Source organism: Panthera tigris, chromosome A1, assembly GCF_018350195.1.
Source record: "Panthera tigris isolate Pti1 chromosome A1, P.tigris_Pti1_mat1.1, whole genome shotgun sequence".
NCBI lineage: Eukaryota > Metazoa > Chordata > Mammalia > Carnivora > Felidae > Panthera > Panthera tigris.
The window spans coordinates 55,993,839-56,138,017 of record NC_056660.1 but is presented as its reverse complement, the minus strand read 5'-3'; the positions used below and the strand labels follow the sequence as shown (position 1 = coordinate 56,138,017).

Here is a 144,179-nt window from a genome sequence, read left to right as displayed (position 1 = left end):
ATAGACATTTTTCCAAAGAATACATCCAGATGGCTGACAGATATACAGAAAGATGCTCAACATAACTCATCGTCAGGGAAACAGTAATCAAAAGCATGATGAGATACCATCTTACACCTCTCAGAATGGCTAGAATTAATAACACAGGAAATAACAGATTTTGGTGAGCATGCTGGGAAAGGGAAACCCTCTTACAGTGTTGGTACGATTGCAAACTGGTACAGCCACTCTGGAAGACAGTAGGGAGGCTCCTCAAAATGTTAAAAATAGAACTATCCTACAACCCAGAAATTTCACTACTAGGTATTCACCCAAAGGATACAAAAATACTGATCCAAAGGGGCATATGCACCATGATGTTTATAACTGCAGCATTATCAACAATAGCCAAATTATGGAAAGAGCTCAAATGTCCATGGACTGATGAATAAAGAAGATATGGTATATATGTGTGTATACACACACACACACACACACACACACACACACACACACACACACACAGAGGAATATTACTTAGCCATGAAAAAGAATGAAATCTTGTCATTTGCAACAACACGGATGGAGCTAGACAGTGTTATGCTAAGCAAAATAAGTCAGCCAGAGAAAGACAAATACCATATGATTTCACTCATATGTGGAATTTAAGAAACAAAAGACATGAACATAGGGGAAGGGAAAAAAAGAGAGAGGGAGGCAAACCATAAGAGACTGTTAACTGTAGAGAACAAACTGAGGGTTTCTGGAGGGGAGGTGGGTGGGGGATGGTCTAAGTGGGTGATAGGTATTAAGGAGAGCACTTGAAATGAGCACTGGGCATTATTTGTAAGTGATGAATCACAATTCTGCTGAAACTGATGTTACACTATTTGTTAACTAACTAGAATTTAAATAAGAACTTAAAAAATAACCAGGATACCAATACTAAAACTATATAATTTTATTTAGTTAGGTTGTAGAACTTAGATATTTATTATATTATTATTTTAAAATAATTGTTGAGTAGACAATGGTTAGAAAATAAAACAAGAAGGGAATGTAAGCACTATTTCTCAAATAGAAAACAAACAATTTGCACCTGAATTATGTTTGTTCCACGTAAAAATGTACATGGCTTGGTTCTACTTCAAAGAAATTAAATCAGCATCTATGGGGGAATAAGCTTATTAAAAAGAACTCTTATGTGCACATACACAATACACACATATAAAACATCATCTCTGAGATATGTTCTGTGTGTGTGTGTGTATGTGCTGCCTATTACATTTTAAGAACTGTTGCTCTGAAAGAACAGTCATTGAACTCCCAGGAACCAAAGAAAGAATAAATATCTCCCCAAGTATTTCTTGGATTATCTATCCAATTGAGCATAATTAATAAAAATAAAATGATATGAAGAGAACAAATAAAACCTAACACGTCTTAAACATAAAATATAATAATAATAAAACAAAACTCTGATGGGATAATCTTAAAAAGCAGAACTGATTCCATCCAGTGACCAAAGGTCTGAAATAAATACTTCCTTAGTGTACAATTATTCAACTAAATATTGCATTAAAGAATATGGAAATCTGTCCAATAGTGAATTTAAAAGTCACCACTGAAACTGCTGGCAGTGGCTTAACTTGGAAATTAAACATTTTAGCATTATCTATAATAATAATGCCCTGTGAACCTCTGAATTTCTGAAGAGAGCTACATTAATAGCTTGAGTATCTTTTAATTGTAACTGTCTGCTTTTAAATTTTAATAATGCAATCTCTTTAAGCACAGCCTTCAAGTGTCCCCTTGCTTAAGGATGATGTTAAAGTTTCTTTTGTCCTTCACTTAATATAACTTGGATAATGCTTTGTGAAAAGGGTTAATCTAATTTTAATTAAGTTTATTTAATTAAGCTTCAACATGTTATAAATAATTGAATATCTAATGGAAGTCAGAGCTGCAGAGAACCAAATCATTTTTGTGACATGCAATACTTAATTGGAAATGATATAGCGTTCAGGAAATGAATTGTTGTTTGAGAGATGACATGAAATGCTGTATAAAACACCTTTAGATCAGATTTCAAAGGTATTTTTTTTTTTAATTCTAAAGTTCAAACTAAGTGGTTCCTGAAAAAATAATTGGTTTTATTAGGATATATTTTAATCATTTAAATTTTTGTTTCAGAAAGAAGCAAAGAGAGACAGGTGAGGAGAAAGCCAGATCACTTAACTGTTTAACAATTAAGTGATGCTATCATAATGCATCTAATTCAATATATATAGTTGAGATATGTTACTGAGAATTTTAAATCAAAATGTATTTTAATGTGTTGTTGTTGTTGTTGTTGTTGTTTTAATGTTTTAACAAGGGTAACAGTTGCCAATTAAGATCAACTTTTCTACAATTACCTCTAAGCTCAGTTTCTAAACATGCATATTTATTGAGCCATCCTGAAAAATCCGTGGATCTAAAACTAAAACAGAGTCGCATATGTCGGGGACAAATTGGGAGTTGGCCAACATAGGTGCATTAAAGAAAATGAAACTTAACCTTACCTAATACAAGATGCAGGAATTTACAGCTTTTCTCAGAAATCAGCACAGTACCCAAGCCAATCGCCAAATGCCAAATCTGTTCACTTCATCTCTAGGCCTTCCCTGTTCCCTCAGCCGCCCTGAACCAAATAAGGAAGACCACCCGGCAAAACAATCACCTGAACAAGCCAAATGACTTTCACATTAACCCCATAAAAACTTTCTGGTCACTGAGCAGCTCAGAACTCATTGTTCCTGCAGTGTTAAGTTTTCCAGCTTGCAGGATGAAACCTTTGCAATGAACTCTGAACTCTTTATGTATGTATGTATGTAGGTATGTATGTATGTATGTATGTATTTAGCTTTGTTTTACTTGGTGAGCAGAGTTTGGTTTTTGACAAAACAAATATTGACTTTATTCATCATAGCACTTTAGAATGATAAAGCCCAACAACTGGTATCTCAACAGCTAGACAATTATTTGTGTATGGGTTTTTCATATCTGAATAGATTCCATTTCATCTGGTCTACTAAAACAAATTTTAATATCTGGTTAACTGTAAAGCAGCTGTTCAGTAGGTAAAATTTTGAGAATTTCTTTTTAATTAGAAAACATTTTGAGTTTTGTGATACACTTTTACTTTAAAAGTGGATGTATTTATAATAATGCAATCATTATGAACAACTTTCCTTGAGAAAAATAATAATTATAAAATTTCTTGACTTAAAAAAAATCTTTGTCATAATTCACCTGACCAATAAAGAATTTACAATAAAACAATTTCATTAAAAATGTTAGAATTAGCGGTACCTGGGTGGCTCAGCCAGTTAAGCTTCTGACTTTGACTCAGGTCATGAGTGAGTTTGAGCCCCACATCAGCTCTCTGCTGACAGTGCAGAGCTTGCTTGGGATTCTTTCAGTCTGCCTCTCTCTCTGCCCCTCCCCTACTTGCACTTGCTCATGTGTTCTCTCTCTCTCTCCCTCTCTCTCTCAAAAATGAATAAATGACCTTTAAAAATGTTAGAATTCTGTAGAACACAGATTTTACACTTATAAAATATATAAATGCATAGTTAATCTGGATGTTATATATGAATTTCAATATTCTATGTGAATTTAGTACCAACCTGGACAATTTCAGTGTTATTAATGCCATCACTATTCCCATATTTAACAATTTTAATTGGCAATTTTTAAAGGAAAATTACAAACTTTCAAAGGAATACTGCGTAGTCTTGTCAAATAAATCAATTTGTATTTTATTTAATTAATACATTTAGCTAATAATCAAGAAAAACAAATATACTATTAACTGTTTAACTGATTGCTATTAGTGATTGACAGAATACTGAAATTAAGTTGAAATGTCAAATTAATAATAGTTGTTTATTTGAATAGGACAGAAACTTATGTAAAATAATCTGTACTGCATTTTGGAAAGGATTTTTTTTTAAGAAAAATCATTCTTTTTCATGAAGACATAGTGACCATTTAAAAATAGTTTTTCTACTTACAAACTATGTGCAATATTTTTATAATGTTGCTGTGTTTGTTTTTACAGAGCGTATCTCTTTACAGTGCATATTTACTACAGGGCATATGTACTGTAATATTTCCAAGAAGGATACTATCATTTTAATACTAGTGACCATTTTAAAACATCAAAGGTTAGAGTGGTTAATTGAATTTCGTTTAGCTAGATGAGATTTTATTCATTATTGAATGCAATCTCTTTAATTTATGCATTAAAAGGATACTCTGACAGGATGTGACCTGTTAATGAAAAAGAAAAGAACTAGGTAAAATCCAGATTGAAGATAACACTCAAAGTCCTAGAATACCAGGCCATTGCTCCTTTCTTATACACTTTAGCTTTCTTATGATGTCAATCAATTAAAACCTAATATCTGATATAGAAGCCAAAATACTATATTTTAAATGTTCTATTCAAGTTTCATCAAATCCCACATAGCTTTCATGTGAAAAAGCTAACTTTTATTGAGAAATACACAAGGACTTCAATCTAATAGAATTTGGCGTAAAATAAATTGTTATAATTTGAAAGATTCTTCTGTTACTGATTTAACTAATTTTCTATGAACGTGATTAAAAGTTACTGTTACCACACAATACTATTTATTCCTTACTAAAGATACTAAAGGCTCTCTTTTCTTTTTTTTTACCATGCAATCTGAAAAATAAATGAGAAAATGACTGTACTTTCCAGACCAACAGGAGTTTTCATCAATGTTTCAGTTGCTCTATGCAGCACTATAAATATCCTCACAGCAGAGATTAAATAAGAATCTGAAAAATGCAAGCTAAAAGGACATCAACAGTTTTGAAAAGAAATTTCAAATCCTAATAACAAAAATCTGCAGTACCACCAGAGTAAGGAAAACTATAAAAACAAAAACAACAAAAAACAATTTTAATGAAAATTTTATAAAATACACAATGTTTTATGTATTGTGAATTTGAGAGACTATGGTCAATAAACAAAGGCTGGACACAAGTAAGTGAGTTAAGAGGCCAATTCCCAGTCTGCAAAGTGCCTACTAGTATAAAAAGGGGATGCCATTTTATATGGATAATACAGAACATTATTTATATCCTATAAAATAACATATAAATATATAGGAACATATATAGGTACAAATCAACCAATTATCCACATTTAAAATTTAAAATAAGCCAAGATTCACATATAACTTCATAGTCACTGGTCATGCTTCTAATAAATTATAGCGTCAGAAATAAATATACCTTTCGACATTAAATTGCTACACTACCATTATTAGAAAATGACAGAATTGATATTCCATTGTCTGACCATGAAACTCGCTTTTATGATCATTTTCTTTTTGATCAATACTTTCCTCTCAATCACATGGATGCATTAAATCAGACAAAAATAAGAGTATATTGGCTTGCATTTAAATGCTTTATTTATTATATTATTCAGGTTATACTAGGGATTTTCAAATCTGATTGGTCATCAGAATAAATAGAAATTTTATTACAAATTAAATTGATAATATTCTACTTTAAATAACATATTAATATTAGAATAGTATAATATGTAAATATTTTTAGAATGTTGTGTTCAGGTTTATGAAGTTATATAAAAAAGCTTTCATTGAGAAATACACTAGAATTAATTTAATCAATCCAAATATATGTACATACATATATGCATTTAACTCTTTCTACCAATATTTAATTTATTTCAAAAATATTCTCTTCTGCTTTAAGCAAGGAATACTCTGCTATATTAAATGAATATTCATATGTATCTGAATTTGCTTAAATATAGAATAATGTAGAAAATTACAGAAGTATATGGAGTTTGTCATTAAATAGATTTATCATTATAATTTAGCTTAAATGTAAATATTTTAGTCTTTTTAAATAATCTCTAATGATTGAGACTATCTAGGAAAGAAAACATGTAACATTAATCTTTTAGATTAAAGAGCTGTTCCCAAATTTTTCAGTGTTACTCTTTCTGGATATTAAAAAATATTTTATTTTTCATTTGTGATATAATTTTTTCCTTCATATGCAGTCTTCTAGTTTGTATGGACCTGGATGAAAAAGTAGAGAGATGGGCCAATCTGGCACCAATATGGTAGCCAGTCAATCATTCAACCATCTGGGCCCAATGCAGTCCTAACTGAGTTTCTGTACCTTGAACCAAAGGGGACCAGCTCATAGATTATAATTAACAGTGGGAAGAGAAATTCTTATTTCCCATGTTGCTTCCTAGTCTGGGCTATTGGCCATGAACCTAAAGCACGGACTTCTTATTCTGCTCATTTAAAATGTGGAACTTCTAGTTTTTTTCAGATATTAATATAGTTTAGTTTAAGAAAATTATGTTCCTGTACTTTGGTTGTATTATTCAATTTTGACCTCCATAGAACATGAAATCTACTTTATATATGCAAATATGTTTTCTTCAGTTGTGAATTTCATGTTCATTTTCTTTTAAGAGGGAAATCCTTTTAGATTTTGGCAGCCACCAACCAAGACTTAATATAGTAAAGATATTCTAGAGTTGTAGCTTCATATATTCCAGAACAGGTACTAGCTGGAAAGCAACCAGGTCCACCCTTGCCATCTGTGCATATTACAATCCTCCTATGGATTTACTCCTCAATTTTCATTTTAATGTGACTTCAGCATGTGGCTTGTCCAATTTTTATATTGATCAGGATATTTACTGACAATTTCTCACACAAATCTGCTCATATTTCTTTAGTATTTAGCTTACTGGGGAAGAAAAATGACTCATTAAAAAATTATACATATGTATATAGTGAACATTTCATTGACCTTGAAATGATGAAGGCCGAGAATCTCACAGAACAGGAAACCTACTTTACATACGCAAATGTAGTTTTTAAATTGTATATTTCATGTTTATTTTAAACATGAGAGACATATGCCTACTGCTATTTGAGTTTAAGTGATCTAATGGTACCCAAATATCAGGCAAAACAATACTGACTTCTACAGGGTTAATTATTTTCTTACAGTTATTGTAAGAAATATGATGGTAATAATCAAATTAAGAATTTTCCCTTTACTTTGCATTTCTATATCAGGTTCAGTATTTTTGTAATGTTCATTTATTTTTGAAAGAGAGAGGCAGAGAGGAAGAGTTAGAGAGAGAGAGTCCCAAGCAGGCTCTGCACTTGTCAGCACAGAGTATGATGTGGGGCTCAAACTCACGAACCGTGAAATCATGACTTGAGCCAAAATCAAGAGTTAGATGTTTAATGGACTGAGCCACTCAGTTGCCCCTCAGATTATTTAATTAGAGCTCAATAATTATAAGCTTCCATACTTACCGAGGTCATAGAAAGGCATGTGTAAATAAAAATACATTCTATTTAATAAATTATGAGAGCATACATAGTGGAGACAGTCTGCTTAGTTTTAAATCTCGTGTCAGCTACTTACTAATTCTGTGCATTAGACAAGTCTCATCACTGCCTTGATTTACCTTTCTATAAAAATGAGAATTATAATAATAAACACTCAAGGGGTTGTTACAAGAATTAAAGTAACAACACATAAGGCCATTACACTAGATGTTTATTAGTACACAGCCAGTAAATATTTATTGGTCATCGTCTTCATAAATCCCTGTAGGGGAATACTATGAGGGTGTTGAAATTTCAAAAAATAGTGTAAGATTGATAACAAATTAGACATTTCCCAAAGGAATAATGAATGGGTATGGTGCAGAAAGAGGCAAGACCAACTTTCAGAGGTGCCCTGGGGCTTGATTCTACCTTAAAAATGAGGTAACATTGCTTTGCTTTTAAAAATCCTACAGATGCCAAGATGTAATAAAACACACAAAACAAAACAAAATAAAAATGTAACTTGTCTCTTGTGGATCTTTTTAACCAACTGCCTTTTTATTCTTTGCACTGTATTTTCAGATAGAACTACTTCAGTGCTTTGATCTATGTGTCTGTTCAATCATATGTTTCCAAATATATAGCTTTATCTTTTTACCAAGTTTTAAATATTGTAGCATGACAACAATTTGACCATTATGTTAAGAAATAAATGCTAATATCTTAATTTACATTCAAGTAACTAAATATTCCCTTAATTAGTGCTTATATCAATCAGTAGCATTCATAGATTTTTATTGTTTCTTTTAATATTTGCTGAAGTTGAAGCTCTTCTGACATTTGCTGAATGTGCACTTTTCCTGATTTACATTTACCATGCAAAGTAAACTGAAATTACTATTTTCATGTGGGTATTCAAACAACACTATTATGTACTTTTATTTGAGATAAGCACTCTGGTTGTTTCTGGGTTATGTCTCTCCGATGACTGCAGGGAAATGAACTTGAAATTGTGCCAGTATCTTACTGGTATAATTTTTAAAAGGCAACACATTTGAGTAATAGGCACATGGCCATGAAACTAAACCTAATTAAAGTCTTGTCAGTTACAATAAGTCCTGGCTTGATCTATAAAGTCAGATAACACCAGATTTGCAAACCTGTACAATGTCAGGCAGGTGTTAAAACCTGATTCAATATTGACCGAGATTGAGAAAGCGGTTTTTCATTGTCTCTAAGCGCTTATTTATTTTTTAATTATATGAAATGTCTAATATAGAAAATATGTAATAATATGTATAATTCTATGATGTAGTTTTGAAAAATGTAGATCGTTATCCTTGATGACTATTTTATAAATTGAAGCTAGAAACTAGGGATAGTGTTACAGATATTTTACTTATAAAGGAGAAGTAAAAACATAGAGAAGAGCAATGTATATTCAGTGGGGAAAATGGGCAGAACTGTTTTGTTTCTTAAAGATATAAAAATCTAGGGGCATCTAGGTGGCTCAGTTGGTTGAGCCTCCTACTCTGGATTTCAGCTCAAGTCATGATCCCAAGGTCACGGGATTGAGTCCTGCATTGGGTTCATGCTGAGTATGGATCCTGCTTAAGTCTCTCTCTCTCCCTCTCTCTCTCTCTCTCTCTCTGCCCCTCTCCCCCACTCACTCTCTTGCTCTCAAAAAAAAAAAAGGGTTCGAGCCCTGCTTCCGACTCTGTGCTGACAGCTCAGAGCCTGGAGCCGGCTTTGGATTCTGTGTCTCCCTCTTTCTCTCTTTGTGTGTCAAAAAAAAAATAAACATTACAAAAATTTTTTAAATGACCTTTAACTTTTAGACAGTTAAACTTCTTCACTGTACATACATACATATATATATATACATATATATATGTACATATATACGTATATATGCATATATATATATGTATGTACGTACTTTTGCTGCCAGATTCCTAGAAGAAAATGAAACGCTACTTAGAAATGATATCAATTTTAAGAGACAAACAATATAACTTTTTCTAGCATTTTAAGACACATTTTTAGCTGTTAATGTAAGAATGAGTAAAAACTGTTTCCAACATTTCTTACGTGCTATATTGTCATACAGAAATAGCTTCTAAAGTGTATATGTTGCTTTTCTTTGGCATCTTAATTCCTTATTACTAATATGATTTTGTTTACATGTTCTGTCTACTGTTAGTATATAAAATTGATTTTTGGGGTGCCTGGGTTAAATGTCCAACTTTGACTCAGGGCATGATCTCATGGTTTGTGAGTTCGAGCCCCATGTCAGGCTCTGTGCTGACAGCTCAGAGCCTAGAGCATGCTTAGGATTCTGTGTCTCCATCTCTTTCTGCCCCTCCCCAAGTTGTGCTCTCTCACTCTCTCTCTCTCTCTCAAAAATAAACATTAAAAAAATTTTTACTTGATTTTTATGCATTAACTTTGTTCTTTGGCCTTGCTAAGGAATGCTTTATTTTTCTGATATCCATTCAGTATATTTCTTGTGACATTTATTCCTATGAGTGTTACATTTACTATACATTAATTTTGGGGGGAAGATATTTTTTCCTAACAGTATTTAAAATGAGTAGAATTTTATCTGATGTATTATCCTCTTTAAACTCTTTGGATTGTATCTTTATAATCCTCTTTCAGGCTTTCTGATAAAACTTTTACACTCTTTTGGGGCGCCTGGGTGACTCAGTCGGTTGAGCGTCCGACTTCGGCTCAGGTCATGATCTTGCGGTGTGTGAGCTCGGGCCCTGCGTCTGGCTCTGTGCTGACAGCTCGGAGCTTGGAGCCTGGAGCCTGCTTCGGATTCTGTGTCTCCCTCTCTCTTTGCCTCTCCCCCACTTGTGCTCTGTCTCTATCAAAAATAAATAAAATGTAATAAAAACAATTTAAAACTTTTAACCCTTTCTTTTTGCATTTATCTACCATCCCCATAACAGCGAGCAGGAAAAAGTAAAAATAAAATACAATAAAATACAATACAATAAAATAAATAATAACTGAATCTTTTCCTCTTTAGGGCAGAGGAGTATAATAAATACTTAGGGTGTTTGTTTTCTTTTGTTAAGAGAGAGAGAGAGAGAGAGAGCACAAGTGGAGGAGGGTCAAAAGGAAAGAGAGGGAGATAATCTCAAGCAAGGCTCCATGCTCAGTGCAGAGCCTGAGGTGGGGCTCTATCCTACGACCCTGAGATCATGACCTGAGCCGAAAGAGTCAGACACACTCAGCTGACTACGTCACTCTGGAGCCCCTATGGGCATTTTTAATATAAATTCTTTGTGGACCAGAGTAGAATAGAATTCAAATTTATTCTGCACGGTTTTTCATCACCTGTGTCTCCCACTAAAAAAGTGAAACTTAAAATAATATGAACTATTAGTAATTCACTTTTGTTTCCCTAAGCATCTAATGTATTCCTATGTAATTAGCCTTTCTCCTATGTTCATACAACATATACATAACAGGAAGGCAATCTGGTACCATGCTGTTCATATCTTTTTACTATTTTTTATTACTATTTTCTCCTTCAGCTATACTGGTCTATTGAAAATTGTCACTTATTCATTTGCAGACATCTATCTTTCAATAACAAAAAAAATTTACATGGCAAAATTCATTTTGATCATAGTTTCACTATTTTGAAAATTTTAGCAGTTTTTGTATTCCTGTGGTTTGCAGTTCCTTTTGAGTTTGGTCATATTGTTTAAGAAAGGCTTATTCCTCTACCTGCACTTTGCAACTTTTGCTTTAATCCTGAGGTATAAATAGTGGGAAAATGTAACAAAAACCATAACAGTTAGCTACTTTATGGTGGCAATATCTAAGTTTTTACAAAAGGCACTGAGATCTCGTATATTTTGAAATTCTTTTTTACCCCCAGATCATTCTCTTATACTTTTGGTTCTGGAATTAAAATTGTACCAGTTTCTCTTATAATCAGGGACTGCATACCTACAAGGTCAAAGGACATTTGTGTGCAAGCCATGCTGGGCACACCAGAAAGGAAAAGACAAATCAACACACTTCATTCTTGGCTCATCAAGATAAAGGTTAAATTTATACTGTATAGAACTAGAGAACTCCTTGGTGTGAGAGAGGAAAACACAGAATAAACTCTGAGCTCTTACTACAAAGCAGAAATGACACAGTCAATAATTGGGCATATTGCAAATAAACTTTAGAAGAGGAAAATGGCCGGGAGTTATTGTTACACATCTGGCAACAGAGAGAATGGGGAAAATATATCAAAGATACACTGAAGAAATGCAATAATTGTAGAGTTCTGATGCTGGATGATATTGTAAGAAAACATGTCTGACTAATTAACACATAAGCTTAAAATATATGTTGCACATAAAACAAATCTCTTTATCTCAAAGGGTAATCCTTGACTTAAACTTTTATTTTCAGTTAAGTATTCTTTTGCATTTATATGTTTTATAAGTTTGTACATAACTTGCACATTCGCTTGGGTTTCATATTTCTATAAGAGCTATAAATGTAGGCAACTTATGGCAGAACTTTTCTATTCATGTAACAACATCATTCAAAAATTGTGTCAATAATGGGAGATCAACAGAACTTCTCTTTAAAAGATGTCCATAAATAAGAAGGAATGGAATGATTGCATAGAAACAATCATCAATACATAAAACTGATGACTAAGAATTAGGACAGCATAATAAAAAATGTTATGACTTCAAATTTAACAGCATGCAAATTTTAAATAATATTTTACTAAACAAAAAAAAGTTCACATTTAATACTTTATCTTCAGGAGAAATATGTATATATTTCATTACATACATAAATGTATAATGATGTATTTCAAAGCCTCTCTTATAATTATATTTAGTGTGACTAAAGATGGGCTAATTTTATCCAGGTTCTTAGCCAAAATCTTATAATGTAATCTTGTAATCTTTGCTCATTACAAAATATTGTGAAGCCTTAATCTTAAAATAATGTATATACACATATTTTTACACATTAGATTACTGTAATGACTCAAAACTGGTAAGAAAATATTAAAGAAGATGTAAGAAGGAAAATACGTTTGAGACAATATGTTTACGATTTTCCATTTGGCTGATTCACTTTCTTTAAAATGGATGGTTTTCTATTATTATTTGAATTGATTTCAAAAAAAATTTACTCATAGGATGTGTCTAATATATTTTGAATAACTGGCCAGATGACGGAGTTGAAAGATTTTATAAGGTTTTTACGTTAAACTTTACAGCAGAGAGGAAACATTTTCATTAATGCATCTGTATGCGCGCTTGCCACTTGAAAACATCCCAAGATGAGGCTTCAGTACTGCTTGAAATTTGCACACTTTTCTGAGTGGAGTAATACAATGCCTAGAGGAATGACCTATTAGGTGATGAAATAGGTCAAGCCATTATTCATACTACTTAAATATGAGTAGTTCAAGAAAAAAAAATCCCAATATTTTTATTCCAGATAAGGTGAAGTAATATATACTGAACTTATTTTTTTATTAATTTCAGTTTGTTTTATAGAAAATAAATTTTGTGGATTTCTATCATTATAGAAATAAAAGACTTCAAATTATTATAAAAATATAGATACTAAATGTTAAAAAAAAGTCGTCACTAATTGTTAGGGACTTTTTATTTCCTCCTTTTAGTGATTTTACAAGATCCTTTTGTAAAAATCACGAAAAATATGTACATATTCTGCTTTATTTTACCACAGTACTCAAACTAAAACTACTTAAATGAGTTTTTAGCACATTGTTTTACGTGATCTTGCGTAAGGATAATATATAGTACTATAAAAATAGTTCTTCATTTTTATCCTTCTAACTAGCTCTAAAATGTGTAAAGTGTCATAGTAAGAATTAAATGGGAAGGAGCATAGATTCTAAAATTAAAGGACGTGATATTACTTTCATATGGTTGGCTCTGATTTTGATGCCGGTCATGGGCCAGAGAACCAACCAGTTGAAAAAAGTATCAGAGAAACAAATTCTCAACTTTTGATTGAGACTATCAAGAATACCACTATAGATTTATAGTTGGAGTCATGTTTGTAGGAGTGTGACATAAAAAGGAACATTTTTACTATGAGGACAAAGATACTTCTCATATTGGTCTCTTAAAAACATACTCTTGGGGCGCCTGGGTGGCTCAGTAGGTTAAGTATCCGACTTCGTCTCTGTCCATGATCTTCCAGTTCGTGAGTTCAAGATCCGCGCTGGGCTCTGTGCTCACAGCTCAGAGCCTGGAGCCTGCTTCAGATCCTGTGTCTCGCCCTCTCTCTCTGCCCCTTCCCTGCTCGTGCTTTTTCTCTCAAAAATGAATAAATGTTAAAAATATTTTTTTTGGTTAAAAAACGTTCTCTTGACTTTTCTTTTTTTTTTTTTTTACTTCTCATTTAGTTGTCCACTATTCAAATGCTATTGTTAACTCTGTTTTTGAAAGCACCAAATATCGATTATGTTAATTCAAGCCATCATTGTTACATGCTTCTATGAGTATAATACACCTTTCTCTATATTTCTAAGAATTTTGTGCTTTACTCATAACTTATTTTAGGCAATGTGTTTAATAATGCTAATGAAAGACATGGGTCACATTGGGAAGCCAGTGGGACCTAATGATATCCTCAGAAATCTGAATTTAAAATTTCCTACTTAGGTTTTCTTTTGATGGCTATTTCTACATCAAATTTTAATAAGGATGGAACTAGCATAGTTAAGCTTTTCATGTGGAATTATTTTACTGATTTTAAAAATGTCAGTTAAAGATTTACAAAATAAGAATTATAGAAGCATCTCTAAAATTTGAACATAAAGATTATAATTTTTTCAGATTTTTTTATATTTCTTTGTTTTGCTGTAAATGATTCAAATTATAGCTGGGGCTTTGAAGTTTGAATTATCACTGACACATTTTGGAATATGTATATATCCCTAGACTCTAAAATGAAAATTGAATTTACTAATGGATGCAGTACTCAATAGTTCTTGAAATAAATTTGAAATTCCCATGAATGTGGCCTCATTTCTAGTGCTACATTTGAATGAAGGCTTTAAAGACAAAGTTTTATTATGAGCATTGTCTTTATTTCTTTGTTCATAGTGATTTGGCTAGAGAAAGTGGGACAGACTTTTTTCTCTCATCATGTCTAAAGAAAAAAGTGCAGAAGGATCTGTCCTCACATGTGAATTTATAGGAATGTTCTCTCAGAATTTTCCACAACCCTGAATCAAATAAGTCAGCAAACTCAAGTTTTCAATTATTACCATGGGTGAACTTCCTTGCAAGAATTGAGTCCTATGCTAGTTTGACTATACAAATCAATTCTGACAGTATAATAGTATTATGTTGCTGAACACTTTTAAGTTCTTATTGTAGTGATGTGAAGGAAAATTGTTCAGATATTTTATTCTTTTCATAAAGTAAATTGATGATACAAGGGCTCCCCCCCCCCCCGCCTAGGGAAATTCCACTGGCAATATTTAACCCTGATGTATTATTAATTTATCAAGATCCATCTCCTTTTCTTAAAAAAATTAAAAAAATTAATCAGTAGATAACAATTGCCCACTAGCCATGATCTTTGTAGCATTTCTCTGTGTTTTTGGAGCTCTTCCTAGATTATTAAACCCAGGAAAATTGGCTGTTTCTCAGATGTAGGTCACAACAGTGCTGTGAAATCATCCCAAGATTTGTGATCTCACTAGCATCACAATGGGTTCAAAAGGGAGTACTGAGTCCACTCAGTAGTCTCCTATAACATACCTTAGTTTTAGAAATAATAAGACGTAACAGCAGCAAAATGGTCTTAAATCATGATTTAATACCCTATATATAATACAAAGAACAAAAAAAAATCACCAAGTCTTCTACATCTAAAAGTCCTTTTCACCTTTTAATACTGTTTGTAAAATTCTTGATGACAAATGGCTATATATTTGATGTTTTCATTTTTTGATGGCATGGCTATCAGAACAAAAATAATTCTCTTAAACACGTAACATTTTTGCAAATACATAGTTTGCCCTGGCATCTACAAGCAAAATATTTAAACTGAGGCAAAATACTGCAGTCATTTCAATGGAGCATACTATACTGCGTGTTGCTGAAATCTCTCCCTAAATCTTGCTGATAGAAGACTCGAATGATATGAATATGAGATCTCTTTTCAGGTACTTGGACTTTTATGATGTATGTTTTCTGTACAAAATATTATTAGCTGTGGTTTGTTAACTTTTTCTCAACACATGAAATGTTGTCTAGAAATAAACCTTCTTAGTAATGATATATATTGAAATGATATCAAAATTAATGAAGTAAGATAAGAATAGATGATAGCAATATCTTAAAAGGAATAGACATTTAGTAAAATTTATTTGGGAACTGAAATTGCTTATTAGCCTAGTTATTTAACTAAACTTAGCAAAGCAACCCAACACAATCATGCAAAAATCAATGCTATAATTGTGAATTTGGGATATTGTCATTCTATGATTTTCCCTCCTATGACTATTTCTACCTAAGTGCAGATGTGAGTAAGTAAAAAAAATATATATAATTAGCCTCCATGATTTCCACAGTAATTGATAGTTTGTCATTTGGAGGTCTGTGTTCTTGAATGAAAAAAAAGAAGGAAGAAAAAAAGAAAAGAAAGAAAGAGAGAAAGAGAGAGATACAGAGAGAGAGAAAATATTTGTTAATACTTTGAATCTGCTATGACACAGATCCACTCTTTCTTGTCTAGGTTTAGTTAACAGCCTAAATATCACTGAAGGCACAAACACTTCTACAAAAAATGATCTTTATGTATAGAGAGGAAATGAGAAGAATCTTAGACAAACATAAATGTAAGTTGCTAGGTGTCTTAACCCTTAGTCACATTGTTTTAGCATTGGTATCTAAAGAAATTCATTGTTTTCTATTACTAAAATTACATATATGCATGTATTTAAAGATATATATATATATGTTTAATAAGAAAATATGTAATACTTTTCATGAATAATTTTTATTTTAATGCATATGACTAAGTTAGAAATCCTTTCTGCTTGAAACTTTTAATTTTTTTTAATGTTAATTTATTTTTGAGAGAGAGAGACAGAGTGCAAGTGGGGAGGGGCAGAGAGAGAGGGAGACACATAATCCCAAGCAGTGTCCAGACTCCAAGCTGTCAGCACAGACCCCCATGCAGGGCTTGAACCCACAAACTGTGAGATCATGACGTGAGCTGAAGTTGGATACTTAACCAACTGACCCACACAGGTGACCACTGCTTGTATACTTGAATATAAATAAATGTAAACAAAGGAGACTAATCAAGAAGTTGTGGTAGTGATGCCATAGTTTTAACTATTTATATCAATAATGACTTTCTACTACTGATGATTGGTTGAAAAGTAGGAAAATGCATAGAACTAAAACTAAACCTTTCAATTTCACTTTAAGTTTCTTTTACATCCAGTTACTCAAGTAATAGCAGACATTTCAGAATTTTCCATGTCCTTTGAGTTACAGATTGCTTCAGTTTTTGTGATATCTCACAAAGTTGTAATTTTCATGATGCAACATACATGGGTTTATGTATATGAAAAAAGAAATAAGGAAATAGGGAGTAACATCTTTTTAAATACTTAATATTTTGAAAAAAGTATTTTGAATTCATTGCTCTTTTACTGTTAAAGCATATATGGCTCTCTTCATGAAACATCATGATCATTGAGATCTTTCAAAAATAACTCCAAATTATATATTTAATTACTTCATGCATTGCTTATTATTTTAGTGAGCTTTAACACAGCTAACTCTGAAGTAAAGAAGAAATTTGGTTTAATACCTGGAGTAGTATAGCCAGATGACACACATACAAGGAAGATGCCCCTTAACAGATTTAAAATTTGCCTTGGTAGCTTGTTTTCAGATTGAGGAAGGAATCTTCATATATGAGGTTTATGTTGGTAGCAGTGCTATATTTGATTAAATGTGAAATCCTAATATTCATATTGGGCTACATTTATATTTGACTAAATGTCCAAATATTGCTTTTCATGTCTTGCTATTATTTATGCTATCATTTTTATGATATTCAATGAACTGATCAACATGGAGGGAGACATTACTTAGTGAATGACTAAATATGTAAGAAAAGCATGGGGTACAAGTAGCAAAAACAAACAAACAAACAAACAAACAAACAAAAACAGATTTTATCCAAAAGGCTTACTTTTCTCACCTGACAAGAAGATGACATTAGATAATTGCTAACATTAGGTGAGGGATCGGAAAATTGTGGCTCTGTGGGTCTCCTGGTTTTCTCCTTATGGTCACAAAACAGCTATGTGGATGTAGCAACTTTAAGTATTACATATTTATTCCACATTTAACATACAGAGGGGGTCTTGGTGACAGTGGAAGTACTTTGTGTGATGTTCCATACTCTTTTCAGGAAGTAAAAGGTTTCTCAAGAACTTCTAATCAAGATCTGCCTGTATTTTATTGGCAAGAACTGCATCAAAGTCACACTCCTACAGTATGGTCTGGCCTTTCTAAGACCAAAGGAACTCTTCACAATACCTCAATAAAATCTCAGCCCTAATATCACTGAATAAGGAAAACAATTCTGTGGCTGGACAGAGATACTCTCTGTGCTGATGTGTATGTGTATGGAGGTGTGGGTGTTGGGGAAGTGAGGGTGTGGGAGTGGGTGCACATACACCTTTATTAATCATTTTAGGAATTTTGAGATTTTATTAAATTAATGAGTTCTCCAGTAAGTCTTTAACTTAGTTTTTAATGCATAAAGTTTATGACATATATTATTGCCTCTTGACTTCATAGGTCACAGATTGGACCCAAAGAAATAAAAAAGCATAAAGCCCAGAGAAGTGGCAAGAATGTGTTAAATTTAAGAATGAAGTGGGGCGCCTGGGTGGCTCAGTCGGTTGAGCGTCCGACTTCGGCTCGGGTCATGATCTCACGGTCCGTGGGTTCGAGCCCCGCGTCAAGCTCTGTGCTGCCAGCTCGGAGCCTGGAGCCTGCTTCTGATTCTGTGTCTCCCTCTCTCTCTGACCCTCCCCCACTCATGCTCTGTCTCTCTCTGCCTCAGAAATGAATAAACATTAAAAAAAAATTTAAAAAAAAGAATGAAGTGACAACATAGATAAATGTAGATTATAGGAGCAATCACTTATTTTTTGCTCCATGAAACGGTAAAATCTATTTTACTAGGTGGTCACATTAGGAAATTACCTATAATTCGTTATTCATGTGCACTTTGGAAGGAACTTTTGCTACTTTCGCCATTTTAATGCAATTGGATTAATTTGACTATAGAAATTTTGCTTGTGAAATATCACTTAATTTCATAATTTTACTGCTCCATCCTAAATAGGTGTATGTCTAATAAATTATTCATCCTTCCATATAGAGAGAAGAGAAATCAAAAATTAAACTCTTTGTAAATAAGTGTTTTTCTATTGTCTTGAATGTTTTTCTCTCTAACTCTAAAACTTACATGGATGTAAACATTAGTAGACTCTGCATAGATGTTTTAAAGATTCTTTAAATTATTAAAATATAATTTCCCAAATGATATTTTTTCTTTAGTCTACAGATAATCTCAGATCTGTGGAGGCAGAAGAGACTGTTCTGAAGAGATGAAAGGCTGCATTTATAAAATGCTTTATTTTAAAGTCAAATACAAATTTGAAATGTGAATACCAATACTACTTATGACAGTCTAGTGAATTGAATTTATTGATTTCTTTATATGCTGGTCCTTTTTTTTTTATCTAGAATATAATAACCACCTTGTACTTACATTCTACTTTTAGTGTGACAATTGAGACTTGATCTAAGCACTTAGCATACAGTAATTGCTAAATCTGTTTCCTTCATCATAATTTTGAAGTCCTTAAGATAAAATGAATTTAGTTTGACATAAGCTTTGTAGAAGTGGAGGGGCACCACTCGTAAGTGTGCTTTTTGCTCAGATTTCTTTCCTTTTTAGAGCTCTATTCTTGACATTCATCTTTTCATGCTATATATATTATTAGGCAAAACCTCTTCCCTCCTTCTATGCATCCATTCCTATCCAAATGAATTGGGATAGAAGATTTCGAAAGCTACATGTATATGAACATTGTATTTCAATTATATAGAGTTTAAAGAGGTCTAATCCTCTCTTTCCTATGAGATAATTTTAATATCGCTATTTATGCTTATTATCTTGAATGCAAACACATGTTTTCTATAGTAAATATCAGAGTTTATTTTATAATAATAATACATTGGCTTCCCTTTTCCTTAATTATTCCCTCATCTGAAGTGAAGCAATGACATCAGAAGTCACCCTATATCCTAATGTAATATAGAAAAGGAATCACAATTATACAATGATGGGGGCTTATGTATACATTTTCCCTCCTGTCCCGAGAAAGGAAGAGAAACAAAATCTTCTTAAGGTAATTGTTCTCCTGGGGTAGAAAAGGGAAGAACCCTGGGTTCTTTATATAAATAAATGTCTCCATGGGGAAAGTTTACCACCAGCTTTTTTAGCTCCTTTGAAATATACACCTAATTGATATATATATATATATATATATATATATATATATATATATAGCCTAAATATATATACCTATATTACCTAGAGTGAGGCAAACTCTTCTGAAGGTCTCTTAATATCTAATCATTAATTAACATTTTAGGTATGTCCTTTGACTCAAGTCTCCTATTTCTCAGAAAGCTCTGACCTTGCAAAAATATTAAATCCTTTTCTCTACTTCCCAAAACTCTACTCTTTCCCAAACTGGACCAGCTTGTCACTCTTACCCAGTTGTGTTTACTTAGAAAAAGGCATCCACACACTAATGAGTAAACAAGTATACATTAAGAAGAACAACCTGGACACCAGAATCACAGATGGTCAAAATTCTTGAAAGTATTAAAAGAAAGCAAAGAAATAAAACATTGTAGCGTCAAACCATCCATAAGCCTACAAATACTAAAACAGCAAAAATATTTTCTAGTATATACAATTCTTCTACATCTTCTAAAAAATATAAGAATTCTTGTTAGTCTTGTGTTTTCCAAAATAAAGCAAGAAAACAAAAAACAGAAAATGGTACCTACTCTTTCACATGATAGGTCTATTCCATTATTCTAATCTGTTCCAATCTATACAGGCAACATTGCTTTCCATTATATGATGAGTTTCATCACTTTTTTTTTTCTTCTTAAGTTACCAAAAGGAAAGATGAGTCATCATGTTCTAAACGAGAATTCAGCAAAATAAGGCACTGTGGTGGAAATATGATTAGCTGTGAAAGCAACAACATGAAAAAAGGAGACAGAAGCCAAAGAGAGAAGAGAGAATATTAAGTAACTCTATCAAGTAATATTTTGATACTAATTTATATGTAATGGCCCTTAATTGATGATGTATATAACCTGCATTCCAATGATAGAGATCTCAGAAAGTGATATTCAAGAAATGTAAGAAAGATTACATAGCACAGAAAGTTCCCCAAATCAACCCTGCCCCCTTTCAGTTCCAAATGTTGTTTTAAATTCTGAAAATTTCTCTACCTCCAACTAGGGAGCAAAGCAAACTCAAATGTTTAGTAATCTCTTCCCACTTTGTGGGAATATTGAAAACAACTGCTGAGGAGTAATGGATTAAATTTGGGACTGGGAAAATGAGATGCTTCATTCTGTTTGCTATATGAATGGATCAGTGTATTTTGTGTTCTTATGGATAGCATTACATCCAACAATTAGGTGGAGTAAAGAGGTATTCAGGCACCTAGGAAGTGAGGGCAAAGTGCAATTATTCTAAAGAAGGACACCTACCAACTAAGCTGTGGTTTCCTTTCCCCACTCAGTATATCTAGAAAAATATTATGTCTAAAATATGAAACATAGCAAAAAGTAGCTCTTAATAAAAGCTAAGTGATTAAAGTAGTTGGGTATTTAAGAAATGTTCCCACCAGGGTGCCTGGGTGGCTCAGTCTGTTAGGCGTCCGACTTCGGCTCAGGTCATGTTCTCACGGTTCGTGGGTTTGAGCCCCACCTCAGGCTCTGTGCTGACAGTTCAGAGCCTGGAGCCTGCTTCTGATTCTGTGTCTCCCTCTCTCTGGCCCTCCCCCGCTCATTCTCTGTCTTCTTCTCTCTCTCAAAAATAAATAAACATTAAAAAAGAAAGAAATGTTCCCACCATATAAGCAAATTGGAGGTCTGGAAAAAGCTGTTTAATATGAGTGAAATGAAAAGAAATTCTATGCAAATAGATTATAAGAAAAAGGAGATGATCAGGAAAAGGAAGAAGAAGAAAAATACGCAATTTTGGATGCAAATAACATAAAGAATCAGAAAGAAAGTTCTCTCAAATTCTTTAAATTATAGGGCAAGTTGGTAACAATGTGAAATCAAAGCTACAAGTTCAAGATGAGAAAACAACAGAATGAGATAAAAATGAACATTAGGGGGCGCCTGGGTGGCTCAGTCGGTTAAGCGTTCGACTTCAGCTCAGGTCACGATCTCTTGGTCCGTGAGTTCGAGCCCCGCGTCAGGCTCTGGGCTGATGGCTCAGAGCCTGAAGCCTGCTTCCGATCTGTGTCTCCCTCTCTTTCTGCCCCTCCCCTGTTCATGCTCTCTCTCTGTCTCAAAAATAAATAAAACGTGAAAAAATTTTTTTTTTAAATAATAAAAAAAAAAATGAACATTAGGGGCACCTGGGTGGCTCAGTCAGTTGAGCGGCCAAACTTCGGCTCAGGTCATGATCTCACAGTCCATGAGTTCGAGCCCTGCGTTGGGCTCTGTGCTGACAGCTCAGAGCCTGGAGCCTGTTTCAGATTCTGTGTCTCCCTCTCTCTGACCCTCCCCGTTCATGCTCTGTCTCTCTCTGTCTCAAAAATAAATAAACGTTAAAAAAATTAAAAAAATGAAAAAATGAACATTAAAACAAAACAAACTACATTGAGAAACAAAGTGCCATGCTAGGATTAAGAAAATAAGTAGAAAGAACAAAGCACTGAAAATATATGGATGGAAATAACATTACTGATGTAAAGAAATAAGCTGAGGGGCGCCTGAGTGGCTCTGCCCATTGGGTGGCCGACTTAGTCTAAGGTCATGATCTTACCATTAGGGAGTTCAAGCCCCACATGGGGCTCTGTGCTGACAGCTCAGAACCAGAAGTCTGCTTCAGATTGTGTGTCTCTCTGTTTCTCTGCCCCTCCCCTTCCCGTGCTCTGTCTTTCCCTCTCTCTCAAAATAAACATTAAAAAAATTAAAAAAATAAAAGAAAGAAGCTGAGATAACTTTAGTGAATGCAGTAAAAAAGATAAAGCAATCAGAGAAAAGCTAATAGTTATGAGGAGCAAAGAGGATCCAAAATAAGGATTATCACTGGTAACTCTGAAGTACAGATCTCAACACATACTTCAGACAAATTATCAATTAAACTTTTACCTGAAGAGCACAGAAAATTCTAAGAGTTTATGTTAAATAATCCTAAAGACAATGGCATATTCTCTGTTAAATTATTTAACTTCAGAGATTGAGACATACTTCTTAATCCATCAAGGTATAATAAGTAAATCAAATACAAGGAGGAAATATTAGACTGATTTCAAAATTGGTCATTGGCAGAAGATAATAAAAAATGCCCACAAAGCTCTGAGGAAGGTCTCTGATCCAAGAGAGTTGTATGTAACCAAAATGACATTGAAGTATAAAGGCCATAAACCCTAATGTTAAGTGTGAAAAAATTCATGAATTCTTGTTTAAAGATATATTGGTAACATGATCCTGTTGATTAAACATTGAATCAAAATAAATAATTTAGAAATAAGTCGTGGTAAATGAAATGATAATAAGAAGTCACTCCATTTAATTCTCGAACTAAAGCTAAAACACACTGCTTGAATTGGTGTTACAGAAAGGATGTTAAGTGATGTACGCTGGCATATAAAAGTATAGCAAATAGTAATTGGAAAGGGATATTGAGAGAGTTAATACCTTTGTCTTTCATGGAAAGAAGTCAAATGATAGTCTAAATTTTAAAAAATTATTTAAAATAAACATGATTCTGGACTCTTGTTCTATATGGTCAGTTTCTTAATCTTAGAAGAATCTTTAAACATCTATATTTGTTACCACACTTCAGAAAAATTATTTGAATTATTCTTAACCGTTTTAATTCCTTGACATTTTGGGTTTTAGCTAAATATGTAAATTCTTTTAAGTGAAAAATAAGAAAATATTTAAGTTTAATTAATTGAAAGGGAAATATTGTATTTTATTTTTTTTAATTATTTTTACCTTTATTTATTTTTGAGAGTCAGAGAGAGACAGAGCACAAGTTGGGGGAGGGCCAGAGAGAGAAGAGGACACAGAATCCAAAGCAGGCTCCAGGCTCTGAGCCATCAGCACAGAGCCTGATGCGGGGCTTGAACTCACAAACCGTGAGATCAGGACCTGAGCTGAAATCGGACACTTAACCGACTAAGCCATCCAGATGCCCCAGAAAGGGAAATATTTTAAATAGAAAGTTAAGTAATGCATGCATTGATGAACAAATTGTTCATGTGTTTATCATATATGCTTTTACTAATTTCCTCTTATGTGTCCTTCAGACATATTTATAATTTCAATTATTATAACATTAAAACATAAACTTCCTTTCACTATTCTATTCTGCTCTTAATGGAATAAGTAATTTGAATAATTATATATGTATAATTATAATCATGTATATTATATATAACTAATATATATATATATTTCTATCATTTATATTTGATTTGTATTATTTCAAGTTGCATTATTTGTGTTTATTTTCTAAGAGAAGCACAATTATTATTGTATTTTACTTTTTATTTTACTTCCTATGATTTGCTATTAAATCTATCCTCGGGGCGCCTGGGTGGCTCAGTCGGTTAAGTGTCTGAATTCAGCTCAGGTCATGATCTTACACTCCATGAGATCGAGCCCCGCGTTGGGTTCTGTGCTGACAGCTCAGAGCCTGGAGCCCGCTTCGGATTCTGTGTCTCCCCCTCTCTCTGCCCCTCCTCTGCTCGTGCTCTGCCTCTCTCTGTTTCAAAAATAAATAATAAAAAAAAAAATTAAAAAAAATCTATCCTCTACTTATCATTGAAATACATTAGTAAATTTCTCTAAAGAACTTCACATTTTCATATTTAGTCTTTAGAAGTGTAAGATTTGGAAACATATTATTTTATTTCATCAATAAATACTTGAACACTATTATATGGCAAGCATTGGGAGATCAAGGATGAGAAAGCATGACATGTCCTTAAGTTGCAAATGTCTAAATGGTGGTGCATACAACCATAAAAGAAAAATCACAATGTAGTATGAAAGCTAAGAACATGTGTGGAATGGTGATCAAATAGAGGATGCAGTAATTAATCTGATGAGAAAGGTTAAAGAAATCTTCCCTAACTAGTTTATCCTTGATTTGTCTTATGAAGACAAGAAAGGAAAGAAGATCCAAATTAGTAGAAAGATATGGAAAACATGGCTATTATCATGGAAATGGACCTAATTCAGAATTATGAGAGGTGAGTGGTAGAAAGGGGACACTTAGGCAAGGCCAAATGATAAAGCTTCTGGCATAATATGACAAAGAGTTCAGTGTTTCCCGGATAGGCTCTGATGAGCAAAAGTTGTATTTAGCCAAGGTAATGACATGGGCAAACTGGATTTTAGAACTCTCAGTGGAGAGTGCCTTCAAGAAGAGAAGAAATGAGAGAAATGTGGGAGGCTGCTCCAATAATCTAAGTGAATTACAATCAGAGTCTGGATTAATGATGTAACAACGAAGGAAAAAATTCATCGTATCAGCACTCAAGAATACGGAATTCAACTATGCTAATTGGTGTAGGGGGGTGAAAGCAATGAGAAAACACAAGAAGTTTTGTGATCTATGGGTGGAAGGATTATTAAATACAGAATTTACAGAGTTTGAAAAACCAATGAGACAAAAGAACGACAAATAAGTAGTTGACTTAAGACCACTTAGTATGGGTATAAAGCTTGAATCCCTAAGGAGATATTAGGTAATTATGTATGTAGTAACATGAAAAAGAGCCACATATGTAGTAACAAGAAAAAAAATATGAGAAGAACAGGTAAGCAGGAATTAACAATTTACACTATAGAATTTTATGGGACAGAAAACAGAAATACAACCCCTGGCAAAGTTTGCGTAGCATTTGTCATTAATACTGGAGAAAAAGCTGACAATGTTTTTTGAGGTAAGAAGTGGGAACAGTTATAAGGAAGTAAAAATCGATAGTCTTAAGTACTATAGCAAATTCAAGTAAGATAATAGTAGTATATCAAGTGATATATATCCTCACTTGATCAAAGCAGTTCACTCAGGATCTTTAGCAGAGAAAATGTTCCGAGTTCTGGGACAGGTATTCGTATGATTTGAGTAGTGAATGTTGCATTGAAAAGGAGGCACAGCTTGCATAGAATATTTAGGAGACTGATTCTAAAGGAAAAGGAAAAGAAATTTTTGTAGATAAAGGATGATATAGTGTGTATCTGTGTGTGTGTAAAGGGAATGAGTGCTTTTGGTTGGTTTGTTTAAATATGAGTGAAGCGTAAGCTCATTTATAGGCAGGAGGAGAGAAAGTATCTAATAAGTATGCTAATATTTATCAAAAGAAGATTATTAAGAAACTTGAGAAAAACATCTGTACACATTGATAAAGTAAGCAAAAATTCAGCAATATGTTATTTTATAGTTAAGGGAAAATTAAAGAATTTTATGTACATGATATATTTTTAGGTTTTAAATGCACAAGGTATGCTGATCTAACTCTCTTGATGAATTCAATAATGGACATATTTCCTGGTATATTGAGAGAGGAAACAGAAGCAATATTCTACTGCTTCTGTAATTGTGACAACATACCAAAGTGTTTATTAGTTCTTGGATGCAAGTTGCTGCAGATTTTTGCTTTTGTGAGCTTCCAGCAAGGTAGACCTACCTGAGTGAGTATTTAAATACCATATGGTTTTATAATGTTAAAACTACTTCATTGTTTTAATCCCTGTACATCTAAGGAATCATACTAGTATATAAAGTGAGTGAATTAGATGTTTCATATTTGTTTAAAGTAAAGGAAAATAGCTTATTTGACAATTCTATGTACAAACAACAAACAAAATACAGTTGATCCTTGAACAATAAGGGTTTGAACTGCATGGGTCCAGTTACATGTTGTTTTTTTTCCCCATAAATACAGCATAGTACTACAAATGTATTTTCTCTTCCTTATGATTTTCTAGTAATATTTTCTTTTTTCTAGCTTACTTTATTGTAAGAATACAGTATATAATACATATAACATACAAAGTATATATTAACAGACTATTATGTTACCAGTAAAGCTTCCAGTCAACAGTAGGCTATTAGTGGTTAAGCTTTTGGGAAGTCAAAAGTTATACACAGATTTTCAACTGTGCATGGGGTCAGCATCCCTAACCCTAGCATCGTTCAAGGGTCAACTATCTACATATTGTCATGAAGCTATTTTATGTCAGTTATTTATGTATAAAATTTTAAAGAATTGTACTCCAAGGACCTATATGATTTCTCCTTTTATTTTAATTTTATGGAAAATTAGAATGTTAAAATGAAGTAGATTTTTATTTGTTGTGTAATATATTCTGTTGATATCAGAAAATTCATTTGCTTTTTATTCATGAAACTTTATTTAATGCTTAATCTAATCTCAATATGCATAACCATACTATATACATCAAATACATGCAATCCCTTTTAAACAGTATCTAGCATTATGATTCTAATACTACCTTGTAATGCACATATGTCATAACTCTAAAAATAACTGAATTGGAATCAATAATAAAAAAGCAAAAATAAAATGGAATACTTTAATTTAAAATTTATAGCAAGATGGCACATAACAGAAATGCATATAGACTTCATATATGTGTGTGTGTATGTATATATGTGTGTGTGTGTGTGTGTGTGTGTGTGTGTATGTGTCCCCAATTAATCCCACTCCATCAAGACTAAGAATAAAATGCACCACATTTTAGAAAGGCATACTGCACATATAAAGGTAAAAACTGTTGTTGGATCTTACATCTCAAAAGTAACATAATTACCAAAACAGAAAAATATGTAAAGATAGGCAATTTATTTTAATGATAGTGAATTCTGGAACAATTATAGAAGCTTCCTGGTAAATACAGCAGCAGAAAAACACAAAGAAACTAGATATTGGCACCAATTATGCCTCACAGGAATATGAGTAGGTACACCATCAAATGTACACAATTTTTAGAAATTTATATTGTTAACAAAAAGGGGCTTTTTGTGTAAACAACTATATTACTCACTTTATTGTATAAAGCGAAGGGTCAATATGACTGTTTCTATTGAGAAAAACTGCCAAGATACCAAGTCCCCAAATAGATAATTGCATGTTCATACTATAAATAGTGGTATCAACCTGTCCTGAAAGAGCATTTCTTCTTTCAGGACAGGAAAAAGAAATATATATATACATATATATATATACATATATATATATGTATTTATATATATAGAGAGAGTATATTTATATAGTATATACTATAGTATATATTATAATATATAGTATATAGCATATTTATATATATGTGTGTATATATGTGTATATATTTATATATTTATGTATATCCATATATATATATATAGTCATTCTAAAAACTAGTATTGTAGAACTTGTCTTCATGCTCATTTTAGAATTCAATCACATACAATTTTTGAGGAACTTTTCTCAGAAGGTATATGTGTTTATTCCTTATTTCATCTAATTTTTCAAGGAAATGATCACACTTGTATCTCTCACTTCAGAAAATACAGGAATGTGTGCAAATTAGTTTTCTATACAGAAGCATACGTTATCTCATCCTTGTATTTAAAGGATATATTCTTATACCCAAATAGAGAAGAGCCTTACATAAAACAATTTCATTGAGCTTTTTGTTCTGTGAATAAAGCCCTGTGGGGCAAAAATCATCAAGATTTGTTCACGTTCAGTCAAACATTTATTACTCATCTTGTTTACTTTTTAAGGTAGAAGAATATGGTGGATATTAAAATAGTATCAAAATGTGGCTCAAGTCCTGCGATTCCAACATTATGATTTAAATGAAAAGCAAAGTCCAGGAAACTATTTGGTTTTGTGATATTTCATATCATTTTATGTGGGAAAGGAAGCATGAAAAGAATGCTGTTTGGCCTCAGAATTTCTAGAAGAAATGTTTATGTTCATTGCAGATTGGTAGAGGCTAAATATAATAGAATATGGTAGACAGTTGTGGGAATTTTTTTCTCTGCAAATGCATTATGTCTCGAAATATTTTTGTAAGACAACTGTCTGGAGAAGCCGGAACAGACATCAGCAAGTCTAAAACCTAACAAAACATTTTTTTAAGTTTATTTATTTATTTTGAGAGAGAGAGAGAGAGAGAGAGAGAGAGAGAGAGAGAGAGAGAGAGAGAGAATATGAACAGGGGAGGGGCAGAGAGACACAGAAAGAAAGAATCCCAAGCAGGCTCTGTGCTCTCAGCACACAGCTCAACACAGGGCTGGATCCCAGGAACGGTGAGATCATGAGCTGAGCTGAAACCAAGAGTTGGACGCTTCCCCGACTGAGCCATCCAAAATTTTAATTTTAATTTTAAAGGAAATAGAAGAGAGAATAAAACTCAAGATACCAGGGCAGTATCAAATGGTTAGCAGCGACAAAGAGAAACAAAAGCAGAATGTAAGTCACATTCATTTTGTGATTCTGTTTCAGTGCACCACTAACCATCAATTGTATATGAGGATACTAAATATTGAAGTAAAACTGACTAACTCTTTGGATACTGTTTCAATTATACAGGTACACCTGTATCAAGGTACACCTGGCCTGACATACATTTGTGATACCTTTTTTATGCTACATTTTGGAAAAATTATTATAAAAATGCGTCTGGAACTTTTAAGGAATATTATACACATTCTGCATTAATGTTAGCTTTTCTTATAACCCAATAATGAGATTTTTCAATGTGAAAAATCAATGCAATGTGAAAAATCAAGTCCTATGTTTATATTAACCACACATAATCTAGGGCATCTTACTGCTTTAGATATAGTATTACATTAGTAAGAACTGTAAAGGATAGAAGTATTTACTGCTATAGTTTCTGTGTTATGAAATATGCAATAACTAATAAGGACTTTCACACCATAATTAACATCTATGAGTAGATCTTAGGTTTGTTATGTTTAATGAGACTCACTCTAAATTCTCCTCTTTCCTTTCTTAAAATATGATTATACAATAAAAAAAATACACAGTTAAGCTCCAATGCCCACGTGCCACACTCACACACAAATCATAAACATGTGTGCACGTGCACATGCACACACACACACACACACACACACACACACACACACAAGTATGAAATTGAGTGAACCTCATTTACAGCAAAACCATGAGATTCCACATCAAATGAAAAATTTCTCAGCTCTGTATGAGAGAAAACTATAAGTGGAACTCCCTATAGGCTTTATTAACTCAATTCATGCCTGGGTCTACTCCTTTGCTGTTTTCTCTCTCCATGGAGCTGCTTAGATGGGGTGTTTCATTTACATAATCAACAATTCCTATGGCTCAGTCTTACACTCAGAGCAGCTCTGTGGGGATGTGCTAGAGGTGCTGAGCCTACGAACAGAGGAATAAATAAGAGAAAAACAAGTCTAAAGTCTGTCTTTATCACTAATTGGAAAGAACGTGTGCCTGCACACACACATACACACACACAGCGCTCTTTTCATGCCACGAGCACACTGTTCTGTGGCTTCTTACGTAGCAAGTATGACGTAACGGAGTGAAGCTGGTTCTGAGTCTTGGGTTTCAGATACTGGCCCTGCCTTTTGCTAACTGCATGATCAAAAAGAAATCTCTAAAAATAGTCTTTCAGTAACATTTTGTTTTTCATTTGATCCTCAAAGAAATGTGCATTTGGTATTACCTCACAGTTCCACATTTGAGGTAACTAAATTTCCAATCACTTATGAAAACTGACCATGGCTCTACATCAAACAAGTGACATAACTAGTGGTGAGACTTAACTTATCCATATTCCTTAATTTAATACTCCAACTCAGCTTTTGTATAAAATTGATTTTGTAATGACATTTTTCACATACAGTGAAGGAGGCTTAGAGTTTTATAAAGCTTCGTTAAGTTTTTAGTGTGAGAAAATATTGACAGATCATGATCAATAACATTTAGCAACTCCGTATCACGGATTATGTTTATTAGCTTTCAGAGGAAAGTGCCTGCTAATGAGTATCAGCAGTGCCTCCAAACGAAAAACTGCAATCTTTTGCTAATAATGATCCTATACACGAGTATTTCCCTATAATGTTAAGTAAGATTTATCAAAGAACAAAATTACTTCCCTTAGCCCTTCCTTCTGCCCACCGATGAACCATTTTGGGAATGACTGCCTGACCTGTATGAATCATAAGCACAGAAGGATAGGAAAAAAAAAAAAAAGAAAAGAAAAGAAAAGAAAAGAAAAGAAAAGAAAAGAAAAGAAAAGGAAAGAAAAGGAAAAGAAAAGAAAAGAAAAACGAAAGTGGGTGAGAGAGTTGAGTGAAGCAACCAGGTGCAGAGCCACGTCCATTCCCCCAGCTGTGTATGTCATCTTCGTCAGTCCCCACGGGCCGCCTGGCTTGCAGAGACCTTTCTTCAGTACCAAAAGTACAATGGAATAATACAAAGTTTGGTTTTGCTTTTATTAAAAGAATAGAGAGCATTATAATATGAAAGAAGACATATTGGATCTGGTTCGTGTTTCCATAATAAAGGTGCTGAATAAGAGGGCTCCTAACCTTCAGCATTTTACTTTTTTAGCATGAAAGAACACTTGCACGGAAACAGCTTGTGTCGTGTTGTTGATTTTGTGCCAGAGGAGTTGAGATTGATCTCAGCACACTCTGTGCCTTTCTCTTAACCAGCGGCAATGATCTTTGAAAACCCCAGAACATGTCTATTTTACTGTGAGTCCTAAGCTTTATTCTATTAACCTTTAATGAAATCAATGAATCATAAACTTCTGAAATTATTGTCACAAGGAAACCATTGTGTAACTAAAGCCATTATGGATCTGTGCATTATTCTTGTTGGCACAAAAAATAAAATTGTGCTTTTGTATATCCTTAGCATCTGAATATTTAATAGATGCACAGAAGGATAGTTTATCTTTAAGCCATCTGAGTCTCAAATGTGACCCCAATTTTTTTTTCAGAAGGCCTCTCTCCCATTTAAGTTTTCTAAATATCTCATAATCCATTTTCTCAAGACATACTCTAAAAATGCTGATTTGAATAAATCTTATGAAACAAATGGAACAAAAATTAATCTACACTTAATATTTAAAATGAATTACTGAAGTAATTTTTTAACATTTATTTCTTAATTTTGAGACACACAGAGCATAGGGGGAGGGGCAGAGACAGAGAGGGATAGAGAGAATCCCAAGCAGGCTCTGTGGTGTCAGCCCAGATCCCGACATGAGGCTCAGTCTCACGAACCATGACATCATGACCTGAGCTGAAATGAACAGTGGGACACTTAAATGACTGAGCCACCCAGGTGCCCCCCAAATGGATTTTTCAACATAAGTCTAAAAAATACTCTCAGAAATTTGAGAATATATTCCAATAATTATGGAGTTCATCCATTTATCTTGTTGGGGATTCCTTATTTAATGTGGAGATAAACTGACATGGCCCCCCTGCTGTGTTTGTCTTGACAGGTAACTTTCTTAAGATTAGACCCTATATATTTCAGTTTTATTGTCTTCTATATGTGCTTTCTTTATCTATACATGAAGATAATCTTACCATCTTCTTTTTTTTTTTTTTCAACGTTTTTTTTATTTATTTTTGGGACAGAGAGAGACAGAGCATGAACAGGGGAGGGGCAGAGAGAGAGGGAGACACAGAATCGGAAACAGGCTCCAGGCTCTGAGCCATCAACCCAGAGCCTGACGCGGGGCTCGAACTCACAGACCGCGAGATCATGACCTGGCTGAAGTCCGACGCTTAACCGACTGCGCCACCCAGGCGCCCCTCTTACCATCTTCTTTAATTGGGAGGAGGTTTCTATGGATTAAATGAAATATATATGAAAACTAAAATGCACTGAAAGCTCTCTAGGTGTGTGAATTTAGTTTAGTGTGATTTCCATCCTTGCATTTATTTAAAAGCTGAAAAGAAGCAGAGACAAATATGTTAGGCAGTGTTCAAAGTTTCTTCTTCCCCATTCCTCTAGCACTTATAACTGCCAGGAAACCCTGCTAGCATTCATTTTCTTTGTTTCATGACATTTGTGGAGTGACACTGGCTGTTAATAACAAGATTTTTTTTCTTTTTTTTGATTTGAGTAGTTTTCATTTTCTGAAAAGTTTACTCTTAGTTTCTATGCTAGGTATTATAAGAATAGAGAAAGATAATTTATTGTTTCTAATAGCTTATATGATAGATATAGTACAAAAATTAGGAATACCATGTTAAAACTTTATTTTACACATTAATTTAGAGATTTCCTTGTGACATGTGCCATGGGAGGTAACTTTCATCATCACAACTATAGATAAAAAGAAGAGGGTGGAAAAAAATGACACTTGTCACTAGAGTTACAATAGCGTTTTTAGTTCAACTTGTAAAAAATAACCCTGTTACAATGTATTCAAAGTTACAGTTTTCTAAGTCATCATCAGTGCATCAGCCAAGCTGTGATAGGGAAGCAGAGGCGATATATGTGATAAAATAATTATTATAGAAATTAAACCTTGCAGAACAATGAAGAAGCTGTGAGAATAAAGATCCACTAGGAAAAGTTGGACCTGAAGTTGTCCTGAAGCCTTGGCATACAGGAGCGGGTTAGTCTATCCATACCGGAGAATCTGAAACCAAGTACATCAAGCACACTTTTACCTGGCCCATTTCCTATTATCACCTCTTCTGGCAAGTGTTTCTTGGTAATACTATTTAGCACTGATCCCCTCATAGTCACCATTTTCCCCCATATTTAGACTTTTTTTTTTAAAGGCACTATCGCCATCTAAAATTATATTACATATTTATTTCATTGCTTGTTGCTAAACTCCACGGTCATTAAGCTCTTTATAGGAGAGGATTCCTTATGCTAATTTCTCTGTTGTATATCTGGTGCCTAGAACTGTACTTGTAACTATTAGAGCATAATACTAAGTATATACAAATATGAGTATATATATAGAGAGAGAGGTTTCCAAGCTTGTACATATACATTTTTCACCATAAAATCAACCTCATAAATTATATTTGGTTTTCAAGAAGACTTAATAACAATTATTTTCTAATATTATTTTTCTTTAATTTTAATAATCATATTTTTGAATTTTGACAATATGGAAAACTAGTTATTTTGAAAAAGTTCTATTTATCCCACATCAAAAAACCCTGGAAAGGTTAATATTTTTTTAAAAATCTATATATATCTAGTAAGTGCTTATCACTAAAATCAAGAATTTATCTATGTTATTTGTAATTAACAAGATTTTGTAAACCATTCATTAAACTACAGTATCATGGACTCTGAGGTTGCCTCCTCTTGCCAGTGGTACCCCTGATTAAAAGGTTACTACTGAAAACAAAAATAGTTTTGTAGAAAAATTTGATGACAAATTTAAATAAGTGTGTTCTAAAACACAATATCAATGTATACCTAATCAATTAAAAAAATAAAAAATTTTAAAATATGCAGAGAATGCTTGTAACATTTACCTTATATTGAGCCATAAAGCATGTTTCAAATTATTTACAAACATGTATCATACAGACCACATTATCTAAACATAGTTCAATTAAGTTCAAAGTCAGTAATAGTAAAATGATCAAATAATAACATTTCAATTTGTTCAAAAAGTATCTTTTTGGGGGTGTTTGTGTGCTGTTCTAGGAGATTATGACCAAAATACCATTTATGTGGAAAAATAAGCTATGTTTTTAAAGTCAAAGGAAAAAAAAAACCTTTTATATATTTAAATGAAGTGGTTATAAAACATTTAAAGTAAAACAGTTTCAACTTACATCCTTATTTAGTGTTTGATACGGTGATTAATTCCTGGTGCCAGCGCAAAACAACATGTAGGCATTAATTAACAGAGGAATGTTTCTTCACCATCTCTTCTTGCATGTTTGTATAATTTAGAGGCAAACTGCTTGACTAGATTTTCAATAAAACTTTGTCATCTACTCTTCAAGAAAATATATTGAATTCTTACTATGTAACAACACTGTGTCATACGCTGAGGAAACTGAGATGAAACAAAGCTTTGACTTTCAAGAAGCATACTGTCTTACTGCAGCATGGGCAATTCTATGAGGAATAAGAACAATGCGATCATCATCATAATAAAATAACAATAAATGTCAGTAGCTACTATGATGGATGAAAACCCACAATGCTGTGGTATTTTATAGAATGGGCTCCAAACAAGTATGTTGAATAATGATGTACTTCTGTCAGTAACACTTAAATGAATGTGGGTGGGAAATAGAGTATGAGTAATAACGTAAATATATAAAATATTTCTCTTTCTCTTTTCTTTTTTTATAGATAACTTACCAAGCAGAAAGAGGAAAACAAGGCCCTAGTACAGACAGGGTTTTGTTTTGTTGTGTTGGTTCTTTTTCTCATCAGTTTTTCTTTGTTTTCCGCCATGATTCCCCTTATAGTTCCCTTGACTAGTATGTAGATATGTATTCCACACAAGATATAATGAAATTATTACGTGTTACGTGTACAAGTTGGGCGGAATAATATAGGTTAAATAAATGAGGTTTTCCATTTTTTTGTTTTATTTTGTTTTTGAGGGTGAAGTGAATGTGGGGCATCAAAATAGCCGCTTTTGATGCACTGAAGGTATTGGTGAAAGATTTCACCAATATGATACTGTTCACAGTCTCACAGCACATTTCAGATCATTTTTTTAAAAACGTATCTTTCTGAATGTTTTTTTTTTCACACTGAAATATTTTTAGGTCAGAGAGAGTGATGGACATCATTTCTTTAATTATAGATAGCACTGTTTCCTGGACCCAGGAAATGACTTGGATATCAAAAACATCTTTAGTACAAAGTTCAGCATTTCTGTCTGCTTCTTCCTGTACATTTTTAAAGCTGATTTTTGGGTTCCAAGAATAAAATAAAAATATGTCAAGACAACAAAATACTGACAAGGAAACTGAAATAGGCGTCAGGTTACCTCACTGAGCTAATACTGGTAAGATTTACTTATACCTACACAATAAATATGGATTGTATATGTGTTTGCACTTTTCAATTAGATTTACAACTTGAAATATAAATAGTACAACCAAACACTAATATGATATCTGTGATCCCTTTTTACTTTAGAATTGTCAGTAAAAATAAATAATTTTAACTATATCTGCATCTTGAAAGCTGAAAAAAATATTTCACAAAAAAACATTAGTAGAACCTCACTCCAAAGACATTGTACATAATGAGAACTTCAGCCAGCCCAATTTTAATTTTAAGCGATTACCCAACAAATATATCACATTATTGAGATGCTTTCATACACTCTTGTTAAAAGGGCACACACTTAAGCATGGACTTTGCAAAAAATCCAACCTTTCCCACTTAGTTTTTAAGCAAATTCTTTCCAACTACATTACATTAACTCATAATTATGGTGATAGCTTTTTTTTAAATGTTTATTCTGAGAGGCGGGGGAGGGGCAGAGAGAGAGGGAGGCACAGAATCTGAAGCAGGCTCCAGGCTCTGAGCTGTTCACACAGAGCCCAATACAGGGCTCAAACTCAGGAGCAGTAAGATCACAACCTGAACCAAAGTTGGACACTCAATCGACTGAACCACCAGGTGCCCCTATGGTTATAGTTTTATTGCTTAAACTCAACATCATTTTTATCACAGAATGACGAGGATACAAAGATGCAGTTTCATGATATCAGCAAGGAAGAAAGAATAGCACAATGATCTTCAGATGAGACATGTTTCTGATTTTGTATTTATCTAAGAAGGATAAGTACAAAATACCTTTGGTGGAAGCATTAGGGAACCTACAGATTAACAGACTGGGAAATTATTAGAGGTTAGAAAATGAAAGGTAGACCAGAAGACTCATGAGATAATAAAGGGTAAAAAATGGACTGTAAGCCAGCAAAGGCAGCAAGGATTTCATGGCTTAATATTATACAGACAAAAAGAAAAAAAAAGTGCTACAGAGAAGTGAACTATCCTTTCTTTGCCTCTTTTATGTGCAATCATTTCTGCACTTATAATCATCCCAGAAGTTGTAGCTAAGAAACCTACAAGGAAATGCAGTGGGTGGGGTTTGGAAGTCTTACATTGCTAGAGAAGAGAATTGGAATACAAAAACGTCTAAATAATAAGGGTAAACACCATAAATTGTCTATTGAGTCTCTTAGAGGATTGCATTGTATCAGTGGAGACTAATCAGAAAAACAACGATCCTAAAAAAATTGAAACACACCAAGTGCTCAGTCTCTGATCAAATTGAGGATATCTAACTACTGTTCCACATGCCTGTTAGAGAATAGGATAAGTTTTACCTCAGGGAAGATACCTAGAACTTCTATAATTCCTTGTGGAAAGTATACGGTAATCCATGGAATATTTCCAGGGACCAGTACCTACAATTATAGGTTATATATAGGCAATATAACCAGAGTCATAGAAAACCCAGATCTAGGAGTTTCCAGATTATGGACTAACATAGACAGCTATGATAAATATATTCAGGAAAATAGAAGAAAATTTCACCAGAGAGTAGGGAGTTAGAGATAAACGAGAATCCTACAAATCCTAGAAATTAAAAATAAAATGATTGTAATAAATTAACAAAATATTTTATACCACCGAAGAGAGTGCTTGTTGACTGGAAAATAGATCAACAGACTAAAGTAAAGTGAGGAATAAATTACGAAGAAATTCTTAAAAGATATAAAACATGGAGTAATGCAGTATCTGTTAACTAGAGTCCCAGAAGAGTAAATAAAAAGAGTAAGGCACAAAAAGCATTTGAGAAAGTAACTGATGAGCTTTCAAAACTGATGAGCGATCTTAAGTCAAATACAGAGAAGTGCTATGACCCCACCACAAATAAGATAAATAAAAGAAAAATCTTACTCAGACACTGCAATATAACTAATAAAAACCAAAGCCAAGATAAAATGCTAAAAAGTGCAAGAGAAAAAGATTTATTACCTACAAAGGAACAACAATAAGACTGACATTTAACTTTTCAACAGTATCATGGAATCAAAATATACTGAATGATATTACCAGAGTGATTTACAAAACTACAATGAGATACCATCACCTCACAACAGTCAGAATGGCTAAAATGTATACAGGTTTCCACCTAGAATACTATGAACATTGAATATACTCAAGATGGAAATTGAACTAAACACAGGAACTAAACACAGGAAGAGCAATATAAAGGTAATTCTACAGATTAAAGATCATAACATTATACTATGAAGTACTTTCTATCACTACATTTAAAAGTTTAAAATAAGTGGAAACTATTAGTGAAACATAATTCAACAATAATGTCACTAGAAGAAACACAGATTTATTAGATATATAAATTTAATATGTAATCAATTTTTTCTGGTATTTATTTTCCCCCCTCTGGCACATAGTTGTTAACACAATATACACAGAGTAGTGTCTCCTTCATGCTCACCAGCTCCAATCAGTTTAGTATCATAAATCTAATAGACCACGGGGGCATTCTGTGGAAGGAAAGACATTCAAAGTTCCAAGTGGACTCAATTATAACCTACAACTAGAGAACTGATATATTGCTAAGTAGGACAGTGAAGGTATAATGCTGGACTTGCCAGCTAAAGTAAACTGCTTTTGGTGGTCTTTTAAAAAAGGCATAGAGAAAAGGTATGCTCCAGGTGAAGAAACAAATGTCACTAGATACACTGATTTGCCTCAGCAATGAAACGTAACTGGAACAGTAACTTCACTTGGAATCACCACCTGATAAAGTTGACAATAACCTACTGTCATTTCTAAGGCCCAGCTGTCTTCTGCAAAGGCCAAAATAAGTGAGTTCAATCAGAATGTGATGGGAATCACCAATCCTGCCTTTGACAAATTCTTGATGGTGGCAATAATCTATTCCTTCCATGAAAATGATATTACTTTGCTTTAACTTTTTTCTGAGTAGAAGCAGTTCCTGTGGCTTTCATTTAGCCCTTCCTGTTAGGACTAGAGTGAGGCAAGCAAGAAACTTAGTGCACAAAATTTAAAAAAACACTCATTCTCAGAATGATGCATATTTCTCCTTAAATATTGTTTCCTAGGCTGCTTATTTATCTTGCTCTAGTTCCTGGCCCTGCATCAAGCCTTCATTCCACTGCCCAGAAGAAGACTGTGCAGATTCTGCCAGTGGCTAAGCATGCTTATTGTAAGTAGGCATTTTGCAACAGTGGGTCCTGACACCAAATTATTCCCTATGAGAGAGTTGAGTCAAAACTGTATTGTTCACCTGATGTCCACAAGGTTCTGTTCTGACTTGTGGAGCAGTAACTATTTGGATCTCTACAATTAGTGTCAGTTCAGAGTCCGTGTCCAGAAATATACTGATTATTTTCCCTTCCCGAATGTGCCAAGTGAGGTACCACCTTGGGAAATGGCTGCATATACATTTTTAAAGTTGTGCAAGGAAGATAGTATAAATTGGTGTCAGTGTAGAAGGTTCTTTTCTTAAGGGGACATGGCCTCCCCTTCATCAAGAGGCTTGAGGTCTATCAATTAAGCCTGGAAAATGAGAGATATGACTCCCTATTTTGATGATTCAAGTGAGACCCCCTTCTCAGTAGACTTAGAGATTTCCTGCCTCCACAGATCAAATAAAACTTCAACACACTAGCATTCTATTTCAGTTCTTCAGACACTATGATCAGATAGCTCACACCAAACATCTCCAAGTCAGAGGGATTTTTCCACTCCTTTGAATCAGTTATCCATTACAGTAACCATGTCCACCTTAACTTTAGGGATCATGTGACAACAATCAATCCCTTTTACCCAATGACCATATCATCCCAATAATTATTATGAAAAATAATAGTTATTAACTTTACTAAAATATTAAGGTCAGATTAAAGCTTTCAAGTTATCAGCCACCACTGTTCCTTTTATTCACATCAAATTCTGAATTTGTCTACAACAGAGAATACAAAAGAAATGCAACGCATTTAGTATTTAAGCAAAAGCTCACCAACCTATATCAATCTGGAAAAGTTCAATGTGTGTTAGTGTACAACCTGAAATGGGAATCCTTTGGGAAGTAAGCCTGTTCCATTGTTTTACCTCACATTAAACAACTAGAACAAACGTACTACTCTGCTGACTTCTAGCAATCCATGGGTGTCTTGTTTTTATTTAGATCAACATGTTTATTTTCTCACTATTACAGTAATTTTTTGTGTTATTTTATTGTATTTTTTTTAAAATTACTGATTTTATAAATTACACTGCGCACGCGCGCGCGCACACACACACACACACACACACACACACACACACACAGATGCTTAAAACACTACAGGTGCATAGAGTTTATAAGAACGGCCACTCTGACTGCAGCTGAGGTACACATGCCTACGTACCTTTAGAAATTACGGAAGCATAAAAATGCTCCCAACTATAATGAAACATATGGAAATGTTTTCCTTAGCGTGAAAATTTCTACTGAAGCTATTCTCCTGCCAGCCCCTTTTTCATTATATAATTTTGTCAGAGTTTGTTAAATGAACATTTTATTAAAATGAATTATATAAGTAACTTTTAACTGAATCTTATGGCTTTTAAAACTCTCCTAATAAAGTTTGTCACTCAAATTTTTTAAAAGATCTGGAATTGTGTAAAAGTATTAAACTACGTACATTTATACCGTAAGTGCATCAGGTTGTAAAATTTACCCATTAAATATATTACATATAATATTGGGTACAAATTTATTAGTAAGAATTTTTTTGTGTAAAAACATTTCAATAATATTCATACAGCTACTCATAACTTCAAAATAATCAGAACATTGACATTATATAAGTAAAACTTTCTGATGACAATAAAGCCTTTATCAATGAATCCATGCATGCAATTCATATATTCACAAAGTTAAATGGTACATTTAAAGGTTTTACACCATTTAAACATCTGTTTAATATAACTGAGGCATGAATCCCATATAAAACATAGAATTTTGGTCTATCCTATCCAATATTAAAAAAGAAATATATATTACATAATATACAATATAATGCAAATTATATAATACATATTATATATTATATGTTACATATAACAAATATATATTATAGATTGTATATACTAAAGAAAGAATATGTATTCTATATTAAAGAAACAAAGAAAGAAAAAGAAAACAAAAAAAGAGAAAAGAATGGGAAAGAAGAGGGAGGAAGGAAGTGAAAAGGAGGGAAGGCAGAAAGAAAACAGTATTTACTCTTGCAGTTCAGAACCTAAGTTCTGATAACAATACTGGCTCCATTTTCTCAGATTTTATCTAAAGCTCTTGAATTACAGGATATGCACAATTCTCTTTGTAGTATATCAAATTAAAAAGAAAAAAAATCCTGTGGAGATTTAAATTGAAATTGAAATGCAAACATAAATACACATTTTAAAATAAAGTACTTTGAAACCATTTAAGAAAAAACAAATTCCTATTTTTTTCTCATTCAGTGACAATATATTTTAATGTGTTCAATGAAATAAATAATCACAAATCCACATACTTAACATTAACTTACTCCCTCAGTGAAATAAAATATACCCCAGTCAAAATGTTAACGCAAGTAAAATACCTCAACTATGACAGAAAACCAAACAATTTGTGTATTTTGAGTTGCTGAAGTAACAAACTGAAAACCAAAAGAAGATACAGATCGATCTCTCTCTCTCTCTCTCTCTCACACATACACACATCTGTGCACACGCACATGCACACATCTGATAGGCAGGACCTGTAACTGACTAATTAACTAGCTATATAGTAATATCACCTCCAGATCTTCCTAATTCACAGTTGTAAAATCAGTTCTCTGTTTTTGTTATTTCGGTGAAATTCTCATGTATTAAATAAAAATAACTATATATATAATAAAATATACAATTTTTAAGGTTATTTATTTATTTTGAGAGAGAGAGAGAGAAAGAGTGCAAGCAGGGGAAGAACAGAGAAGCTCCGCACCAGCAGCAAGGACCCCAACATGGGGCCTGAACTCAAGAACTGTGAGATCATGACCTGAGCCAAACCAAGAGTCAGACGCTTAACCGACGGAGCCATCCAGGTGCTCCTAAAATATACAACTTTAATTTTGTAAATATTGCAAACTTCAAATTTTTTTCTTGTTCATTACCACAAGCGATTGTGACCATTTCAAAAGAAAAAGAGATTAGAAGTTGATAAATATAAGTTAAAGGTCTGCTTCTACTTTGTCAGCTGTATCATCCTTAAGAAGTCATTTTGCATCTTGAAATTCAATTTTCTCAATTAAAAATAGGAATCACAGTAATTCTTTAAAATGCCTACTTCAAAGGGTTACTGTGGAACTTAATTACTAACACTCACTAATACTCCCTCACTTACTAATACTAAACTGATTTCCTGACCTACATCGTGTTAGGGCCTGGAACAGTTTTCAGGTGCTGCTCTGAGAACATCTGTGCATACCCCGGTCACATTATTGTTATCTTCACTCCCTGCTTTGTAATGAAACCCTTCCCAGGTACCCAAAACCATTGTTTTTGTTTGTTTGTTTGATTGTTTGTTTGTTTTAAATACTGTGTTTCCTTAGCACCAACTTGGGCAACATGTTTGACACTTGATTGCAGTTTCATCAATAGGATATTCAGGGAACTTTTTTTTTAAACCTCTTAACAGAATTTGGACGTATCTTATATTCATTCTGTGCTCCTTGTAACACTGAGGGCCTAATAGGCACTCACTAAACATAAAAATGGGCAAAACTGAAATAAGTAAATTTCCAATAGTATAGTATATAATATTTTACACAATACAAATTCTGACACTAGTTTATATTGAAAGTTATTCCATGTATTTTGTACTAATTAAAAGTTATTCTATGTACTAACATACTAATAATATTATACCATGAATTTTTTTAAAGCTTCTTTGAAGACCATTCTCTACAAGTCTCTTGCATTTTTGCATGTCTTGTCAACAGAATCACTGACTGCCTTTTTCGGCACAAGTTTTCCAATGATGTTTGTAGAGTGAAAGCCTTTGAAGACGAAAATAAAGTCTCTCTCCAGAGAAGTATATTTAACTGCTGATTATAAAAAAAAAAAAAATCAGGTGTTCTAAGCTTAGGTTTCCTCTCTTCATCTCACCCAAGAGATGCATGAGAAATGAACTATTCTCATTTCTATCCTAAATCTCTTGCATTCTGCCATCACCTACAGACTACCTTGTTATCTTGTCATTAGGTAACATTCTCCAACTTTCACAGTCCTTGATAAAGTCTATGTTCAATATGCTATTTTTCAATAAGCAGAAGCATAAAGTCAATTATAGAATTTTAAAATGAGATAACATGGAGATCAGTTTTCCAACTCCCTTATATTACAAGTGAAAAACTTGAATTTTAAAAAATAATTGGCTTTCTGAAGTTCATGGTGTGCTAATAGGAAGGTAGAGACTAAATCCTAGATTTCATAATTCCTGTCAATGATATTTTTCTGCATAATTACAGACTCACATCTAATACACATTTAAACTTGCTTACTATAACTCTGAAGTGTAGCTTGTTTCTGTCCACTTTTTCTGAATGAGTTTATGAGCCCTGTATTAACCTTCACTAATTGATACTGTACAACAATCTTATCTCAGTGCTTTAAAACAGTTTTGTTTTGTGTTGTTTTATCCCGTAAAACTCAGGAGTATAGTGGAAGTGCTTTCACTCCGATGGGTTGTCCAGACCTTGGGTCTGGTAAGGGTTGGCTCAGCCTCATGGGAGGCTTAGATTTGTTCCCAATGGATTGGGTTTGACTTCAGTTTGCTTACCTAGGCTAACCTTTATGTCTCTTCTCATTTTCATTTCATAATCCAGGCTGAAAGGGATTTACCATGTAGGACATGCCATTACAGAAAAGGACTAAGCAAGAATAATCAGAAAAAAACTTTTAAATGCACTCATATTGGCAATGGTCACATGTGCTCAAATTCCATTGTCCAACACAGTTCATACAACCAAGACGAAAAGTTCATAAGCAAAGACAATAGAATGAGAAAGCACAGAAGGGGTAGGAGGAAATAAATGATTGCAACAATTGGGTAAAATTTTAAAAAATACCATATACACATCCAAGATTTAAACTATGATTTTACAATTCATACAGAGGAATACATCCTTTTTAGATGTAAATTTAAATGAGCTTTGACCACACAGAGCAGTGAATAAACTAAAAGCATTGGAAGTTCATTTGACTGAGTTGCAAGCATATGCCTCTCATGTATCTGCATGCCTATGAGTGGAGGCAGTGACTCTCTTTATTCCAAACTATTTTTACAAGGATAGTTAAGTAGCAAACAGTGTTGGAAAATAAGAGACAGTGTCTGAGACCCAAGCTGGTTTGTATGTTGTCTAGTATAACAAAGATAGCCACCCTCTGGGCAAAGGTCAGGCCAATTACCTATTATAAAAGAGTCATCTCCCCAGAATACATGGTTCCTCCTCTTTAATTCAACCCACTGCATGTGCAGGCATCAGGCAGTCCCGTCTGTGTCACCCCGTGGAATTGGAACATACAAGAACAGGCGCAAGTACAGATATTCTGACCATTGATGTACTATGATTAATAATCTATTGTCTACAACTCAAGTTTCTCAGGTTTTCTACTGTCATCCATGAAAATGCAATAGGCTACCTTGTCAGTGAGAAAGTAGAGTAAAATCTCATACACTTCACTGTTGTTGACAACTGTAAGTTCCTCTATAAATTCAAGGTTGTTCTCAGCTACAGAAAATGTCAGCACAGTGCTGGTCATGTTAGTTTCTGAGATCCTGCACTCTCCACACAGGCATGGATTCTTTGTTTTTCCTCATGTTCACTCTGTACATAAGCTCACCATCCAATTTTAGAAAATATAAACCACTGAGAGAAGGAATCACTTTGCTTCCCATGACTAAATGTATAAATCCAAACTTTTCTCCTTCCCTTATGTTTCCCTTTTACCTCATGTTCAAATGAAAGAAATATTCCATTTCCTGTGTCTTCCAGTTCCTCTCCCTGATCTTTTTCAAAAGCATTTGCACATTTTATTAGGACGCTCTAGCCATTTAAAACAACAAGAAAAAATTCCTTTACTGAATTTTCCATCCTAACCACAATCCTTAACTATACAATGTACCTTCACACAGGTATATATTTTAAAAAGGTTGGTTAATTAGCCTTCTGAATTTTATCATCTTTTGATGATTCTTGAATCCACCCTCAGCCATGCAACAAAAATCTTCTCTGTTAACATTAATAACTTATAGGACAACATAACCAATTCATATCACATGATTTCTAAATTGTATTTCTCATAAACACTGACCACTTAAAAGTTGACTCCTCCCTCTTAAGACAGTTTCTATTTTTGTATTATGACCTTATACTATCCTGGTATTTCTGCTACTTCATTCACTGCTCTGTTTCATTCATTGTTTCCTCTTCATTTACTAGACCATTTAAGAGGAAGATCTTTAATACATAATCATATGAATGCTTCTAACTCTATCTTTTCTTATTTGGTGAAGTCACCAACTGTTATGCCTTCATATTACATTCTCACAAACAATAAAGGAGTGATCCAGCTAGTTTCTCTATATCCCTTACCAGCATTTGGTGTTATCCCTGTTTCTTACTTTATCCATTCTGATAAATTTTTAAAAATTTATCTATTTTTAGATAGAAATCCTTTGCTGTATATATGGATTGCAAATGTTTTCTCTTAGTATGTAGCTTGTGCTTTCATTCTCTACACAAGGTCTTTTACAGGTAACAGTTTTGAAGTTTGATGAAAAACAACTTGTCAATTTTCTTTTTATCCACCATTCTTTTGGTGTCAAGTCAAAGAACTGTTGACTAGCTATAGTTCCCAACCATTGTCTCTGAAATTTTTGGCAAAAAATATTATTTTATATTTTATATCAGTGAAATGAACAAGACAGAGTGGGCTGGGGCTAGACAGCATCTCACTTCTCCTGCCATTTTTGTTGTTCCCATCTGGAAGCTGAGCCTACCTGCCCACACTACAGCAAGGTGGCAGTGTGAGCTACCCTGTTCTCCCCCCTCCAGTGCTGTCAATTAAATCCAATGGCAAGCTGATCCTACATCCATTGGGAGGCAAAGAATTGGTGCCTGTGGTGCCTCATTTTGGGGAGGGAAGTGGAGAGACCAAAGAAATTCCACTCTACCCATATGCAGCCAGGCATTTTGAGTCAGCACTGAGGTGGAGTCAAATGGAACCAGCTTCCTGCTGAAAATGCATATGCACCCAGCCCTCAACTCAACCTTAATAGTAAGACTACTCATTAAAAAATAAGAATACCTCAGATCTAGAGAGAGGAAATACTTATGGCAATTATATTTTATTTTATTTTTTAAGTTTTTAGGTTTATTTATTTATTTTTGAGAGGGAGAGAGAAAGAGACAAAGAGAGCGAGCAGGGGAGGCAAAGAGAGAAAGGCAGAGAAAGAGAATCCCAACCAGACTCCATGCTGTCAGCACAGACCCCGATGCAGGGCTTGAACTCACGAATCACGAGATCATGACCTGAGACAAAAACCAAGAGTCGGATGCTTAACCAACTGAGCCACCCAGGTGCACCAAGGCAATTCTGTTTTAAAAGTAAGGATAATAGTGCTTGCTTTGTTAGCACATATACTAAAACTGGAATGACACAGAGAAGATTAGCATAGCCTGTTTACAAGAAAAAAAAGAAAGTGAGAATAATAAAGGTAACTGAATGTAAATAAAGTTTCTACACTTCACTCTAAGTAGTAAAATGTTTTTTGTTTTGTTTTGTTTGAGAGAGAGATGGAGAGAGCATGAGCAGAGGAAGGGCAAAGAGAAAGGGAGAATCTCAAGCAGGCTATGGACTGTTGGCAAAGAGCCTGACATGGGGCTCGATCTCATGAACCATGAAATCATGACCTGAGCTGAAACCAGAGTGGGACACTTAACTGACTAAGCCACCCAGGTGCCCCAGAAGTAAAATTTTTCTATCAGTAGATTGTGATAAGTTTTATCTGTCTGTTTTAATAACCAAAGGAGCCAGTAAGAAAATGATATAAAACAATATACTCAATACTATAAATAAATCAAGATGGAGTTCTACCAAAAATACTCAAGTAACTCACAGTAAGGCAATAAAAGGGAAACAGAACTGAGAACTAGAAAAAAAACAAACAGAAAGCAACTAATAAAATGATAGATTTAAGTCCTAGCATATTAATAATTACATTGAATATGATGGTTAAATATAGATCCAACTATATTTCATCTACCAAAAACTCATTTCAAATACAATGATACAGTTATACTGAAAGCAAAAGGATAGAAAATGATACATCATTCGGGTATTACTTTGGAAAACGAAGTAAGGCAGGGATGGCTATACGTGATCAGATAATACAGACTTCAGACCAAAGAAAATTATTAGGGATAAAGAGGGACTTCATATGTTGATAAAAGTATCAATTCATCAGTACAGCATTATGATCCTAAATATATATACACAAAATAACAAAGCTTTAAAGTACATAAGCAAAATCTGTTACAGCTGAAAGGAGAAATTAAGAAATCCACACATATACTTGTGGATGTCAACACAATCCTTTCAGTGATTATGGAAGTATAAGACAGCATATTAGGAAGGATATACAATAAATGAACAGCACAATAAATACTAGTAATCACTTTCTTATGATATTACTTAAGAAAAAAATATATGTGTATTTAATAAAAATACAATTCACCAGTATAATTATATATGATGTACCTTAAAAAAATAATTATGCTGAAAGTATTCTCTGAGAGGTAAGAACTAGAATGAGAAAAAAATACTTGTAAACAAATAATCTTTTGACATGTAGGTAAATATAAAATAAACCCTGTTTCTATAAAATGATGATAAAGATGATGATGATGATGATGATGATACATTAAAGGAAAGTGCAATACAGTATACACATCCATATATGTGAATGTCTGTAATATTTATGTGTATGTGTACATACATATGGTAGAAATCTACATAACTCCTCTTAGAAATTAGCCAATTTTCATCACATTGAGCACTTTAAATATACTTTTTGGGGGGCATCTGGCTGATTTAGTCAGTTAAGCATCAACTGTTGGTTTTGGTTCAAGTCATGGCCTCACAGTTGGTCAGTTCAAGACCCACATCGGGCTCTGTGCTGACAATAGACAGCCTGCTTGGAATTCTCTCTCTCCCTCTGTCTCTGCACCTCCCCTGCTTGCTCCTTCTCTCTCTAAATAAATAAATAAATAAACTTAAAATTTTTAAAAAATATATACTTTTCTTAATTTTTGATAGATAAAACAGACAAAAATGTAGTAATAGAGAAAATTTCAACATCATAATAAATAAATTTATTAATCTTTTATGGAACACTTCAATTAACAATTAGAAAGGAATCTTTTATATTTTATTTTCTCTTGAATACAATGTTTCAAAAATTGAAATTTTTGAAATTTTGAAAATTGACTCCACAACAACTCAAAAAAGAATTGCAAAGATTTGGTATCATGCATATATTTTTAAAGCACTGCAATTAAATTAGAATTACTTATTATTTTTTTCTTTTTCAAATTTTTATTTAGATTTTATTTAGTTAACTTATAGTATAATATTGATTTCAGAAGTAGAATTTAGTGGTTCATCACTTACATATAACACCCAGTGCTCAACCCAAGTGCCATCCTTTTTTTTTTTTAATTTTTTTTTTTTTAGTGTTTATTTAATTTGAGAGAGAGAGAGACAGAGAGACAGAGTTCCAGCTGGGGAGAGGCAGAGAGAGAGAGAGAGAGAGACAGAATCTGAAGCAGGCTCCAGGCTCTGAGCTGTCAGCACAGAGCCCACTGTGGGGCTGGAACTGACAAACTGTGAGATCATGACCTGAGCCGAAGTCAGACACTTAACCAATGGAGCCACCCAGGTGCCCTACAAGTGCCATCCTTAATACCAATCACACATTTAGACCATTCCCCTCCCAGATCCTCCCCAACGATCATTTGTTCTCTATAGTTAAGAGTTTCTTCTGGTTTGCTTCCCTCTCTTTTTTTCCTTTTCCCCTATGTTCATCTGTTTGTTTCTTAAATTACACATACGAGCGAAATCATATGGTATTTGTCTTTCTTTGACTGACTTCTTTTGCTTAGCATAATACGTTCTAGCTACATCCCCATTGTTGCAAATGACAAGATTTCATTCTTTTTGATGGCTGAGTAATATTTCATTGTGTATATATACCACATCTTCTTTATCCATTCATCAGTCAATGGAAATTTTGGCTCTTTCCATAATTTGGCTATTTTTGATAGTGCTTCTATAAACATTGGCTACATGTGTTCCTTAAAATCAGTATTTTTATATCCTTTGGGTGAATACCTAGTAGTGCAATTGCTGGGTCATAGGGTAGTTCTATTTTTAACTTTCTGAGGAACCTCCATACTGTTTTCCAGAGTGGCTTCACCAGTTCACATTCCCACCAACAGTGCAAGAAGGTTCCCCTTTCTCCACATCCTTGCTAACATTTGTTGTTTCCTATGTTGTTAATTTTAGCCATTCTGATTGGTGTGAGGTGGTATCTCCATGTAGTTTTGATTTGTGTTTCCCTGATGATGAGTGATGTTGAGTATCTTTTCATGTGTCTGTTGGCCATCTGGATGTTTTCTTTGGAAAATTTTTATTCATGTCCTTTGCTCAATAAATTGGAATTTGCTTTGGGGCTCCTGGGTGGCTAAGTTGCTTAAGCGTCTGACTCTTGATTTTGGCTCAGATCATGATCTCACATTTCATGGGATGGAGCCTTGCATTCGGCTGTAAGCTGAAAGCATGGAGCCAGCTTGGAATTCTCTCTCTCCCTCTCTCTCTGCCCCTCCCCCATTCACATTCTCTCACTCTCTCTTTTAAAATAAATAAACAAAATTTTAAAAATAAATTAGAATTTCTTTTGAAGATAGTACAAATCATAACCATATGTTGTGAGTTAAATCGTGTCCCCCTCACCCAAAAGACATGTTGAAATCTTAATGCCAAAATATCTACGCATATGACCTAATTAAGTTAAAACAATGTTATTCTGGATTAGGGTAAACCCTAATCCAAAGACTAGTCTTCTTATAAGAGGAGGGAAATTTGGACACAAACATGCAGAAGGTTGGACAACATGAAGACACAGACACACAAAGAAGAATGGCATGTGAAGACAAAGGCAGAGATTAAAGAGATGCATCTATAAGCTAAGGAACACCAAAAATTTCCAGCAACCACCAGGAGTTAGGAGGAAGAATGGAACAGATTCTCTCACAGAAACTCCAGGGTGAACCAATCCCGCTGACACCTGGATTTTAGTTGCCAGTACTGTGAGATAATCTTTTTTGTTGTTTTAAGCCCCCCAGTTTACGGTGACGTATTATGACAGCTCTGGAAAACTAACACCATACTTCTGGATATGGTAAACACATGACGGGTTGAACAAGAAGTTGTAATGAAAGTTTAAAAACACTAAAACCAACAGCTTCTTAATAAAATTCAACTGCACATGGGAAATTCACCAAGACAATATACTAGATCATAAACAGATTTTCAATTACTTTTAAGGGATTATACATACATACATATATGCTCTAACTGCAACTATATTACATTAAAAGCCTATAAGATACCTAGGGGGCACCTGGGTGTTTCAGTCACTTAAGCGTCTGACTTTGGCTCAGGTCATGATCTCACAGTTTTCGGGTTCAAGCTCTGTGTCAGGCTCTGTGCTGACAGCTCAGTGCCTGGAGCCTGCTTCAGATTCTGTGTTTTTCTTTCTCTCACTGCCCTCCCTGCCCCCTTGTACTCACTCATTCTCTCTCTCTCTCTCTCTCTCTCTCTCTCTCTCAAAAATAAATAACATTAAAAAAGAAGATACACAGGATAACCTTAAATATTTGGAAATTAAGCAAACATTTTCTAAAGAATCTGTTTGTCAAAAAGTCACATGAAGTATTTTTAAATAAATCGTAATGAAAATATAGCATATTAGAACTTATACTGCACCTAAAGCATTCTAGGGAGGAAAATTTATAATTATAAAAAGTCAAATCACTTATTGCAAACAGTTTAAAATTATATATCTAAATTTTACGGTTAAAAATAAGAAGAATAAATGAAATTAGAAGTAAGCAATAGAAAGGAAACAATATACCTGAAGTAAGCAATAGAAAGGAAACAATATACCTTTGCTTCCCCTTACTGAACTTCTGAAACTCTAACTGCTCACAACAAGCCCTCCAGGATCTCTTTATCACTTGCCTCCTGAAAACATAGCCACTAATGTATAAATCTTTTTACCACCCATCCTACCTTCCTGAGTGCTGATTATGAGCCTCTCGGGAGGAGCCTTCTGCAGAGTGTGTAGAACTCTTCTGTTTGTGGAGGTGGAATGAGACCAGGAAGTCTTCTTCCCTGTGGGGAAACAGGTTCAATAATTCCTTATATTTATATAAATGGATTAAGAAAGCTTAGGGCAGAAAGCCGCCACCACAGGACAAAAGCGCCCAAGGTTAGTTAGGAAGATAGTATAATGGGATCCTGAGTAACTTGTTATATCATGTGCAGGGAATTACTTTCCATCTGGCACCAATATACTTTGATCACAAACCCCACTTGCCCCCCAGACCCTTTGTTTCTTACACACAAGTTAACAATTACTTTCTGATTGTCTTCTTCATGTTCACTACATGTGTTAAGATCTTGTTTTCTTCACGTTCACCACTTGTGAAGGATCTTAAGTGCTCAATAAGAGCTCTCCTGTTTGGGACTCTCATCTCCTTCTGTATGTTAGCCTCTCTCATATTCAATTCTGTGTCTACTCTCTTGCTGGACAAGAGAGAACTCCAGACTCAGTCTGCAACACTTCCCTTGTGGGCCAACAGAAAGATTTATAAAATTGAGGCAACACAGAGCTCATGGCCAGGGCTGAGAGAGATGGCATTCCTGAAACCATCTGTCAAAGAATATGAAGCTAGAAGGGAGAGAGTTAAAACTTTACCGATTTCTCTACATTGAAAAAAAAAACCTGGGGGTGCCTGTGTGGCTCAGTGAGTTAAGCATCTGACTTCAGCTCAAGTCATGATCTTACGGTTTATGAGTTGGAGCCCCAAGTCAGGCTCTGTGTGACAGTTCAGAGCCTGAAGCCTCCTTTGGGTTGTGTTTGTGTGTCTTTCTCTGCCTCTCCCCCCACTCACACTCTGTCTGTCTCTCTCTCTCTTTAAAAAATAAATAGACATTTAAAAAATCTGTGCAGCATACCACTGAAATCCAAGGGAAGAGCAGACATGGCAGTGGACATGAACAGAGTGACATTTGCATGCTGTCTCTTTTTTCGTCTTCAAATATTTAATTTTATTGATATTAAAATATGTATTCTGAGAGTTTTTAAATTAAATATCCATAATAATACAGTTATTTTGGAAATTATACCGAACTACTTATTGAGAAACATCATTGTTATTTTATCTTGTGTGAGAAATCTATCATCTTAGTTTGGTTGTAATATTTAAAGCCAACAGAACATGTGTATCCTGCACAGTGCTGAATAGTGGTGGTCAATAAATGTCCACCACTATTAATTAAATGATGGCGTAAGCTTAGAAGAGATTTGTTTCTCAGGATGCTATAAAAAATGAATTCACTCTTTTCCCTTCTCTGATCTACTGATCTACTGTCAGGGTTCCTTGTGTCTAAAATAAATGAAAAATCAGAAAGCACTGAATACCTGTTACCTTAGCCCATTCTTCTTAGAACCCTAGAACAAAGAGGAGGTGGAATGGATTTATAGGACAATAGGAAGATATTTAGTACAGTTCACTATGTAAAATTTCAGGATCTACTCTTGGATTTTTTTCTATATTGAAAGTCTTTTTCTACATTGAAAAGCCTAATTCAGAGGAAGTACCAAGTTCGAAACACAACTATATTGTTGATATTAGTTCAGCTAAACCCTATCTGAAAATTAAATGTCAGTCACACATAGTGGTTTTTATATAAGATTGTGGAGTAAAACAGGGATGATGATAACAAGAGAGTAATATGGAATATAGTTCCCATATTGTTCCTACCTCTGATGCTGACATAATTACTAATAATGTCTGCCTTTTTCCATTGCACATTCAAATGTCCCCTTAGTATCTAACATTTTATAACATCTACTTTACTTGATCATGTGTCCCATGCCTTTATTCATATAGCATACAATTCCTTGTGTTCTTGTATTTATTGGATTTCTGAAGTTTTTCTTTGACTAATATCAGGCAAAAGAATAATAAGGAGCACCCAAATTAATCTCATTTTGTTACAAACACTTTGCTCCATATTAAAGTGCAAAAATGTTCACAATCCTCCACTTTACCCCAAATGCACACATCTTTGCATTGTAATGTCGCAGCTCCTTTCAGCAATAAAATGAATCTTTTCTTTATCCTTTTACTATGGGCTAGACTTTGGATTTGTTTTGGCAATACATATATGAGAATTAATATTGTGTGAGGTTTGAATCCGGGCCTCAAAATACCATACAAAAATTGTATGTTTCTTCCCTTGTTCCAGAAATTTTGTTGTCATTGGAACAAGGCTTCACTAGCCTAGTAGAGGATGAAAAACTATGTGGAGAAACAGACACTCAGCCAAAAGCCAGTCAACCCTACAGAAGCAGAGCTTTCTTGCTGAGAAGTCAACATCAAAGCTGATTTCTAAAGACACATGAATGAGCTCAGCTGACATCAGAATTACCCAGTTGAGACCAACTGCTGATCATGTGAAGTGAGTTTAAAATTAGAATTTTTAAGCTTGTGAGTTAATATCAGTATATTATTTCATTTTCTCTTATTTTATAGCTTATTTCTCAGCCACAAGTCTCCAGCTAGCACCATAACTCGTTCTTCAGCACCAGTAAATCATTCTATTAAGCCCAGTCTTTATGGGTATGGGAACACAAAATATGACAAATGAACTCCATACCATGAGTGCATTGCTATACTTCTTTGGTCAGATATGATGTGTGTGAAATATGTTGATGGATAAAGGATGGTAAAGTTTCGTGTGTGGTGGTGTTAGAAGAGCCTTTGAGGGCAACAATGGCAAATCCATACTCAGAATGTGATTCAATATGTGTGAGAAGAGATACCTTTCATTTGTATTGTGTTTGGAGTCCAATGTAATTGACCTGCCACCTGGTAGTTAGCGGGAATCCCACTGAGATAATGCCATATCAAGTAAAATGATGGCCAATGATGGCCAAGAAGTGTAACATTTACATTAACCAGTGAAGTTTGCATCAGCCAAGTAAACAAGTTAAAAGATGTAGAAATCAGCACCCATGCATCTCAAAAGACTTCAGTTGGCATGCTGACTTCTGCCATTCTCTCTATAAATATGGCATTGCTTTTGTTTTATATTTGTGGCTGAAAGAAAGACTCAAATATAATGCTTTCAACTTGAGCATTTTTTTGCCATAATGTCTCTCACTCCATGGTTTAGGAAACCAAAATGGAAATTCTGCCATGTAGTAAACATATAAATTTTGACTATTCATTTCAGAATTGAGGAAATAATTTGAAGAGGAAACCATAGTCCCACTGAAATTACTTGGACTCAGGCCAAGAATCCATTTACCAGATGACTGCCACAAATCTTTGCACTGAATGAAAAACCATAGTAGCTTTTGAGGTGGCCAAAGGTCAGCTCACATTCAAAGTCTATATCTAACAACTCCTAAAAGGTTATTAGAATAATCATTACTGTGGACAGGTTAGTGTTCTGCTCAGCAGACCTCAACAGACCTAGGGCCGTTCTTGCTATATATGTCAAGCAGTGCTTTTAGAAGCTGAATTTCCATTTAATTCCTAGGTGCCCTGAGATCATTTAACCATTGTCACAAATCCTTGAGCTTAAAACACCTAATTAACTTTATGCCAGTGTAGTTTAATTGTGGTAATTGCATTCATGCTGTCCCTCATGGTTTACTGTTGCCAACTGGCCTGTGTCCCTAGGTTCTATTATCATCATGACATCAGGATGCCTGTGTCTCGTGTAGTATCACCCTTAGTCAACACTGATGTACAGAGAGCTTTTCAAGGGTAAGGGAGTATCTCTCAAAAAACAGTGGTCTTAATATTTGGTTATGGAAGGCCCAGCAGGGAGTTATTTTTAGATGCAGCTGAGAAATGTGCACTCAATTGATCCACTTCAACATCCCCATATTCACATATTCCTAACTCTTTAGACTGCATTCACTTCAATATCACAAGGAAATTACAGCGTTTTCATGTTATTAATTAATGTCATCATTGAGCCTGCCTTTGAATAGCCCATCTAATATACTATTGCTTCCTGTTAATCAAATCAGCACTTTAAAGCTTAAATGCTTTTCAATATATTTGACTGAATCAAGTCTTTGTTATGTTTCCTTTGGTCTATTACACTAGAATCACTTCCACAATTGCTCCCAGTCTTATGCCAATACAGATCCTAGAAATCTTATAATTTTTTCAATGTCAAGGTGATTTTCTCCTGGATCAGGACTTGTGCTTCTTTAGCAGGATTTTATTAGGTTTGATTTTCATTAGGGACTTGAAGACAATGAAAGGAATAAAAGGTAATGTGGGTGCACCTAAGAATAACTGACCTCAGTTTGTAAAGATAATGCCTTGCATGTAACCATCAAAATGTTGGCATGCAGAGATCAGATTCCTGGGTAGGAGTGGGGGCAAAGGAAATTTAGGAAAAACTGGACATACAAGGTCCTTAAACTCATTATAATTCAGGAGCTGAGGGACCTCTTCAAAGATTTTGGAAATATCTCTGGTTTCTATGCATATTAACTGTATATTGATAACTGCTAAATTTTTGTTCTCTGTGTTTGTTCTCTAGAACTGTACGAAGAAATCAGGTGAATCTGCTATCTTTATAATCACTGTAGTTGCCATAGCAACTAAGTACCACAATGACTTGTTCTCTAAATATTATCCCTTCTACCTATAATTCATCCCAAGTTACCACTGGTGATAATTTGAGCAATTCTGAGATCGCTTCTACTACAGATTAATCCTGTTTGTTCCAGTAATGTGGCTTGAATATGTGTTTGCCTTCAATATTTGAACAACCTGACACAAATACATGCTTCCTGGGTTATTTGTAATACCAATTTTTATATCAAATGCAATAAAGATAGCCCTACCAAATAAGAATTATTATAAAGGATTAATTTACAAAGATGTGGGTGGGGTGAGGGTAAATGCAAGGATTAATGCACGAACCCAAGTCTAGCAAATTTCAGTTATCACTGCCCACAAGTATGAAGGAACAAAGACAAGGTAGAGATATTAGAATTTAGAACAAGAGTGTAAAACAGGGTAAGGTATCTTGAGAGGAGCAGTGACCTCTGCCCAAGGAACACAAGAAATTCAAGTCAAACTCACAAGGGGAATTAGGGAAATAACTACTTAGATCCAACTGGAAGACCGAGGGCACAGGAGCACATTGATATAACTAATCATGGAGAGTACCTACTGAGGCAGAGAAAAGAAGGAAATAGGTGGATAATGAATCTAGAAGAGCAAATGAAAGGCATCTCCTATGCCTTTATAATACTTTTATTCAAAATAAATACAGTTGGAGCTGTTAATAACTGAGATCTTAGGGGAAATTTTGGAGGGCTAGAGTAAATGGTACTTGAAATAAGAATGCACGGTCGGTATTTTTCACACATCCTATGGAGGTATTGTTACAAATATGCATACAGAAAAATCATCAAACACATGCACACACACACACACACACACACACACACACACAGAGTCTAGAAAAGAGGTATATTCAACACCCCCAAATAGGATCAAGGCCTAGAGTTGTAACATCATTTATTGCAACCTTATTTCAACATTAAAGATATGTTCATATTGTTTCTTTAAACCTATTTCCAGATTATCAATTGGTATTGATGGCCAATCATTTTCAGAGGCATAGGATTATGCAAAGACATGTTCTTGCGAGTAATACCAGAAATAATGGGAATGTGGGAAATGTTTAAGTACACATGCATTCCATTTCTAGAGCTTCTATACCACCTTCCTGTGAGGCATAATTCTCCTCTTACACTCAAACAAGACTCAACTCTTTTAGGGCATTTTCATTAATGGGGTGTGTTATATCCCACTGTTTTCTTTGGGCCAGCAACCCTTTTAAGAACTGGCAATTGTTTAAAAACCTTAGGCTTAGTCACTTTTTATTTAGGCTTACTACTCTAAGTCTAGAATTATATCTTTAAACAGATGGACATTTATTCACTCAAAATATTTAAGATAGCCATGAGTTATTTATTTTTAATTCTTAACTAGGGTTTAAAAAATAATGAATAGTTCTGCTTTCAAGGCAGAACAAAACATGTATTTGTAAATTCTGGTAATTGCTTAATTAAGTTGAAACATTTGATGAATATGTACATGGTGTCAGGCACTCCTCTTACCAGCAATGATATAATGGTGACCAAAACAGTTAAAATCCCTGCCCTCATAAAGCATCAGTTGTCATGGATACCCGCATTCTGATGAAATGCAAGAGCATTTGGTACCAAAATGGATCCACATACTTTGTCAGTTCCTTCACATGAAGAAGGTATTATACAAACAAGTAAGTGGGTATGGGTATTGGGTGGGTATTGTGTGGAATGGAAAAGAGGATTCGATGGCATAATTAAGTTTCTATGCAAAGAGAACATAGAAACTACGGAAATAATACGTAATGATGGTAAATGATTAGAAGATTACAATAAAATATTTTTAAAATAACTTATGTGCCCATACTCAGAAAGAAGTTAATTTTTTTGATATCTAGAAACATATATTTATATATCTACATATACATATATAAGTAGCTAGGAAGACAGATATCCAATCATCTATATGTGCAATACAGATAAATATTTTTTCCAAAGTATGACATACTATGAAAAACCATTTACAATAGGATGTTTTTACCTTGTAACAATAGCTAATAAATGTTTTTATCTATTTACTTATTATAAAATGTTCTGATTAATACACTTTTTATATGCACATTTACTTCCAGACTCAATTAGCTTCTTCAGCTAAATTCCTAAAATTGAGAATGCATTGTAAACACTACATACTGTAAAACTGCCCACCATAGGTGGATTTTGAGGCACTTCCCAGTGTGGAAGTAATTGGCATTTTTATACTTTTGATTCTTTACAATCAAGGAAAGTTTATATTTCAATTTGCTCACTTGTTCTCATTTGTTTCATAGAAGTTTGTTAGTTTTGTTATATGCCATTTCATTTCTCATAAAGCCCGTTAAGATATTTTCCACAGACACCTTTTATGATTATATTATTCTTAATATTGTATTTTAATGACACTTTATTAAATAACATAGATTATTTTTTATTCTGTATTAAGTAACCACTTACCAATTAATATTTTAAATTCTATGTAAATTCTATTTGACCTTAATCATTCATCTAGGGAAAAATTTATATTAAATGTATATAAAAGTTTTCACCAGCCAGTTGAGTATACTAATTCGCATCAACAGATGGCAAATAGATGTCAGGATATGAACAAAGAGTATAGAAACAGCAATATCGAAACTGCCCTGGCCTTTACTTTCAATATCACATGGGAAAATTCACTTTTTAATTGATGCTCACTCTTAGAGTGGATCTTTTATTGTTTTTCTAGATGCTTCTCGTTATTGCACTGAACTTTCTGTGGATCACTGAGTTATCCTCCGAACATTATACCTTAAATGACATCAAGAAAATGCTGAATCAGCACTTAAATTTGATCTCTCAATTGAGATAATAACTTAGTAACAAACACTTATTGAACACTTACCTGGGGGAAGCACTATACTAAGTGCTTTATATTTTTATGCATCATTCCAATTTGGTGCTAAAATAATCCACTTTGGTGATACAGAAAATAAGGGCCAGAAATTTAAATAACTTACTCAATACTCTCACTAAAGAAAAGTGAAAGCCTGGCTTTTTTGGATTCTAGTCCTTCTGTTCAGACCTCTCGACTGCACTGTGTGTGTTTAATAACACGGCTTAAGGAGGCAAAAGAAAATCTATATTTAGTAATGTGAATAATAAGTAAAATCTTACTTTTTCATGCCGGGGCTATGCACTACATAAAAGTAGAAATGTTGTAATTTGACCATCTCTACAGAACCTTGAACACTACCTGGTACTTATTACTGGCCAACTTGAATCACAGCTATACACTGAAATTGACTATGTTGTAGGGCTTTGCAAAAGTAATGCAGAGTTTTATTCAGAACACTGGGGTTTAAATGTGTATGTGCGCAGGGGTGCATATGTATGCCTATGTAAATGGTACACAATTTCATTCAGAAATCCTGAGTTAAAGCTACAGCACTCATCATCTTCTAACTGTATGACCTCGGATGAATAATAATGCTTCTCAAACTTAACAATAAATCATTTAAAAGGATAGTTGAGAATAACAAAGGTGACAATGGAAAAGAAAGTGGTTTATAAAATGCAAATTAATCTGCAATTACTTGCTATAATTATTATAACATCTTTGTTGTTTTAAATAGTTTAAAAATTGTAGCCAGGGAATCATCCCAAAGGTGGCAGGAGATACATTTGTTAGGAACAAAAGGCCTTTGAAAAGGGAATGAGATGAGACTCTTCTGTAGGGAGTTTCCAGCAGTGCTAGAAGATAACATCTGTCTAATATTCATAAGAGTCATACAGCTTGGCAAAGAACAGCAAAATGAATGAGTTTGCTAATGAGCACTAATTAACCTGTTTGGGTGGAAAATTTGGTTTAATTCAGCGGATCTACCACATGCTGACAGACTGAATTTAACACTAAGTGACTTTCACTAATTTAACTGATCAGTTTGAATCTCTAAGCATTTTTTGGATCACATGCATACAGATCCCATAACTGGCTACAACCCTAAAAATATTTGGAAGAAAGATGTTTTCTTGTTGCTTTCGTTATTGTTAATATACATTATAACAGCATTTTTACTTTTCAACTTACAGGGAATAATACAAAATGCAATTCAAGTAATGCTTGGGGAATGACAATTGTCTATAATTCTATGCTTACAGAGATAAAGTGTATTTAATACATATTTCAGATATTTCAGAAGACAAACACCTTTGGTACAAAATGGATTATTTATTCATCTTTGTGATTTTTTTTATTATAAAAAATACACTGCATGAATTTGGTCCATTTGAACTGTAGTATTCTCCAAACTCTGGGTTTTACTGTATCATCTTGTATATTTGCTTCCCTGGAAGGTATGCTCAGGATCAGCTATCTCTACAATTTCTGGTATCTTCTAGTGAGAAAAAGCATTTCAAGACTATAGTCTGGGTGTTCAGATGCTCATTGCTCCTGGATGAGTAATTGCCTCCAGGCCTTTTCAAGACAACTTTCACGAGTTCATATGGGTAATTCCAATCCAAATTAAAGACAACAGTCTTTAATGAGTTTTACAAAAATTCATTCCTATTACATCTGTGTCTCTCTTTCACACCAGCATTGCTGATTATGAAGGATATAGGAGATGATAAAATTATATCATTCCATAATTGCTATTTTTTTTTCCTCGTCTTTAATGATCACTTAGTCAGAAGTCACAGATTCTGTGTCAAAGTCTCTCTAGTATCTTTTGTTTATTTGAATTGTATTTCCTGGTAAATTCCTCAGGAAGAACTCGCAGTCAAAGCTTGCACTCTTTTACTTGAAAGTTTTTCTGATTATATAATTTTTGCCTTACACCTTCATATTAACATGAAAAATTGTTATAAATACATTTGATAATAATACATTTTTTTCTTTATTTTATAAGCACATGTTCTTCCTAGATGTCCAAAAGATATATTTTTCTTTCAACTATTGAAATATTAGCATTTATGAACCAATATTCTCAGGAATGTGGTATACTATTTCAATAGTACTTTCAAAGTTTTCAGGGAGTTGCATTCTCTTTTTTTTTCCTTCATGGAATCCTATCATATGTATGCTACTTATTAACCAGAAATAGTTGTTTATCATCTTTATTATTTGCTGCTTTCTCTCAAATGATTTTTATCTCAATAACTTCTCTTTTCTAAAAAAATATTTGTTTTGCCTTTCAAAATAAGGATACATTACCTATTAAGTTATATTTTATATACATTTTTGCAGAGGTCAAAGTCATTTTTTAATATATCAAATGGAATACTACAGAGCAGTGTGAAGGAATAATCTACAAAACAGATTTCAATGGTAACTAACACTGAAAATATTTTGGAATATCTTCCTTTTTTGCAAAACAACCACATTGTAAACAAATCTCCAGTGGATTATTCAGCATAAAAACACCAAAGTTTCAGCATCATAACAAAACTGCTGCTAAGTTTAATGTAGTTGGTTTGCTTAGTGGGTTAAAGAAACTATGGTCATTGGAACCGTGAGGGACCTAAACTGATAAAGGATCACCCATTTTCAATAAGCATCTAACAAAAATTTCCTGGAAGCCTAACAAAATAGAACAGCACAGACCTGGAAAAACTGACTATATAAACGTTTGTTTGATCAGCTAGTGACATTTATTATTCCTGTCATGTTTCATTGGTTATAATTCAGTCCTGTGGCTAAAACAAGACAGTCTGAGAAATTTAGTCCAACAGCAAGCCCAAGAATAAAAGGATGCAGATTTAATAGTCAATGTACAACTTTCTGGAGCTGACAGAGGAATTACCACCAATTTGGTGACTTACAAAACATAAATTTATTCTTTCACAGTTCTGGAGGCCAGAAGTCAGAAATCAAATTGTCAGAAAGACTATGCTCAATCCACAACACTAGATAAAATCCTTCCTTGCCTCTTCTAGTTTATGGTGGGTGCTAGTAATTCTTGGCATTCCTTGGTTTGTGCCAGCATAAATCCCATCTCTGCTCCTGTCTTCACATGGCCTTCTGTTTTGTGCGTCTTTCCTTTTAAATACAGTATCCATTGGAATTAGGGCCCACACTAATGCAAGATGAGAGCACCGTAACTTTATTCACTCTGCAAAGTCCTTGTTTCAAAATAAGATCATATTCACAGGTACCAGGGTTTAGGAATTCAACATGTCTTTCTGGGAGACACAATTCAACCCACAATAGTATGATAATCTCTGCCACCTTCAATTGCAACTTTAACCTTGAAATCCTTTCTCGTGAATAACCATAAACTCTTTTTTATTCCAAAGAAGGTATCAAAGATGTTATTTGAAAAAAAAATATTCTCAGTTACGAATATTCTCTTCATATACTGGAGTTCCAATTTTATCTTCCTATAAAGATCATATTGTTACATTTTTCAATCTAATGATTTCTACAGAGAATGTGATAAGTTCTTTTCCTTGCCCATTAATGCCCTGCCAAGAGCATGTGAATATTTTCAGAAGTTTAAAATTAACATATAAATCAATAAAGCAGTATATTTTTCAATGATAAAATAATGACATCACCAAGTTACATGTTAAAGTCTGGCATCACACTTTCAAGTTGAATTTTGAGTTTGAAAAAAGAAAGTATTAACATTTCTGATAGCAACCAAGAGTTAGTCTGGCTAGTTGAGAAACAGTATTATTAAAACTAATTCCACTTGGCAGCTTCTCAGGGATGATTCTTCCCTGTTTGGAAATGAAACCTTAATACTATGACACCATTCTTATTGTGTATAGCTTTTACTTAGTCTCTCTAGATTTAACAGAGTTAACGCTTTGTCTTTACTTCTAAAATGTATCCAGCATTTGTCTTACTACTCATGGGCAATTTGCAGATGACAAATAAGCAGCAGTCATTATTAATTTGAATGTATATGAAGATTTTCCAAGTAACCCATAGACAGAAAGATTTAAAGTAAATCAATTTCCAAATCCTCAATTTGTGCATATATTATATATTACACATTATATCTTAAAATCAGTATGCCAAATAATAGATAAGTATTTAAGACTTTATGGTGGCTCATTCCTCACCTCTCCTTGTACAAATAAGCATCTCCTATTTTACAAAACAAAATTCTCAACTATTCTGAATCTCACTGATGTGCATTGTACTTGGTGAATGGTAAAACAAGAATATGTGTCATCTTTAAAATGTTACAGTACTAATTGATAGGATAAACACATCTATTTCAATTTCTTGTGTTTTCCAGCTCACTTGCTTGCTTGCTTGCTTTCTTCTTCTTCTTCTTCCTCTTTTTGCTTTCAAAAATGCTAGAGGAGGATATTTAAAAATTAGGTAAAATGATACCTAATTTTTAAAACTCATCATTCACTACATAATTTTTCCCAGGGCTTGAAAAATGTTCAAAGGAATAAGTGGTATTGTTATAAGGACGTATCTTTCATTCTTAGAGCCTTAATTCTTTCAGCAAGGGTTTCCAGTATTTATAGCTATGAAAACTAAAAATGAAGAATGCATTCATACTGAACACTGTCTCATTCTAAAATTTGAAGACTATTATTTATAGGTTCTCAAATTAAAAAAAAAATACATAGGCATAATAAAGCAAACCTGGAAGTTTCATCTAATGAGGGTGTGGGCTGCAGGTAAGAAAAAGGAATGTCTAATGTTCGTGTTAATTTGGCAGGCTGCATCAATATAACCTGATCTAGATTTATCATCTATAAAGTTGAGATGACACTTATATTAATATGACATCACTGAAAATAGTGGGGTAAAAAATTCCAAACATCTACCTCTTTATGAAAGCAATGGAAAAAAAAAACTAGTAAAAAAGTATAGGCATCAAACTTTTGGAACTCTAGAAACCAACCAATAGTGTACAGTAACCATATGAACAATTGTTTAGGAAAAAAACAGTTGAACCTTGGGGAAAAAACAGTGTTTTGTGGAATTTTAACTTAACATAGCCCATTCCTTGCTCTTCAGTTCAGTGGTGACCTTGGAAATTCTGCCTGAGTTTCCAGTAACAGCACCAGAAGGAACATAATGGATCTCATTTTCAAAGAACTGTAATTATTTATTTTGTTTGGTGCTTCCTTTTGAAAGACTGGCTCAAAAGGATTCCCTTTATTTTGACTAAATTGAACAAGCCCAATGTGAAAGCCGATACTTAGGGCAAGTATGAAGAAACACATATAGACAAATGTTTTAATCAGTTTCCTTTGAGGCAATGGATCAAATTTCAAGTTAACAGCAGAATAAGCACATCTTATTCAGGGAATAAGGGCTTTGAAAGCTCTGACACATTTTGGGAATGTATAAGGCCATGTACATGTCTAGGATTGTGTGCATCCTCAAGACAGTCTTGAGGAAGCCCTACTCCCTTATCTCTTGCTAACTTTGAAGCTATATGAAAGCAGGAATTGAAGGATAAGGCAGAGTTATAAGTGGACTGGCTATGTGTTGAAGGCATTCCCAACACACACAGAGCCACTCTGATATTTCTTTTGTTCCAAGTATTTAAGCATTTGGCTTGCTCAATCATTAGAATGCCACTAAGCAAATGGAAGCAAGATTTCTTTAGCCACATGTAAACTTTTACAAATTTTGTTCAGAAAAATCATTAGACAGGTAAAATAACTACAACAGAGGTAAGATAATCTGATTTCACCACATTATAATTCTCAAAATGACCATTTCTCAAAAGAATTACAACACATGAAAGAAATAAGGAAATATGGCCCAGACACCAGAAAAAGTCAAAAGAAACTAAACTGATCCTGAGGAATCACAGATGTTGGGCTTAGTTTTCAGATACTTTATTTTTTATTTTTTACTTTAAATTTTTTAACATTTATTTATTTTTGAGAGAGCACAAGAAGGGGAGGGGCAGAGAGAGAAGGGGACAAAGGATCCAAAGAGAACACCATGCTGACAGCAGAGAGCTTGAGGGCTTGAACTCACAAACCATGAGATAATGACCTGAGCCAAAGTTGGACACTTAAGCAACTTAGCCACCCAGGAGCCCCTGTTTTCAAATACTTTAAATCAGCTATTTTATTTTATTTAAATGTTTATTTATTTATTTTGAGAGATAGAGGGCAGGTGTCAGTAGGGGAGAGACAGAGAGAGAGGGAGAGAGAGAATCCCTAACAGGCTCTACTGCTGTCATCTCAGAGCCCATGTGGGCTCCGTCTCAGGAACCATGAGATAATGACCTGAGTCAAAATCAAGAGTCAGAAGCTTAACTGACTGAGCCACCCAAGCACCCCTAAATCAGCCATTTTAAATATATCCAAATAGCTGATGAAAACCTACCTAAGAAGTAATAGAATACATGTCTCAACAATATGTTATGAATTACAAATAATTAATTTTGTCTCACCAAATAGAGAATCACAATAAAAAGATAAAAATTATAAAAAGGAGACAAATACAAATTCTAGAGTTGAAAAGTATAAAAACTAAAATTTGGAAAAAAAATAACTAGAGTTCAATAGTACATTTAAACAGATTAGGGCAGAAGAACCATTGAACTTGAAAATAGGTCAATCAGGATTACCCAGTCTAAGAAAAAAAAAAAAAAAAAACAGATCCTATGGGACCTATGAAATACTATCAAGCATGCTAACATATGAAGAAAGAATATTTGAAGAGAAAGTAGCTGAAAACTCCTCAAATACGATGAAAAACATTAATGTACACATGCAAGAAGCTGAAAGAACTCTTAAGTAGGAAAAGCTCATATATCCACAAAGAGACGCATCATAATCAGATTATAAAATGACAAAGAGGGAATCTGGAAAGCAGCTAGACAAGTGATTCATCACACACAAGGGACCCACAATAAGACTGACAGCTAACTTCTCATATCAAAGCCATGTAGGTCAATTGGCAGGCATTGTGCAGAAAGAAAACTGTCAATAATAACTCTTTATCCAGCAAAATTATTTTTCAAATATGAAAGAGATAATCCCTTTCCCTTTGATTATGTCTGGAACTTGGGAAAATGATATTACTCCTTTGTTTAGGTTACACTATATTGTACACTTGACTTTAATCAAGAAAGATTATCACAGTGCACCTATTCTATTCACAAGGGTTCTTTAAGAGCATAGAATTTTCAGGGCGCCTGGGTGGCTCAGTAGGTTAAGTGTCTGATTTCAGCTCAGGTCATGATCTCGCTGTTCCTGAGTTTGAGCCCTGCATCAGGCTCTGTGCTGACAGCATAGAATCTGGAGCCTGTTTCAGATTCTGTGTCTGCCTCTCTCTGCCCTTCCCCTGCTCATGCTCGCTTGCTCACTCTGTCTCTCTCAAAAGTAAAAATAAACATTAGACAAATTTTTTTTTAAAGCACAGCATTTTCTCCAGGGTTTGCAGAAGGGACATCAGAGGCATTTAAATCATGAGTAAATTTGATGCAATGCATGCTCTCCATTGCTGAGATAGACGAGGCCATGTCAGTAGGACCTAAAAGCAATTCATAGGAGTGGAGAGTTAGCAACGAAATGAGTGCTGCAGGGGCACCTGGGTGGCTCAGTTGGTTGAGCGTCCGACTTCAGCTCAGGTCATGATCTCACAGTTTGTGAGTTCGAGCCCCGTGTCAGGCTCTGTGCTGACAGCTCAGAGCCTGGAGCCTGCTTCAGATTCTGTGCCTCCCTCTCTCTCTGCCCCAACCCACTTGCATTCTGTCTCTGTCTCTCTCAAAAAATAAGTAAAACATTAAAAAAATGAGTACTTCAGTGCTACAACTGCAAGGATGAATTCTTCCAATAACCCAGTGAGCTTATGAATGGATCTTTCCAGCTGAGAACCTGCCCATAATTATATAGCCAGGCAACTTCTTGAGTTTAGCATTATGAGACTCTGAGCAGAGGACCCAGATAAAGCATGCCAAAATTCTAACACAAGGAAATGTGGTAAAAATTTGGGTTATTTTCAACTGCTGTTTGTTGTACTTGTTATACAACAATAGAAAACAAATGCACTCTGTGTTATACCTTCTTATTATCAAGTCATTAAAAACGATGGGACTATTATTAGCTCACTGAGCTCCATGACATGGACTCCTTATGTGATGCTCTAACCCAAACATGGACACAAGACCCTCCTTGCTTCTTACCAAAGCTGAGACTGCCTGGAACATAATTTTTTCTTCTTTTATTTATTAACCTTTAGGGAACAGATTTTTAATTACCCTATTTATCATAAATAGGTAATACATATGGGTCACAAATCAAAATGTATAACAAGATATATTATGAAAACTTTCCAACCAATGTTACCCTCATGTACACTGTTCTCACTTCTTCACAGATAACCATTGCAATTAATTTTCTGATATTCTTCTAAAGTTTTTCCAAAATGCATATCTGTATAAAAGACTGTTAATCACTAACAATTTCCATTCTCCCGTTCTTGAATAATACTAGAATGTTTGGTTGGGCACATGGCTACAAATAACCTGGAGAAACTTCCTCTTCCAAGAAGGGAAACCTTATGTTCCCTTTGAGGTGTCCTTTCTCATGGCTATTGACAACAGTATTGAAGTCCTAATACACCAAGTTGGAAATCTTGATGCCAGTATAGTTCTTCACTGTCTTTCTGTACTCAGGTATTTACTACACCCTCTAGATTATGTGTACAAATACCTTTTTCCTTTTTGGCTTACTATCTCGGTCAGGAACTGAAATTTTGCAAGAGTATCTTAATATGTCTTCTTGCTTCTAGTGTTAATGCTTTTGTTCCTTAGACTATTTTGTAGTCATGGTGAATAAAAACACAAATTTCATCTGACTCTCTCGATTCAGTTTAAAAGCCTCCAGTGGCTCAAAATTGCTCAGATCAAGTTTTAAAAGGCTTCACAATGCACTCGTGGCTATAATTTGTTTCTTGTCACAACCCACTTCAAACTATTCTCTCTCTCATTTACCTCATGTGCTACTACCACATGGAATCCTATTCTCTATTCTACATCAAAGTCTTTTTTGTCAGTTTTTGTATCAGGAAATATATTTTTATTATGCCTGAAATGACTTTTTTATTTATTTTTGTCTTACTAACTGTAAGAAAGGCCATATTTATTCATTCATACAGAAGGGAAGAACATTAAATATAAATTATAATTAACAGTATATGAATCAAAAACCCATATAATGCCTTCCCAGATCAAGAAATAAAACAGACAGTATCCCAGAAGTTCCCAATATTTAGTTTCCTTTTTACAAACTTTCAGCTCTCTTCCACATGTAAAAACTATCTCGGTGCTTTAAAACATTTTGACAAATATGTAAACACCCCTAAACAATACAGCTGAATATTATTTGCTCCTCAACATTATATAAGTAAAATTACATTGTATGCATCACTTTGTCAAATGCCTTTGTCACCCAATTATATGTGAGATTTATCTGTATTGTTATATGAAGCTGCTGTTCATTTATTTGTTATATAATATTCAGTCACTATGAATATGTCTCAATTTATCCATCTATTCCAATCTTGCTGAGCACTTGATCTGTTTCTCCTTATTGGATATAATAAACCTTGCTGATATCAACTTCTTGATTGAATATATTCTGTGGAATTGCTGGGCCACAAAATATGCATATATTCAAAGACTTTCCAAAGTGGGTGAACAGGTTCTATACTACAGACTAAAATAAATGAAAGCTCCCATTGTTGTTTTCATTTATATGAGAGTTGTTGTTGGCAGTCATTACAATTTTTCAGTCTTGTGGATTCATAGTAGCAATGCTTTGTGCTCTTCTAACAGACAATTTGAGATATAATTCACATACCATAAACATAGCCCATTTAAATTATAACATTAAATCAAGGTTAGTATTTCAACAGATTTACACAACTGTCACCACAATTTTATTATTCTTTCTGGCTGTCTCACTTTTTAAAAATTATTTTTTAATTATTATTTATTTATTTATTTATTTTTCACATTTACTCATTTTTGAAAGACAGAGAGAACAGAGTGTGAGCAGAGGAGGGGCAGAGAGAGAGGGAGACAGAATCCAAACCAAGTTCCATGCTCTGAGCTGTCAGCACAGAGCCTGAAGTGGGCTCGAAGTAATGAGCCGTGAGATCATGACCTGGGCCGAAGTTGGACGCTCAACCGACTGAGCCACCAGGCGCATTTTAAAGCTAGATTTATTTCTTGCAGAGTAGGCTTCCTCCCTAGGTGCCTTGGCTAATTTTTTTTTTCATTTTTAAAGCTTATTAATGCAATTTGCATTAAATTATTTATATTTATAAATTATACAATATTACTTTTAAGTTCTAATTTTAAGGTATTTATAATTTTCTATTAAATTTCTGCTCCCTTTTACCTGAAATCATAGCTTCTTTTCAAGTCATGAATTTGTTTTCACCATCATTAAAAATGCTATATTTTCTACTCCACAATACAATTTTAAACATTACAAAAAGTTATATCCAAGATTTCTTCTTTACACTATTGTTTTGTAGATTACATATCTACAATACTTGACTCTGTAGCATGATGAACTGAGAATTAACACTTCTTTCCATGCAGAAAAAACAAAACATCTCAACTCTTGTACTGTGCAATTTAATGCAAATATTAAATTCACAAAAGTAAATGGACTAAGCATCAAGATAACATGATTTAAGGTACTAAGGTTCACAGAATCTATTGACTTCCTAGTATATTAAAAATGATTTGTATTAAAATGTTGAGTTCATTTTCTTCAGAAAAATCTAGACCATACAATAACTCTTTAAATAATTGTTCTTTTTTGAATATAAAACATTCATTCACTCCTCTACAGAGAAATAAGTTTTGAGCACAAGGTTGTACTAAGAAATAGCCAGTATTATAATATTGATTTTAATTAGACTAGATTTTGCAAAGATTCACCCAATAAAGTTCTACATTGTTTTCTTGGAAAACTTATGAAAACTGCCATATCTCATCATCAAGAAGAGGAATTTATAAAATAGAATTGGAAAAGAAGATGTGACTTAATTTAGCAGTATCTTAAGCAACTATACAGAAAATTTTGGGAAATTTATGATCAGTTAAGAGATTTATTCTCTGAGGGGTTCCTGGTGGCTCAATTGGTTAAGCATCTGACTCTTGATTTCAACTCAGGTCATGATCTCACGGTTTGCGAAGTCGAGCCCCACATTAGGCTCTGTGCTGGCAGTGTGGAGCCTGTTTGTGATTCTCTCTCCCTCTCTTGCCCTTCCCCCACTCTCCATCTCTCTCTCTCAAAATAAATAAATAAACTTTAAAAAATTACTAAGAGATTTATTCAGTATTGGGAAAAGAAAGTGGGATATATATTAGTTGACTTTCTGAATTCTTCCTTTCATGAGATACTACACATTTATTAGAATGGCTAAAATTTTAAAAAATGAATATTGATAATTCTGTTTGTTTCTAAGGATATGGAGCAATAGGAACTCTCATTTGTTCACTGTTAGTGGAAACGCAAAACTGTACAGCAATTTTGGAAGAGCATAGCAGTTTCAAACAAGGCTAAGCATACAGCTGAACAGTCAGGCGCATATATATATATATATATATATATATATATATACACACACACACATATATACACATATATATACACACACATATATATATACACACATATATACACACACACATATATATACACACATATATATATACACACACATATAATATACACACACACATATATATATATATACACACATATATATATATGCCTGACTATTCAGCTGTATGCTTAGCCTTGTTTGAAACTGCTATGCTCTTCCAAAATTGCTGTGCAATATATATATACATATATATACATGTATATATGTATATATATGTATATATATATCCAAGTGATTGGAAAACAATCCAAGTGATTGGAGATATATATATATATATATATATATATATATATATATATATATATCCAAGTGATTGGAAAACTTATTTCTACACAAAAACCTGGACATTAACATTTATTGCAGCTTTATTCATAATCATTCAAGACTGTGATCAACCAAGATGTTCTTCAATAGGTAAATGGGTAAACAAACTGTGGTACATGTATAGAATTGATTTTATTCAGTAATTAAAAGGGGCAAACTGTTAAGCCATGCAAAGACATGCATAAATGCTTGCACATGCTAAGTGAGAGTAATTATATGAAAAGGTTACATTCTACATGATTCCAATTATATAGCATTCTGGAAAAGGCAAAGATATAAATATGGCAAACTGGATGGTGGTATCTGGGTGATAATGTGTGTTGAGGGAAAGAAGTTGAGTAGATAAAAAAACGGTGGATTTTTATGGTGGTAAAACTATTTTATATGATTCTGCAATGGTGAATATGTTACACTCTACATTTGTTAAAACCCATTAGACTTCATAACACAAAGAATACATTGTATACAAATTTAAAACATCATTTTTGGAGACCAAGGGATCCTGGGATAGAATACAGATTAACAAAACAAAAGAATCTAACTGTATTATAAATGAATAAAGTAACTTCACTGAAGGAAGAGAGGGAGAAAAATGTTGGTCTAAGTAACTTTGGAAATGAGTGGAATCTATAAGATTAAAGGTAAGAAGGTCCACAAATTATGTATTTTAGTTGATAAGTTTCCCACAGAGGTATGGTTAACAGTTATGATACAGTACAAAATTAACTAAATGGATTATTGGTGGTGAGAGTCAATCTGTCATATTTGTAGTTGGAGGTGACAGTTCATCAAAGAGAGGGGGAATAATCCATGTGGTAATGGATTAGACTTGGAAATATCAGTATGAAGTCATTTTCAGTTTAACGTAGATATAGATGATTTCATACAGAAATACTTATAGATATGTGTGCATACACAGGTCAATATACACAGATGTACTTCCTGTCTGTTAGTTGAGAGGGTGTACAAACAATGACGACTATTAGCAAAGAGCACATGTGGCTCCCAGATCTTGGTTTTGAATACATTTCTCTTTGGAGAAATAGTTCAATCTAGAACAGAGGAAGCAAATCTACAGCATGAGCTTGAAGTAACCTACAGTAGTAAAAGTTAATGGAGTGCTCAAAACACACATATACACACATACTCGAATATCATTGAGGGTGTATCAAAAGAACAATGGGGGTCAACCAGAAAAGTCTCCAGTGCCCAAATCTGGAAGAATTTGAGCAAGAAAATAAATAATTTAGCACTGAATATAACCCAAAGTATAAAATATCCATGAATCCATATAGATATAAAGACATGACTAAATAAGTAAATAAGTGGAACAGAAGTGAGGCGCCTAGGTGCTTCAGTCAGTTAAATATCTGATTCTTGATTTCGGCTCAGGTCATGATCTTACAGTTTGTGAAATAGAGCCTTGCATCGGGCTTTGTGCTGACAGTGCAGAGCCTGCTTGGAATTCTCCCTCTCTCTGCCCCTTTCCTGCACATGTGCTCTCTCTCGCTCAAAATAAATAGACTTAAAAAAAATAGTGTCAAAGAAGAGACAAATATCCTGTGCAAAATTCCAAATAATTTATAGATTCTCCTCTCTCAAGGAGATTGAACACAACTCCCGCTTCTTAAGTGTAGCAGCACCCATAATGGCTTACTTCCAAAAACTATAGTATAGGAAGCAGAATGATGAAAGAGTAGCTTTATAGTGGAGATTCCTGACAAACACCATTTCAATCAAGTGATCAAGTTCAAAATGTAGTTATGTCATGTTGATACTAGGTGCTGCTGATATTATATGGTAAGAATGACACTTCTCTGTAGTGTCTCTGACTTCCAAAAGATAACCACAGCAAAATTATGAGGAAAAATATCACTCAAATCACAATTGATGGACATTATACAGTATTCATCAAAACTTGTCAAAGTAATAAAAAATGAGAAAGTCTAAAAACCTGTCACAGACAAGAGAATCCTAAGATATGACAACTAAATTTATATATGTATGTATCTTGTGCATGTGTGTGCATGTGTGAAGGTATACATAGATAATCACTGTAATAGTGGTGTTCTTACACTAACCCTTTCATTTAGATTTGGTGACTGTGTATATTTGTGTACTTAGGTAATATAATAGCATAAAAGAAATTTTTAAAAATGAAGTAAGTACCTCACAATATATACATATTTTGGTTTTATTTGAATTCACACACTGCTTATCACTGCTTTAGTCAGTAACAAAATATCTGGCAATTTTCAAAAACATCTTTGCCTCCATTGCATGAAAGTTGGAATTCTATGACTGACTATACATTGACTTTCTGTTTAAATCATACTTTCCATAATGTTCAAAAGGTGCTTAAAACATTCCATTTATCTTCCATCCCACCATTATTAAATAGAAAACCCAATAGCAGGGGTGTCTGGGTGGCTCAGTCGGTAAGCGTCTGACTTCAGCTCAGGTTATGATCTCACGGTTCATGAGTTGAAGCCCCATGTTGAGCTCTATGCTGACAGCTTGGAGCCTGGAGCCTGCTTCCGATTCTGTCTCCATCTCTCTCTGCCCCTTCCCTTCTCAAGCTCTGTCTCTCTCTCAAATATAAATAAAAAAACATTAAAAAAATAATAATAAAAAGAAAACACAACAGCAGTTATGAGAAAATTTGCCCAACTTATTTTTGTCTTAGTCCTTTTTGTCTTTACCTGTCAGAGGAGATGAAAAAGGAAGGATGGAAGGGAGGGAAGGAGGGAAAGAAGAAAAGAAGAGAAGGAAGGGAAGGGAAGGGAAGGGAAGGGAAGGGAAGGGAAGGGAAGGAGGAAGGAACAGAGGGAGGGAGAAAGAAAGGAAAGATGGGAGGAGAAAGGGAGGGAGCGAGGAAAACAAATCATGATCTTTCCTATTTAAGTCTTCTAAACACTGGTGTTCCCTTTATGTCTGCTGTATTATTATAAAAAATATTTAAATGAATTCTTCACATTTGTTAAAAAGAAAATGAGATATTGTCATATAGGTGACATGTATGGAACCATTTGACAGATTTCCACCCCCCCCATAGGGAGTTAAATGGTGGTATCTTATGTATATAATACAGCTTACTTTTGAAGACAACATTAAAATGTTAAACATTCAAACATGGCAAAGTAAATAAATTACAAACTTTTAATGCCTCCATAGTACAGTGCTCCCAAAATAATTTATAAAGAATTGAAGAGTATTTTCTCAATTTCTTGCCTTTTTCAAGCCTGAGTTCTTCAAGGTTCAGCCACTAATTTTAACAGTTATAAAATCTCTTGACTTTAAATGTACCTGAACATTCATGATCTTTACACAGACAGAAGTAAAACAAATTGTAAGCACTTTTTCCTCTTTCCTGATCTATCAAAGTCAAGCAATAACTGTCAAAAATCAATCCACACTGTTCTAACTAATCTTCGTATGATTAATTGCTTCTAACTCATTGAATACGTTTATGTTCCTAAGTCAGCATAAAAATAGAAGTTTTATAATAGAAAAAAAAATTGACCTACCCTTTTATGTCCTAATGAAAATACCAGTCTTTTGAAAAATATATTAAATCCTATAGGTGAAGAGAGCTCATATGGATTTCTAAAACATAAATATTGCCACTTTGTTCTATGAAAATACATACCTTGTCACAAATATTCTACAAGGTCACATAGTTAATGCATGTTTCTGGACTGCCAGTCTAATGTTCTATTCACTGTATTAAATTGCCATTGTATTATTTGCATTAGTATACCTACATTAGATTTCACTGTATCATCACATTTTCTGATTGTATATTTCTTAGAGGGGGAAAGAACGTGTGGGTTATTTGTCCACCCAGACAAATATCAGCTTAGTTGTGTCTTTCCAGGAAATGATAAATCAAGGTTTTGGATCCACATGGAGAATATCTAAAATCAAGTCTTGTGACTTACATTACATTGCTGGCATTCTAATATATGGTTTTGAAATGTAATAAAATAAAACACGATTTTATAATTGGCATATGTAAATTTCCACCATAAGAATTATAAATATTATAGACATGCTTTTAAAAGGATGTATCTGTATCATTGTCATCCTGCATGTGTTGAGAATCCAAACACTTTACACTGGTGTTCCCTTCCCTATCATTTTTCTGTGATTTAGCTCATCAATCTCTCCTATAGCAGGTCTGATCTCTTTCACATATGCTGCCTTTCTGATTTTCTGACATGAATCTTATTTTACCTGTCTACAGTGCACTAAAAGCCTTTTTTTCTGATGTATTGCTAAAAAAAGGTTAACTCCAATAATCATCTCTATCCAAATTAATAAGCATATTTATATATGCACACACTGGGTCACTTTCACAAGACAACATTTACACAATATGGCTTTTATCTCATGTAAGTGTCCCTTCACATTAGAATAAATAATATCTGTTTAATATATTAAGAGAGATAGGTTGGATAAGAATTAAATGTATGGGGAATATCAGTAGATAAGAGCTAAATGAGAATTTTTAATGATTCTATTTTTAAGCATATAAACACAAAGTCTTTATAAAGAAAGAATAATTTTTCCGGTTATTTTTTTTTTCAGTCACAGAAAATGTAGTACTTCAATAGAAAATAAAAATGAAATTGATACTTTTTTTCTTTCTATCCTATGGTTATTTTCTTTATTTTCTTTCTAAGAATATTACACAGAAGTACTGAAATGGAAATATTGTTGATTTAACCCTTGGGGAAAGGAAAACAAGATACAATGAGTACAAGTGAAACTCAGTATATACTGAAAGCAATTCTAAAATGATCTATTTTTATAATAATTTTTCAAATACTTTTTCACAACTGGGTAATCAGATTTTTTAAAATTTTTTAACGTTTATTCAGTTTTTGTAGAGACAGAGCGTGAGTGGGGGGAGGCAGAGAGAGAGGGAGACACAGAATCCGAAGCAAGCGCCAGGCTCTGAACTGACAGCACAGAGCCCGACACGGGGCTCGAACTCATGGACCATGAGATCATGACCTGAGATGAAGTGAGATCATGACCCTAGCTGAAGTCGGACGCTTAACTGACTGAGACACCCAGGTGCCCCAAATGTTTTCTAAAGAAATAAGTGAAATTAAGGCACAGTCTCAAAAATTGACAGTTTTTAAAGACAAATGTATAGAGAACTAAGACCTCATCTATCTCACTTGTCAATTTTCATATAGAACTGATATTCTATTATTCAAATAACTAATACATATTCACTGAATTCCCTCACTGTGGCTAACATCATGGGAAGCTACAAATATGCTAGAACATAATTTCTGAAGTCATATTCTAACAACTTTTCATATCTATAATCTCACTATTAGAGTTTTATGGCTACCTCATCAGCAAGGTACAATGGATATATGTACTCAAATTAGTTTAAAGACTATTAATAAGATTTATTTTGGAAATAATAAAATATTCAATGCTATATAAGAAATAAGATTTGTAAAAGCAAAGTTGATTATCTAGCACAGTTGGAAATGTACTTTCTGTTAATTCCATGGTTCAGGGAATGGTGTTGATTTGCCACATTGGGATTTGGTGATTGCAAATACTGTCTTGATGGACACAAAGACTAAAGCCTTGTCATTTGCATGTTGACTTCTTTAGCTGCATTTTTGTGCTGGTTTAATCTATGAATTATAATGATCAGCCATTGACCATAGTTGATGCAGATTTGAGAACTCTGTTTACAAGTTGAATAAGACTGTGGTAAAAATAAATTACAACAGCAAAAATACCACATTCTTTTTCACAGTCTGATATTGTGCAGACGAAAATCCATTTTATTAGATGGTGACATTTAAAAATATTATTATAGTAACAAAATGAATTCTTGTCTCCTTTGCAGTCACATATTCATGATGTTTTGTAGTCTTACTATATCATGAAATGAGAAAATAAATCCTAACTTCAAGTAAAACAATATACTTTCTATAACATATGTACTGGCATCTGTTTAGTTTTGTCTTTTATCGCAGAAGTTACAGTTATGTTTCTGTTCATAATTTTTGGATAAAAATAAAATACTAACATTCTATTACGTAAAATATTCTATAGTTTAGGCTGTATCCATATAAAAATAGAAGGACTATAAATTCATAATTACAGTAATATCTGTTAAGTATCAAATAGATAAATGAAGGTCAAACTATTATTTCCTTTCCATAGCTAAGAAACAAATGTGATCATTTAGGAATGTCTCATCATAGAAAATTTGGTATATAATATTATCCATCAATTTTTCACAATCAATGCTTATTTTTAATACATCCTGTCTTGAAATAGTTTTAACACTATTTATCAGGTCCAGGAAATTTCTGTCTCCTCACTTCACTTTAGCTTTGGTGTCATTTAATGCCATCTTTTTTTCTCTAATACTTTCAGTCAAATCGGTTATATTATCTCTATCAATTGAACCAATTGCCAGAGTCAACTGTGGAGTCAACATAATAAGTTCAATCTAACAATTAATTAGCAACTATTTTCTGACTGGTCACTTAGTTTAAAATGATACTTAGTTAAAAATGATACAGCTAGTTTTTGTGTTGACATAATATTTTTCCAAGAATAAGGTAGAAAAAATAATCTAAACTTAAACACTTTAATGTGTACTCTTAAAATCTAAATAAAGAGGTTCAAGGTTAATTCCATTTCTCATTAAAGTTCTGACTTAAGAAGTGTTTGAGACCACAACATTTTCCTCTATTATTCACTCCAAGAATATATTCAGAGTCAAGTTTCCAGAAGAACAAATACTATTTCTGAACACTAGTAATGCCACACAGGAAAACATAAAAGGAAAGTCATATGGTATATAAAATTTTAAAAAGGAGGGCACAACATAATCCAGAATGGATCCATTCAACTTTCTCTTTCTATCTCCTCCCTCACAATATTAGGAAACAGAATGATATTGTAACCTCAGCTATGTTCTTGATATCATTTGCTGTGTTTGTATACCATCTTTTGCTGTGTTCAAAGGTAAACATAAAAACATATTTCTTAGATATTCCCTTAGCTTTTCCAAAAATAGCATGTAAAACACACTTTTTTTAGGGCTTGCTTTTCTCATCCAGCAATACATTATGGAAATACTCCCAACTGTCCTATTAATAATAATGACTAGTAATAAACCAGTCTGCTTAATGATTGTAATAGTCCAAGGAATAGAAGTAGCATATTTTATCAACTTTTCCCTTATTGACTCTGTTTTTGACTTTATGAAAAAAAGGTTTCAATAAATTCTATGTATGTATTCTAGTTTAAAAAATAACAACTTGCTATAAATTACATTGTCTGGAATGGAAATGAAGGGTTGTTTTATTATTAATTATATTTTCCACATTGCTTTCTAAAACAGCTACTAACTCTTCACCCTTCACCCAGCAACACCTCTCCTTTCACTCCTGCCAAAACAAGGTATTATACAGAAGTATATATATATATATATATATATATCGCTGTTGCTCTAATTTCCACCCCTATTATCAGTAAATTTGAATATGATTCCATTTTCCTGTTGGCTATTTGGGTTTGCTGTACAGTCAAATTCCTCTTCGTGTACCCTGCCCAATTTTCTATTGGATTTAGTTATTTTCTTCTTGTCAGTATTAAAGTGTTCTTTGTGGAGTGTAAATGCCAAAACTTTGTCCGCTTTATTACAACAGAACTTTAACATTTATTTCTTGGCATTTTAATGTATACACTGAATTTTAAATTGCATGCATTTCTTATTTATAGTTAACAATCAATATAATGTTGATTAATCAAAATAATCAATATAATGTTGGTTAATCAATATAATGGCGCTTTCATCTTTTCCACCTCTCTTTACATATTTTGAAAATAATAGAGAAAACAAGTCCTTATACAAGGTCTTTTCACACCAAGATATAATGCTTGCCACATATCCTGAAGCCTTTACTATTTGTTCACTCCAGGAATATATCTTAAGGTCAAACAGATGTTGACTCTAATTGAACTTGTCATTAGATAGATTAGACCATTTTCTGCATCAGAGATAAGAAAAATAAATTATTAAATGTGTCTCTGATTACTGGTCTTTCCATCAATCACAAAAATATCTTGGCCATCTGATCTTACTCTACCCTCAATCTAGAGGATAGCTCTGAGAATCTCATATTAGTCCATGGAATTCTTGTCTCCTCCATCAACCTGCTTCTTCATTTTCAAAATGTCAGTTGAATGATCTCAAAGATGATACAAATGTCTTAAAAGAATATCAATTAAAATATAATTTTTGAAAGTATGTTTAAATTATTTTTAGAGCCAAACATAAGTTTGCTAAAATATACATGATTATTATTTCTCACAGAAAGGCTCATCTTAACAGCATATAGATATTCATTTTCTAAATTTGCACAATAAAATTCGAATTTTTACATTTGGTTTTTATCAATCATTGCAGATTATTATTAGGCCAAATATACCTAAAGTACATGGTTGTACTTCCAATAAAGAAATACAGGCATAATGTAAAAGTAAATAATATATCAACACATCCCACCATGAGCAGGATGTCATGTTTAAGACAGAACTGTGTATGAGGGTCTATCTTGTCATACACAGTGCTCCACTGAGAAGTATTATAAAATATGTTATTTACATTAAATTTGGAAATACTAAAATCCAGAGAAATAACAAACAGTCTTAAGTTATAAAGAAAATATACTTAAATATGATATGATATATTATTTGCCATATTCAGATAAAAGCAATATTATGGGTAAGAAGTAAGAATGGCTGAATATCTTAATGAATATATACAAAATATACACAGACATGTTATAATTACACATCTAATGTATATTATATACACAACATATAAAACTGTATACATGTTAATTTTTTCTCTATTAGTTAATATATTAATAATGTAGTTTATAATAATCAATATATAAAATATATTACTTACATATAAGCTAATATATTATTACCAGTAATCAACTTATTAAAATTTTACTATATGAATTATATCATAATTGTATTATATATTGATTACATGTCTAGTACATCTTATGTATATTAGATAATAAACATAAAAATATGTTGTTTATTGCTTAAACATAATAATTTCAGATATAAAGTATAAATTGAACATAAATCACAGTATTTTAAGATTTATACTAATTGTTTCTTGAATTTCATTAATGTGATAATATTAATAAGAGACAAAAAAGGCATCCAAAATTACTTTTAGTCATGAGCATATATGGCACATGAGAATATATGGCATATTTCTACCAGAGTATAACAATTTTATTTTTAATCTAACAGATTAGTCATGAAAATCAATTCATGCGAGTAAGTAAAAATTAGTGAATTATTTAATGGCTCCTCATTATAAAGACAGTTCTTATAGAGAATCTAAAATAATGAAAGTGCATTCAGATACCTAAACATGTAACATTTAAATGAATCTTTATTTGAAGAAATTTGAAATAAATGTCATAACTGTTTCATAAAGCTTCAAGGCATGTTCATTTTGGAAGAGGATGTACAAAGTAAATATTGTGTCCAGTACTCTTCTACTATTAAATAGTTGTAAAAATGGACATTTAACCTGCTTCATAATTACGTTTTATCAAGAAGTTATTATATCAAGAATAAGTACCATAAAAGAGACTCTTAACTACAGAGTACAAACTGAGATTTGCCTGGAGGGGAAGTGGGTGGAGGTGGGGGTTGGGGGGATGGATTAAATAGATGATAGGTATTATTAAGTAGGGCACTTGTGATGAGCACTGAGTATTGCATGCAAGTAATGAATCACTAAATTCTACACCTGAAACTAATATTACACTGTATGTTAACTAACTGGAATTAGAATAAAAACTTGAAACTAAAAAAAATAATAAAATAAAATAAAAATAAAATTTTATCCTACTTTTTCACAAAACAAGAGACTCATAAAAAAATGAAAACAGAGTATTTCAAAACTAATAAAATATTTCTCTCAGATATCTGGACCAGAAACAAAGTAGAGGACATCGGTATCACTCTGGAAACAGTTCTTTCAAACTGAAAAGAAAGGTGAAAAGAGCTAATGCCAGTGACAGTCGAGTTTAATCTTATGCAAGCAGAATTTAATTGGATCAACACATTATGTTTCAAAAATTATCTCTCAGGTAAATTCTCTAAGTTAAAATTAAATTGAGATACTCATATAGACTCCTGGTGATGATAATTACATTTTGTATGAATATTTAGCTTTCAATACATAGATACACTTTTCAGTAAATACAAATGCTTTTATATATCATGTATGTTGAAACCATTTTTGAATGGCTCTAAGCACCTGAGAATCAAGGTTTGCTAAACACATCCATATTGTTCAGATTTCATATATACCTAAGTTTATTGAATACTTATTACTGACATTATGTTCTATGTCTTTGTGTCATATTATCATAGCTAATCCACATTACTACATTCTATTTCTGTTTATTTAAACAGATGAGGAGTCCATGGCTCAGAGAGTTGAAGTAACTTTCCCAATGTCATATAGTTTATAAGACTCAGGATAAGAATCTAAATCCTTCCAAAAAAAAAAATCTAAATCTTTCTATCTACCTGCAAGAAAAAGTTGTTCTAGCTTTTTTTCTTTGCCAAGAAAACCCCAAAAGCTAAATTAAAAAGAGGATATAAAAAAGGTCACCACAATCTTGAGAAAGAACAAAGCAGGAGATATCACATTCCCTGCTTTCAAACTATACTACAATATACAATAGTCAAAATAGAAAGGTACTGGAACAAAAGAAACATACACATCAGTGGAACAGAACAGAAAGCTCAGAAAAAAATCCTGCACATATATGGTCAATTAATCTATGAAAAATAAGGCAAGGCATATAATGGGGGAAAATATAGTCTGTTTAATAAATGGTGCTGGGAAAACTGGACAGCTATGTGCAAAAGAATGAAACTGAACCATTACCTTATACTATATACAAAAATACATTTAAAAATGGATTAAATATTTGAATGTAAAACCTCAAATCATAAAACCCCTAGAAGGAAACAGGTAGTAAGCTCTTTGATAATATTTTTTGGACCAGTCTCCTCAGGCAAGGGCAACAAAAGCTAAGATAACCATATGGGATTACATCAAAGTAAAAAGCTTTTGCACAGCACAAGAAACCTAAACAAAATGAAAACTGTACCTACTGGATGGGACAAAATATTTGCAAATCATACATCTGATAAAGGGTTAACATCTAAAATATATAAAGAACTTATACAACTTAATATCAAAAACAAAACAAAAAAAATAACCCAATTAGAAAATGGGCAGAGGACTTGAACAGGTAATTTTCCAAAGACATAGAGATGGCCAACAGGCACATGAAAAGATGTTAAATATCACTAATCACCAGGGAAATGCACATCAAAACTACAATGAATTATCATGTCACACCTATAAGATTGGCTATTATTGAAAAGTCAAAAATAATAAGTGTTGATGAGGATATGGAAAAAGGTAAACCTCATACACTGTTCATGAGACTGTAAATTGATGCAACCACCATGAAAAACAGTATGAAGTTTTCTCAAAAAGTTAAAAATAGAACTATCGTGTGATCCAGCAATTCCACTTCCAGGTTTCTATCTGAAAAAACAAAACAACAATCCCAAGAGATATATGTACCCCCAGGTTCACTGCAACATTATTTACAATAGCGAAGATATTAAAGTAACCAAATTGTTCATCTATAGAAGAATGGATAAAAATAAGTTTAATATATATATATTAAATATCACTCCCCCATAAAAAAAGAATGAAATCTTGCCATCTGTGATAACATTGGTGGAGTCAGAGAGTATTATGTAAGTGAAATAAGTCAGACAGAGAAAGATAAACACCTAATGATTTCACAGATACATGGAATCTAAAAAACAGAACAAATGAACAAACAAAACAACAGAAACAGACCCACAGACACAGGAAACACACTATTCGTTACCAAAAGCAGGAAGGATTGGGGGACGGGCAAAATAGGTAAAGGAGATTAAAGAAGCCCAAACTTCTTGGGGCACCTGGGTAGCTCAGTCATTTAAGCCAGTGACTTTGTCTCAGGTCATGATCCCACAGTTTGTGGGTTCAAGACCCGTGTTGGGCTGTGTGCTGACAGCTTAGAGCCTGAAGCCTGCTTTAGATTCTGTGTCTCCTCTCTCTGCCTCTCCCCTGCTCACACTCTGTCCCTTTCTCTCTCTCTCTCTCTCTCTCAAAAATGAATAAGCATTAAAAAAATAATTTAAAAAAGAGGCACAAATTTTCAATTATATAATAGGTTAGTCATGGTAATGTAATATACAGTTTACAGAATATAGTCATTAATATTGTAATAACTATATGGTGACAAATGGTAACTATTCTTATTGTGGGGATTATTTTGTAATGTATAAAATATTGAATCACTATGATGTACACCTGAAATTAATAGGATATTGTATTTCAATTATACCTCAATTATAAACAAACAAACATTATTCAGCTTTCGTATGTTTCTGATCCTCTCTCCTTTTTCTTCTATTAAAGTTCTTACTACATATATTTAAGTTCTATGGTATTTTTCTTTCTTTCTTTGATATCTGTCCAGGAAATTTTCTGGATGCACATACACACACACAAATAATTTAGATGATTTAGAAACCATAGGTAAGGTATCCAAAAAATAATGTAATGCAGGGGCACCTGAGTGGCTCAGTAGGTTAAGAGCCAACTCTTGGTTTTAGCTCAGGTCATGATCTCATGTTTCATGGGTTCACGTCCCACACGTTTGGGATTCTCTCTCTCTCTCTGCCCCTCCTCTGCTTGCACACTCTCTCTCTCTCTCTCTCCCTCTCTCTCTCTCTCTCTCTCAAAAATAAATAAACTTCAAAAAAATAATGTAATGCACACATTACTTCTAAAATAAATTCCAACAGAAGAAAGTATCTTTCATTTATGAAATCTTCAAGCTTTCCATGTGTGGTATTTTAAAATACCCACATCTTGAAATGACTACAATAAAAAAACAAGACTTAAATATAGAGCACTAGTAATTTGCCTAAAAGGCAAAACACAGTATATAGCATTAGGATGAGGAGATGGGAGTTAAAATACAGTGATGTTTTTGGAGAGGCTGATAAATCTGCTCTGATGTCTCATTACACTTTATCTGAGAGATTATGGAGTTACTAGGTCATTTCTGAGGTCCTCCCGGGAACTTTCATATATCTACACCATATATTATTCTTTCATCTGCTATAACAAAATTTACTCCATTTAATCCTTTACTTTCTTTAATTTCCAAACTATTTATCTTTTTTTTATTTAAAAAAAAAATTTTTTTTAACATTTATTTATTTTTGAGACAGAGAGAGACAGAGCATGAACCGGGGAGGGTCAGAGAGAGGGAGACACAGAATCTGAAACAGGCTCCAGGCTCTGAGCTGTCAGCACAAAGCCCGACGCGGGGCTCGAACCCACAGACCGTGAGATCATGACCTGAGCTGAAGTCGGCCGCTTAACCAACTCTGCCACCCAGGAGCCCGTCTTCTTTTTTTTTTTTTAGTTTATTGTTTTGAAAGAGAGAGAGTGAGAGCATGGGGCAGAGCGAGAGAGGGAAACAGAGAGTCTCAAGTAAGCTCCATGCTGTCAGTACAGAACCAGATGCTGGGCTTGAGCTCTTGAACTGTGAGATCACACCCTGAGCTGAATACAAGAGCCACACACTTAAACTGATTGACCCACCCAGGAACCCCCAAACTATTTCTAAAAAGAAAGAAGAACTAGTAACTAAAAGTGAGAAATGAAATCATTAAAACTTGTTGACACTATGGACTATTGTCCATATTATTTTTTCTTACATAGCTTAAATTCTAAAGTGTAAATTTTATATTAAAATTACAAATTTTATATTACTAATGGTAAAGCTTTTGTTATCACTTTAGATAAATTAAAAACTATTTAAACAGAAATACTAATATCAACATTCAACAAATACACTGCTTTAAATTTTTCTCAGGAATGTGGTTATGACTTTTTTCACTGACAAAGTAATATATATCTTCAAGAAGGTAAATTTACAAAGCACACAAATGCTACTTATGAAGGATGAATGAACTACTTAAGTAACTGAACAAAGAGATTGTGATTGTGAAGTTCATTTGAAACAAAGTTATTTTATAATGAGTGATTGTAAGAGTCAAGAAGCATCTATAGTTGTGCCAATTCTTTCCATCATATCTGTAGCCTCTCTCAGTGTCCTGAAGAGTCTTATGAGAATTAGATTAGATTACATGTCTGATGTGGTAGGAACTCAGTGCCTTGGAGGCTCCACTAGAGAGATTGCACAAGAGGCCATGGAATCATCATGTTAGAGTACAGCTAACCCTTGAACAGCCTTATGATTCTCTTAACATTTTTTCCTCTGGCTTACTTTTATGGTAAGAATACAGTATACAATACATATACAAAATATGTGTTAACTGTTCATGCTTTCGTAAGGCCTTCTGGACAATAGAAGTTAAGCAGTTAAGTTTTGGGGGGAGTCAAAAAGTTATATGCAGATTTTCAGGTATATAGGGGTTGGCACCCCTAACCCCTACATTGTTTCAAAGTCAATTGTATTTTATTTCTACTGGTCATTTGAGGATTCATTCACAGGTTTTGACTGTTTCATTTTATATTTACCTGGTTTCTGTATCATGGGAGAAAGAAATCAAGAACATCTTATTTTCTTGTTCACATATATTACCAAGTAAGACACAAAGAATAAGTCATTCATAGTAACTATGAGTGGAAAATGCATTTGCAGGAACTATAAACCTAATACAGAATACTGACACTTAAAAAATAAAAAAACTAAATTATATCAAATCAATAATAAAATTTCTCCCATGGTTCCCTGGACATATTTTGAATAAATAAAATCATTGAAAATTAACAGCCATAATGATGCCATCAACACAAATTCTGCAATGCAGGATCCATCTAGTTATTAATGGACAATATTTGTTGTATTGATCAGGCCATTAAAAGAGTAATAAATGCCAGTTTCCAATGTGTGTATTATCTTGGACTTAATTTATAAGCCCCTCAAATCTATCATTGTAATACTTTACCATCAGTTAAGCAAGCAAAATCAAAATATAAAAACTAAAATCACTAAAGGTTTAGGTTTATTGTTAAGGTAATATAGTTCATTCTAGGAAAAGAAAGAAGAATTCAAAAACTTGCAATCAATGAGAGTAGGGTTTCCCAATTCAGGTTTAAATCCAAATTTAATGGGCATTAACTGCATACTTCAAGAGTAAATGCAATTGTTATATGTAAATCTGAAACTGACAATTTTGAAAATACCCAAAGCATCATTCCAGTCTCCTGGGTAAAATCTCAGAAAAGTAGAACTGAAATGGGATGGCAACTTACTTAACCGAAACCTAATTATTGTGTTTTTGCTTCTCTGAATACTGTGAAGTGAATGAGGTGGCAGGAAGTGAAGCTAGTAAAATGAATCTGCGAAGCCCCAAGTTAGCACTAGGTCTCCAACACTATTAAGGAAGAAATTTCCTGGCCCATGTACTCAATAATGATAGTCTCTGGAGTGACAACATTTCTTTGCAGAAAAGAAAGTGTCGGGATATTATAACTTGATATATTAGCAGCCTGGCACTTACTAAGAAAGAAGAATTAGTCTAAGCAGCTTAAACCTCTGTAACAACCCTGAAGGTAGGTACTATTATAATCACCATTGTACAGGCAAATAAAACGAAATCACTAAGCAGTTAAATGATCTTCTCAAAGTGACACAGATAGACAGTGTCAGAGTCAAGACTTGAATTCACTGTAACCTGCTCCAAGACTTTCAACCATCATGATTTTTGTCTCTATAAGCATCTCTCCTGTTTTGAATCACACTGTTCTTGTCGCATTTTAAATTTATAGTTAACTAGCACATTTCTGACCCCAGTTTGACTTCCTATAAAGATGTAGCTGTGATGTACCTATAATTCTGATTTAAATGTTCTCATTCATGTGCTATTCACCTTTATTTAATTTATAATTTGGATATATGGTAATAAATACCATTATTTATTTACCACACCAATAAATTAAATATTTCAAATTTCCTGGCTATCTCAAGAGTAAATTAAGTAATGAATCTTTGTGTGGAATAAACATAAAACAAAAAGAATGTCATAACTGGCCACAGATTTCTTATAAGAAATCTCCAGTTTCTTATAAACTGATTTTTACCTAGTAGGTACAAAGAGTGTATTTATTAAGTTAAATATTCTTTCAAATGAAAAAAAAAATTGCCTGATTCAACTAGTTACCTACAAAGACTTTATATCTTCTTGTTCTGAGTCACATTTCTATGCTGATAATATATTTCCCATCAATATGTAAGATGGCACCACTCTATGGAACTTTTTTTATTAAATTTTTTGCCTCTTCCCAATGGGGAACAGCTGACTGATGGTAATTTTGATACTCCATTCCACTAGGGCCATCACAAAGAGAGATTATGGTTATACAGATTCAAGCACAGATATGGTGGCTTTCTCATCCTTCTATTTCCTGGAGTCCAATATATCAAAACCAGGATAAAGAAAAGAAAACAGAGGAAACATCTGAGGTTTTCTGAGCATGGGAACTAGAAAAAAAATAGAGTTCAACTGTAGCATCACAATACTAGAATGGAATTGAAAGGATTGAAAACAGAAGCAAATGAATGACAAACCATATTTAATTATTATTTAAAAAAACTTTTTTAAATGTTTATTTTTGAGAGAGAGGCAGAACATGAGGAGGAGAGAGGCAGAGAGAGAGGGAGACACAGAATCTGAAGCTGGCTTCAAGCTCTGACCTGTTAACACAGAGCCTAAAGTGGGGCTCACACTCACAAATTGTGAGATCATGACCTGAGGCGAAGTTGGATGCTTAACCAACTGAGCCACCCAGGCATCCCTCATATTTAATTGTTTAGAAGAGATTATCTCAAAGGAGAGAAAAATGGAGATTTAAAAGAGGAATGGAAAGGTCAGAGAAAGGGAAATTTGATTTCTTGAAGACCTCTCCAGAAAGCAGCTTTATGAAGGCAGCAACTCCTTGAGGTTAAAGGCCTAATAGCAAAGGAGGAGTTGGGGTAAACAGGGTGACACAACTACTTCCTTAAACCTCATTCTCTTGTGGAACCTGCAATGTTTAGAAGCTAATTAAGACCTTGAACTCAAAGACACTTTTGTGCATTTTCCTGAATGTGTGTGTGTGTATGAGTGTGTCTATCTTACAGTAAGATCATTTATGATCATGGGGCCACACCCCTCTTCCATTACATTAGGTTACATTACTTTTCTGTGCTATTAGTGAAAAGAATCTGGGTTTTTGCCACAGAAGTATTAATGGCACAAATAATCAGCAAATTCTTCATATTTGGATGTATTTCCAATACATTTCATGATTTTTCAAGATAAAAAAGAATTAGTAATGTAGTAAAGAATAGTCTATTCTCAAAGTTAGTAGTTTTTATAACGAAAGGCCTGAAATACAGAGTTTGAGTGACATTGTTTTGAAGGTATAGGCATGTCTCTGAAGAAAACTCTTTAATTCTCTTTTTTATCCAACTTCTACTATGGTATCACATAGAGACCATGACCCATTTTTCTCCTTAATTGACAATTTATATCATTATTATAGGTTGGTCATATTCCCTACAGCATGAAATTGCAAAGGGCTTGACCCAGACTCTCTGAGCATGTTTACTTTCTTTCTTTCTTTTTTTTTTTCCTACTCTTACTACTACCCAAATTAAGTGTTTTCCAAATACTCAAGTTTTTGTATTGTTGGGAGATTTAATTTCCACTTCGAGCTATTTTTGTATATCTGTGATTCTGCAAGAGAAAGGATGAACTTGTGTAAAAATTATATATTGTCAACTTTTTCAAACTAATATTTTTTGGGAAAAAGGGAAAACAGGGAGCTCTGAAAAGGCTTAATGTTCTTTTCTTTTGTCCTCTTTCTTTTCCTCCACCAATATCACCTGTCTTTTTCTAATTTAAAAACATAAAAGGAAAGCTGGAAATTAACTCAGCATGGCTCCATGTTTAGTGATACATTTGAGAGAAAGAATACATCTACATTAATTGTAATAAGTGGACTTCTACATTATCTGAGCCATTAGAATAGCTTATGTATCTATTCCTTTTTTTTCTATTTCATGCTGCTGGCAATTGAAGATAAAGAGGATTTTGTTTGAGATGTGGGTCAGCCATCACTTCTGTACTTTTTTTCTGTAAAATAATATGACCCTGTTACAGCCATGGATGAAGGCTAGATAACTTTAGTTAACTGGAGGATAAGTAGGAGGGGCACATTTGCTCATTCTTATCACTTGGTTAGTTCCTTTTCTCTGACACTGCTGCACTGTCTTTGACAAACAGTTACTCTCAATGCAATGGTAGCCCCAAAAATCTGATTTTTAAAAAGAAAGAAATTCCTATTAGAAAGAGATATCGCTACCGCAAGAAGTCTCTGCCATATGTAATTTGTTTTAAGATCAAGTGTTAAGTAAACAAGAACAAGAGCTACTATTGTGAACAAAGGCACTACGAAACATTTGCATAGACAGTGGGTCTAGTTTGGCTTTATTGAAACAAAAGGCATTGTGTATTAAGGAAAGAATCACATTTCAGTGTCACATTATCTATCAGAGAACACAAAATGGGTATAAATAGAAAATTCTTCCCTTCCATTAGGAAGTACTTATGGACTGAAGAAAGTAAAGACAGGTATCCTTCCCTTGGAGACTAAGGAAAATAGACTTCTAGAGCCACAGAAGATTTAGCTCAACACAGGATTTCTCTGAAACATACCTACAAATCAGGAAGATTTAACAGCATCTCTTAATACTGAACAATATCTAACAAAATTTGTTTACTTTATTTTGTTTCCCTGTCTGACAAAGGTAGAAAATTAAACCATCTATTGAATACAAAGTCATGTACTACCACTTGAGTGCTATAGTAAAAAACAGAGTTCAAGAAATTAAAATATGAGGAAATAATTGTCTTCATAAAGATTTTATGGACACAGATTGTTGTTCTCATTGTGCTGTAGAAGGCACAGACTTGGGAAAAGTCAATGGCCTCAATTAGGTTTTCCCAGAGTATAGAAAAAGCTGATAATAACAGCATAAGTAATTTCTTTAGAAGAGATTTTTTTCAACTGAGTTTTAGGTTATTGAATACATTCACTTAATATGAGCTAGTAGCTATACACAGATTCCAAAGTCAATATTGGAAAAATATAAACCACATAATAATTGGGATTGATTACTTAATCCTTCAGAGAAGATATGTTTATTTAAGACAGCCAGTAATGGGGCAGCTGGGTGGCTCTGGTAAAAGACCAGCTCTTGAGCTTGGCTCAGGTCATGATCTCACAGTTCCCGAGTTTGAACCCTGTGTCAGGCTCTGAGCTGACAGTGCGAAGCCTGCTTGGGATCCTCTCCTTCTCTGTCTCTGCCCTTCCCCATTCATGCTCTCTCTCTCTCTTTCTTTCTCTCTCTTTCAAAATAAATAAACATTAAAATATTATGAAAAGAGACAGTAATAAATTAAGGATTTGTGCTGTAATGCCTAGAGCAAAGACTAGCAATTAAAATAATAAAAATGGCAATGATAAAAATAAAATAGATACAGCTAAAAAAAACAATAGAAGACATAAAAGGAAACACTAGAATTATTCAGTGTATTCAAATGAAGGTAGAAAAAATAAACAAAGAGAATGTAACATTTCAAAGTAAATAGGAAGATAACATACCAAAACCTCACTGTATTGATAACACATTAGTGTAATCAAGGTAAACATTTAAATTAAAAGCTGACATCTTGATTAGATATTAAATATGTAGTGTTTCCAGCAGATGAAATACAAACATAAAGTGACTTAAAAGTCAAATGACAAGAAAAGATGTATCACACAAATGCTAATCCTAAGAAAGCTGGAGTGGTTAAATTAATATTAGAAATAGTATAATTAAAGGTAAGATACAATATAAGACACAAAAGAGAATGTTTCATCATAGTAAAAAGTTTAATTCAGTAGGACAAAATAATCCTCAATATGTATATGTATGTATTTAATAACAAAACTCCCAAAGTACTTAAGGCTTATATTAACATATCTAAAAGTATAAAAATACAAACCTATAATTACAGTTATAAATTTCATAATCAGTAGTTGATAGAGCCCACAGGTTCACATACATACACACACATTTGTACATGTATACCTAAGTATACATATACAAAATAGATGCATACACATATATGTGTATATAATCAATAATACAAAAGATTTGGACATCATCTTAACCTAACATCTTAGGTTAACCTAATGATAATAGTAATTAATATTAACCTTAAACTAATGATAATAGTAATTAATATTATGAAACACTACCATTCAACTGCAACATACATTTTTACAATAAAATGAAAAAATAATTATTGAGGATACATATTCTTTGTAAGAGCACATTAAGTATAAAACAAAATACAGCACACACTACACATAAAACAAGTGTCAATACACTCTAAAGTATTGAAATCATACATAGTTTATTTTCTGATCACCACAAATTTGAATTAAAAGGTCAGAGGATATCTAAAAATAGGTAAGTTCGAAACTGGCTTGAGTTTGGTATTTCTACCTTCATTAATCCTTTTTATATGGGCACTCCTCGGAAAGAGATAGGTACTCACTTTTGCTTTCAGTTCTGAAACACATGTTCAAAGCAAACTACAGAAATCTTCCCTTATCTGTGGGATAGCAAGACTCCCTGTGAATGCCTGAAACTGCAGACAGTACCAAACGCTCTATATACTAAGACTTTCCTACACATACATATGATAAAGTGTAATCTATAAATTAGGCACAGTAAAAGATTAACAATGACTAATGATAAAATAGAATAATTTTAATAATGTACTGTAATAAAAGTTGTGAATGTGGTCTCTCCCTCTCTCTCAAAATATCTTATGTACTGCATTTACCCTTCTTGTGATGATGTGAAATGATGAACTGTCTTATGTGATGGGATGAAGTGAGGTGAATGATGCAGATACTCTGACTTCTGACCACAATTGAATGTGGGTGACTGAAACCATGAAAAGTAGAACCATGGATAAGGAGGACTACTATGCCAAATATATACTACTGTGCTCCAATGCTGAATGAGCAGCTGTTTGCCAAAGAGCAAATAAACTTTCATGTTTAATTTAGTGATTGATCTTCATGTGCACAGACCTCTAAGCTAGAAAACTGGGAAGATGGAATGGGGTAGAGTAGGATTCAGGTATGAAAACCATTCAGAATTCCCTATAAGATATTGCTACCAAATGAAGGATATTTAAAACATTTCAAAAGTAATCTTAAATTTTATTGAATATAGGAAAGAAAGGTAAACGTTGATGTTAGTAATTATTTGAATATAAATTTTGCCCCTTCAATTTACTTTTCATCTTTCTAAGTCCTTAAACAAACCACTAAATAATTCTATACCAAATTTAGAATTTATATAACTGGATAATAATAATTAATTTCTCTATCTGGCTATGATTTTATTATTTAATATTCCTTAAAGTTACGATAATGGCTATTTCTAAATAATTCTAATGTTAAAGAAAATATTTCCCTATTAATACCAGAGAAAAATATCCATTAGATTTTTTATGCCTGCATAAAAATACAAGGCATTATATTAGAAATAAGCAAAATTTCTGGACATATTTATTTAGTAGTTAATAGATTTAAACTTTTTTTGAAAAAAAATTATTAAACAACATTATAAGGACCATCCAGAGAACATAAAAAAAATATTTAGTAAGAAAAAGAAAAAAAAACCCTGTCAACTGGACTATTTATTCCATTATTCTCCATTTTTTTCCCTTCACATTTAATCTGAAAGTCATACCCAAGTCCTCCCAAGTCTAAGATAAAAATATAATTTTTTTTGATGTAAGGTATTTACTTTCCCTGTTTTTATTATTATTATTATTATTATTATTTTTTTTTTTATTATTATTTAGAAGTCTTTTAACAAGCTGGTTTGAATTTTTTGCCAGTTCACAGGCTGGATAAAGTCACATTGTCTGATTATAAGGTATCATTATTAAAATCTCTTTTTATGAAACCATTATTTTTGGAAAATTTAATAAAAATAGCTTTATGAAATCCGTAGGCAGAGAAGAAAAACTGCGGATTGTTTATATACTTTTTGAATCTTCATCCATATGTTGAAATATTTAGCCCTGGTCATACTTTCCTGGTTATTGTGAAATAGTCCCATCAGTACATTTAGCCATAGTATTTTCTAGAAAAGCTACTGGCCATTTCTCTATCTCAATAGTTAGAAAGCCCTACTTAATTCTGTGTTTGTTAGAATGGTAGTCTCTAACTTCATCTGAGCTGAATGAAATGAAAATTTCCTCCAAATTTACATGAAATGCTTTGTGCTTAATTATAGTGGGGATATAGAAAATTACTTTCATGGAAGAGAACAGTAGTGGCCGAGAATACCAGTGCATTTGGGCATCCCAAACTGGATGACATCCAATTGCACACAAAGAATCACAATTACAGACCGGCATAAACCAAAAGCTAATGTGAGCCAGAAGTCTGTATCTAGTTTGACTGACTTTGTTTTATTCAAATTAAAATTTGTTTTATTCAATTTGAAAATGTTCTCAAAGCACTGAATGACTGAGTATAATTACTCATTTTAAAAACACATTTGAGGGTAAAGCACACATTTGCTTCTCACATGTTTTATATTTCAAGATATAAATTTCGTATTAAATGAGTATAATTTAGGAATAGAATGTGATGAGTGATAAGTATTAAGGAGGGCACTTGAGATGAGCACTGGGTGTTAGAGGTAAGTAACAAATCACTAAAAAATGTATTTAATTTATTTTATTTTTTAGTTTATTTATTCTGAGAGAGAGAGAAAGAGAGAGAGAGAGAGAGAGAGAGAGAGAGAGAAAATGAGCCTGGGAGGGACAGAGAGACAGGGAGAGAGAGAATCCCAAGCAGGCTCCACACAGACAATGTATACCCCAATGTGGGGCTCAAACTCATGAGCTTGTGAGATCATGACCTGAGCTGAGATCAAGCATCAGATGCTTAACCAATTGAGCCATCCAGGTGCCCCCACTAATTAAAATTTAAATAGAACTTGAAACATTAAAAATAATAAAAAATAATAAAAAATAAAATAATTATGACAGATAAGGACAAAGACATAGAATAAGATACAAAATTACTACAGGTGAAAGAGAACTATTTGTAAGTGAGGAATACAGGCAATAGGGAGATGGAAAGGTATCACATTTATCTAGTGGAAGAAGAAAGATTTGAAGAAATTGGTGCAGATCAACAAGACAGAGATAAGGCAGGGGGTACAGATCAGGGGATGGTGGGGGGTTGTGAAGACAATAAAGAGGCAAAGATGTGGGGTAGTATGGATTATTTTAACTACAGAAGAGTGGCTTAGCAAGATTTCAGTGTTATTTCTGTCTGATAATTAGAGTCTGGGTCAAGCCTGCTACATTCTACTCCTCATTGTTTCGGTCATGGTACATCAATCCTCCTTTGGAGTAATGAGATTACAAAGAGAAAAACTTCATGCAAATAGAAAAGAACTGTATTTGAGCAATAGCAACATAAGGCATATTTAGTTGCACCTTTGGAGAAGGAATGAAGGAAAGTTTGGATGGAGTTTTCCACATAAAAAACTGCCATTCATAGGTCAAGAATATGACCTACATTCCTAAATGTGTTGACAGAACATGTGGGCTATGGGAGAGTTTCTGTCTTGTCTTCTTGCTTCTCCTGAATGGGAAGATTTTAGTCACTGTAATGTTAAGTAATCCATCATGTATTTGTGTAACCAGATTTTCTTACTTAGGGTTCTCATGCATCACTCTTCACTTCAAATATTAGAAATGTAGAGTTGGGAAAACATGGATGCTCCCTTTGTCAATACTCTCTTTGGAATTCAGAGTAATCTAGGTAGCCTTTAAACTCAGAAGATCCTCCCCACTCTTATCTTTACTTTGAAGGATTGGGACCACTTATAGAGGAGGACTGCGTACAGAATCAATAGCTTGGGATACTGAACAAATAGGTGGTGATCCAGGGTCTATGGATTTAGAAAATGAACATACACCGATGGGGTATAGATGAACTCAAAGCCCCACATGCTGGCCTGAGGTGTGGTTTCATTAGAGACTGTGCACCTAGATACATGCATTCTTAGTTTATTGCAGGGGTGGGTGTTTTAGGAATGGTAGAGATACTAGTTCCCTTTTTCCCTCAAGGGAATATTGAGAAGTAGTGCCCATTTAGGGGAGGAGAAAATGTTTTTCATCAGAGGAGAAAAACAAGGCTTCAATCAGAGAAGAAACCCAAAAGTATGAGTATTATAAAAATGTTTCCTTACCCAACATCAAGATGTCCAAGAAGATGAAGACTAAGAAAATAGGCAATGGGACAGAAGCAACATCTGTAAGATATGACTAAGGTATAGCCAGGGACTGAGAGAATGAAGCCATTTTTAACAGTTGTTGTATCTCTAGCATCTAGAATACTTGCAAGAATATAGGAGGCTATTAACAAGTATTTGTACTTGAAGTGATGAATGAGGGGGAAAAAACCCACGTATGTTTCTCTCTATTCTTCCCTAAATGTATAATTTATTAAATTATGTATGTGGTATTTTTATTGACTGTGTGTTTAATTTGTGATTTTCCTCATTATAACGTAATTATAGTAAGTCAGCTAAATTGACCACTTTCTGATTTTATTTCTTAAATATGTTTACTATTAACTAAAACTTTATGCCTTTTTCCTCTTTCTATACAATAGAATGTCTCACTTTCCTTTTTTAAGATTTTTATCCCTGCTATATCAAGAATAATGAGAAACTATATTACAAGACACTAGTATTCCTAGTAGAAATAATATCATATATTCAAAGGTTCTTTTTATTTATAATGTTTATATAATATTTATTTATATAATGTTTGTAGTGTAAAGCACACATATATTAAGTACACAGCTCAGAAAATTTTTATAAAATTAAAACACCTTTGTACCTACCTCTACTCACCCTATGCATATTGACTTGTCCCTAATCTATCATTACCTCTTTACTAATTACCATCTTATTTTGGACACTTTATAGACATAGTAATCTCAATAAGTTCTCTTTTCTGTCTGGCTTTATTCAAGTAATATTACTTTGTTGAGATTCATCTATGATGTTATTTTATATTTCAGAATCACGTTTAATTGTACGAATAAAGCTCAATTATTGTTTTAATCTACTCTACTGTTGATAGGGTTAAAATTAAATAAAAATGTTCATTGGACTTGAGAATTCCCTGAGCAGACAAAACCCATTAAGCCAGTCAAGCAAAACTAACTCTAGCTTACTTCATCAATATAGCATAACTTAGGTTATTTCTTGTAAATGTCTCTAATTATCATAAAATAAACTTAAGTCATCCTTTTTAAAAATGATATGAGAGTGTGCCTCGGTGGGTCAGTTGTTAAGCACCTGACTTCCACTCAGGTTATAATCTCATGGTTGGTGAGCTCCTGTCCCGCATCAGGTGAGCCCTTTCTCCCTCTCCTTCTCCTTCTCCCTCTCCCTCTCCCTCTCCCTCTCCCTCTCCCTCTCCCTCTCCCTCTCCCTCTCCCTCTCCCTCTCCCTCTCCCTCTCTCTCTCTCTCTCTCTCTCTCCCCCTCTCTCTCTCTCCTCTCTCTCCCCTCTCTCTCTCCTTCTCTCTCTCTCTCTTTCTGCCCTTCCTGGGATTCTCTCTCCGCATCTCCCTCACTTGTGCTCCCCCTCTCTCTCAAAAATGATATGAGATAATCGCTTTAACCAATCCCCTGCCATATGGAAACCCCATTGTAATAACTAACCAATCATTGTAAAAGTTAAGCAACTTCCTCATTTCTACTTCATAAGCCTTTCTGTAACATCATGCCTCTAAGCTTCCTTTCAGATTTGGGTTTGAATGTTCCCAGTTCACGAACTATTCTTATATGCATAATAAACTCTTACTAAATATTGTTTTATTGATCTAGTGATCTTCATTTTGCTATTTCTAAATAGCAATATGACAATAGGAATAGCAATATGACAATAGGAATTTGAATATTTCCATTTTGAAGTTTTATGAATGTTGTTTTGAACATTCTAATATATGTGTTTTAGTGTATATATTTATGTATTTCTCTTAGAGATATATCTGGGAGTAAATGTTTTTTAAGCCATAGGTTATACATATATTGGTCTTTAATAGTTATTCACAAATGGGTTTCCAAAGGGCTTGCAACAATTTATATTCTTAGAACAATTACATTGGTAGTGCACATACTGAACATATTTTACAACACTTATTATTAAGAGTTTTGTCTTGTTTGAATTCTAGCCATTCTAGTGGGTTTTCTTGATAATAAATTATGAAGCTTGAAAAAACGAAAGGTATCTGAGAAACAAGCAGTCCTTGCATTCTAGAATGGAAATAGAAATTTGTTTTCAAGGCAGATTTTGGTTTTCCCCTGTGGAATGTCATTTGCTGGGCCACTAATCACTAAAAGCAGTTCTTATGGAAATACTTTATATGGAAAAATGAGAAAATTTTGGTGCTTTAGAATCAGTTATTTGATAATTATTCTATTTTGAAGTGTAATTTGAAAAGCAAAATAACAGCAACATACTCTGTAAAATAGCGCAACTTAGGTTATTTTGAAGCTTAGGTTATATTGAAGTTCTTCAGCTTCAAAAACTCTGATTTACTATATATACTTTGCCCATTTCCCTATGGTTGCTCTAGAATTTGCATGTATATATTAACTTATCAAAATCTACTTCAAGTTTCTATTGATTTAATTCCAGTGAGATTCGGAAACATTACTCTTGCATGGCTCTACTTCTCCCCTCTTCGTTTTGGGCTATTAATATTATAAATATTGCAACATTTAATAAACCCAATATAATGTTTTTATTATTATTTTATAATCATGTTTTTAAATTGTTATTATTAGAGTGCAGTTGACATACCATTTTACATTAGTTTCCCATCTACAAAATAGTGATTAGGCAATCCTATGCATTACACAATGCTTACCATGATAGGTTGTTTATTATCATATATTTTTAAAGACATCACAAGAAGAAAAGAGAGTAATATATACTTTTGGTGTTTGTACCAATGACCTTCTTATTTATCATTTCTAGTTGCCACCATTTATTCCTACGAATCCAAGTTACCCTGTGTTGTCATTTACAGAGCCCAATACACCTTTGCTCTCATTGCCTTCTTTGTGCTATGACTGGCCCAACAATTACATCTATCTATCTATCTATCTATCTATCTATCTATCTATACCACACATATATTTATATTTATTAAATTGGTTTTAATTCAATTTAAAGAAAAATATGCAGGTATATATACTGTCTCTCATAATTTCATAATTGCCTTTACTAGTTCTATTTTTATGTGTGTCTGTAGATTTGAATATCTGTCTGGATTTACTTTTGTTCAGCCTGAAGAACTTCTTTTAGTATTTCTTGTAATGTTTCTCTGCTAGATGCAGGATACTTCATTGACAGGTTTTTTTTGTTTTGTTTTGTTTTGTTTTTGCAGGACTTTGAATATACTTTCTAATTACTTCCACTACTTTTTTTTTAATGTTTACTTTGAGAGAGAGAGAGAGAGAGAGTGAGCAGGGTAGGAGCAGATAGATAATCCCAGCATAGAGCCCAACATTGTGCTCGATCCCATGAATCGTGAGATCATGAGTTAAGCTGAAATCAAAAGTCAGATGCTTAATCAACTCAGCCACCCAGGCACACCAACTTCCCCTACTTTTGACAAGAGTTAGCTGCTGTCTTTATTGGGGATCATTTGTAAGTAATGAGTCATTTTTTCCCTGGCTACTTTCATATTTTTTGCTTTATTATGGCTTTTCACAACTTTTAACATGATGTGTTTGCTTTATTCTACTTGGATTTGTCAATCTACTTGGAAGTGTAGACTAACATTTTTCCTCAAATTTGGGTCTTGAATATGCACTGTCCAGTCATTCTCACATGGTCTTCCTTAGATGTTATCTATTCTAAAGAAATCATTAACTCTGGTCCTTTACAAGGAGGACATATTCTAACTGCATTATGGGGCATATGTAAAGTGGGGCGGACATGCAGGTCCTAGCAAAAACAGAAGAAAAAAAGAAACACAAATCAGATTTTTATGGAGTCCTGCAGTTTCCCATTCTCAAAATGGTCTCTTCTAGTATGGAGTCTCCACATAAAGAATGAGCCAGTGTTAGCGGCTTTAATTTTCTGCTTCTATAGGTTTGACTACTTCAGATACCTGATATAAGTGGAGTCATGCATCAAAAAGAGTAAAATATTCAAGAATAAACCTAATCAAGGAGATGAAAGACTTCTACATTGAAAACTGTAAAAATAGTGATGAAAAATTAAAACAGACACGAATAAATAGAAAGATGTCATCAAATTATGTTTTCAAAATAACTTTGACCGGGGTGCCACGGTGGCTCAGTGGGTTAAGTGTCCAACTCAACTCAGGCCATGATCTGATTCATGAGTTGCAGCTCCACATTGAGCTTGCTGTTGTCAGCACAGAGCCCACTTCAGATCCTCTATTCCCTTCTCTCTGCCCCTCCCAAGGTCACATTCACTCTCTCTCTCTCAAAGATAAAATAAAACGTTAAAATAAATAAATAAATAAATAAATAAATAAATAAATAACTATTGACCAGTTTCACTGGGAATTAGGTCTGTGAAGCTCTTAAAAAAATGTCATTCTGTTAAAAAAAAAATTAAAAACCCTTACATTTAGACTTCACTATGCCCGAATGTTTTTATTATTACCAAAGATGTAACTATCCCATTTAAGAACTTCTATTTCATTTGGTTACTGGCAGGATAAGACAACAGCAGGTGAGAACTAATTTTTTTTTTCACTTTCTACTAAAAAAAATGTCAAAAAAACGTGGCCCAATCTTTGCTTATCAAATATGCTCTTGAAGGGTGAATTTATACATTAGTATGTTATTTAGGAGCATATTAACTAGACTTTGGGGAATCCAACATGTATTCTTAGAGCCTTTGTATATGCTACTAAGTCAGAAAGTCTTTTGCTTATATGGTGGGATTTTCATTGAAAGGAAAGTTAGGTTTCACTCTCAAATATCCTAAAAAGTCTACAATTTTAAATAATGAAACAAGACAAACTATTAACAATAAGAAGGAATGAGCTCTACCATTTTCAAGGGGTTGGATGTGAATAGCCTTGCAGAAGTTTGAAAAACAGTGAAAAAATTGATACACAGGGAAATTAATATTTAAAAAGTTTAGCTGGACATAATCACATAGAAACTTACTAGAACCAAGAAGAAATCCAGTTTGAGTTCATCGTCTCAGTATACAACCTCTTCTAATAAATTATTTGTTGCTATTACATGTAAGTGTTGGTGATGTTTTGTTAAAAAGAGTGCTGAGGACCAGAGTGAAGTATAGTCTGTCTTCTGACTTTTGTATACAAAGTGGGAGGAATAGCAATCAATTGAGACTATCCTTGAAAGGATCCTTGAAGAACATCTGAACCCACAACATTAGGATGACAAGAGGAGAAAACTATAGCTGAACAATCTGAAACTTGCTCTGGAGCATCATCAGCAGACTGACCATAAACTCACATTTCAGACACTGTCAGATGAAAATAAATGAATATGATGATTTCTTAATAAAGACTTTGATAATTGATGCTCCAACCCTGCCTACATAACAAAACAATAACAACATAATCAAGGGAGTCACCATATAGATTATTGAGGTATTAAATATATAAGGGGAGGGGCACCTGGGTGGCTCAGTCGGTTAAGCATCTGACTCTTGATTTCAGCTCAGATCATTATCTCACCATTCTTGGGATCCCGTTCCACGTCAGGCTCTGCACTGACAATGCAGAGGCTACTTGGGATTCTTTGTCTCCCTCTCTCTGTCCTTCCCCCATCTCTCTCTCTCTCTCAAAAATAAGTAAACAAACATTATATATATGCATATAAAAGAACATCATAACCATTGTAGTTCTTAGCATCTCATATCATTAATATGGTATTTTACATTGTTGTATTCACAACAAAGTAAAAGTCTACCTTTTACTTCTGGTAAGTAGGATTATGAGAGTCTTTTAAAAATATAATTTGTATTCCTATACATTATTCCAAGGTATTAGGGTAATTATTGAGGCAATATATGTAACTAGCATACAAAGTAAAACCTCTATAAACTATTTTCCACTTGTTTTCCTCCTCTTTCATTTTAAGAAGGCAACACTGAAAACATCAAAGTAAAAGTTTTTTTTTAATATATACTTATATTTTACATCATAAAGGATCTCCAAAAGCATCAAACAGATGAATCTGAAAACCATCTATTTTACTTAAAGATGATAATTACTTATTCAAAGTTTGAATAAGAATTCTAAGGGCTAGTTTATTTCCAACAATGATGATGTTGACTAAGCATTCAGAGAGAGGAAGAGCAAATTATAGAAAAATCAGTGACAGATTAGAGTAAGTGTTTACATTAGTAACATAGAAGACACAAGTGTTACATAAAAGAACAAAATTTGAGAAGAAATTCAAAAAGGAGATTTTCTCCAAATTAGATGAATGGGTGGAATTGCTCTATGTCTGGCTTATCTTTGCAACTATTTCATGCTAACTACATGAAAGTTAGTCTCGGATTCTTGTCATACTATACAAATTTCTGTTAAAATCCACATGGTGTTTTGTGAAAAAAAAAATGCATTATTTATATTATTTATTTACTATATTTTGACTAACAAAAATGTAAATCACCTGAACTTTTTGCATAATTGCTGAGTAGGCAGCAATTGATTTTGAATTTGGGGGAAAATGTGCTGTCATTTTGACAAAAACACTGATTAGTTTTAAAGGAGTTTTTTGTTTGTTTGTTTGTTTGTTTGTTTGTTTGCCTTAGTGCCTACCACATAAATCTCTATAAACAATTGTTTAAGAAATAAAACAGTAAGAGTAAAAACATTACTGTATTATTTTTCCACTCATATGAATAAAAGACATACATTGTCTAATTTTTTTTTTCAACGTTTTTTATTTATTTTTGGGACAGAGAGAGACAGAGCATGAACGGGGGAGGGGCAGAGAGAGAGGGAGACACAGAATCGGAAACAGGCTCCAGGCTCCGAGCCATCAGCCCAGAGCCTGACGCGGAGCTCGAACTCACGGACCGCGAGATCGTGACCTGGCTGAAGTCGGACGCTTAACCGACTGCGCCACCCAGGCGCCCCAAGACATATATTGTTTACATTGTGATTTATTGAAAGGAAGAAAAAAAATAATAGGGAAAAAAAAGTCCATTGAGTCTACTGACTTCAACAATAACCTAATTGGAATATGTAGTCCCTTAACATTTAATTCCACTATTGCTATGGTTTGATATAGGTCTATCTTTGCATTGTTTGTTTTCTATTTATCCTCTCTAGCTTTTCTTCTTCTGTTTCTCCTCATGTATCTTTTTAAATTTCCTGAATTTCTTAGAATTCGATTTTAATATATCCATTGATTTTAGTTATGTATTCTTACATATTTCTGTGGTGTTCTAGATAGCATGGTATGCATCTCTAAATTTTACGGTCATGTTTCAGATTCTGTGTCTCCCTCTCTCTGACCCTCCCCCGTTCATGCTCTGTCTCTCCCTGTCTCAAAAATAAATAAACGTTAAAATAAATTAAAATAAATAAATAAATAAATAAATTTTACGGTCAACTGAGAGGTAACATACTGCTTCACAGAAAACAGAAATTTTTCAATCATACAGATATATTTCCATCCTTCATGGTCCTTTTATGTTATTTCTATGTTATAGTTGGCATATGTATTAAATCTACAATATTATAAATCAACAAGACAATGTCATAATTTTTTATTTAATAGGTATGTAGTTTTTAAAGAAAATAGGAGAAAAATCTACTCTTTTCATATGTACCTGGCAATTGATCTTTGATATGCTGTTCATTTATTTTTAAAAATCTGAGTTTACCTTGGTAATATTTCCATTCACAGTTGAAAATGTCCTTCACTAAAGTTTAGGTATAGTAACAAAAATAATCTTAGATTAACCTTATGGGAAAATATATTAATTTCGTTTTCATTATTGAAGGATATTTTACTGGATATAGAATTCTGCAACGAGGTTTTTTGTCATTTTTCTTTCAGTGTTAAAGAGAGTTCTGCAGTTTTCTAGGCTAAGTAGATTTTTTTTAAGTTTATTTATTTTTACTTTGAGAGAGAGAGAGCATAAGAAGGAGCATGTGTGCACGAGTGAGGGAGAGGCAGAGAGAGAGGAAGAGAGAGAATCCCAAGCAGGCTGTGCTAATCTACATGGTTTTTGATTACTAGTTGCAGTCATTGGAAGATTATACCCCTGGTATAATGATATATGTATGTGTGTGTATATATATATATATATATATATATATATATATATATATATATATACATATATATATATATATATTTCTGCTTGATTTCAAGATTTTCTATTTATCATTGTTTTTCAAGAGTTTGTCTGTTGTGTGCCTGCATTTAGTTCTTTGAATTTGTCCCATTTAGGGGTTGCTGAGCTTCTCAAATCTGTATAATTATACATTGGACCAAATTTTGGAATTTTAGTGATTATCTTAAACTTTTTCCTAATTTATAGAAGAAATACATATAATTTATTAAACTTCTTGCCGCTATACCTGATATTCAGGAATGAATTCTCATCTCCTATTTGGTCCTGGAATCCATGTTTTCCAGATTTTTTGTTATTTTTATAATTTCATTCTCTCTGTTTCTTGTTTCTCTCTCTCTATGCCTTTCTCTCTTCCTCCTGTATCTTTAAAATGTCTAAGTATTAAAAATGTCTATGATATTGGAGGCATCAAATATTCATTAATAGTTCAAATTTTCATTTTAATAGTTTAATCTCTCTTATTACATCACCCTTAAAATTAGTATTTTAACCCAAATAAGTTTTCCATCTAATATTTTATCATTAAAAATAACTTCAGCTAGCACCTGATCTTTTTTTAAAAACTTTTAAAACAATACAGCATATATATGCAAAACAGAGTTTAAGCTTATAGCTTGATGATTTAAAACAAATTGAACAAACATACGTAACTATTACTCCAACAAGGAAATGAAATACTAATTGCATTCCATAAACATCTTTTAAGCTTCTTCCCAATTGTTGCTGCCTGTGGCAGATACAAAGGAATACACTTTCTTTCTTCTTCTTCCATTAAATGTCTCTTTTCTTTTAGATTGGGAGGTCTCTATCATTACTTTGGCCAATATTATATGGCAGAAATAAAGCTGGCGTCAGCTTCTGCACAAGGCCTTAAGAGAGCTGCAGCTTACAGCTTTTATCTTTTCGAAGACTTATTCTTGGAGGCCAGCTATCATGTAAAAAGTTTGACGATTCTGACACATGCATATTATGATAAGTCAAAGCCACGTAATAAAACCCTGGAGAATGAGACTTAATGGGAGTGGGGATGGGCCCAAAGAAAACTGAGTAAAGGAATCAATTGAAAAGTAAACCTTCCATCCCTAGCCAACCCTGCGAAGGCCATGTCAGTCAGAGTTGCACCACCTACTCAAGTCATTTCTGAACTCCTGACCCAAAAAATTATGAAAAAAATAAGAGGCACCTTGAGCCACCATGTTTACTATGTAGCAACAAATAACTGGATTAAGCTGACAAATACTGGAACATTCCTTGATCCTTATTTCTCACTATCCTGAATTCTATCATCATAGCCTAATCTGGGCTGTTTTTCACTTGTATGTAGTTGAATTATATAAATATGTTTGTGGGTAGGGTTTATTTCATTCTTTTTAGTTATGACATGCACCTGTGTATGTGTGGGTATGTATGTGTGTAGGAGCACTTTTTTTCATTGCCTAAAATGAACTATATAAACCTAGTAAACATAGTACTATCTATATAATGTGTGTGCATGTATATACATATACACATATATATGAAATGAATATATAAAATACAATGTCAATTTTCATATGATGAACATTTTAGTTATTCCACATTGTGGATTATTATAAATAACACTTCCATAAATATGTTTGTGAATGTCTTTTATTGCAACTTTACATGGATTTCTGTTGGTTATAAATAAGAGTAAAATTGATGAGTCATAATAAATTTGCATTTTCAATTCTAGTAGGCAACAATAAACATTTCTTTTTTGTACCAGTTACATTTGTACCAATGTATACTCCCACCAGCAGTGTTTGAGAATGCCAGTTACTGCAAATCCCTGCCAAAATTTAAGATTGTTAACTTTATAAAACTATATCTATTCTGGTATCTCAGTGTGACTAAATTGTTTTTCACTGACAACAAATGAGAATGGCTATCTTTTCATATTTTTATTGGCCACTAGGATATTATCTTTGCAGAGTGATTGCTTAACATCTATCTTTTTTCTATTTGTTCTCTGCCTTTTATGTATGCATTCTTTCATATAGGGATTCTTTTAAAAATACATTAGCATTTGGGGCGCTTAGGTGGGTGGCTCAGTCAGTTAAGCATCTGACTTCGGCTCAGGTCATGATCACACAGTTCGTGGGTTCAAGCCCCGCTTCGGGTTCTGTGCTGACAGCTCAGAGCCTGGGGCCTGCTTTGGATTCTGTGTCTCTCTTTGTCTCTGCCCCTCCCCCACTCACACTCTGTCTGCTCTCTAAAATAAATAAACATTAAAGAAATAATAAAAAATTAAAAAATAAATAGTAGACATAAGCCTCTTGTTGGTTATATGTGTTGCAAATATCTTCTCTCACTCTACAACTTATCTTTTCATTATGCTAATGGTATCTTGATTTTAAATATTCTTAATTTTAATAGGTCGAACAATCATGTCTTGTTTGGTATTTTTTGTGTCCTATTTAAGTAAATTTCTTAACATGAATATAATTAATGTGTCTTCATACATTATCATCCACACATTTTATTTCTTTTGGTTTCACATATAAATCTAAAGACCAGCTTACTGTTTTTGATTTTGTGGTAAACCAAATGTCAGTTTTTTCATGCTTTTCATATGGATATCCTTTATTGAACGTTTATTGGACCAGAACATTTTATTGAAAAGAATAATCCTAACGATTCTGCAAGGCTAGCTCATTTTAAATAATACAGCCATATGTACTTGGTTCCATTTCAGGACTCTATTCTGTTTCATCGATCTATTTGTTTATTCTTGTGTCAATACCAATTCTCTGAACTACTTTAACTTTAATACATGTATTAAAATCCAGCAGAGTACATTCAACCACTGTGTACTTTTTCAAGATTGCCTTTGCTATATTTGGCTCTTGTATTTCCATATTTTTTTAAGAACCAACTTGTACATTTTCACAAAAACACCTGCTTAAATTTTGATTGGGGCTGCATAATAATTTCAGGAGGGGGCAGATATCAACTTTATAATATTAATGCTGCTAATCAACAAATAGGATGTGTGTCTGCGTTTTAGTTAGGCATTTTCTATCTACTCTCAAAAGCTTTATATCTTTATGTAAAGAAATCTTACCCAAATTTTATTTGATTTATTTTTAGCGATGTTGTGATTATGAAGTGACTCTACATGTCACATTTTTAAACTACATTTTTGAGTTGTTTATACTTGCTTTTTAAAAATAAAATTGAAATTGCACGGTGACCTTGCATCCAGGATACTTGCTAAGTTCCCTTAAATTCTAACAGTTTAATTATAATCTTATTAAATTTGCTCATTTTAATTAATAAGTAACAATTACAAATTGCTATTGATTCTACTATCCCACTTGCCTGATATATTTGTCATCATCCCTGTGACATCATTCCAGTTAAAACCACCTACATTTTATCTTGCCTGTTTCAATAGTTTGCCATTAGTATTCTATATTCTCCCTTATTTCCTCTAGTTTCTCTGAACATAGCAACCAGGCTTATTCCTTCAAATTTCAAATCTGAATTTCTCTTTCTCTTGTTTTAAAAAAGTAATGACATAATACTGTTCTTCAGCTTAACACCTTTCCTTTCTGAATTTGTCCCTGAACAACTTCATAGTCTGGTACATGAGTTAATGACAGCTTTGCCTCTCATGCCATATGAGTAGGGTTGCTGTAATATATACAGGATGCCAAGTGTAATTTTAATTTGAGGTAAACAAAATTTATTTTTCATAGTTATTTCATGAGTCATGCTTGAATTTATTTTTTTTTTAATTTTTGAATGTTTTATTTTATTTTTTGAGAGACAGAACATGAGCAAGGGAGGGACAGAGATAGAGGGAGGTACAGAATCCAAAGCAAGCTCCAGGCTCTGAGTTGTCAGTACAGAGCCCAACGTGGGGTTCAAAACCCACAAACGCAAGATCATGACCTGAGCCAAAGTTGGACACTCAAACCAAATGAGCCACCCAGGTGCCCCAAGTCACACTTGCATTTATAAAAAGTGTTTGTTGTTTACCTAAAATTCAAATGAAACCAGGCATCATTTTATTTCCTATAGTAATCCAACACAGAAGTAATCTTATGAACCCCAGTAACAAATCACCTGCTTGGAAACTATTGTTGGTTCAGGAATGGACCTGTGTGCTAAAATGAGACTGTGATCATCCTGGACACGTTTTTGTGTCTGTCTTTAGATAAATAATTAGTGTTTATCTGTGATTTGTATCTGTAGGGTGATATTAGCCTTGATACTAGCTTATTTGTGGACAGCTTGGTCTTGTGAAAGAAAATAAAGTAGAAGAAAGTTGACCAGAGAGATGGAAAAATAGGGAGAGAACAAAAAGGGAGATTACTGTCAGTTCTGTCAGTACCTGAATCCAGGTGAAAATAAATTAAGGTCAGCCAAATAAGAGCAAGCAAAGGCTATTTACTCAGATTTGCTATAGCAAGGAAGTCAGTCACCATCACTTGAGCTTTGGCAGAGACTCAAAGGCAGGCAATGAAGTGAGACAACTTCATATTGGAAGGAAGGGAAATCTTTAGGTTTGTTCTGACTGGAGGATGCTGAAAGAAGCAATTGTAGATCGGCTAATTGGAATGGTTAGAGGTGCACATTTGGCTTTCTGTGGTCGGTCCTAAATTGCACATGGCGACAACAATTAGGGAAACTTCTAGTGATTCATCAAGTCCTCACCATTTTGGGCTAATTATTATAGGATTACTGGATTAGCAGTAGAGATAGCAATCTGGCCTCCTGCTAGTCTCATTTATGGCAGGCTGACTTCCTGGGCTGGTTACTACAGGTGATGGGTTGGTTTACTGGGCAGATTGCTGCAGGCTGTGGGTCAGTTTTATTTTACATATGGTCTATCTATTGTCCAGTTGTGTAATTCAGTCTTTCATAGTCACATAGGAAACATAGATTTTTCAGTAATGTGAATCAATAAATTCCCCTTAATGTCTAATTTAGTTTAAGTGTAGATAAGACAGAAGTGCCTCAAGAAAAATTCTGATAAATATGAACCTTTAGATGTTTTCTGTTCATTGTTCTTAACATAAAGAGACAAATTACTAACCTGGCTTACAACTCCCTAAAGAACTGGCTTCTCCTTCTCTTCTATTCCAGCATCAATCTATCAGTAATTTATAGACTTTCAACCACCATATTGCCTTTTTTTTCAATTCCTGTAATGGATGCAGTATTTTCCTCCCTCAGGTATTTTGTCCCCACATTTCTTTTTTTTTTTTAATTTTTAATGTTTATTTTTATTTTTGAGACAGAGAGAGACAGAGCATGAGCTGGGGAGAGGCAGAGAAAGAGGGAGACACAGAATCAGAAGCAGGTTCCAGGCTCCGAGCTGTCAGCACAGAGCCCGACGCAGGGCTTGAACTCGTCAACTGCAAGATCATGACCCGAGCTGAAGTCGGACGCTCAACTGACTGAGCCACGCAGGCGCCCCTCCTCACATTTCTTCTTCCTATATTGTTTTACACACAGCCTCGTCCCTGCCCCAATTCATCATTATAATCTTTAAGTTAAATCAACACATTTTTGTGCTCTCAACTAAAACTGTACTTCAGGGAACTTTTTACTGACCATCAGGACAACTTCAGATCCTTATTATACACTATTTTATATACCTGAACTTCTTTTATTAAATACCACACCATACATGTAATTAATACAGAAACTGTTTAATTTATTGTTAAATATCTATCCATCCTGTTAGGGATGAGGGCCTAAACTTTTGGTTAACTGTTAACCCTTCCAGATAATTTGCCCCAAATCAGTGATCAATGTATATACATTGAATAAATCAATGGAAGATTTTCCTTACTCCTTTTTAAGTAAATGGATTACATTATATCTCAAAATGTTTACCTATTTACTGGATCAAAACAGGTATAATTATAATCAAAAATAAATTAAATTGGAGTAATAGCTAAAAAACACATTTTCCAAACAAAATAACTTAATAAAATAACAATGTGAATAGCTTTATTAAAAATATGAAAGAACACTAACCACAGAATTGAAGCATATTCTTTCTTTCTGACTTTGGCTTTTCTATAATACTTACATGGTGTTACTCTGTAATAAGTCATCAACAATTGTGTCTCTTCGTATATCCATAGAATAAGGCTACATATTCTATTTTTCATATTCACATATTTGATTTTAAATCAAAACTTTTCTCCAGATTATCAAATATGTCGAAATAACTGTCTAAGCCCAAGGTGGAGTCACTACTGCTGGTGGTGCCATGTCATCAAATTGAAACTTAGATAATTTAGATGACGCTGTAAATGCTGCACTTGACCATGAACACAGTCAAACAGCCAATCCCCAAACGCCAAACCCACACTGGGCCTTCTTATCCCAAACAAGGTTGACTATATATATGGCCCAAGAAAATAGTTTTCTTTGTTTTGTTTTGTTTTACTATTTTGCCCTTCCTGTTCTTTTTTCTTTCTCCTATAAAAGAGCTTCCTGCCCACTGCCCCATCTGGAAGTCTGTGAAAAGAGACTATTCACGTAATAAAGTATTAAATAAAGTTTCTTTGAATCACCTCAACTGTCTTCTTTAATCATTTTTTAACAGTTTTTGGAGATGAGAAATGGGGTCCGAAGCTGACCACTAATGGCCTTCAGGAGGAGACACACAGGAAAGGTGCCTACACACACACAAATATATAGATATATTTATATATATTTAAAGTTTATATAACTTTATATATATATAACTTTATATATATGTATAGCCTTATATATACATATATATAAAGTATATGTGTATATACATATATAAAGTTACATATATATATAAACTAGATATATAAACTATACATATATAAACTATACATATAAGCTATATATATAAACTATATATATATATATATACATATGTAAAATATATAAAACTATATATTAAATATATATATATATTATTCCCAGAAAAGTTCTGGGGTCCTGGGAAGGATCTGGGGTTTAATAAAGTTCCCAGAAAAGTTTCTGGAACCTGCAAGGTGGTTACATTGGGAGCCCACATGGGTTGCAACCACTAGAGGACTCAAGAAGAAGGAATTCCAATGTCCATAGTGCATGGCAGTTGTTATAGGACTCACAAAGCCTCAAGGACTCACAAAGCTTATGCTGTGTTAAGCGCACAGCATAAGCTGCTGGGGGACCTGGGGAAATAAATTAATACAAAAAATACCAGACTGTTTTGACCATCAAAATCAAAATCTAAGTAGGCACAAGTCAGACTACTAAAAGTCAATATGGTATCTGCCACTAGAAAGAAATCCTCAAGTGAAAGGAGTAATAGATCTATTGCTAATGGGAATCTTGGAAGCCAAAACTGCAGACTTGGTGGGCATGGGTCAAGTCTTAAAAACTGTGAGAATGTTCTCGACCTAACTCCTACACTCCCGTGCTAGGATAAGTTGGTCATGAAATGAGTTAGATTTACAATGGGTCACCCACCAATCTCAAGAAAATTTATTCTGTGCAATAAGATACACTTTTAAATGCCACAAAATCCTCATCACAATGGCACATCATCTTAGATATTATTCTGGCTCCAAGAGATCCAAAGATTTAGCTAAAGAGATGAGACCCTCAGTTTTAATGAATTGAATGCTCAACCTTTCAGCACACCTGCTTATCACAGTTTAACAACTATGACCCTAGAAGCTGGAGATATCTATAAAAATGGTAAAATCTTACTAAAACAATGGTGATGATAGAGAATGTTTCAATTAGAAAAGATCATTCATTTGAGAAGTTCACTTGAAAGCAAGGTTTTCAAATCAAACAAAATGGGACACTTATTTTAATTGGCATGCAGAAGGCTCCAAAAGGTTTCAAGATTCCAAAATAGCTTTATTAAAATATTTATTACAAAAGCTAATGAAATATCAAATACACAAAGTACTACCTAAAACAAAAGACTATAAGACTGATGTGACTTCTACTATTCCCCTTTATCCTTAACCTGAGTACTCACAGTCTATTAATCCTTACCTGAATTGTCTCTTCACTCTGACAAGACTACAATTACCTGAATTATCTCTTTACTCTGAAGAGACTACAAGGCCATAAATAAAAGTCCCCTAAGTTAGTGCCCTACAACTGCAACAGCTCCAAGGCCAGAAACCTAAAATATGTGGGCCTCCCTCTCTGCACCCTCCTAGGGGTCATAATCAAAACACTGACCCCAGAATCAGGGTCTCATTTGCAGTCAACATGAACACTCGTAAAGAAGATTATCCTCCAAGATTTTGTCAAGTCATTTGACACCAAATTGAATGCGCCTACATCTACTCCCTTCCGAGGACTGATGGGACTCTGAGGAATTCTCTGGTAACTGCTACCACTTATTCTCTTAAATAATCAACAGGAAACTAAAAGTAAAAATCACAGAAAACTTTGACAAATTCTATTAGATATCAGACCCAAACTGTCTTCTTTAAACCCTACTCACTTCAGAGCTTACAGAAAGGATCCTGGGAAAACTGGCAGAAGCCAGTAAAGTGACAGAATTCTTACTAAAGTCAATTCCCTTGATCTCTGTAGTGCCTGATAGAGAAAGGAAGGTAAAATTTCATGTTATCCTTTCCTTTCTGCATCTAGACTCTTGTGAGTTATGGTTCTGAGGTGCCCATTTGTTGCTGATTATTTCTCTCCCAGGGACAGTTACTACCTTCTTGTTTGTTTTATTTTGTATCCTGAGAATTTGACTTGGTTTTCTGCCTGCCTGAACACATGGGTTGTCAGTTCTTGTATATTCAGACAACTGAACCATCAGTTTGGGGGCCCAAAGATATAATCAGACAGAAATGTGGGTTCAACTCCACTTGCAGCTAGATATGGCCAACAGAAATGCATATTGCACTTCACTCGAAGCTAGAATTCGACTGATTGTTGACAGCTCTCAGAATTGTCTGCTTTTCTTTCTTTTGACAATTTTTGAGAGTGGTTCTGGAACTTGGGAGGGTAGTACTTTTTGCATCCTCTTTGGGGATGCCTCTTGCATCTAAGGTGTCATTCAATACTTCTGGGGATATTTACTGTTTGTCTTTGCTAAAACTTGACAAGACACTTAAAAGGATTTTTTTTAAGTAACTCTATGGTCAGAAGTTGGCCAAGTTGTAAGTTGATATTCAGAGCCTAATAGAAACATTTGAGGTCTTTTTCCCTGGCTAAAATGAAATTACGTACCCAGAGGGAAAGAAAACATTTCAAAGACAAACAATTCTAAATCTAGAACATGGAAATATTTTGATTTCTATTTTAGTTAAAGATCTTCTCCTGAGACAAAGAAGGAAATTGAAGATAATATATTTGTTTGGTGACCCTTGATATCATTCAGGTTATAATCCAATCTTTGAGGAATTACAAACACTCTTACAAACTGAGAACAACCTGTACAACTTGTCTTATAAATTGAGTCTTTACAACAATGGAAACAAAAATAATCAAAAAAAAATACTTATCCTTTTTACCAATTCTCAAACTTCCCCTATTCATTTCAGAAGGCTTGCAGGTACTGCAAAAATTCTGGCCTTTGAAAACAAAAGTCCTTCTTGGAAGAACTTGTATGCTTTCTCTGTGCCTTTGAGACATAAATGTTCTTCCTGGTCTTCTCCGGGAAATTAGCTAATTCTTACCAAAGGGAACAAAAAAAAGAGTCTATTTGGAAGCTAGGCAAATGAAAGAAATCATAAAAGTCTTCTCCATAAATAATAGTATAAAATTTAAGCTTTTTTTTTTAAAGTTTATTTGTTTATCTTGAGAGAGAGACAGAGAGAGAGGATGGAAGGGGCAGAGAGAGAATCCCAAGCAGTCTCTGCCCTAGTCAATGCAGAGCCTGATGCAGGGGTATGAACCCACAAACAATGAGATCATGACATGAGCTGAACCCAAGAGTTAGACGCTTAACCAACTGAGTCAGCCAGGCACCCCAAAACTATAAGGTATCTTATCAGTTAACCTTAACTTATTCCATTGCCAGAAACATAATCTGGATCAAACTGTTCTTTTATCAACTAGCGAGTTTTGCATTATAACATTTGTGTCATGGCTAAGTTTTTAAAACAAAAACCATATGATTTCTAATTTTTTTTATGTTTTTACTTTATTTTTGAGAGAGACAGAGTTTGAGTGGGGGAAGGGCAGAGAGAGAGGGAGACAGAATCTGAAGCAGGCAACAGGCTCTGAGCTGTCAGCACAGAGCCCAATGTGGGGCTTGAACTCACGGACTGTGAGATCATAACCTGAGCCAAAGTCGGACACCGAACTGACTGAGCCACCAAGACTCCCCAAAACTGTAAGATTTCTATTTGTATTTGTCTGCACGCTTATCTATGTCTGTGGATGTATGTTATAAACGTGTGATATTTTTCCACCTCTGGATGGCACTGCTGAAACTAATTTGTAGAGAGCTCTATTTACTTTGCTTAAAGAAAATTAAGCATTTATATAAATTAAACATAGTCTTAGAAATATAAACACTAACTCAAATATTTTTCAAATTCATGTGATCTGGGGTAATACTTTTTTTAAGTTCATTTATTTTTTTATTTTGAGAACAGAGAGCACAAGCAGAAGACAGGCAGAGAGAGAGGGAGGGAGAGAATCCCAAGCAGGCTTTGCACTGTCAGCACAGGGCCCAATGTGGGGCTTGAGCTCAGGAACCATGAGATCATGACCTGAGCTGAAATCAAGAGTCGATGCTTAACTGACTGAACCACTCAGGCACGCTAGAATAATTTTCAGTAAATAAAAGCTGGTTTAAATTTGTTGGTTTAATTAAAACAGGAATGTCTTTAGAGTCATCATCACTAAATATAATGCGGCCATACAGCTTTTATTCTACCTAGGTTTACTAGAAGTCAAATAAGCTCTTATTACCTCTGTTACAGAATTTATCAGCAAGAAAGATTAAGTTAAGATTATGCCTGTATAAGGTCTTATGAAATTTCCATGAATAATCTAAACATGATTGCTAGATTAAGTATATAAATAGATATAAGTGGATAAAGTTTATAAATGAACTAGTCAACAATGATTATGCTTTATAGTATATCTATTTAAACATCGTTTCTGAAATCTTTTTGGTAAGTTGAACCATTAAAGTTACACTGAGATAAGTTAAGTGATGTATATTCATTTAACATCTAAATCATTTCCAAGAGATAAAGTACAGAAACACTAATTATTGAACACAGGTTTATCCAAATTTGGCTTTCTTTCACAGAAGAACTAAAAATATTTGGGTCTATTAGGAAATATATTTTTCATCACATTTCTCCACTTTGTCACTAAAATTCAATAAATCAGAAGTTTTTAATATTATACTGTAATAGGAACATAAGCAGAAGCAGAAAGAGAAAGGAGAAAAGAAAAAAGAAAGAATGAAAGAAAGAAAGAAAGAAAGAAAGAAAGAAAGAAAGAAAGAAAGAAGGAAAGAAAAAAAAGAAAAAGTTCTATAGTTTTGTAAAAGATTACTTTGAATTATAATATACATGGATCTAGGGAATATATTCAATTATGAAGTGGAGAAAGATAATATATATCTTGCTTATTCAATTTCTTGTCTGTTATTTAGTTCTTCTGTTTTAGATTTATTGTGCTGGTTTATGAACCACAATTATGTGAGCAACCACATAAGTAGATTTCATTAATATAAATTTGGGGATATCGGACCGAGGCAAAAAAGATATATAACTTGGGCATGCTATAGTTTCTTTTTTTATAAAACTGGGAAAATCTATTTACTTGAATTGGAATTTGCACTGATTTGGAGTCTTAAGAAGTGATGTCATGCCAAAAGGCAAAACACAGTTGTTGCTTCTTCAATTTCCTAGTTGTTATCCTTAGCCATACTTAAAGTAGTTCACAAACTAATTGAAACAGAGAGCAATGGTAGCAACAATTGTAATTTATATGAAACTATAGACTTCTCTTGAAGTATTCCTTTTGGTGAGTTAAAAAAAAAGTACTTGACATTTTGCCACACAAAAGTTAATTGCTCTCCAGTTCCAATTAGAATGACACATAATTTGAATTGAGTTGCTTAATGTGTTGTTCTAAAGAAAAAAAATAAAAAGAAGAAGACATATAACCTGAGGTGACCGTGATTTAGTAGTTCATTGCCACAATTCACACAGAGAGCAATAAAACTAGAAATTCCCTGCCTAATGACGACTAGAGATGTCATTCAGGGTAAATTATTAATTTTTTTGATGCCAAAGTTCAAGAAGCACCATGTGTTCTAATATTGACTAATATTAGCTTTGGGGGAAGTTTCCTAATTAAAGGCTCATAACAGTGAGCCTTAACATTTAACAATAATAATAGTGAAAAATTTGAGTGAGAAGAGGAAAATTTATGCAAAATAAAATGAAAAATAAAATGTCATTATATTTCAGATTGACTTATTTTCTAATGATTCTTACCTTAGCTTAGCTAATTACAACATATATTGAAAGACAGTAACACAAAATTAATCAGCCAGTGCTATAAGAGACTAGCAAAAGAGAGATCAATGTAGGCTGAAGCAGCAAGGGAATGGTAAGGATTAAACTAGACATCAAAAGATTAAACAAAGGCAAAGGCACAGCAAGCCTTTGTGAATAAGAATACAAATGGAGGAAAACAACAGCAGACTGAACCTGAGCAACAATTGTAAAAATTAGTTACATAAAGAAAGCTTTATAATTTTTTTAAAACAGAGTTTTTCTCTTCAAAGAAAAGCAACACTTTATTAAAGATTTTACTTCAAAAAATATATTTATAGATTTATCTTTCCTTCCTCTCCCCACATAGTCCGTCAGCAACATTACGTAAAACGGCTGAAAACAGCTGGTATCATTAAAGAGTGAGGTAGAGATTCAGACAAAATGACCACAGATGGAGACCCTAGAGTTTAACCTGTACAAAACGATAGAGTAGGTGGCCCTAAGACCTGTGAGGACACTGGCCCGGCTGCTAAGGACCTGATGAGGCAGAAGGTGACAGTGGGGGGAAAGAAGCCCCCACCTTCCAAGCTTGCTCCTCAAAAGGCAGTGTCAGGGCTCTTTTCACCCAACCCACTGTGCTGGGTGACCTTGGATCAGCAGAGAAGCTAGGGAAAGTATCCCAAAGAGCTTTATCTAGGAATAACATAGGCACTTTCCATCAGAGAGCATGTGTGTAGGAAGCTGGGACAGACCTACTGAGCAAAACTGCTACTCAAGACAAGCATGGAATCAAGCTGGGCTTGCTGGGGGGAGGGCAGCCCCATCGTCTATGGAAACTGGACACAAAATTGGAAATAGGCAAAGTGAGTGAGAACAAGAGTGGTGGGCAAGCAGGCACATTTCTTTAGTGACAGGATTCAAAGTACTGGCTGCTCAGTCTTACTTGTGACCTCCTTCCTGTAGCTCATCAACATGCGTGTAAGGAAAACCAGAAAGGGCAATACAAAATAAAAATACACCATCCCATAAAAAACATATATATACACACACACATACATACACACACACAATGGAATATTACTGGGTGACCAAAAAGAATGAAATCTTGCCATTTGCAACAACATGGTTGGAACTAAAGTATATATGCTAAGTGAAATAAGTGAGAGAAAGATTATCATATGATTTCACTCATATGTGGAATTTAAGAAACAAAACAGATGAACATAGAGTAAGTGAAGGAAAAATAAGATAAAAACAGAGAGGGAGGCAAACCATAAGAGACTCTTAAATACAGAGAACTGAGGGTTGCTGAAAGGGAGGTGGGCAGGGGATAAGAATGCGTGATGTGCATTAAGGAGGGCATTTGTTGGGATGAGAACTGGTTATTATATGCAATTGATGAATCACTAGGTTTTACTCCTGAAACCAATACTATATGATATGTTAACTAACTTGAATTTAAATGAATTTTTTTTTTAAAAAGTACCATCATCCAGGTTCCATCTGCCTAAGGGTTGGGGAAGATCTGTCACTGCTATCTGTGCTGTGCAGCTTTTTTAAAAGTAGAGTTTAATTCTATTTTTATTTTTTTCAGTATATTTTAATTTACTGTATCTGATTCATGATGTAATTAATCTGAGAAAAAGATGATTAGATATAATATGTGGCAAGTATAATCTTTGTGTTTCATGTTTCACAGAAAGTATAATATACATACAAAGAAAAATGCATCCCAACATTAAAAGTTCATATGTTTCAAAAATGTTTAAGCAGTCAAATTATGTCATTCTCTTTGGAGTTATTGTCCATGAGAAAATTATTATTAAGATAATCATCTTATAGGTAAAACTCAAACTTAACTTTGTAAGTACTGAATGAATTTTTATTTTACAAGAAATTAGAAATGTTTTTGCTTGTACATTTGCACTATTTTAGGAAACTAATTTATAAAAATGAAGGTGAATATTCTCAAAGATAGTTTTGATTAATTTATAACTTAAATAAATAATCTTTGAACAGTGGCAAAAATAAATAGTCCATTTCCTAAACCATAAATAGTTACTTTTGCTTAGATTGAATAAATTGCACTATGGAGTTTCAAATCACATTTCAGAGATCATGGTACAGAAACAACCATACACAAATGTTTTCCTTTCACATAATTTTCCATTTGTAAGCCTTTGTTTAAAGGAAAAAAAACCCACAGGCTGCAGTTAAATTTAATTATATTCAAGTCAATTCAAATGCATTATATTCTTCTAATAAGGTTATCATTCTTCTAGGAAATACAGGATGGGGATTTCTAATTGATAAATTTAATCTCTATCTCTATAAAGAAGGAAGGTAATATTATAATGTTGGCAAAAAAATAATTCTTAAATATTAAACATAGGTCAAGGCAAAGAAAGAACTATGAAAAATAAATAACTTTATTGCCTAGTCCATAAATATTATTCACGTGTTTGAATTACCATTCTACCACGGTATCATTTCCAAAAGAATGCAACACTTTTAAGGACATAATTTATTTTAGTTGTATGCCCTCAAATGATAAATTTTCAATCAAAACACCCCTGCATTTGTCTTCTTCATATCTCTCTTTCAACTCTGGCAATTCTAGCAAAACTAGTAAGTTAAAACAAATGCACAGAAATATATAGTTTATAATATGTCAGCTTTTAATCACTTATTTTCTTGATTTCAGAGGAGCAAATTCTGAATTAACCAAGAGTAATAACACACATTTAAAGAGAAAACAATATACTGTACATGTATTTTGAGGTTAAAGACATATTCAATATCAGCCTTGTCCAACGCTACTCTTTAAAACCACCCTGAAAAAAATAAGGTACTAACACGTACAGAAGGAATGAATAAAGGGAAGTCCTTTTTGCTTTTTGAGGTCTGGCTGCTTATAGGTGAGCATTTTTCATCAAGTGTAATCATGTTAGCTATAAAGATTGCAATTGGCATAAAGCTATTAGACTCACTGAAATGTGGGAGTGTGTGTGTGTGCATGTGTGTGCCTGTGTGTCTCTATAAATTACCAAATCATCGTCAGTGTCTTAAAGATGTAATTTTCAAACTGTACTGTTACTATACCTCATTAATGTGAGGAGAGAAGAGAGAAACATGAAGAGAAAAGAAAGGAAAGGAAGTATCAGAACACATCTTAGAAAAGGTTACTGTGTGTGTGTGTGTGTGTGTGTGTGTGTGTGTGTGTGTGTTTGAGTGTGTGTGTGCGTGTGAGAAAGAGAGAGAGAGGCAGGTGTGGAGGAAAGGAGGGAGGGGGAGAGAGAGTTTAAAAAGAGGAATTACAGAAACTTCTCAGGGATTGTTCTTTGGGGATTTTGTTTGCTTATGTAATATTCTTCTCTGGAGATGTTTCCCTTAAGAGAATGTAAATAAATATATGCCCAGATTGGTGAGGAGGCCAAATAATTTGAAACAGGCAGATAAATTTGGTGAACTCTCAAAGGCCTTTTAAGCCATTTTTTTCTATGATTCTAATTCTACACTTACATTAGAAGGGTAATGTACATTCAGAAAATTAAATACTTAAAATTAGGTCCTGTTGGCAGAAATATCAAGAAAACTGTGCTTTCATTTTCAGTATGAATGATACGAAAGAGCTGGAAAACACGTTAACATTTTGAAAGGAAAAATTTTACTCACAGTTGGGAGTATGTTTGGATCCCAATGGTCTCATTTCAGCCAAATGTCACCACAGTAAAATCACCCTGGAAAGACATTTGCAGTGAGGAGCAGAGAACGTTGCTGTATTTTAAATGATTGAATTCCACAGGTGGATAGCTCTGGATTTTGTCTTTTCTTTAGAACACATAATAATCTGGTGAAAATTATTCATCACCTAAATATAGGCTTTAACACTGGGAATATCTGTCTGCAATATGCCTTTCTGCCCCCCGCCCAAGAAAATCTATAAATGTTTTCTTCTATTGTCTAGTTCGGAATGATCTACATATTGAGAATCTTTACGAATATTTTAGCTTATCCTCTAGGAAACCATTCATGTGTTGCAGCTTTTAAATATTATTATATTTTTATAATATTTTGTGATGTTTAAAAGAACAAGGTAAATTCTGCAAAAATATGGTTAAATAGGTGGAGTGATGCTCATTGTTATGAGTAATTAAGCAATTAAAAACCAGAAAACAAGAGCAATACAAAGGAATACAGCAGAATATGAAGGATATACAAAGCTAAAAAACTATTTGCTGAAAATCAGATCTGAATTAGACTGATATGGCTGATACGGTTAAGAGCAGCCATGAAAACAATCAGAACTCTTCCAAACCAACAAAATGAGGCTTAGTACATTTAGAAGAAACCAAGGAGAACGGCTAGTCTGCCAAATCACACTTTTTGTGAGAGAGCTTTCTCCATGAAGCATTAGATCTAAATGTTAGAGTAGTGAAAATTTTAAGAGCACTGCAGTCTGACAGACTTTTCAAATCCTGGCCTGTATAAAAGTGAGAATATAAATATATTAATTGTTGCTTGCATGACAGTTAAACGATATGCTTAAAAAGTCCAGAAAAACTACTGACATAAAGTAAGAACTTGTCTGAGGCTCGTATATATACCTGCAATGTATCTCTATTGTTGATATTCCTATTCCTTGCCATTAAATCCCTCATGAAATCAAGGTATTATACTAGTAATATTCCACCCGGTTGTTAGTGTTACTCCCTTTCCTTCTCGAAACATTCCCAAGACATGATATTATTACCAGAAATAACCAGATACAATTAGAAATCTGTCCACTTCCTGTTTACTGTCATGTGACACATAAAAATATTTAGGGAATTTCTACACACAAGTTGAACTGAATGCATTCATCAAAGAAACTGAAGAGTGAAAGTGTTTTCATAAAGGTTTATCCCAGGATTATAATTTTTGAGAAGCATTACCACCACTGATGCTGTTCTGGGAGTTTAAAAATATGATTGATCTTTATGTAAAATATGGGAAATGTAAAAAATGACTGGAAACCTGGACAGATAAATAAAAAGATTGTTTTCCTTGAAAGTTAAAGAGAAATGTCTCTCTTCCAGCCTATGACGATATTTAAACTCTATTTTCTTAATTCATTTACTTTTGCCTCCCAACATGTGGCTTCACAGTATGCTTGTTAGTGTTGAAAGATGTCTTTGCTAAACCTTTTTAGGGGTGTGAGGAGGAAAGTCTTTAATTAGGAACCAATATAAACAGACTGTCTGTCAATACTTGAGGTGCGCTATTCAGAATAGCTCATAATTAGGTCCTTAGAGAACATGAAGCATTAAACCATTATTTTCCAGAAACGTTAACACTCACTTTTTTCTGTCCACTTTCAATGTTTTTATTACTTTGCACAACATAGCACTGAACTATTAACATTTTCACATCTATTCAAGCCTTTGCCTTTTGTCTTTCCCCTCTTCATTCCAAGTGTCCCCCTGGTAACAAATTTATAATCCTCTCCAGTTAGTAAATGAGCAACTCTTATCTAGTTTTCTGGATTAAAGAGAAAGCTGACGAGCCTTAGCATAAACTACTCATACATTTTCCTCACAATTCTTGGTCGCACTTAATATGGTTTAAAGCCACAAATAAAGACACCAATCTTCACTAAAGTAACATGTGAACATATGTCCAAAATGAACCCATTCTTTTTTAAAAAAGCAGTTTCTATTAGGAATTCAAAAAGTTGAGCTATACAGAATGAAATTATCATTCAATCTGTCTATTTTGAATCTAGTGAGGTGTTTTTTTTTTTAATTGTATGGGTGTCACTGCCAATATAATGCTTGAAAAGGTTGTTGCTTCTGGGAAGAACACTGTAAGTGCTGACAACTGAGGCCTGTAACTCCTTAAGCCATTACTTCAAGACAGCTGTTGCTAGTTCAGCAGAGCATTCAAAACATGTTTCTATCAGTGCAGTTCTACATTTGTTTACATCATAGGCTTGTGGACACTAGCTAGGATAACCCTTCTGTGACTAACATGTTTCTGTGTTGAGACTATAAAACCAAAAGCCATCAAGTGTCTGACACATACATGAGGAATAAGTCATTGACCTTGTGCTCATCTCCCACAACCATATTACTTAAAGTTACTCCAAATGTCTAGCATATTTACCATGAGAATCGTTTTGTGAGATGGAAAATAAAATTGTCTTCAGAAAGCTTCTACTTAAATACACAGAAGAAATTTGCTTCCCATTTTCTAACTAAAAAAGCCAATAGAGCTTCTTCAGTTTTAACTGTTTTGAACTCTGTATAATTTTCATTTATAGCTATTAATTTTCCTCCCTCCTTTTCTTTCTCCCTTCCCTTATCTCTCTGCAATTTAGCTAACAAACCTCTCAGACTCTTCCTATCTGTTTTCTTCTTCCAACCTAATTATCTGAGTTCTGTGTGTGGTTGTGTCCCAAGACAATTACTATATCTTATGTCAATATCCCACATTCCTGCATTGTTGATTTTCACCTCAGCACATCTCACTTCCAATATTATTGATCAACAAAATAAGTATCTCCTAAACTCTAGTTATGTATTCTCAACCCCCCTATGGTAATCTTTTTGATATTATTAATAGGATATTATTCTCTTATCATATGGGAAAAATCTAAGAAATTTCCCTTGGTCTCTCTGCAAGAGAGATTATTAGCCACCTTCTGCTAAATTTACATTTTTTCTTTCTTTTTAAATTTTTATTATTTTTAAAAAGGTTGATGTTTATTTATTTTTGAGAGAGAGAGAGAGAGAGAGAGAGAGAGAGCATGATCTGGGGAGGGGCAGAGAGAGAGAGGATGACACAGACTCCAAGGCAGGCTCCAGGCTCTGAGCTGTCAGCACAGATAGAGGGCTCAAACTTATAAGCTGTGACATCATGACGAAGTTGGATGCTTAACTGACTGAGCCACCCAGGTGCCCTTTTTTACCTTTTTAAATAGCACTTACATTTTCTCTCCTGTGTTCACCCTGCCACCTTCCTCAGTCAAATGGCCATTTTTTGCCTCATATGTTGGTTTTCTGTAGGCTAATGTCGTATCATACTTCCCTTCAAAATGTATAGGCAAAAATCAAACACCTTTCCTCCAATTTGTATACTATGGACACAGTTATTTAACCCTACCCTTGAAGTTGGGTAAGGGAAAGACTGCTCTGAGGCACATAATTATATGAGGAAGAAGCGAATTCCACAAAACATCAGAATTATGTTATTATAGGGGAGAGGGCTGGAAATAGATGCTTAGTAGAGAATCACCAGTGGATAATACTGCTGCAGGGTTTGTAGAAAACGAAATTTAACTAAATGAAATAAACTACAAACCAAAATAATCAACTAAATTATCCTGACTTTTTAAACCTTCAGGGGGGAGAAGGGAAGATGGCGACGTAGGAGGACGCTGGGCTCACTGCGCGTCCTGCTGATCACTTAGATTCCACTTACACCTGCCTAACTAACCCAGAAAACCAGCAGAAGACCAGCAGAACGGAGTCTCCGGAGCCAAGCGCAGACGAGAGGCCCACGGAAGAGGGTAGGAAGGGCAGAGAGGCGGTGCGCGCTCCACGGACTGGCAGGAGGGAGCCGGGGTGGAGGGGCGGCCTGCTGGCCAAGCAGAGCCCCCGAGTCTGGCTTGCAAAAGCGGAGGGGCCGGGCAGAGTGTGTTCCCACAGCAAGCGCGACTTAGCATCTGGGAGGTCATAAGTTAACAGCTCTGCTCAGAAAGCGGGAAGGCTGGAGGACAAAGGGAGGGAGAGTTGCTGAGCCCCGGGACGACAGAGCTCAGTTTGGCGGGGAACAAAGGCGCTCGCCAGCGCCATCTCCCTCGCCCATCCCCCAGCCAAAATCCCAAAGGGAACCAGTTCCTGCCAGGGAACTTGCTCGCTCTGAGCAAACACCCAACTCTGTGCTTCTGCGGAGCCACCCCTCCGGCAGCGGGTCTGACTTCCTCCGGCTGCCACAGGGCCCCTCCTGAAGTGGATCACCTAAGGAGAAGCGAGCTAAGCCTGCCCCTCCTGCCCCCGTGCACCTTGACTACCCACCCCAGCTAATACTCCAGATCCCCAGCACCACAAGCCTGGCAGTGTGCAAGTAGCCCAGACGGGCCACGCCATCCCACAGTGAATCCCACCCCTGGGAGAGGGGAAGAGAAGGCACACACCAGTCTGACTGCTGCCCCAGCGGTGGGCTGGGGGCAGACATCAGGTCTGACTTGGGCTCTGTCCACCAACTCCAGTTATACACTACAGCACAGGGGAAGGGCCTTGCAGGTCCACACTACTCCAGGGACTATCCAAAATGACCAAACGGAAGAATTCCCCTCAGAAGAATCTCCAGGAAATAAAAACAGCTAATGAACTGATCAAAAAGGATTTAAATAATATAACAAAAAAGTGAATTTAGAATGATAGTCATAAAATTAATCACTGGGCTTGAAAACAGTATAGAGGACAGCAGAGAATCTCTTGTTACAGAGATCAAGGGACTAAGGAACAGTCAGGAAGAGCTGAAAAACGCTTTAAACGAAATGCGAAACAAAATGGAAACCACGACGGCTCGGACTGAAGAGGCAGAGGTGAGAATAGGTGAACTAGAAGATAAAGTTATGGAAAAAGAGGAAGCTGAGAAAAATAGAGATAAAAAAAATCCAGGAGTATGAGGGGAAAATTAGAGAACTAAGTGATACATTAAAAAGAAATAATATACGCTTAATTGGTATCCCAGTGGAGGAAGAGAGAGGGAAAGGTGCCGAAGGGGTACTTGAAGAAATCATAGCTGAGAACTTCCCTGAACTGGGGAAGGAAAAAGGCATTGAAATCCAAGAGGCACAGAGAACTCCCTTCAGACGTAACTTGAATCGATCTTCTGCACGACACATCATAGTCAAACTGGCAAAATACAAGGATAAAGAGAAAATTCTGAAAGAAGCAAGGGGTAAACATGCCCTAACATATAAAGGGAGACCTATAAGACTCGTGACTGATCTCTCTTTTGAAACTTGGCAGGCCAGAAAGGATTGGCACGAGATCTTTAATGTGCTGAACAGAAAAAATATGCAGCCGAGAATCCTTTATCCAGCAAGTCTGTCATTTAGAATAGAAGGAGAGATAAAAGTCTTCCCAAACAAACAAAAACTGAAGGAATTCGTCACCACTAAACCAGCCCTACAAGATATCCTAAGGGGGATCCTGTGAGACAAAGTACCAGAGACATCACTACAAGCATAAATCATACAGACATCACAATGACTCTAAACCCGTATCTTTCTATAGTAACACTGAGTGTAAATGGAGTAAATGCGCCAACCAAAAGACATAGGGTATCAGAATGGATAAAAAAACAAGACCCATCTATTTGCTGTCTACAAGAGACTCATTTTAGATCTGAGGACACCTTTAGATTGAGAGTGAGGGGATGGAGAACTATTTATCATGCTACTGGAAGCCAAAAGAACGCTGGAGTAGCCATACTTATATCAGACAAACTAGACTTTAAATTAAAGTCTGTAACAAGAAATGAAGAAGGGCATTATATAATAATTACAGGGTCTATCCACCAGGAAGAGCTAACAATTATAAATGTCTATGCGCCGAATACCAGAGCCCCCAAATGTATAAAACAATTACTCATAAATATAAGCAACCTTATTGATAAGAATGTGGTAATTGCAGGGGACTTTAACACTCCACCTACAGAAATGGATAGATCATCTAGACACATGGTCAATAAAGAAACAAGGGCCCTGAATGATACATTGGATCAGATGGACTTGACAGATATATTTAGAACTCTGCATCCCAAAGCAACAGAATATACTTTCTTCTCGAGTGCACATGGAACATTCTCCAAGATAGATCATATACTGGGTAACAAAACAGCCCTGCATAAGTATACAAGAATTGAAATTATACCATGCATACTTTCAGACCACAATGCTATGAAGCTTGAAATCAACCACAGGAAAAAGTCTGGAAAACCTCCAAAAGCATGGAGGTTAAAGAACACCCTACTAACGAATGAGTGGGTCAACCAGGCAATTAGAGAAGAAATTAAAACATATATGGAAACAAACGAAAATGAAAATACAACAATCCAAACGCTTTGGGATGCAGCGAAGGCAGTCCTGAGAGGAAAATACATTGCAATCCAGGCCTATCTCAAGAAACAAGAAAAATCCCAAATACAAAATCTAACAGCACACCTAAAGGAAATAGAAGCAGAACAGCAAAGGCAGCCTAAACCCAGCAGAAGAAGAGAAATAATAAAGATCAGAGCAGAAATAAACAATATAGAATCTAAAAAAACTGTAGAGCAGATCAACGAAACCAAGAGTTGGTTTTTTGAAAAAATAAACAAAATTGACAAACCTCTAGCCAGGCTTCTCAAAAAGAAAAGGGAGATGACCCAAATAGATAAAATCATGAATGAAAATGGAATTATTACAACCAATCCCTCAGAGATACAAACAATTATCAGGGAATAGTATGAAAAATTATATGCCAACAAACTGGACAACCTGGAAGAAATGGACAAATTCCTAAACACCCACACTCTTCCAAAACTCAATCAGGAGGAAATAGAAAGCTTGAACAGACCCATCACCAGCGAAGAAATTGAATCGGTTATCAAAAATCTCCCAACAAATAAGAGTCCAGGACCAGATGGCTTCCCAGGGGAGTTCTACCAGACGTTTAAAGCAGAGATAATACCTATCCTTCTCAAGCTATTCCAAGAAATAGAAAGGGAAGGAAAACTTCCAGACTCATTCTATGAAGCCAGTATTACTTTGGTTCCTAAACCAGACAGAGACCCAGTAAAAAAAAGGAACTACAGGCCAATATCCCTGATGAATATGGATGCAAAAATTCTCAATAAGATACAAGCAAATCAAATTCAACAGCATATAAAAAGAATTATTCACCATGATCAAGTGGGATTCATTCCTGGGATGCAGGGCTGGTTCAACATTTGCAAATCAATCAACGTGATACATCACATTAATAAAAGAAAAGATAAGAACCATATGATCCTGTCAATCTATGCAGAAAAGGCCTTTGACAAAATCCAGCACCCTTTCTTAATAAAAACCCTTGAGAAAATCGGGATAGAAGGAACATACTTAAACATCATAAAAGCCATTTATGAAAAGCCCACAGCTAACATCATCCTCAATGGGGAAAAACTGAGAGCTTTTTCCCTGAGATCAGGAACACAACAGGGATGCCCACTCTCACCGCTGTTGTTTAACATAGTGTTGGAAGTGCTAGCATCAGCAATCAGACAACAAAAGGAAATCAAAGGCATCAAAATTGGCAAAGACGAAGTCAAGCTCTCGCTTCTTGCAGATGACATGATATTATACATGGAAAATCTGACAGACTCCACCAAAAGTCTGCTAGAACTGATACATGAATTCAGCAAAGTTGCAGGATACAAAATCAATGTACAGAAATCAGTTGCATTCTTATACACTAACAATGAAGCAACAGAAAGACAAATAAAGAAACTGATCCCATTCACAATTGCACCAGGAAGCATAAAATACCTAGGAATAAATCTAACCAAAGATGTAAAAGATCTGTATGCTGAAAACTATAGAAAGCTTATGAAGGTAATTGAAGAAGATATAAAGAAATGGAAAGACATTCCCTGCTCATGGATTGGAAGGATAAATATTGTCAAAATGTCAATACTACCCAAAGCTATCTACACATTCAATGCAATCCCAATCAAAATTGCACCAGCATTCTTCTCGAAACTAGAACAAGCAATTCTAAAATTCATATGGAACCACAAAAGGCCCCGAATAGCCAAAGCAATTTTGAAGAAGAAGACCAAAGCAGGAGGCATCACAATCCCAGACTTTAGCCTCTACTACAAAGCTGTCATCATCAAGACAGCATGGTATTGGCAGAAAAACAGACACATAGACCAATGGAATAGCCTAGAAACCCGAGAACTAGACCCACAAATGTATGGCTGACTCATCTTTGACAAAGCAGGAAAGAACATCCAATGGAAAAAAGACAGTCTCTTTAACAAATGGTGCTGGGAGAACTGGACAGCAACATGCAGAAGGTTGAAACTAGACCACTTTCTCACACCATTCACAAAAACAAACTCAAAATGGATAAAGGACCTGAATGTGAGACAGAACCATCAAAACCCTAGAGGAGAAAGCAGGAAAAGACCTCTCTGACCTCAGCCGTAGCAATCTCTTACTCGACACATCCCCAAAGGCAAGGGAATTAAAAGCAAAAGTGAACTACTGGGAACTTATGAAGATAAAAAGCTTCTGCACAGCAAAGGAAACAACCAACAAATCTAAAAGGCAACCAATGGAAAGGGAAAAGATATTTGCAAATGACATATCAGACAAAGGGCTAGTATCCAAAATCTATAAAGAGCTCACCAAACTCCACACCCGAAAAACAAATAACCCAGTGAAGAAATGGGCAGAAAACATGAATAGACACTTCTCTAAAGAAGACATCCGGATGGCCAACGGGCACATGAAAAGATGCTCAACATCGCTCCTTATCAGGGAAATACAAATCAAAACCACACTCAGATATCACCTCACGCCAGTCAGAGTGGCCAAAAGGAACAAATCAGGAGACTATAGATGCTGGAGAGGATGTGGAGAAACGGGAACCCTCTTGCACTGTTGGTGGGAATGCAAATTGGTGCAGCCACTCTGGAAAGCAGTGTGGAGGTTCCTCAGAAATTTAAAAATAGACCTACCCTATGACCCAGCAATAGCACTGCTAGGAATTTACCCAAGGGATACAGGAGTACTGATGCATAGGGGCACTTGTACCCCAATGTTTATAGCAGCACTCTCAACAATAGCCAAATTATGGAAAGAGCCTAAATGTCCATCAACTGATGAATGGATAAAGAAATTGTGGTTTATATACACAATGGAGTACTTCATGGCAATGAGAAAGAATGAAATATGGCCCTTTGTAGCAACGTGGATGGAACTGGAGAGTGTTATGCTAAGTGAAATAAGCCGTACAGAGAAATACAGATACCATATATTTTCACTCTTATGTGGATCCTGAGAAACCTAACAGAAACCCATGGAGGAGGGGAAGGGAAAAAAAAAAGAGGTTAGAGTGGGAGAGAGCCAAAGCATAAGAGACTCTTAAAAACTGAGAACAAACTGAGGGTTGATGGGGGGTGGGAGGGAGGGGAGGGTGGGTGATGGGTATTGAGGAGGGCACCTTTTGGGATGAGCACTGGGTGTTGTATGGAAACCAATTTGACAATAAATTTCATATACTGAAAAAAAAATAAACCTTCAGGGGAGTGACGATGACCTCAGATTAAGTTAGAGACCTTCATTAATGACGCATAGGGAGAAAATACATGCAGTGTGAATTTTTTATGGGTCTGTGAACTTTTTGTGGGAGAAATCATACATGTTTAGATGTGTATTTAGAAATTTAGATGTGTATTTATGAGATATTTAACTCCATAAGGAAGATTTTACCTTTATTTTTTTGAAACCATTGCTTGGAGGAAATGCATTTGAGGTGTGACTTACTCATTCTTCCACTATTGCCCCCCCTACATAGATGCTATCTGATCAAACTTCAACTTTTCCTCTCAGCTTCTTCTAAAGGAATTGGTCTGTACTCTCATCTTGGTAAATTCTGGTTATAACTGGTCATTTATAGATTTAAGAATGGGATTTACAGAGTACTTTGTTGCAGCCAAATATTCCTAGTGGTTATAAAACTGAGTAATGGTTTGACACGGGCCATGTTGACGCATGTCCTCACTTTCTTCCCTTGATGTTTCTGCTTCTATTTCTTCCAAAACCATAGACTGTTACTTGGTCACTGCTGTTATTCTGCAAACACATTTTCTCTACACTAGTCTGCAAGAAGTAGTGCTTTCAACAAACTTGACTTTCACTGTCAGTTGCCAACTGGCAATTTGTTTACTCCCTCACATTATGGTTACCAGAACTTTTAATAGGAGTCACCACCATTTCTAAAACCAATATATAAAACCTGATGGCTTGCATTTATTGTTCTTTTTGGATTTCCTTCTGAGGGAGTTAAAATTTTTAGCCTAGACTCCTATATAAATGAGTCTATGTTTCAGTCCTGGAATATTTAATGGCTATCCATTTCTTTCATTGTTAACTCTTGAACAATGTGATGCTTATGAGTGCTGACTTATCATACAGTCAAATATCTGTGTATAATTTTTGACTCCCCTCAAATTTAATAACTAATAATCTACTGTTGACTAGAATTCTGCCTTGCTGATAACACAAGCCAGCAATTAACACATATATTGTATGTTATATATTTTACTGATAACTTAAATGTAATGCTATTTTAAAGAGCAACTGACATCCTAACTGGTATTCCCTATCCCAGGACAGTAAAAAATCATAGCAATTAACCTGGAATTATAGGTATTCTAGGAATTTTCATGATTCATATAGAAAACCCAATACTATTCTCTGCTGAGTTAGAGAATAGGAGGAATGCTATTTTTACAATGACTATTAGAATGAAATGACTTGGAATTTGTAATTCAACGTATTTGAATTTGAATTGAAATAGCCACATTTGTATCACAATTTAAGCTTTGTGAAGTGTTCAGAAGTCAATATTGGAAATTTTTTCAAATTATTGCTACAATAGTTTTAAAAATTATTTTGCTGATAGTATTAAGTAGGTTATAAGTAACTGACAGAAACCAAACTAAAAGGTTTGAAGCTGTTGCACAAATCTTATCCTCCAAAATACATGACTATCAAATCCACTATCTAATCTTGGTATTCACCTGAATGTTTGAAATTCTATTTTCTTGCAATGCAGTTCCTATTTTATACTTCTTTCATATACTTTTTCAATGTTCATTTTAAAGTTTATTTATTTGCAGAGAGGGAGAGGGAAGGAAAGAGAGAGAGAGAGGGAGAGAGAAAGAGAGAGGGAGAGAGAGAGCTGTGGAAGAGCAGAGACAGAGGGAGAGAGAGAGAATCCCAAGCAGGCTCTGCACTATCAGCCCAGAGGCCGATGTGGGACTCGATCCCACAAACTGCAAGATCATGACCTGAACCAAAATCAAGAGTCAGATGCTTAACTGACTGAGCCACCCAGGTGCCCCTTCTATCACACACTTTTAACATGAAGTATTTTTGTTGCAAAACTATTTGCTTACACCACCACTTATTACCTAGCTCTTGCAATGTGTCACTAAATTTTCTGAATCCTGTTTGATGTCTTCACTATTCAGTTTATTTTCCTCCAGTCATGATTTCTTAGTTGGCAAAAATGATTAATTTTTTCTTCACTCACCCAGTAGACACATTAATTTCTTCATTCCTCAGTACTCAACTCAAAATTTTAAATCTACATATTTTTTTCCTTTATTTTCTAAAAGAATAATAGAAGACAGTAACAGGTTTTGGTAAGATTCAAAAATCTCACCAATGTCTTCACCATTTTTTCTCCAATAATGTAGCATCCATAATTTGCTTGACTCTTTTTTCCTTTCTCAGTTTTTAGTTTTAAGCACTCAAGCCATCATGAAGAAATAAGAAGTGAGGATGAAGGGATGTTGGGCCTTGACCAAATACTGGAGTCATACTAACCTGGAAACACATCTTTGTCTTGTTAACCACTAGATGTTTAAAATGTGGAAAATCATTTTCATTTTAACACTTCAGTATTCTTCTCTCTAAAAGGCAGAAAATATCTCACTTGAAATATTGTTGTGAGGATTAGAGGTAATTTATTATAATATACTTAGCAAAATGTCTGGCTAAGAGAAAGTGCTCAATAAATGCTTGCTTTTTCTATATTTGTTTATTTTCTTAAGAAGCTCTTCTGCTCTGGAAATCACTCACAGTTTTATTGCCATTTTGAAGCAAATTTAATAATACATGCATATGATAAAAGACTCCACTTTAACAGCTGTCTTCATTTTAAGCACAACTAATTGCAAAAGATCATGAATAATATTGCTAGTCATAACGCAGTATGTTGATGCCATTATATGTATGCCATAGTGCCAGAATGATATTTATGTATTCAGTGTTGGGAAGACAGCTGTGGAGATTGCAAAAGAACCCTCTTGAAGTTAGTGTTTCCATTTAAGGCAAGTTAATTATTCTCAAAGCTTAAATATCTTTAAAATATACTTTTTAAAGAAACACTTATTATTTGGAATGCAAGGGCAAATGTACCTTATGTTCTTATACTTTTTTTTATTTTTTTAAAGAAATCATTATGTATTTTATTATACCTATAAGAAAAAAATTGAGGACATTTGATTGGATAAACTACCAGAAGCTTTAAAATAATGAGCTTCAAAAATATAAAAAAGACTGCCATAATAAACAATAGTAAATGTGATTCAATTTTGAAATTCATCTCACTTGACTGGAAAATATATATATATATATATACTATTTAATGTTTATTCATTATTTTTAGAGAGAAAGAGCATGTGCAAGCAGGGGAGGGGGAGAAAGAGAATCCTGAGGCTCCACACTACGTGGAGCCCAAAGCAGAACTGGATCTCACAAACTGTGAGATCATGACCTGAGAGGAAATCAAAAGTTGGATGCTGAGCCACCCAGCTGCCCCTGGAAAATATACTTTCTTTCTTATATTCTTCACTGAAAAAATAACATTTAATTCTTTTTTTTTTAGGTTTATTATTTTGAGAGAGAGAGAAGGAGAGAGAGCACAAGTGAGGGAGGGGCAGAGAGTGAGAGGGCCTGAGGGAGAGGGACAAAGAGAATCCCAAGCAGGCTCCATGCTATCAGCTCAGAGCCCCACACAGAACTTGATCTCACATACCACAAGATCATGACCTGAGCTGATATCAAGAGTCAGATGCATAACCAACTGAGCCACCCAGGTGCCCCAATTCTTAAGACATTTAATTTGACAAATTAATCCCTGGGTCTTTGAATTCTAGAAATCATCCAAACTAAAAACAAATAATTGCATTCTTATAATCTATAACCAAAATTAATGGAACAATATTTTTTTTAAATACAGACTAATCATTTTGATTTACTTTTCAGAAGGACATGCTTCATCGTAATAGTTTGATATAGCTTGAGAAACATTTTGAAATAACGATGTATGTTTAAGTCAATATGCTTAATACAACTGACATATATTACTTAAGGTAACATTTTGAATTATATAAAAATGTGAATAACTGTATCTCCTGAAAGTTGTTTAGAATGACTTTTCTATTTCAGTATTTCACATTTTTAAAAACACTGAAATTACAGAGTCTCTTGTAATTATTAATTTTGAGGTATATTTGGAGAAAGGGAGAGGAGAAATCTAAGAGTCTATAACACATCAGGGATCACATGACTTCTTTATTTGATATAAGTTTAGTATTAGATTTTTTTAGTGTTTTTGTAAGTGTTCTTAAACATTTACATTCCTAAGTGTATATTCAATTCTTCAGACTAAATTATATGATCCTTTTCTTTTATCTATGATTTCTAACCATAGTGATCAAATGTTGATATGGTTAGGCATTCAGTAACTTCTGTTTTCTCTCTGATTGATCCTATAAACCTTTTTTGTTTTTTCATTTTTTTGTTTTACTTTATGAATCATCATCATTGTGATCTAATTTATATAACATAAAGTAACTAATTTTAATTATAGAGTCCTATGAGTTTTGACAAATGCATTTGATAAATAACATTTAGCCATCAGAACATGCAGAATATTTTCATCACTACAAAAAGTTTCTTTTGCAGTCAATCTCCCACATCCTCAGCCCTAGGCAACCACGAATCTGTTCTCTGTCAGTGCAGAATAATTTTGACGATTCTAAAACTTCATATAAATGGAATAAAACAACATGTGTTACTTTATATAAGGATTCTTTGACTCAGCACAATGCTGTGGAGATTCATCCACGTTGTTGAATGTATGCAGTTTGTTTTCTTTTATTGCTTAGTAGTACTTCATATTATAAATATGTGGAAATTTATTTCTTCATAAATTGATGGTATTTGGTTTTACTTCTCCAGTTTGGAGCTAATATTGTTTATAAACATCCACATTCAGGGTGTAGAGTATCTATTTTGGTATTTTCTTTTGTCTGCTCTGAGATTAAGGATTCTTAATATACTCCAGGTTCAAGTACTTTTATGAACACCTTTAGAAAAACAGATTTTAATTTTGAGAAAGTACATGTACTATTTGAATAATTTATCACACAGACTATCAGAAAACATTGAAAATAGATATATCTAAAAAAAGTTTGGTTCTAGAATATATAGAGAATAATTATAACCTAATTTTAAGACACCAAAAAACCAAATGTATAATGTACCTTTACATTTTTTAAGTGTCTTTCAAAGAACAGATTTTTCTTGTGTGTGTGTGTGTGTGTGTGTGTGTGTGTGTGAGATTCGTCATGATCTTTGCTTATACTAAATTACTTAAGATTTTTTCCTATGTAGTATTCTAGAAGGTATATGATTTTAGTATGTACATTGAGATCTATGGGAATTTAAAAACAATTTTTGTGTATTGTGAAATAAAAATTGACATTCACTTTTTTTTCCGTATGGGTGTTAATTTGTTCTAGTGGTTTTGTTGAAAATATTTACCTTGGTGTATCCATGAATTATCTATTGTTTGTACATTGTGGTTCTATTGCTACATACTATCTTTCATTAATATGCATCTATGCTTATGCCAAAAACATGCCACCTTGAGTACTGCAACTTCTTTGAAGGTCTTGAAATTAACTAATGTAATTCTTCCAACTTACCCTTTTTTTTCCTAAAAAAAGTTCTTTCATTTCCTGTTTGCTACTCTACTTGTTTCTAGAATTTTATACATAAATTTTAGATCAGTTTGTCAGTCTCAAAAAGAAAAATCCCTGTTTTCAGATGGATGGTATTAACATATTAAAAATATTTTATCTGAGAATGACTTCTAGATTGATATCATGATAAACTGCATGGAATATCTCTCCAAGGAAACAACCATAATACATGTGAATAGAATAAAAATCTAATTAAAATTTTTGAGAATTTTCTTATTGTGATACAACAAATGAAGAAATATTTATTCAAGAAAATCTATTACATGTGGATAAGATCGGCCAGTGTCTGTACCCTTTGAGACAAGACCTGTTGTTTTCCTCCATAGCTCAGCATGATAAACCTCTATTTTAGGTCAATGTAGGCAAGAACAAAGGCAACATAGAGAACAATCCAGAATTGTTACAAAGTATAATTAAAGCATTTGACTGTCAACAAAACTTTTATGACAAATGCAGCAAAAGTGGAAAGTGTAAGCCATACACAAGAAAAAAACAGGCAAAAATAATTGCCATTGAGAGTACCTATATGTCATACTTAGAAGATGAATGTTTACCTTAAAGAAGCTATTATAATTAAGCTAAAAGAACTAAAAGGAGTCATACTTAAAAAGTAAAAAATGGCACAATGACAATGTGCAACCAAATAAAGCATATTAATAAAGATATAAAGATAAAAAAAGAGCTACCATGAAATTTTGGAGTGGAATAACACAAAAAGCACAATTAAAAAAATACTAGAGATGCTAAATAGTAAAACTGAGCTAGTGGAAGGATCATTAAACTTGAAGATCGATTAATAGAAATCATGTATCTCAGAATCATATATATTTTTAAATTTTTTTAATGTTTATGTATTTTTAAGAGAGACATGGGGGAGGGGCAGAGACAGAGGGAGACACAGAATCTGAAGCAGGATCAATGCTCTGAGCTATCTGCACAGAGCCCAATATGGGGTTTGAACTCATGAACTGCAAGATTATGAACTGAGCGGAAGTCAGATGCTAAACCAACTGAACCACCCAGGTGCCCCCATGCGTCTCAGAATCAAATGGAAAAATAAAGAAAACTGAACAGAACCTTTGAGAAATGCGGAGTTTCATTAAGCACAGTAACATAAGTTTAACTGGAGTTCCAGGAAAAAAGAAGACAGTGTAAGGAACCAAAAAAAAAAAATTCAAAGATATAATGGTTGAAAACTTATAAATCTGATTAAAAACATTAAATCTAATACTGACGTAGCTCAGGGCACCTGGGTGGTTGAGCCGGTTGAATGGTCAACTTTGGCTCAGCTCATGATCTCATGACTCATGGGTTCAAGCCCTGCCATAAGGCTCTGTCCTGACAGCTTGGAGCCTGGAACCTGCCTCAGATTCTGTGTCTCAGTGCCTCTCTTCCTCTTCCCCTTCCCCACTCATGCTCTGTCTGTCTCTTTCTCAAAAATAAATAAATGTTAACAAATTTTTTTTAAAAAATACCAAGTAGCTCAATGATCTCTAAGAAGGCACAGAAATCCATATCTAGATTTATTATAGGGGAAAAACTGCTTAAAGAGAAAGGCAAAATCTTAAAATTATCAAGTAAAAAGATGTCTGGGTGGCTCAGTCAGTTGAACATCTGACTCTTGGTTTCAGCTCAGGTCACAATCTCACAGTTCCTGAATTCAAGCCCTGTGGGAGCTCTGTGCTAATGGCATAGAGCCTGCTTGGGATATTCTCTCTCTCTCTCTCTCTCTCTCTCTCTCTCTCTCTCTCTCATTCTCTCTCTCTCTCTCTCCGCCCTGCCCCTCTCCTGCTCACTTGTTCTCTCTCTTTTCAAAATAAATAAACTTTAAAAAAGCATCAAATAAAAAAATGACTGATCATATACAAGGAAACCCAATAAAGTTAATAACTGACACCTCATCAGAAATAATGGAGGCTGGGGCACATGGGTGGTTTAGTCAGTTAAGCGTCCAACTCTTGATTTCAGCTCAGGTCATGATCTCTGGGTTCCTGTAATCAAGCCCGGCCTCGGGCTCTATGCTGACAGCACAGAACATGTTTGGGATTCTCTCTCTCTCCTTCTTTCTCTCTGCCCTTACCCTGATTACGCTCTCTCTCTAACAAACAACAAAAAACAAAACAAAACAAAACAACAACAACACACACACACACACACACACACACACACACCAAAGAATGGAGGCTAGAAGGTTGTGAGTTGACACATACAAAGTATAAAAAACAAATTGTCAACCAAAAATCTTATATCCTGGAAAACTATATTTCAAAAATGAAGACAAAATAAAGACATCCTCAGAATTTTTTGCCAGCTGATGTGACTTACAAAAAATACCATACAAAATTCTTTTGGACAAATAAAGTGATTTAAGACTATAAAGTAATTCCATATGGAAAAAAAAAAGCAACAGAACAGTGGTAAATAAAATTAGGTAATAAAGAAGACAGTATAAATGTATACTTCTTTCTTTCTTTAACGGATTCAAAAAATTGTAAAAATTAGTATGTATATAATTATATTGTTGGGTCTATAATATATAGACATGTAATATACTTGACAATAACAAGTTGTCAAATAATAACAAAACTTGATAATTGTTATTGTCAAATAACAAAGCACAAATACCATGGATTTGAAAACTATTAGAATAAGGAAATACAACAGATGGTGACTGAATTATACAGGAAGCAATTAAGAGAAACAGAGAAGAGTAAGTAAGAAAGCTAATATAACAAAGCATCTTTTCTAATGTGTCTTGAATGACATAAAATGATATAAAGTAACAATTATAAAAATATGGTTTTGAGTTTGCAAGAAATTTAGAAGACACATAATAATATTAGTATGACAAAAAGGAAAGAGGGGATACAGCCATGTAGGAATAACATTTCTACATTATACTGGTTATGTTAGTATAGATCTAAAACATAATCTGGTAAGTTAAGAAGTATCTATTAAACCAAAAATCAACCAGTCACTAAGAAAAAGATTCAAACAAATATAGTATAAATATAATTCAAGGAATTAAAACATTATACTAGTAATTATTCTTTTAAGAAAACATAGAAGAGAGGAAGAAGAGAGGAAAAAAATAGACATGACACACAGAAAAGACAGAAATCAAAATGGCAGAAGCAAATTCACCTATATCAATAACATTTTACATTTCCACCAATAGTATATAAGGGTTTCATTTTCTCCACATTCTTGCTAACACTTAACACATAATAATAAAATTAGCTATCCTAACAGGTGTAAAATGATGTCTCATTGTGATTTTGATTTGTATTCCCCTAATTATTAGTTATGTTGAGCATCATTTTACATACCTTTGGGCCATTTGTATGTCTTCTTGGGAGAATTGTCTATTCAAGTCTTTTACCCATTTTAATTGAATTATTTTTTTTTATTATTGCATATAGGAGTCCCTTATATATTTTGGATATTAAACCCTTACCAGATACATAGTTTGCAAATATTCTCTCCTATTATGTCAGTTACATTTCATTATGTTGATTATTTCCTTTTCTCTGCAGCAGAAATATTTTATTTTGATGTAGTCCCACTTTTCTAACTTTTGTTGTTCTTGCCTGTGCTTTTGGTGATATACACAAAAGCCAGTGCTATGACCAGTGTCATAAAGTTTATCTCTGTATTTTTTTTCTAGGATATCCAGTTTCAGTTTTTATGTTTGAGCCTTTAATCCATTCTGAATTGACTTTTGTATATGATGTATGATAAGCATCCAATTTCATTATTTTTCAGGTGGATATCCAGTTTTCCTAACACCATTTGTTGAAGACTATCCTTTCTCTATTGTGTATTCTTGGCATCCTTGTCAAAGATCAGTTAGCTGTATATGCATGCATTTATTTGGGGCTCTCTATTGTGTTCTATTGGTCTATATATCTGTGTTTATGACAATACCATACTGTTTTGATTCCTATAGTCTTAAAATGTATTTTGAAATGAGGTTATATGATGCTTCTATCTAAGTCCTTCTTCTCAAGATTGTTTTGGCTATCCAGGGTCCTTTGTAATTCCATATGGACTTAGGGTTTTTTTATTTGTTCTGTAAAAAATGTCATTGTGAATTTGACAGAGATTACACTGAATTTGTAGAAAGCTTTATGTAGTACAGGCATTTTAACAATACTGAGTCTTTCAATTCATGAACATGTAATAAGTTTCCATGTAATTGGGTTTTCTTTAATTTCTTTCATCAGCATTTTGTAGTTTTCATCATACAAGTCTTTCAACCTCCTTTGTTAAATTTACTCCTAAACATTTTATTCTTTCTGATGCTATTGTAAATAGGATTGTCTCTTAATTTCTATTGTTATTATGTACAAACACAATTGATTTTTTTAAGTTTATGTATTTTTTTTTGAGAGAATCTCAAGCAGGCTCCATGCTGTCAGTGCAGAGCTCAATTGCGAGGCTAATCTCACAAATCATGACCTGAGCCAAGATCAAGTCAGAGACTTAACTGACTGAGCCATACAGGCACCCACAGAATTGATTTTTATATGTTGATTTTGTATCCTTTAACCTCATTGTACTTATTATTTCTAATAAAGAAATAAAAGGCATCCAAACAGGAAAGGAAAAAGAAAAACTATCTGTTTGCAGATGATTGAATCTTATATTGGAAAACTCCAAAGACTGGACAGATTAGATTTAACATTAAGACCGATTTGTACCATTATTTATATGAGTTTTCTCAGGTTTCTACTGAAAATTTCAGTTATCATCAAAACCTCTCCACCCTGGCTGATCAGAACTTGATTGTTCCTGTTCTGGGTGTCATCTGGGAATTGATTCTTCAGATGATAGCTCCTTAGTTGTTATCTTTGCTCAGTAGCTGTTTCTAGTACCCTCCAAGAATCTTGCCTTATACCTGTACAGTCAGTATTCAGCCAACGACTCAAGTGATTCTCTACAAAGATCTTTCAAGCCATTTCTTGGAGTAGTTCCCTTCTGTCCAGTATTCTGCCTGCTGGTTCTGAACACCTTAGCATCCTTGCATTTTGACTTCTGTATCTAGTCAGAAATCTTCCCTGTTTTGTACATTTCCCCACCTGTGTGCTGCGATTTGGAGAAGGCTTCCAGTAAGAAAGACAGGGTGTTTGTAAAATTCACCTTGTTTGATTATTCCTCTCATTGATTTCAGAATATAAACAACATTTTCCCAATGTGTGAAAATATTTATTTCATAGATTTCATCCAGTTTTTGCTATTGATGCTGTTGTATTGTTGTTGTTGATGCTTCTACCTTTGTCCAGACAAAACTCTCATCATGTTTACATAAAATTAGAAAAGGACGCATTGAGTTTTATTCCAAATATCCTTGACTCAAAATAGCAACAAACATCAAACTTATTGGGAGAAAACAGATGCCACAATCTAGCCCTGAGGTTAATATGGTTGGGGCTTGCATAACTCCAGAACTATAGTTGTCATACAACTTAATCCCCCAAAATACCCAGAGTTATTATTACACTTTTGAACATGATAAACTGCAATCTCTGGGATATCAATACCGTTTTAGGATTAGGGGAAATGATCATGTCTTAGAAGCAAGGACAAGTTAAATAAATCATCCATAACTGTAAAGGAGTCATAAATGTTTCTTCTTTCTGTAGTGATAAAACATACATGCTTATGTGTGTTCTTGCACATTCGTATATGCAAAAAGCTGTCACTCATTAACACCCTATGCCAAAAAAAGTTAATAAATAATGAAAGTTCTTCTCAGTCCTCAGCCTAACTACCATCATTTTCCTGGTTTTTCACTAAAGTTAGTCGACTCTGGTTATGACTCTATCAACACATTTCACTGTCAATCTGGAACATCTCTCTAATGACACAGATTTTCATATAAAGCCATCTGCATTCCTTTCTACCAGGCTGCATATTTGACAAGAATTATTTTGGTATTAAATTTAAATACTAGCAGGGCTTACCATGTGTAGTCTATGAAATTTAAACTAATTTTAAAATTTTAACATATGAACTGTAATATATGAATTAATAAGAAATCAGTTCTAAAATAATTCTCAGTTTCAAAATAATTTCACTTTAAAAGTTCAGACTAAAGCATAATTTAAACTCTGATATATAATCCAAATCTTATTTTGTGCATTTGCATGTGTCCATAGTGAAGGAGAATTTCAGTTATATTTCCAAGGCAATTACGACTAACCTCAGTTTATCATCTCTCTATTATAGTTATTCAAACATTAACCCTTTTGAGAAGAATTTTTATTTAAGGTAAAAATACTACAAATATTAACTATATTATATATTAATATATATTAACATACACACACACACACACACACACAAATGCACATGTAAAACAAGCATTATAATATAATCACTAGCATCTTAAAAGTCACTTGGTCCAAAATTCAGAGTCCCTCTCCAGGAATATGACAGCCACCCCTGCTAGATTTCTATGACTCCTTAAAATGTGATGGGGAATGGGGAAGTCTACATTTGTGATGATATCTCTTATGACACGGTGAGTGGGTGAGTTTATTCTCTACCTCAAACCTTTATCAGGTTTCCTTGCTTTAAGAAGTCAGCTCTGGCTGGTTTCCATGGAGCTTTGCAAAGGCCAACTTCCAGGTTATTGGTCTTGAAAAATGAATCCCTTCCCTAACAATACTGGTTTTAAAATCTTCTATAGTACCAACTATTTGTAGCTTTTTACATTTGCAATTTGTTTAATGATTTTATGCTTCAGTAGAGTCTGTAGGGTAAAGCTAATAATATTTCCATCTTTATCTTTACTGTAGCATAAACAATTTTAAGATTTCTATACTGTGTGCACAAGGTATAATCTTAGAAGCCATTTTAATATTTAAAAATTTATCAAGTTATTTCTGTAATATTAGATGTTCAGCTTTTCTGATTTTTAATATTACAGAAAACATTGTAATAAAATATACCATTTGAGCTATTGAATCAAACCTTTAAATAAAACATGGTGTAGTCACAAAGGGAGGAAAAGAATAAGCAATGACATTAAACAAATCTAAGCTTAAGTTCTCCGTTCTTGACTAGCTGTATGACCTTGGAAACATTTCCCTGCTTAAAAGTATCACTTAAGCTCAAAATTGAAGACCTTCCCTGGATGGTAGGTATTATATTTAAAATATCAAATCACATTTGATGCATAATGAATGTGTTAAATAAGTCATATGCATTATAATATCATAGGTTAAATTCCCAGAAGGAATTCTATTCAACTTTAAATAAACTATTTACATTTCTTAGAGTATTTTTACAGATTACTTTACAAAGATTATAAAATTTTCAATGGTACTTACTACAATGTTCAAATTCTTTTTTAAATTTTGTTTGCATTTGATTATCACTAATTAATTTTTATTTTTCAGAGAGATAGTTGTTTAACTTTAACTTCCTGGATATATTTCTCTAAAAAGAGAAAACAAAAACATAATAGGACTCTTCTTGAAATAAATTGATAATTAATTTTTTCCAGAATTGAAAAGATTCATATATCTATATACTGAAATAACTTGTGTGTGTGTGTGTGTGTGCAGCCAGTCCCACTGTGAAGAGATATATACATTTGTGAAAAACTGACTTGACTGAAGCCATTATAAAATAAAGTTGAAGAGATCAATGCAGAGCTACTCCCTTAACTAGTCTCTGCTTGAAGTGGGCCAAAACTTTCAGAATGGGCAATATGGCAATTATTTTAAACAACTGGCTGAGAAGTCAGAGGGGGAATGGACATCCTGATCATGAGATTGATGGTTGTGGACTTTCTAAAGACAGAATCAGTAGTCAGTCAATGTATGATCCAGGTTGGCTTATCTTGTTAACAACCATAGAAAAAATTTTCCCTTCTCTTCAAATCATGTAATTGTACCCTTCTTTTACCTCAGAAAACCCTCTGCTTTCCTCCTACAAGCAGAATACTACTTGGGTTTCTACTAGAATCTGTGCTCCTTGAATTGCAATTCTTTAGTCCCAAGTAAGCATTATTATAGCTGTTGATTTTCAGGTTAAAATCTGTATCTATAAAAAACACCATTCCATACAAAATTGTGCAATAAAAATTACAAAACCATTGGGGAAAAAATGATGTTAAGAACATAGTACAAAAAAAAAAGCAAAAACAAAAAACAAACAGAAACAGAACTAAAAACCTTCATCAATGACATATAAAAATATATACAGAAATTAAATAAAGAAAAGACTCAGTGTTGTACATATTAAGTGGTTAAGGAATACATATTGTATATGGCACAGAATTTTGAAAAAATACCTAGTTTGTGTTCATATGTGGATGTTGGAACGGTTGATATTTGTGAAGGGGTAGACAGTGTGGAAAGAGTGATACTGGAGATATTGAAAATAAAGGAATTTCATTTTAAATGGAAGAAGAAACATGTCATTATAAAGAGTTTTATTTTGAAAAGAGAGCTGGTACAGGAGCTAGACTGATTTTAATGTCCAGACAGAATTCTTTAAAAATGGGTTGAAGGAGCGTCTGAGTGGCTCAGTCAGTTAAGCATCAGACCTTGGCTCAGGTCCTCATCTTCTGGGGTTCATAAGTTTAAGTCCCATGTCGGGCTCTGTGCTGACAGCTCAGAGCCTGGAGCCTGCTTCAGATTCTATGTCTCCCTCTCTCTCTACTCCACCCCCACTCACACTCTGTCTCTCTCTCAAAAATAAATAAACATTAAAAAAATTTTAAAAATGGGTTGAATAATAGCATACGTTGTCAAATAAAAACAAATGTGGAATCTAGCTAGGAAAACATTTTAATTAGATTGAAACACTAGTGTGGAGGTTCCTCAAAACATTAAATACATAAGACCCAGCAATAATGCTACTAGGAATTTATCCAAAGGATACAGGAGTGCTGATTCATAGGGGCACATGTGCCCCAATGTTTATAGCAGCTCTTTCAACAATAGCCAAATTATGGATGAACTGATAAAGATCAACTGATGAATTGATAAAGAAGATGTGGTTTATATGTACAATGGAATACTACTTGGCAATGAGAAAGAATAAAATCCTGCCATTTGCAACAACATGGATGGATCTGGAGGGTATTCTGCTAAGTAAAATAAGTCAGTCAGAGAAATACAGATACCATGTTTTCACTCATATATGGAGCTTGAGGAACTTAACAGAAGACCATGGGGGAAGGAAAGGGGAAAAAAATAGTTTCCAACTGGGGGAGGCAAACCATAAGAGACTCTTAAATACAGAGACCAAACTGAGGGTTGATGGGGTAGACAGGGGAT

At 33.9% G+C, this 144,179-nt stretch overlaps 2 long non-coding RNA genes and 1 other non-coding gene across 3 annotated transcripts; 2 read left to right on the top strand and 1 right to left on the bottom strand.

The window, feature by feature from the left end:
- Nucleotides 1–15,204: 15,204 nt before the first annotated feature.
- On the top strand, nt 15,205–19,085 carry LOC122231039. Its single transcript, XR_006208148.1, has 3 exons — nt 15,205–15,594; nt 16,167–16,269; nt 19,025–19,085. It is a non-coding gene; the product is annotated as an uncharacterized LOC122231039 (long non-coding RNA).
- A 27,429-nt stretch (nt 19,086–46,514) lies between these two features.
- Nucleotides 46,515–46,617, top strand: LOC122232293. Its single transcript, XR_006209633.1, has one exon. It is a non-coding gene; the product is annotated as a U6 spliceosomal RNA (small nuclear RNA).
- A 4,664-nt stretch (nt 46,618–51,281) lies between these two features.
- LOC122231038 lies at nt 51,282–131,738 on the bottom strand. The gene is made up of 3 exons (XR_006208147.1): nt 131,657–131,738; nt 119,695–119,759; nt 51,282–51,351 (listed from the first exon to the last, which is right to left on the bottom strand). It is a non-coding gene; the product is annotated as an uncharacterized LOC122231038 (long non-coding RNA).
- Nucleotides 131,739–144,179: the final 12,441 nt, after the last annotated feature.